The 144,179-nt window shown below is 41.7% G+C and overlaps 1 protein-coding gene and 1 pseudogene across 12 annotated transcripts; one reads left to right on the top strand and one right to left on the bottom strand.

The window, feature by feature from the left end:
- Window positions 1-22,191: 22,191 nt before the first annotated feature.
- Window positions 22,192-22,843, bottom strand: LOC115571461 (uncharacterized; annotated as a pseudogene).
- A 51,516-nt stretch (window positions 22,844-74,359) lies between these two features.
- Window positions 74,360-141,282, top strand: LOC115571173 (shisa family member 6). Of its 12 annotated transcripts, none has more exons than XM_030400307.1 (10): window positions 74,360-74,521; window positions 74,947-75,861; window positions 77,397-77,557; window positions 85,986-86,087; window positions 118,687-118,725; window positions 130,977-131,039; window positions 132,286-132,306; window positions 136,340-136,492; window positions 138,871-138,971; window positions 139,203-141,282. In XM_030400307.1, exons 2-10 carry the CDS (start codon window positions 75,335-75,337, stop codon window positions 140,052-140,054), a joined length of 2,019 nt encoding a protein of 672 aa, XP_030256167.1. In that variant the 5' UTR covers window positions 74,360-74,521; window positions 74,947-75,334; the 3' UTR covers window positions 140,055-141,282. The 12 variants fall into 12 exon arrangements, with proteins under 12 accessions (XP_030256167.1, XP_030256165.1, XP_030256169.1 ...); XM_030400305.1 differs by having other exon boundaries at window positions 74,361-74,521; window positions 138,868-138,971; XM_030400309.1 differs by lacking the exon at window positions 118,687-118,725 and having other exon boundaries at window positions 74,361-74,521; window positions 138,868-138,971.
- Window positions 141,283-144,179: the final 2,897 nt, after the last annotated feature.

Genomic DNA, 144,179 nt, shown 5'->3' with positions numbered 1-144,179 from the left:
TGTGGGCATGGCAATCAAAAGTCCCTGCATATCCGCTATATTGGGGTGGCTGGAAAAATCTCAGAGATAAAAAAAAAACACAAAACAAAAATCTCCTGAATATCTCGGACAGAGCTTATAGAGCCAAATGGCACCCACAGACGATACAGGCTATATTAGATGGTGGCTTATATGTTAGGGGGCTGGATAGATGCTGTCTGTGGTTCAGTGTCTCCTATCATTTACTGGGCTATTTCTGCTGTATGTACGTTTTTTTTTTTTTTTTTTTACCAGAATGTGGAGATCTGTCCCAGTCCCTCTGTTTCACTGTGCCCACAGGCAGTAATAAACTACAGACATGTTTCCTCAGCTCAAACTCCACCTTCGCTGCCCCCTCTCTGCGACACAGGCCATATCATTATCCTCGCAAGCAACACAAAAATGCCTCTGCAATCTCTGTGTTGAAGGAATTTCTCCTGCTGCCTTCTGTCAGCCGCCTCTATCAGGCATCTCTGTGGTGGGGACTTACACTGAATGCACAAAATCACAAAGAAAATCCACACTTGTGATGAATGTGCTGGTGCTCTTTGTTCCCTGTGAGGAGGAAGAGAGGATGAGAACATGTGAGGATTTAGTGGGAGCTGACTGACAACATGAAGCTGCTTCAGAGTGTTTGTATTGTGAGAGATCCTGTTGTCTAATAAGAAAATACAGCCTAACCTACTGGAGACCTCCTCTGTTAACATGAGTAAAGTGACACAGATAGTGAGCACAGACTACAGGGAGGATACAAGTGTTTCTGGCTGCGGTCCCAGGAAGCTATTGATCCTGGATGTTCTGTGCTATGAGTCTGTCTGCTGCTGGATTTCTGCAGTACCCGTGTGCATCTGTTTGCCTGGCTGTGGACCAGATAAGGAGACAGAGAGCAGAGCTCAAGACGAGGTGGTGCAGATGACAGTGAGAGCCGCCTGGCTCCGAAGGCGTTTCTGTCTCTGCTTCTCTCATCCTTCGCAAGAGCTCCTGATTGCTCAACCGCAGGCAGCAGCAGCAACAAACAACACTAGGTGGCGGTGTTTGTTTCCAGTAAGCAGCTTGGCTTCCTGTGCACACTTAATCCTGATGAAAAGAAGTTTTACTCTTAAATTTAGATATTGATATCCCTTTGCAATAAAGCACCCACACAACATTACCTGATAAATGCTCTTGTTTAAAATGCTGGTTACTTCTAGCAGCACATTTTTTTTTCATGTATTGATTTTGAATTAGTCTGTTTTTAGCTTTTTTTCCACTTCTCTCTCATAAAAAGCACTGTTTGAGCACAATTCTCACTTTACCCCCTGAGGATGCTTCAAAAGGTGATGCTCTGAACAACACAAACAGCAGAGCCTTTCAAGAGGGTGTGTCGGAGCGTCCTCCCCTGCTATTAGACCCACAGAGGAATGCAGACAGAGCTTGGCGTGCCAAGTTAAGCGAACCATCGATATGCTATTGCCTGGCAACAATGAGTCGACCGGCATAATGTGAAAATTGGATTGCAGGACTCGTGATGAGAGTCTCTCTGTTCCTGCTATCACCAAGGTGTTACTGAGCGTGTTTATGCTCTCAGCATCGCCGTGCTCATTGGAACTATGAGAGCAAATACAGCCACACACACTCTGCTAAGTATCAGTGTGCTAATTTATGCCCAAGAGGGGGTGTATAGGTAGAGTGGGGTGCCGGTTTTAAGCATGTATGCATATTTTCTCATGGGAGAAGCAGGGTCAAAGAGGCATGCGTGGGTTTGATTATTGGTCAGAGACAGGCAGAGTCCTGCTCTTAACTGATGAGCACGGCAGCAGAACTAAACGCAGTGCTTGGCCCTCCATTGACAGCCACTAGACCCCTTGTTTGTCAGGAGAAGGCATTGGACTGGTCTCAGATCACTTTCCATGTATTGATCAAAGCAAATGGAACAACCTGAGTGGAACACAGTGGCCAGACTTAATGTGATTCTGATATGTGTGCGTGCGTGTGTGTGTGTGTACATGTGTGTATGACAGGCAGTTTGACATGGTGCCTGGGGAGATGTGATTATACCATACTTCTGTACCTGTGTGAGTCGGGGGCCCTCGCCTCGTCGCCATGTCCTTGACGATGCTGTCACATCCCCTGCATGTGCAGTCACAGACACAGACACAGACACAAAGTTTCGGAGAGTCTGTTAACATTTTAAAGATTGGAGAATAAACTCATCGATAGAAAGTCACCACTATCTGTCGTACTGTCCACCTCTAAATGTTATCCTGGGCCTGGAAATTGGCACAGAGCACCTTGTGACAAAAATGTATATGTCTCCATGCTGCCCTCACACTAAAGGACAGTTACAGTTTATCAACAGTTTGCTCCTTTTGTGTTGTTTTATCCATTCTCTACTGGCTACTATACCACTGTGAATTCTAAGAGCACGTGTTTTAAACAAGGCTCAAAAAGTTCAGTCAGATGATCTGAGTCATGTTAACATGAAAAACAACCATGGTACAGTGGAGCAGGAAGTCAGTCCATGAACTGTGATGGAAGTATACAGCTGACAGTTTGCCAGAGTACTCATGTTTGTTGGCTCATGTGACTTCCTTATGGTGATGTTGCATTAAGATAAAAATGCATCCAATATTTTGTGAGTGTGTGTTTGAGTCTGTGTTCGCTTGGGTGTAGGCAATGGGCACAAATCCAATTTATATACAGTATATTCCAGATATATTATTGTAAATAGTAGTAGTAAATATAATTTAAATTATATTACTAATGACTTCAGTGAAAGCGCTTGTGTTAATTATAGACACATCAAAGCGTTTTTCTGGGTTTTTGAGACGACTGACCTGATCTTCAGTGAGTTGTTCAAACAGAGGAAATGTTCGAAATGTATTTACCTCTACGTCTAAATACTATTAAAACTCATTTGTGGTCATCACTAATCTTCATTTTCACTGCACTGAATTACAGGTAGCTCTTTGGGTGGCGTGCAGTTCGTCGATGTTACATTAATTACTGTTTGCAGCTGTTTGAGTCCCAGTCACTGAGAGAAGCAAGCAATGCAGTGCATTGATCCCACGCAGGCAGGGTGGTGAGTGTTCGTTAGCAGTCTCAAGACTACTTTTGATGTCCCCTTCAGGAACTGCTCTTGAGAAATCTTTTACGTTGTTGTCACCTCCGAAGTTCATCAGATTTTCTAACCTGGTGTTTCCATATTGAAGAATATTGTCAGCACAAGGCGCTTCCACATAACTGCTACAGATTGTTCATCTTCAAAATTGTTGTTGTTATATTAATGTGCCTGAATCGGCTTTTTTAATCTACTGCTGTTTGTTTCAGCTACTTTTCATGCTAACCGCCTATAGTTCAGCTGTGTGGCAAAATACTATATTTTTTTTCTTATAACAACCTCTAAAATGATGACTGATGATGAAAACAATGTGAAATGTGAAAATTGATGCTTGTAGGGATGAACGTACTGAGAATTATCATTTGTGCAACTCCCCCTCGACTTTATGGAACTTAATAACTGCAACTTTCAGCTCATCAAACTGCACTGTTTTGTTTTGGTCTCACTGCTCTCATTGTGCAGCTGGCAGCTGTTTAAAGAAAAAAAAGAAAGCTCTGAAAACCCACAGTACACTACCAGCAGCCAGCTGGTGAACATTAAAAGGGCATGATGTAGTTTAGTAGAATAGAGGTAATAATACAAAACCTTTGTCCATAAGTGAATAAACGAGCTGTTCTCAGATGACAATAAGGTCCCAGAACATTGTTTGAAGCGAGAAAGGTGGCAGGGTCCGCCACATTTACATTTCTGCCTACAAAGAGCACGTTTAGATGAAGCACTGAGCCGCTAAAGAGTCAGATATTTGGCTCAGGAGTTGGTAGAGACCAGAAAACAGACCTTTAAGAAGAATGAGCATTGGACTCGCCACAGCTCCTCACATCTAAAGTAATCTGCATCTGCAGAGAAAGGCTGATTGCAGAGTATTCAACACATGGAGCAGTATGTGAAAACCTTACAACTAAATACCCAAGAACAATGCTCCCATGCCTCAAACCACTGAAATAATATCCAGACGTGGCCGCATGCGATAGATTATCCTTCCCTGGCACAGCAGGTAGTAATAGCTTCAGGTCAGTAGTGTGCACACAGTCCTATACTCACATATGATCACTCAAAATGTAAGACTGGTAGGAGTACATCAAGTGATCTGTATGGCTTTCATGATTTAGATAGTGTGATTGTATACAGAGATAAAAGATTATGAATCTTGTTTGATACTTAATCATCTGCTTTTAAAATCAAACAAAAATAAAAACCCTGTTGTAATGAATAGGGAATCTCTTTGAACAGCATGTCAGAGATAAGTACAGAGCAGGAAGCACACTCGCAAAGGTGCTCCAGCACACACAAGCGCAGGTACACCAGGACGCCCCACAGCAAAGGCGGTTATTATAAAGACAGTGATGTGCCACATGTTTCACCTCTGCCATGTGTAATAGGCGGACCGACATCGGCCCGGCATCTCATTCGGCTGCGTCTGACCTCACGTCAGCCGCACCAAGGTGGGTGTCACCTCATTCAGAAACGAGGCGTCGCTCTCTCCGGCAGATTGCTGCCCCCTCTGCTAGGCGGCAGGGCCCGAGAGCTCACCAGAGGTAAGGGTAGGCAAGTGATAAATCTAAAGAGGCAGCGCAGAGAGGAGAGGGGCGGGAGGGGAAAACAGAAGGGAGAGAGGAATGAGGGAGATGGCAGGGGTGAGAGTGAGGGGAGAAGGCATATGCAGAGGAATGACGGGTGCAGAGGTGAGGGAGCACATCAACCCTCTCTGTTTCATCCCAGCACGACTGCAGCCTCGTTCAACCTCAGACGGCAGAAAATAGACTGAGCCATATATCTGTGTACGGACCTGGGGAGAACAGATGAGCAAACCTGTAAACCCCGGTCTGAGGTCAGTTTTCTCTCTCGACAGCTGAGTTCAGAGGTGGGGGATTGGAAAAGCTGCTCCTCAATCTGCAGTGCAGTCTGACACCGCGCTGCCGCTTCAACAAACAATCAGGGCATTCCGTTGAGTCGTCATGGTTTCAGAATCATGACCCAGCAGATCGTAAAATGATGACGCCTGATGGAGATCAGGCTGTTCCTACAAAAAGAGGACAATTTAAAATTTCAGTGCATTTTCAGAATTTGTTTTGTCGTTAAGTAATATGGCAAATAATATTTTTAATAAGGTATATAGTTTACATGTAATTTATACCTATGACAAGAATCATAAAAAGGACAAATATCACATTCATTGGTGGTACATTGGTGTGATGCCGCCCACTGAGCCTAACTTTCAACCTAAACACAGACTGATATGATTCCGTCCTTGTTCGCACATGACGTTGACACCTGACACTTGACTTCTCACTGCTGTGACAGCAGTTCCTTGCGGTGAAAGTGAGCGGTTCACTGCTGTGTGTCACCTTAACTTCACAATAATGGTTGATCTATTTTCCGTTCCCTTGAAGATGATGAAATATTGGACAAGAGTCTTGGATTAATTTCTGTATCTGTGGACTGAACATGAGGAAATCCTTCCATCAGAATTACTTACAGAGACTACAGAGACTTTCTGGTTTAACCCACAACCTACTTGTGAAATCTTAACACACAGGTGACAAACTGAAACTGATAAATATTTTATGAGTATACAAGGTGTCGAGTTGGCTTTTAGCTCTTCAGCTTTTTGAAGACAGACTATTTTCAGCTTTTAAAAGGAGGATGTTTTCACAGTCATGAGAGAAACTTGTAACTTTTGACCTCCTTTTCCTTTCATATATTTTGCTAAAGGCTTTACTAATCATTAATGTGCTGTGCGCAGTCTAGAAAAATGAAGAGTTTACATCAGATGTAAGTAAAACACAGCTTCCTACATGGAATTACTGTTTGGCCAACATCTAGGTCATATTTCACCCCTATTTACAGAAACAAAGTCAACTAAAATGAAAAAAACTTAAAGGTTTCAAGCAATCCAATATTCTATAATCTTTTTTACAAATCACGTATGGGGATCGACTGTTATATTTTACTTGGTGTTACAATACAGATGTGCCTGTCTGTTGTTCAAAGTATGTTTCACTAGCAAGGACCACACCATCAACAAGATGTGTTTAAACGATTTATTAGGAACAAAACATTGGTTCTTTGAGTTCATTGTGGGGAAGTTCGAGTTTATTGTGGGGAAGCTCTGTAGAGAATCAGCCGCCGCACCCGGGGAGCGACGGACCCCCTCATGGTCCTATGAAGGAGAGGAAAGAAAATAAGAAGTAGGGAGAGAGAAACGGGGTGGGGGGGTGGGGCGCAGAATACGAGAGCAAAGAAGAGGAGAGGGTCAGGTGGTTATTTATAGGAATATCAGAAGTTGGCGCTGTTGAGGTGTGGTCCTACTCCTGAAACTTCGCCAGATAAGCTTCAATTCACTAGCAAGGACCACACCGTCAACAAGATGCGTTTAAACGATTTATTAGGAACAAAACATTGGTTCTTCGAGTTCTTTGAGTGCGTTGTGGGGAAGCTCTGTAGAGAATCCGCCGCTGCAGCGGGGCAGCGACGGACCCCCAAAGACCTCCAATCATTTGAGATGAGATTGTGCGTATCTGAGATCTTTGAGATCTGAACGGATGTAGTGGTGATACTTTTTGGAGGACCAGCGGCCCATGAGTCGCATGAAGTGTTCTGGGATGCCATTATGGGAGGCTGAAGTGGCCGTGCATGTTCATGACGGCTTGAGTCGAAGTGAATGGTTTAGGTGGTGAATTTGGAGCATCTGAGGAAACCGAAAAAGCAAGGAAGAACATGGCTTCCAGGGTTCGGGCAACTTGAGGAGTGCTGTACCCAGAACGGATGGTGTGGAGGGAGATTAACAGCAAGTCAGCAGTAAGAGGAAGACAGCGAGGCTTTTAGCTGGCTCTTGACGTAGGAGTCTTTTAAAAAGGGAAGTTATCAAACTGCCGGTTATTGGCTTGGAAAAGAAGCCGATACCGCTAAGGTAAGCTTTGATGGTGTGTGTTTTAATTTCCATGATGGAATGGGCGTAAGTAATGAAAGACGTCAAGGTGATGAGATCGAACGATGGAAAGGTTATGTCATATTGGTCGTGAAGTAATGGAAGCTTTTCCAAGCTGTCCAGTAGGAAGAGAGGGGTTGAGGGCGATAGACTGTTGATGATGGAGCTCTGGGAGTCACCTATCAGGGGTATTAGCGCAGTATTTACGAGTTAAATGTCAGTGCTGAATATGGAGGAACCGGCGTCAGGAAGGTATCTGCGTGAGGTGCCAAGCTTCTGAACTTCTGGCATTCATTTGCGAGCTCCAGGAGGCCATTCTGGTGCAAACCATCTTCCATTGTAGAAACCCCCAAAACCGGCAGAAGGAGCATCGATGAACAGATGGATGTTGGCGGGTGAGTCGGTTGGTCGTCGTAAAAAGAAAAGTGATTCCGTTCAAATTGGTGAAAAGGTTGAGTCACTGATGGATTTTGGCATGGCTCGAGCTATCCAGGGAGATGGAAGTCAAGAGTGATGGGACGGAAGAAGTGATGGATAGTAGGTGAGAGATAAAGGACGGCATTAATGCCGGTGTTGTCGGAACGAAGGCGGGAGGCTTTGCCTCTCGGGGGCGAAGGAGTCGGCAAACTGCGGCGACAGCAACTTTCTGTTCCAGAATTTCCTTGTCCTCTCTTTGCTGCGGAAGGAGGTGGACTGTGAGACACGAAGGAGTCGTCAGGCGAACTATGGTAATCTTGGATGTTGAGGAGAGATGAACCAGGCGGGATGCGAACCATGGATGAGACGGTGTTGCTCTTCGAACTCACTCGCTTCCTAGACGGCTTTTGGGCCACTGGAATCGGGGTCTCGGGTACGGCGGTGATGGGAAAGTTGTTGGCTTCTGATGAATGGTGATCTTGATCTCGTCTGAAAAGATAATCGTCCGACGGGGATCGTGATAGGAAGTCCATGATGAGGTGAGTAGAGGCTGATGTTGCTCGTACAAAAGTTTGTATGTGCTCGAGGCGATGTCGCGTGATCTCGTTTCTGGCAAAATACGAGAGCCGCAGAATACGAGAGCGAAGAAGAGGAGAGGGTCAGGTGGTTATTTATAGGAATATCGGAAGTTGGCGCTGTTGAGGTGTGGTCCTACCCTGAAACTTCGCCAGATAAGCTTCAATTAAAGCAAATTTAACGTGACTACAAGGAAGTTTCAGTTTTTATTGATTCCAGGCCCCTTTGGACAAAAACGGCACGACACGCTGCTGTAAAGATCTTGGCTAGCGCATGTGAGTGACAAAGAGACTGAATGATGGATTGCAATGAGGTTATGTAGTTATGTGTTATTTATTTGGAATACATGTGATCGGACCCGCGCACAGGCATTAATGATATCTATATAAAATAAGCAGTGTTGTCGCTGATGGTTTCGTTTGCTGTTACAGGTCATTTGTAAATGAGACTGGAAACTGAGTGAGGTTTATTTATTCACATTCATAAAAAAAGCCCTCTGTAATACTCGTCTTGCTCCTGTGATCAAATATTGATCTGAAGCTCCATTCTGAGGGCGTTCTATAGGAGTTTTCTAATGAATAATGAATATAGCAACTTCTGATCAACCCATATCAATATCAGGCTTTGTTTTTATTGTATAGACATATATTGTAGCACCTTAAAATATGAATGAGCACAGTGGCAGGGAGCTACAGTTGCGTTTGAAATGGCGGAAACAAAAGGGGCGTTCATTGTGAGGCGAGTCTGTGGGAGAGAGATTGAGAGTGCGGGGGAGAGAGGTTTGGTTGAGTGTGAGAGAGAGAGAGCGGAGCAGAGTAAAAGCACAGACGTTGTCAATTAAACAGAAGGCGCTGATTACTTTGATTACATATATTACATTCTACAACAGGCAACCCCATCAGTCGGCCCTTAGGCAAGCTGCAGCGGGTCAGTTCACACCGCTCCAACTTTGCACTGTAATCTTCTGCACCGGGCTCTGTCTCTCTCTCCCTGCGCTAAAAGAAAAAACAAACGTTCTGGTATCCCGGCCCACTTTATCCAACCAGGACAGAGAACTCCATTTGGTCCTTTCTGCTCCTGAACAGGCAGACAGCAGGATCCTCCTGTTCTGGTGTGTACACTGGCAATGTTGAAACGGGGAAAACGACCAATTCCAGCGCTCCCGGTGAAGCTTTTACTACCGAGCAGACCAAGAAAAGAAAGAGGCAAAGAGAGCTGCCTTGGAAACAAAAAAGCAGATGTGCAAGGGTGGTGACATAGAGAGGAGGGAGGAGATTGCTTCAAAACGGACAGGAAGTTAGCTTAAACAACATATCATTCAGCTGAACGGATATGGATTATGATGCGTCACTCATTCCTCCTATTTGAGGCACGCGATATTGAGTATTGTCTGGAGTGGCTTTAAATCAGCTTATTAAACACGTCATTCATGTCGTTCATGTCATTCATAAATGTTTAAGATAGATGATGTCAAAGATAAAACAATGGAAGTGTAGCAGGACAAACTGGCGATAATGAAATTAATTGATAAATTGATTTTAATCATTAATTAAATCATTAATCATTACTTATTATGGTTAAGAGTCTTTTGTCTGTCTATAAGTTCAACTCTAAACAAAAGCATAACTTTCCCTGACGGCGTCTTGAATCAGAACTATGACAAAGATAATAAGTGAAAAAACAAATTTTCCACACATTTTGAAATAATATAAAGCTGCTTACATTCAAACTGTCACGGATCTCGTCATGTCCCACCCTGTCACCATGTCAACACACTCTTAGTTTCCATCCTTTCATAAACACTAATAAATACAACAAATTGGGACTGTGTCAACTATGTTCATGGGAAGTTAGTGAGGGAGAGCGAGAGCATGGGCGAGGGAGGGAAACAAACCTATTACAGCCATTGATTTACTTCCAGGCTGCATTATGGGTGGCTTAGCTTGCCGGTCAGGTTCCAGGTAATTCAGGGGATTGCATCCATCGCCAGGTACTTCAGTTATCGCAGCAATCCCATCTCAGCCTCCATGAAAGCATGCGGTGAGACAGGAATATTAATAAGCAGCTGTGGCGTTCAAAGTCTGGGCCCACAGGATCTTACATGATCCACAGTGACACCTCTTCCCTCTTCCTCCACTGCGAGGGGCCACCATTCATGTTTTATATTCTCCCGGTGTCTGTGGCGGATTGAATACAAAGATATCTCTTAGCATGTTTCTTTAATACTCCAGGTCTCAGATGTTTCTGGATGAAATCCTTTCAAACATGCCACAGCACTCTACCTCTCAATACACGATTGATTAATGTGGCGCACACTCTAATCATTCATGTGAAGGACTTTTTCTTGTTGGGCGTCTCTAATTGTCAAGAGCCGAGAGAACCTCTTCCCCCCCCTCTGTTTGATGGTAGAAGCCTCCCTTTAGGAAAAGCGCTACTATGCAGACGCTGAAGGACAAGATCTGAAGGACAAGAGACAAAAGAGAGGCTTGGATGTCCATTATGACCTCCTTCACCCCAGCTCGAACGCGTTCAAACGCACAGTCTTCCCATCTGAGCCATCCGCTTTTTCACATCCGAGCTCCATCTTTCAAACCCGTCCTCTCCCCTCTTGACTTTTCCCTCTTTGTCTGTCCACCACCCCCTCCTCTGACTCTTCAATCACAAGCGTTTGGCTGCCAGTGGGATCAAGCCACAGCGAGATGTATGAGCGTGGAGAAAAATGGATGGCTAATTCAATCAAGTCTATTATTCCTGAGGCAGCGCCGTGTTATCAGCGGCACTGCAAAGGCGTTTTGATGCATTGCCTTCATGCTCAGCCTTGCCCCCTCCCCACTCCCACAGAAATCAAAGTTGTTGTGGTCCGGGGGGGGAGAGAGACGAGCTTCACAGACTCATCAGAGACCAGAGAGGGCTTGTTTCAGCGGGGTGACACACAGCAGTGAGCCGTTTACCTTCACCGCAAGGAACTGCTGTCACAGCAGCGAGGAGTCAAGTGTCAGGTGTCAACGTCATGTGCAAACGAGGAGGGAATCATATCAGTCTGTGTTTAGGTTGAAAGATCAGCTCAGTGGGCGGCATCACACCAATGTACCGCCGATGAATGTGATATTTGTCGTTTATATGATTCTTGGCATAAATTACGTGTAAAAGTACATTCCTTTGTAAAATTATTATTTGCCATATTACTTATCTTCAAATTTCCCCTGAAGGTGCGTGTGGATCTGCTCCAACTCTGAAAAATGTTGGAAAAACTGCCAATATTCAAAAACTACAGAGGCGATTTATCTTTTAATTCTCAGAAGTGATTTAGTGATTAAATGGCAAACGAAAACAATCCAAAAAAGCATAAATAATATTAAATCCTTTTTGCTGTTTCCCTGACTGGTCCTTGCTGTTAGTTGTTGGTTTTCAGTTTAGATGTTTCCTGTTTTATTTTGTAGGATTCATCCTCATGTGTCTTGTTCTGACTTTCTACTTCCTGTCCCTTTTCCGTGTAAACCCTAGTGTTTCATTTGTTCATTCACCCTTGTGTGTTTAAGCCTCTCCTTTTCCTTCTCACCTTGTCAGCTTCATTCTGGCCCGTACTTCATTTAGTTTTGTATTTCCCTTTATTTTTTGGGGATTTGCAATGGCCTGTTTTGAAAGGTAAGTTGGCTGCCTTTGAATTCAGCTTTATGTTAATCAAGCTTGCTTTAACTTGCGTCTGAGTCCCTTTTTGTAACGACCCATGGGACACAGTAGATACAGTGTTTCCCACAGAATCAGACATTAATTGTCTCAGCTAAATGCCGGTCTAGCGGCTAGCTAACTTTGATGGGGATAAAATGTTCTAGACTCTCCAAATTTTATTGGACCAAATTCTCAAATTGCCCAAATTCTGACAGTAAAAATTAGTCATTTTTGCGGGGGTTGTGAGGCTTTTATTACTGTTTTTCAGAAGATCGTTCGTTTTCTTCCGCTTTTTCCATGAGGGTCGCGGGGATGTTTTATCCCCCCTTTTTTCAGGGGGGTTACTGGGGCCAATTCCAGTTAGCTTATGGGCGAAGGCCTTTTTCTTTTTTTTCAGTAGTGTTTTTTACAATGTTAGCTTTTGGGAAAAAAGTCCCCAGTGCACCACATGACATTGTAATTACACGGCTTGGCCACAAAAAAATCTGGCTTCAAGTTCCTGGTGCTCTTTGTGGGGGCTTGATCTTGACGATGAGGCCAGCCGTCTTCTCTGCAGAGAAAGTTACAGTCAAGCCAACTGCGTTCAATAGTCCTCCTCCTACTCTTCGTTGGTTTTGTGGACTAAAAACCACAATCACATCCACTTATCAGAGTATATAACATTATGCTATTCACTGACAGGTGCGCTTTCTTGAGTGAGCTCCAAAAATAGAAAACCAATATGTGGCGGCCAATGTTGATATTGTGGCTGACTGACACAAAAAAAATCATGTGTTGGAAAAACTGATATGAGGTAGACTGGTCAGATATAAGATATTCTTCAGCATGACAGTCAGGCTTTTAGGTATCTTGCAGGTTTTTAAGATTGTCATACTGCATACCACGTTTATGCTACATTTTGGATAAACATATACTGCTAGTATATAGAGCTATGAAAAGTATTCACCCCGTGAACTTCTTCAGGTGGTTTCAAAGACCATATATGTATAAATATGGCTCTGTCGGGAATTGCAGCCTTAGTTGGCAGCAGTATGTATATATATAGTATGAAGCTATGTCTTCGTCAGTGTGTAAAGGGACACACCAGTTTGTTCACCTGCTATTTGTCACAGAGATGGAAGTATGAGGTATGAGGAAGAGTGGTAAGTAGAAATGTGTTGTGAGACATAGTGGTGTATCCCTAATCTCAAATACTTTGTTTTTGTTTGGTTCTTATGTGACATATCAGTATATATGTATATACATTATGATCTTCGTGACCTCACACATCATTCATGATACTGTCATTGTCCTAATTTTTGTTTGATTATTTTATTCAGTTGGGTCCTCACTTTATCATGCTTATCATGTTATAAGCATCACCTCTCCATATATTACTTCATCACGATGGAGTCTTACCGTCAGTGACTTTCTCATTCTCTTTTTAACGCATGGCAGTAAATCTTAATGTTGACTCAAAAAATTACGAGTCTCTCCTGGTTGAACATACACCAGTGATAGTGATTTTCTCATCTAACTACAAAAGCAATCATTCCTTTACATGAGGGGGGTAAGGCTACATGTATTTGTCCCCAAACATCATATGTGGACATCACAATTCAGAGCATTCAGTGATCAGATGAACACCTCACACTATGTTGAGAGCATATGTCGAAAGGCAAGGAGTATAACCATCGGATCCACTGAGCCACACTCAATCCAGTAAATGGCAATTACGCCCCTAAAAGCTATTTACCAACCACCATTAAACAACAAAAGCAGCAGACAGCAATAAATCAAGACAACAAGAAGAAACTTTGACTGACTGATCAGCTCTGTGGGAAGATTTTGGAGCTAGAGTAGTGGATCAGATGAGGACGGTGTGTCGGCATTGTGTGACAGTTATGTGTGAGTGGAAACACGTCAAACATGCTAAATTTATTGGATGGCATCACTCAGATGCATCAATATCCTGAGCTAGGACAAAGACAACAGGACAATGAGAACTTATCCCAGCAGTATTTGAGTATTTGCCTCTAGATGTGAAAGCAGACAGGGCCAAAGGCGTTACTAAAGAAACTGGCATTTACATCAGGTTTATTTATTTTGTTCATCTGCCCTGTATTAAAATATAACCAATGTGGGCATTTAAAATTAGTTCAAAGAGGCCGTCTTATGCATTTGGAATGTTTTGTTACTTATACTTATTTTTTATTTTTTCCAACTCCAAACTGAATTGTGAACCCGAAACTGAGGTAGGTACTGTACCATGACTTCTGTGTCCTGTTCCATCTCTACTCTACATGAAATGATCAAAGAACACATGAAATTGTTGTAATTAATTATTTGTGCATGGAACAATAGAACAACCTCAAGGGGTCTGACTAAACACTCCCCAGACAACAACAAATTAAAATGACAAGCTGAAACACATTGAAAAACAGTATTTTAATGACAGCAGTATCAAGGCAGTTGGGAATAATTTGACAGGGGTGAGCAAAGTGAATGAAGAGACAATATAAGTGAGGAGTAAATAGGTTTGGACAGGGTGAGAATTGAGACTAGAGGCAAGAGAAATATAGACTGATGGCTGCGTGAAGACAGAGAAAATCAGAAGAACAAAAGGACAGAGACGGGATGAGTGTAAGAGTGGCGACGTGCAAGTTCATAAACGATATGAGAAAAGAGAATGATGAAAGACTGAGAGGGACAGAGAAAGACAGCAAGACTGAGAGGGAGGGAGGGAGGGATGGAGGGAGAGAACAGTAAATAGAATCTCTCTATTTAAGACAGCCTGTGTGAGAAATCATTTTCCCTCACGTCCAAGCTGTGTTTCATTTAGGCCATTAATCACAGCTATAATGGAGAGCTGAGCCCTGTGCTCCTACACACTCTCTTGACATCACACACACACACGCACGCACGCACACACACACATACGCAGTAGCATGCTGGATAGAGTGAGTACTAAGCAGAAACCCTAATGGCCACATGGGAGGGAACTACAACCCTATTGAAAGCAAAGCTGATTTCACAAAACTATCTGGTTGCCAAAAAGCAGTCCTGTCCCCCTGCGTGTGTGAATCAGGGCATGAGATAGAGGAAATTGTACAGATGGATTTTCAGTTGGTTTTCAGTGGAAAAATAACCGCTGCAGGGCTACTTCATTTTCTTCTGAGAATGTATCTGAAACACAGCTGTGGATTTCGTGATTGGCATTAAAAGTTGATGCCTTGCAACCATTTTGTTCCATATCAAAACAAATTGCTTTGAGGGTTTCAGTTTCTTTCCGTATTTTGCAGCAAAAAACTCAGTCGATTTGATGTTGAATTTGGGACTAAGTAATTGTTTCAGAACTATTGTGCCTATTTGTCTGCTTTAAAAAAAAAAAAATTGTTCTATTTGTGGAAACACTGTTTAAGTGGCAGCTGTGAGCCTGCATTGCTAACATAAAAAATATAGGCATTGTCCTGTAGACATTGATACAATGAGCATTTTCCTTTTTTAACGTTTTTTTTTCCAAGTCCACATAGTATTAGCCAGCGTTAGAGTTACGTGGGAGCCAATGGGAGCTGAGCTCAGGTGTAAATTGACAGGCTTGAAGCTTGTCCACTTATGATTGTATCACTCAGGAAAGATCGTAAAACCAAATGTGAACAGTCTCACTGTCGGAACACACCTGTTAATCTATTAGCCTATTTATCTATCTCCGCAACCAATTGTCAGTTAGTTATACAATAGGGTTAGTTAATTTAGAGATCCCCACAAAGCTCAGATTATAACTCAAACACTGGTATGAGCCTGAGTTAAGCTGTCTTTCCCATTACAACATTTTGACATTTTGGAGGATTCATTGTGTTGTGAAGTTATGATACACACTGGCCCAAAATACTTTTTTCCTGTAATTTCACATGTAAATGAAGCAGCTGTAAAACTAATTTCATTTTCAGAATTTGATCCATTCAGTCTGAACATTTGGAAGGAAGAGCCACGCGTTTAAATGATTTTATCCCCATTCAAGTTTGCGGAGGGCTTAACTGGATTTTGCTTGTTTGATGAGAGGGAGTCTCTACTGCACATGTTCTATAGAGTCGTGTAATTTTAGTCTTAGAACCTGGAAAGCAGTGAGCACTTTTGCACATCTGGTTACTTCGTCTCAAAGTCTGAGCTTTTTTTTAATGGGTTTTTTGTTAATTGTCTATAATAAGGCGTGTGGTTACCACAGGCTGAAAATATTTACCCATTTTTTTTATTTCTATTTTTTTCTATGACATAAAATACATCATCAAATGTCCCACAACTCATCTACTCAGTAGTCCGTCTTTACAGGCCGACTTTAGTTACAAACTATTTTAAATCTAACTTTACAACTTGTACATTGATCATCTTACAGAAAACATGTATAGTAATTGTGTAGTAAGTGTAAGTCATTCATCCGTCAAGATCTGTGGTTTAAGCCTGCCACTGCCGGTCTATTTCAGTTGACATCCTCCCACCTTCTGCTATCTGCCTGATAGCAATTTCAAAAAGGCTTTGAACCCACAAACACGACTCTTTAACACTGACGTGGTCGCCAAGCGTAACCAAGCTAGCATTTGTTCACTTTTATTTTGCTGGAATTTGTTACATTATAATTAATTTCTTCTTTTTAGATATTATCCTGTTCCAACACCTCAAAACAAATTCATAGGATGTACATATACACTCATTTCTTTGCAAAAAATGAATTTCCATTTCAGTTTGACTTTAAAATGAATCTTCTCTGTCAAAAGAGAAAAAGGTTGGTCATGGCTTTCGCTGTCTCATAAATATTAAGGATGAGGATCAGACAAATCTTTTGCCGCGAAGCAAAATCAATGGAGGAGTCAAGCGATTTATATTTTAACTATGAAAGAAAATTATTATTCTTGAAACTGCCCTTCAGGAAAGCCTGGAGTCTGTCCTCGTCTGATGATGTCACCTCCTTCTCCCCAGAACTCCTTCATCAGCAAGGTCAGGAGGCTCTCAGCGTGGGGCTCCACTGTGGCAGCACTAATGCAGTCAGCTGGAGATAATGGGGAGTTTTTGGGAAGTGGACCTTCAGCGTGACCCTGGAGGCGAGGTAGGAAAGCTGACTAAATTATTCATCAGCCGTCACTGATCCCAATAAAAAAAATAAATAAATATGCGATGAGTCTCATGCAAATGAAGACGAGTGTTTTTGCCTGTTAAGGCCCTGGATTCCGCAAAGGCCCAGAGTGAAATGCATGAACAAATCAAAGAATGCACGCACGCCCACCACCTTCAGAGCTCCTTTAAACAGAAATCACAGCAGAAAATTCATTTTTGCTCTTTCATCGCTCCATTTCACCGTATGTTATCCCGCATTGTGTATAAGAGCGGCAAGAGACAACCTCTCTGTGATAAAACATTATCTCTGTGCCAAAATGTGTGGGCGTTTTTCACATCCTCATATACAGTACAGTCACCAGAATCTTCAGGGTGCCATTGGAAACACATATACAAAGCAGTGAACGATCAGTGGGACCGTCAGTATACATCACATCAGGAACACGTATTCATTAAACAGACTGTAAGGAGCATTTTGTTTTATTGGGTTTGTTCATTGAAACTGCCTTTATTCTGTCCAGTGTAGGTGTCATTAATAATTCATCTATTTTCTGTATTTTGAGTGCCCTTTATATATTTATACTGTGGGTATGCCAGCATGATGCTTACGAATGAAACGTTTGCGGCCCATTATTGTGCTGCAAAAAGGCCACCAAGTGCTCTTCCATCCGCCGACAGTATTGTTTGACGGTCTGCTCTAAAAAAAAGGGGTTTTGTTGGGATCCATTAGCGTGTTTGTACCCTGCAGCTTTTACAGTGAAAACCCCTCAGTACCCCCGCTGTGGCGAATCTAACCCACATGCATGCACAGAAGTAGGTATACATACACGCCCCATTCCAATCCCATCCCCCATAGCACACGGACACACTCAGTGGGGGGAAATAGGTGGGAGGTCAGGCTTGAAAAGGATGCAAGTCTGTGTTAGTTACTATGGTAGCAGTCGTGCTCCACTGAGAGCACAACATAGAGGGTGGCATGACTGTCAGTAAATAGATTCCTTCATGGGAACACCACTTTACCAGCGGCTTATCAGATCCACGCAAACTAACACTGAATTATCAAATGTGTTGCACAAAAATCAAATGATTTGCAGCCTACGCAGTGACAGCAGATTACAGAGTTGTTATTCCTATCTTGGTGAGGCCACCTGGTAAGTGGTGAAATACGGGACGGGTCATGCGATGAGCTAGCACTTGCCTGGGGGGTTGCAAGTAATGCACAGTGCACACTTCATGACTTTATCGCAACTGACAGTGTGTCTGCTGGACTGATTATTTAAGTAGGCTACTTTGTCATGACTATTTCATCTATGAGCTTCTTTTTACTTACAGGGTTGGAAAACTCAAAAGTAAAAATAAAACCCTGTTTTCTCACTTGCTTCTAGTTGTATCTACCCATGAAGCTACTGTTGTTTTACTTTGTCTGATTTTGATAGAAACTATTTCTTTATGGAGAAATTTGTAAGAAAGAGACAGAAATGTTGTTTAAAACATTGAAAAAACCCCAGCCATTCCTGTCTCATAACACTACTTTGAAACGTTAGGCAAGTTTCAGCAGGATATATACCAGTGACTAGTCTGCAACATTTCACAAGCTCTCTTTTTTGATATAATAAATGAACAAAATTAACTCACATAATGTCAAGAGGGAAATATTCTTATTTTATTAGATTTATTTTCCTTACCAAACAGAAAAAAAAATGTAAACATTGCACAATTCATATTGCTTTCTTTAACCAAACTGATCTAGGGCAGGGCTTAATTGCCTTGGTAACATCTGTTCACTCTCAGGTTACTAAACGGAGCTGAACCGAGCCATGTTGACTGTGGTCACTCCGTCTTAGGCAAACTGTAGTGCGACTGGCTCCCTGGCTATCTGAGCCACAAGCTAATTAGCTAAGCTACAACCAAGGGTAGCTGGCAAATTGTTGGTTACAAAGTCCTTACAGGCAAGTCTCGCTGCTCAGCAGCCATCTTGGCAAAGCCCCCGAGCTACTATTTCAGGCTAACAGTCTGCAGCCACACCATGAAACTGTAGGGAATCTCAGCTGTTTGCGTCTGTTAATGCAACAATGTGTTTGGTTGATATCATTCCAGGTTCTGCAGTTATAAAGCAGACGATTGGCTTTTTGAGGTTACAGACTTTCCTATTAAAAATGCTTTAAGTAGTTTGTCTCACTCTTATGAAGTCTCTGTCGGTTACTCTTTTAATGAGGCCCCTATCTCTCCGAGCTACCTTTGAACTCTGGCCATATCTGACAAATTACACTGTTAATAAAAAGTAGTAGTTCCAATAACAACTCTTACGTTATGTTGATGTTGGGACATTATGGAGACACTGTTTCTGCAAAAAGACATTGCTGAAGATATTACTTGTATTTTTGTAGTCCTCTTTGCAACATTAGCTACATCTTATCAACCTTGTACTGGTGTACAGCTTGACATCACAGAGACAGATATCTCAAAGCATGAACAAAACCATCTCTAATGGCTATTTACATACTACTAGAGACAAGTGAGTTCATTTGTAATATGAGTGAATTGTCCCTTAAGATGTGCTTATGTACTTGATTTCAACAACCACTCAATGCAGTAAAGCATCTGCACATCCTCGTCTCCTAAAATTGTGTTTATATATGGCCAAGTTGTTTTCCCAATTACACTGTAATAATTGGATTTTGTTCAGAGGAAATGCTTATTTCAGTGAATGAGGCACTTCATGTATCTGCTGCACCAGACTTGCTTGTGGGTGGTCAGCATACAAAAAGGAGATAAACAGAGTCTAGGGTTCACAACCTCATCTGTGGTTAGCCATAGGCAACAAAAGCGCTTACAGTTAAAGGAACATTATTGTTTATTTGTTGTTTATTATTGTTATTGATAGTTTTGTGATCTTGTGCTCTAACTGTTTTGGCTTGTAATTCACTTACACTGTCATACCTATGGACACATGTGCACATGCTATGTTGTTATAAATACATTACTTATGTATGTATGTATATACATACATAAGTAATGTATTTATTATACTCATTACTTAGTATCAATATTTAGCCAGTCAACAACTTTGCTAGCACAGCCAATCATCAATAAAGTGCAGCAGAACAAGACAAGTGTAACAGGAAAATTATAGGTTTTTGAAGTTTAAATTCATTTTCAAGAAAGTTATCTTGCTTAATTTCAATTAAAACGCCTGAAAACCCCTGCTTCAGGCGTGGCACTGATCCCGTGACAGTGTCGTAAACATAAACATTCCTCCAACAGACATTTTGTTGGAAATCCTACTGTCGCATCTACTATTGCATTTGAACAGATACTGGTACCTGGAATTTGATGGCAATACCACGGTATTTTTTCTTTGGTACTTTACTCTCTCTGTATAACAAAATAAGGAATTTCATTTCTTAATTTCTTTACAGTTCAATCATTCAGTAACTATACTCACTACTTCACTATACTAATATATATATATATATATATATATATATATATATATATATATATATATATATATACGTCTCCATCAGTGATGGCTGTATTTTTAAACCGACAGGAAATTTAGAGTTTGTGTTTTGAGTTGATTATGTGAAGTCAGCAGTTGTAATTTCGGTTCCAACGCATATTAAACATTGTCTATGCCTGCAGTTTGAGCACACATATCGTTTTATCTTGAGTATGTTAATTGAAATGGACCCAATCACCCAAACTTTATAGAAGTGCAATACTACATTAGTGGATTGCATCTTTAAGACACAACATGTACTCTGATGGAAAGCAGGATACGCAGTATAGCCGTCATGCACACACAGACGTGTAGAGAGCAGCAGTTGGACCAGTTGGAACCAGGAGCCAGGAAAAATGAATGAACAAGACAGCCCAAACCATTGAATCTGTGTCAGCTTCATGTTTAGAGCAGTTTTTTCAACCACTGCAGTGACAGTTTACTCTCAGGTTAGTTTTGCTCAGCGGAGAACAATTTGAAACTATGGACGGTTTCCTGGGCAAAGAGCCCAGACCAGTCCATCATGGCCTGCTAAAATAGGGATTGTAATCTGATTTCACTGTCAAGCAATGCAAGATAACAGTTCCGCAAAACTCCTGAACCTACTTCAGCATTCAAACTCTAGCTCTCTTGTAACATGGCAGTAATCTACACAAACCTTTTTCAAAAATTCAGCAAAGTTAACTTTTCTCTTGTGATTAAATACCAAAGAAAACCAACTTTAGGCTTCCTCGCACCTTAAAGTTCTTGTTCATAGTGCTGTTTCTTGTCGCTTGTTTCTACAGGAAACACTGCTACAAGTTTTCTACTTATCCCTCTTCACAAGACACCATTTGACATTCTGTAAGAACAAAAGTATATTTCTTGGAAACTGAGGCACTTATCTATAAGCTTTGTTCCAGGTTGGAATGACTCAGAAACGACCACAAAGGCCCTAGAGACGCACTACAAACTCAGACCAACAAAGAAAGGCTCTTTAAAGTGGTTGTGCTGCACTTCCACCCTGCTCTAAGCTGTTAGAGGCTTCCCTATGAGTCACCTGAACACTTCTATTTATCACTGTCTCGCTGTTGCAGCAAAGTCATTCCTCAGCTGGGACAGGAGGATATGTGAGAAATGTTTTTTGAGACTTGGAGAGCAGTCGGCTGCTGTCCAGCCTTACCTTGTCCATGTGATGTTTCTTAGTGGGCCCTCGGCAGCAGGCCAGGCTGTGTCTCTCCTTAATGTCAACATGCCACTCATCTGCACATGATGTTTATTGGAAGCATCAGGGATGAGGAGCAGCAGACTTTATCAGCCACGCTAGTGATGCACCTCTGGGGTTGTTAACGTTGGTGTGCTGATCTACTTCCAGTGAAATATCTTGACAACTGTTGAATGGATTTATATGATATTCTCTACAGACACACTTGATGAAAAGCAATAAAATCACAAGACAGAATGGCAGTAGAAATAAATGAATAGCTACTTCATGAAACGCGAATATTAAATGAAATGTACAGAAGGCTCCTGATAATTATTTAAGCAATTATAGTATTTAGTTTAAACAAAACAATACAATGTATCTTATTTTTAGCTAGTATTTATACATTTCTCTTATATATTATACTATTTCATTTATCCACTTTTCATTTTCATTTTTTTAAATGCTGGTTTCATTTCAAGCAATTTCTTAGCAGTGTCTTGCTCGTCCCCATACAATGAAAATGATCCCCAGAATGCACATCTTATCATCAAATCATCTTATACCACCATCAGACTAAAATGTCCACTGGTCAAACACTGGTTAATGACACCATTTGATAAAAAAAACTTGTAAAACTAGACTGCTGTAATATATTTTGTTGAGTTGTCTACTGACAATATCCCAGAAAAATAGAGAAATCCACAAGCTCACTGGAGGTAGATGGGTGCAGTTCTGCTGACGGCCTTGAAGGCCAGCACCATCCCCTTGAATTGGAATGCGGGCCGCAACAAGAAGCCAGTGGAGGTCATGGAGGAGCGGGGTCACATAGGAGAATTTGGGTAGATTGAGAACGAGGCGTGCTGCAGCATTCTGGATGTGCTGCAACGGTTTAGTCACAGAGGCTGGGATTCCAACCAGGAGCGAGTTGCAGTAATCCAGGTAGGAGATGACCAGCGCTTGAACCAGGAGTTGCGTTGTGTCCTTTGTGAGGAAAGACCGGATCATGCAGATGTTGTAGAGGGCAAATCTGCAGGATCGGGACACAGCAGTGATGTTGGGGGTGCAGGATATTCTGTTGTCGAGGATCCTCACAGTTGATGAAGGCAATGTGACGCCCTCCACAGTGACTGACAGGTCCATGCGAGGGCAGTCATTCCCCGGGATGAAGAGGAGTTCAGTTTTATGAAGGTTGAGCTTGTGGTGATGCATAGTTGTCCAAGCGGAGATGTCTGCCTGACATTCCGAGATGCGCGTTGCAATCCATATAACTCTGGGTGTTTGTTCCTCCACAAAGTCTGGCTCTGCCCTGGACTCTCTCCTCCAGAGCTGGCTGACTCTGAGTAAATGGTAAATGGACATACATTTCTAAATACCTTTTACAGTCTACACACCGCTCAAAAAACATTAAAACACTTGCCACCCATTCATACACTGAGCAGCGGCTGCCATACAAGATGCAAACTGCTCATCAGGAGGGGTTCAGTATCTTGCTCAAGGATACTTCGACATGCAGCTTGGATAGCCGGGGATTTGAACGAGCAACCTTCCTACTACTAGATGACCCCACTCTACCTACTGAACTACTGCCGCCTGGGGGCCTTCCCCCCACACTTTTTGTGTTTTGATTGAGAGACCCCTAGCAGCAGAAATGACATGAATTGACAAGCTAACTTATTAAACTTTAGGCAACTAAGCTGCATGATAAAATGGTAACTGTGAGGACATTCAATTTTATTATTCAGTAATTGAACATTTTATAACATTTTCCTCTTTTCTGGAAGTGAGATGACCAACAACACTCTCGTGTTGTAATGCACTGGAGTCAGAACATGGTTAGTCTATCTTAGAAACTGGAAACAGGAAAACAGCAACACCCGTCTCCCAGAGCTACACCCAGCCACGTATTGGTGAATGAAACAGAAAGTGTGCTTGTGCGTGTGGTTGGCAGCAGACTGGAAAACCAGTGAGAGGATCAGGGGTACATGAAAATAGATTAAATGGATTCATCCAGTTATCAAGCCACTGCAGACAATCTCTGCTAAGTGATAGCAAGGCTATTCAAAGAGTACTACACCAGTACACCCCCCCCCCCATCTGCTGTCCACTGCCTCCTTGTGTGAGCTGTATTTGGACTCTACAACCGTAACTGTAGATTTAATTAAACTGGAAAGAGGATTACTGATGAAATGCTACAGTTTAGCAGTGTCTATGTGTCTAGGCTTACTCTCTTACTCTCTCTCTGAAAAATGTGATAGCTTTCAGTAAGGACTTTCACTCTGGTTACTGTGATGTGGGAAGCCATGTTCTGGTCTCGACTTGATGGAACTTGAGCATGTCACCCTTTCTGAGAAAACAAATCAAACTGTGACCAGTCGGCCCTCCTTATGGTGAAATTCATTCATATCTGAAGAAATGTAGATTAGTTTGATAAAAAGAATCTTACCAACTGACTTAGTCTTCCAGGGGCACCAGAGGGTCCAGGCTCATTGTGTGTAAAAAATAAAAAAAAGTCATGTAATGGTAAAAAAAAGAAAATAGAGGAGTTAACTACAATTCCCATCGTGTGTTCCAGTGAAAAGACTGCAGTCGCCACGCTTAAAGAATGTACTATGTGCAATGTTGTTTTAGGAAACTGATAATGTAATCTGCAGCTTAAAGGTACACTGTGGAGTTTTCCACCACAAGTAGTGCTATGGAGCTATGTTGTCACGACTGGTCCCTGTTTTGTTTTTATTGAGCTTTTGCAAGAGGCGGTACAAGAACACACAATCCGTGTTTAAAACTATTCCCTTGATGGACAGTCGGTGGCAGTAACACACACAAAATGGTAGAAATAGCCCACAAAGGCAGGGAAGAAGAAGACTGCAAGCTTATTAACATGGGTGTTTGACCACTTGTGCTGTGAATGTTTTATGAGGTAGGACATGCATTCATCTTGTGTTAGTTATTCTCAGTGTGTTGCGACGAAAAACAAACTTAATGTCGAACAGAGTTTTTGTCTGCGCACAAGAAAACACCACAGGGCAGCTTAAAATTAATTCACTTTCACAGTGGGGCCATGTTTTACTCTCAATTGCTAAAAGAAGCATTTTGAATTTTTCTGTAGCTGTGATCAGTGCCACTGACTGGCTTTCTTTTCATAACAGTGGTTGAAGCTCCTATGTATTTGTAATATTTAGTCATCCATCATGCCAAAAACTTTTCTCTAAATTTAATTGGAATGATTAAAATTGTTGCTCATAACATAAACTTATAATATAGTATACTGTATATATAGTATTATATTGGGTTCATCCAGACATGATTATTGTCTATTTTATATTTTTTATTTTATTTTTTTTATCACATAAGCCAGAAAAGATTTTAAAACATGTCACTGAAGCAAAGTGACAAATTATTTGGCATTGAGGCCAGATCAGAGCCTGGGCAGAATAAACAGCCTGGAGTGTTCCTTCATCAGTGCTTTCATCCCAACCCTTTACTCAGAGCTGAGACATCAGAGCCAGATGTGTCACATTGACTTCTACATGAGGGCTCATTCCCTCATGGCCTACAATTATGAAGCTGGGATCACACTTTTGAATGCTCCCCTATCTCCATGTAAAAACCTCTCTCACCCTCTGCATGCTGGCTTTTCTCTCCGAGTCCACACGTCACAGGGACTCCTTGGCAACCAAGTCAACTCTCTCTCTGTGTTTCATTCATATTTTCCTGTGACCCAATTTTCACTGGTTTAAGCAGAATAAAAAGATGAGGCACAAAGGCAATTTTCCACAGGGCTTAAAGTCTTTTTTCATATGAGACAAATTGTGCAAATGGAAAAGGGTCACAAAAATGTTGTAATGTAATCACCAGTGCCATGTGAATTAAGCTCAGTTGTATCACACGATCATGGAAGAGCTGATTATGGTAATCCACAGTGGTTGTATTTTACAGGTATTGTAGACTATTGTGAGTACAGTCACATTGACAGCTAAATAAGTTTTTTATAGTTTCAGTTTTCTATTTAATATTGTCACAATGCTTCGTTCATGGTCTCATTAGGTTTTAACACGAAAAAGACTTAGTTAGGGTAGGGAAAGATCATATTGAAATACCTGTTTTGGTTGCTGGAGATGCTCCAACTTATTGTGAAAAATATCCAGTTTCTGACGCAACAAATATGGAATTTGCCACATTGTCTTCTTAAAAATATCCCGTGGTTTCATGTCAACATCTGAATTCCAGTGGAGACATCTCCATGACATGGGGGGTTCAATGTTGTTCCATTGTCCACGCAGATTCAAACCCCACCTGGAGCAATTCAGAAGCGGAACGTCATGCCTGCTTGATATTGTTGACTTGCTCAGACTATGCTTATAACAATATCTCAGTCCTCAGTATTGGAAAGATACAAGTACACTATTAGGCTGCATTCATACTGCAAAGTGTTTGGGTACAAAGGTAGGGCAGGTTTAGTTATTAGTCATTAATAATTACTAATGGTAATTATTAAAATCAATAATTAAAATTATCATTATAAATCAATAACAGAGCACCACCCTGGAATCAGGGACCAACAACCAGACCGGAAAACATTCTCAAAAGAAGGGAGTTCACATTTAATGTAAATATTTATGATATAAAATTTAAATATAAATATAAAAAAAAAAACAAGCATATGGTGTGTGTGTTTGTCAGGGAGAGAGAGAGAGAGAGAGAGAGAGAGAGAGAGAGAGCCAAGATGGCTGAGATGATGTCCCATGAATGTTCAAGATGGCGGACATGGGCATGCCACACCACAGGATGGTCAGTGGAGGTGGCTGAACAATGGCGGAACAGTCCGTGCTGACCTAACTAATTGTGCACTCACACAGCGGTAAAGCTAACATTTAGTTCCACAAAATGGAAAGCTGAAAGCGGCTCATGATGAGCACAAAGAAAGGCTAGCATAATGTTTTGTGTGTAAAAAAGCAGCAAGTCAGACTGGGCGGTCCACAAAATCACAAGCAAATGTAGTTTAAAAGCATACAATATACACTATAAATCCCTAGTGTCAGCCCAGACACTCCAAAAAAGCCTCACTTGGGACCGTGATAAGTGTGTCCGTCTGTCTGGTTTATCCAGCATGTTCCTTTGAGTGGAGTCCTTTGAGTTTGAGTCCAGCCCTCTTCAACAATTAGTCCCATCCTCCAACCTTTTACAACATGCATCCCTACCCTCCACCCCCGGGTCAGTCTACATCACTCCACGATGAGCAGATGCATTCTCAACTCTTCCATTTCACCACTGCCCAAACAGTGGCTGCCATGCAAGGTGCCGACCAACACATCAGGAGCAGTTTTGGGGTTCAGTATCTTGCCCAAGGACACTTCAACATGCAGACCAGGGGAATTGAACCAGCGACCTTCCAATAACAAGCTGCTGGCTCTAACTCTAGGCCACAGCCGCCCTACCACTCACAACTCCTGAGCCACAGCTGGCATACTTCTCACAAACTCTGATCCACAGCCTCCATACCTCTCAAAACCCCCCTTTTCCCTCCATCGACATCATAACATTAACCAGCTTCATCAAGTATGCTCATTCGGTCTTCAAAATCAGAACATCCACCATCCAAGTGTACCTCAGCTGGATTAACTTCTTCAACAAACCCATCTCCAGAGCTCCAGCCCATGTCTCATAGTGATCAAAGGCCTAACTAAGGCAGAACCCCAGCTTGCACCAAAACACTTAGCCCTAACCACAGATCTCCTTGCTCATGGCATCCAAACACTCCACTCAGGATCACACCATGCTTCCCTGCAAGATCCACTTCATCACCAATTCAGGCGGAGTAGCCTGAACGCTTCTGTTGGTTGGGCGGTTGTAGCTCAGTGGGTAGAGCGGGTCATCTAGTGATCGGAAGGTCACCAGTTCAAATCCCGGCTCCCCCTAGTTGCATGTCAAAGATACTGAACCCCAAATTCCTCCTGATGAGCAGTTGGTGCCTTGCATGGCAGCCTCTGTCATTTCCTTCATATACTTGGTAAAAACCACACAAAGAAGATCAACTTCTTCCAGGTCCCTCTCCATTTTTGTGCTTCTACCACGGTCTAGAACAGTGGTTCCCAACCTGGGGGGAGATCACAGGGGGATGCACCCAACTTTGTCTGTTAGCAGGTTGTGAGGTCAAAGTTATATTTGTGCAACCCTCTGAGGTCGATTGACGCGCCGGTACGTCAAAATCACGTGACCTATTTAAGATGACGTAGCAGCAAGATGGAGCCTCAGTGAGTCTCGGTCCGACTTATGTGTTGGAGCAAGCTGTGTACCAGTTTTTAAATTGTGTTGATAGGCCAAGTAAAACCGAACTTATGATAAATAATGTACGGCACGCTTTTTCGTTAACATTACCATCACGTTTGCTGCGCGTTTGGTGCAGGAAGAGACGGTCAACACGGACTTCTCTCACGAAAGTGTCGGCAAGCAGGAAAAGTTTGTGAGCGCAAAAACCCGTTCCTATTGGTGAAAAAAGGCACCACACCAGCCAATCACAAAATTACATGGCAAGACACGTGATTTGGTTGCTGGGGGACAGGAGGAAGTTGTGGAGGGACCGACAGTGACGGTGAGAGAGTTGAGAGATGTGTGTCAAAATGAAAAAATAACTGTACAGTCACACATGTGAAGTTGTGCTGAAAATAATGACACCAAACAAGGCAAGGTAAATAGTTTTTAAGGTGAAATATAATGGTAAAATCAAAAATAGTCAAAATGGCCAATTATACCCTGGACTGCATAAAATCCCAGTAACACACCCAATCAAAACTCTCTGTAATCCAAATTGAAACATATTTCTTGGTCCACATTTAAATTCATTAAGCTATTTATTACCAACACCCCTATGAGGTAGGCCTATTCTGCTCTCTGGTAGGCCTATTCTGGTCGTGTGTGTGTGTGTGTGTGTTTGTGTGTGATACACCTGATGACACAAAAAGGAAGAAATGTATCTATATACATTGTAAAACTAGGAGAATATAGCTGTTTTTTATTTTTGCAAATAAAAGTTTGTAATTAACCACTTTATTCTTTTAGTGTATGCGGGTTGGGGGGGGCCTGGCTTGTCTCGGACACAGGCAAGGGGGGCTTCAAGGAAAAAAGGTTGGGAACCACTAGTCTAGAAGGCTATGTAGTTAAATGGTTCCTTTCTTTGCCTGTTTTTATCAAGTTTAATGTTAATAATTCCAGTTTTGTTTTGCTGTTGATCCCAAGTCTGCACTGGGTGTTGTATATTAAAAAATTGACTAGATGTTCCATGCTTCCATGTTCTGTGCCTGACTTCCTGCCTGGCATGATCTACTCTGTCCAACTTGATGTAGGTTCTGTCCATCTTCACCAAAATAAACTTTGTGCTTATTCTCCATGGAGCAAAATGGAGAGCTGCGTCTGAAAACCATGAGCATTGTCTAGAATGGCTCCGGTTGACGCGTGGTTTCATACTTAAAATCACAGTCTCGAACAGTGTTCACTTCTGTATTCTCACCAGTACATCCACCATCTCCTCAGACCTCTCATATGACCTGATAGTAAATAAACATGTAATGATAACATAATATGACATATATTGTAAAAATGTCAATGTGGGTAAAGGCCTCTTACAAGAACAAATGTGAAGGAAACATTAAGTGCCAACATTTTTTTCCTGGTGACTTGGAAAGGATAAAGTTTGCAAAGTCAAAAATGATTTCCATATCAAAACAGAAGTACTGATTTACATCTGCAAAAACTTGGACATGAATTCATGACAGCCAAATCCGTACATAATGTACACTCATACTAATCCAAATGCAGTCTGCAAAGGGAAAACTCTGTAAAACAGATGGGCAGATAGCGATGTGTTTTTTAAGCATTTTATCAGACTGATTGTAGATTCATTTGAAGTCACTCCTGAGACCTCGCTTAATGATCTGTGTACCTATTGAAATCTGGCTGGTGGATATTGATGCCTGTCTCTGATAAACTAAGGAGAGCTTGACTTCCAAGAGCAGCTTCTGGATCTCATCCAGGTGAGCTTTCTTCACTTTGTGGCTCAGTTGGCTGGAGAATTAGAATGAGGTGTCTATCTCCTGCTTTGGCCTATGGCCCTGAAACAAAATGATTATTCCTCACATTTCAGCTAATGACTTTGGCACATCAGCACATCCTGCTCTCTAACACATATCAATTAGTTGGGACTGCATGAATGCCTAAAACACTTATGTGGGCAGAGTGCTGACACCAGCAATGTGACCGAGTCATCCTCGCTTGACTCTTAAGTAGTTGTGATGACTCTTGTTTCAATCCAATGTCAAAAGGTCCCAATTTAGAGAGCCATAACAAGTTGACTTCTGTGCAGTTGCAAGTAGACTCAATTAGTCAGAAATAATTACTAGTTTTACATTAGGACATAAACATCCAAAGTGATGACTGTTAAGAAGAGTATAGTTAAGTCCTTCTGAGCAGACACCAACCTAATAAGGCATACGAAAAGTAGGAGGGAGGAAAGAATGGAATGGAAGAATGGAAGACGAAAAGTAAGACTGAAAGAAGTTAAGAAAAAAAGAAGGAAAGAATCCGATTTATTGGCCGAGTATCAATACAAATACAAGCGACTGGACTCTGATTTTCAGCTGTTTTCAATGTACTTAACACAGATATAAATATAACAGCTAACAACAATGACGGCAAAGCTGAACAATTAAAAGCATAGAGTAGACAGGCCTGTAATGTACACAGGTATGTGAAAAAATAGGTCTATTAAAAGCACCAATAACCAACAACATGAAAAATTAGGTATAAAAGTCAAGTGTTATGTGAGTTGTAAAGAATATGAACAGTGTTGGGAAAGTTTACTTTCTACATTAACTAGTTCAAATGTTAAAATGAACTAGTTCAGTTCATAGTTCATAATTCAAAATTTTGAACTAGGTTCACAGTTCCAAAAATGAACTAGTTCATAGTTCTTTTTTTTTTCAATATGTTGCTGCGAGCTATTATTTTTCAAAATTATTGCCACAGCCCATATAGAACCACAGACAGCAATTGTTCTATCAGTTTTACCACTGAAACTGCAGCTCTCCCACAATATACTGCAAAACCAGGTTGTCCAGCTGCAGCTGGGAGATGAAGACAGCGGAGCCGCCACTGTACACCGTTAATGTGATTTGGGTTGTAGAGGATTTGTTTTGGCTCACCGTTGCCGTGTCTTTTGATTTTTCATTCACTCGCACAGACTTTGAAAGGCTTGCCGGGTGCTTTAATTCAATGTGCCGTTTCAGGTTCGATTTTGACGTTGTTGATGTATGGAGTTGCTTCTTGAAACCCGGCGGGCAAAGTTTACACAAAATGGTCAGATTTTTCCCACCTGGATCATCACTGACCTTTTCATAAAATAGTTTTAAATAATCATACATATCATCATCAATCATAGATGGCGTATTAATGGTGGAGGCACAGTCTGAGGTAGTGCTGCTGCCTTCATTTGTTTTTGCCTCCATGCTTCACATGTTGATGACACATGCGGTGGTGCTCTGTGGTGGCTGGTATTGCCAGTGTTATGTCCGTTCAGGACGAATTAATCTGTGTTCGTTTGGTAATGCCTCACTGCATGTTTGGTATGCAGCTGTTTGTGTCTGAACTAGTTAAGTTTCGTTTTGACCGAAAGTAAAGCGAGTTGCGTGCACAAAACTCTCGTCCAGCGTCCTTTTTATACACAACAGCCAGATTGGGTGTTTTTTCGCTACCTGTTCACGGTGTGTTTTAGCCGGTTTTCGCCTGGAAGGCTTGGTGGAAATCTGGCACTGTCTTGAACAAGTTAAACTGTGAGAGCGCGTCGTTCACAAACGCCAGAATGAACGCGTTCACAATAACGTTCATCAGGCAGAAATACAGTGCGTTCAGTTCACGTTCGCCTAAAATATGAACGAGTTCATGAACGATCGTTCATTGAACGCGTTCAGGCACAACACTGAATATGAATAGTGGAAAGAACAAGATATTGCATGGAGCTAGAACAAAGACAGGAGGGGAAGGAATAAAGTGGGAAAAAGAAAGGGAAAACAAGCAAAGAAAGCAGGTCAGGTATGTCAGAAAAAAGGAAGGAAAGAATAAAAGATGCAATGTACATATATCATTTTTATTGTAAAATCCTAATTTATAAAGTATGCATTAAAAGAAAAAGATAATTTCTCATAAATATACTCAGATATAAGTACTGTAAATGGTTCAGGTGTAATCCTTTGTGCGACAGTAATAAATACCTAGAATTATATGGGGCATATGTAGATCTGCCAGGTGACAAATACAAAAAGATAGAAAAAGAAAAAAACAGAAGCTTCTTCTAGTTTGCTTAACGGATAAATGAGAAACTTTGTAAAGAAGTTTGCTATAATAACTTGTAAAAGGCTGGTTTGTTTACTCTTTATGGTAATTTCATTTCAATGTTGTTTTTGCACCAGACTGGTTTCTGCTACCGCGAGTAGCCTAATTGTTAGTTAATGCAGCTATTCTTGAACAACAGTTTTTTTTATTGCACAGTCCAACATACACACTTTTTCACCCCCTTTCTACTCTTCCTCATCCCCCTTTCTTGACTGACCCCTGGCACCCTAACCCTCTCCTTCCCTCACAGCATATTTGGGCAGGACTTTTGGTGAAACAACTTATGCTGCATGCAACCTGCATGCAACACATTTTTTTTTGTGGAGGCGAAGGTGAGGGGGCTGGGTGTAAATAGCTGACTAGAAGCCATATGACTATTTTTGACCAGGTGAAAATAGACACTCCAAGCAAGTTCTCTAAAAATCAAGCAGTAGCTTCTGAGTACATTCCTTGATTGTGACCCTATGTAGATGTATCTTTAAGTCAACAATAACAGTCTTCACAGATTACTACTTAGTGACAGGAAATATTGTATATGTGGCAGTTTAACAATAACGGTCATTTAGTGGTTTTAAGCAGCAGCAGGAGGAAATGTTAAGTTTGCTTTCACAATAACTTTTTAGGGCTACCAGTAAAGAGGGAGGCTCTCTCACAAATATTAACAGTACTCCCATGCATTTTTCCCGTGAATCACTTGCCCATGTGACCTCAAGTTGGGGCAATTTGACTCTAACACTAACAAGAAAACCACTTCAGAGAGAGGAAATAACTTGATGTAAATACACTGAATGGCTATTGCAGAAACATGTTGACCATAAAATAATACTGAAAATAGAGTTTGATATGATTAAAAATCATTTAGATTTTATAGAGTATAGAGTAAATATACTTCCACTTCTTTTCAATTTTTTTGTCGCATGTTGCACACAATATCAGTCTAATGAAACTTACAATATTAAGACCAGGGATGGTACTTTTGCAGTTTTGCCTATAAATGCTATGTGTTCATTTGTATACATTACTACCATCAGTCCTGATGTTTCCCTACATGTCCACTGCACTTTTTCATACACTCTCACTTCTCCTCCTCAGTCCGGCCACCATATGCTGCCTGCCCTCCACTGGAGCCCTTAATTTCTAATGACAAGAACAGGAAGGTTAAAAGCAGCACAAGTGAAGACAAGTGACAACAGTCAGCCAAGACCTGAGAATACCATCCAGGTCTTAAAGAGGCCAGTCTTGCTCTAGTCTCTATTTATAAGAAGAAATGTGAGGGCGAAAACCCCTTTCTTCTGGCCTGAGATGGCTCAGGTTGCTGGTAGCAACTGATAAGCTAATAAGTGCAGGATGGAAACATGTTAAAAATATCTTCTAAATGGGTCAAAAGTGTATGGAAATTGTTGAATAACGCCATTGCATTAACCATTACGTTTTTTGTTTTATTGGTTTGAGATATTTTTAACTTATGATTGACTACAAGATTAAATAGGACTCAGTATTGCAGAATGACCCATTCTGAATTGACATTTTAACAGTCTAGCAGTTTATCATCATCATCATTATGGAGAAAGAAAACCCCAAACAGACAATGACTGTGAATGTTCCAAGATCTTAAGAGTTCCAAGACACCAAGATGACCTACAAACATTGCAACACAGAACATTAGAAGGAAAGACAGCTGTGATAGCATAGGAGGTCTCTCATGCATCTCTCATGTGCATGTGTGAAATCAGAATGCTTGATGGACTCATGTCATGGACATGCTTTTTCATTCCATAGTGGACTTCGTGCCACTAGTGTTTAAGAATTCAAACACTCATATAACACATATACACACACATATAATATGAGTGATCAGATATATTGCACTGTGTAGGAACCCTTGTTTCATTTGCCAGTTCACTGAAGTACTTCCATTTTTCTGGTGCTATTGAAACCTTTTCTTTCACATTTACTACCAACATATTTCAAATTTTCTCTTTCTACAATATCTATTCATGGTTACGGTTGATAACAGGCAAGTGTTCATTGCAGATCTTAGGATGTAAACTCTGGCCTCCTGTATGGAATGCAAACATACACATCCGTCCTTAGGCTAACATTAGCAACCCAAGCTCTAGTCTGCATTAATATTAGAGGAGCAGTATCAAAACTTCACTGCTGGACTTTAGTTCAATCATATACCAGCGGTGAGTATTAGTTAGGTAATTAATCAGGGCAGTTACATCTTAAGCTACAGTCAAACATAAACCATCAAAGGCAATTTAGAAACAAATTAACTTTGTTCCGTTCCGTTTTCTTTTCCGCTTATCCGTGAGGGTCGCTTTTTCCCCCCTAAGGGGTTGCGGGGCTTACTGGGGCCAAATCCAGTTTCACTCTAGGGGCGTAGGCCAGGGTTCACCCTGGATGAGTCGCCAGTTCATCGCAGGACCCTTACTGATGGCAGTGGCTGCCTTCACACAAGGTGCCAACTGCACATCAGGAGCAACTTTGGGGTTCAGTATCTTGCTCAAGGATACTTCGACATGTAGCTCAGTCCCGCCCTGGGGAGCCGGGATTTGAACCAGTGATCTTCTGATCACCAGCCAACCAGCTCTACCCACTGAGCTACAGCCGCCCACACAAATTAACTTACATTGCCATAATTACTTTAACCAATTTAGTAACCTAAAATCCCATACAAATGAAATATAGTCACCATCACGAGCTAAATGAGTTGACTTAACCAATTAACCAGGTTACAAAAAAAATAATAGCGCCCCCTTGTGGCTAGATGCGAGAATCACATAATGGCACCCACATGTCACTAACTAATCCTCCGACTTCAACTCAAATATGAAGGATAGCAATTAGCATAACAATTAGATACATTTTCATGAGTCAGTTACAGCATTGACTTATTAACAATTCATATCAGAGCAACAGGCACTAATGTTCAGTCAATAACTTAATACTGGAAACATAACACACTGGATTACAGAGGAGGATAAGGATGGCAGTCATCAACAGGTAACTGATGCTGAACTGTAACCTGGTGCACGCAGAACTGCAGCACTTCCCACTTGCCATTTCTGTCGGATCTGCAAGCCAGAATACCCATTCTCTGATGAATCTGGAACAGAACTGGTCAGCTAGAATCTTTAAATGTCGCCAGCATCTTCCCTCTTAGGATAGACCACCTGGGTAAGGGATCAGTTGGGCCACCTCATGATGATTATTTGGTGTCACAGGCTCAATGTCCGTCAGCGGAAACCCAATGGTTTCGAGTTGAGGATTGCCTCAACCTCCAAGAGCACAGTGACAGGGATGTTTTCGTGAGCAGTTTGGGCCCCCAATCAGGTATACAGCGCTGACTTGACAGAGCAAACTTCTCTTTCCTGCACATCGCCGAAGTGTGGGGCTGCTCGGGGGTTAAACTGGATCTCAATCCTTTGGCGAGTGAGTTGGTTCTGCAAGGTAGGTGCCATGCATGCAAAGTCCCCTCGAAGTTCGGATTCCCTTACTTTAAATTGGGGTTTTTGGTCCGACCACAGTTCTGCAAGGGTTCCTCTTGGGAAATGAATCGCCTGAGGGCCAGTGGGTAAGCATCAGCATCCATACACCAGAGGAGATCTAAGTGTGCAGCCCTGGTAGTTAAACACTTAAATATGATCCTCCAGCGTTGCTCTTGGTGTCTGCCCACCTTTCCTAGCAAGGACCTAAAACAATCCACACCAGTGGAGTGGAAGGCTGGTTTGTGTAACTGGAGGCGAGCAGTGGCTAGATCTACCATTTTGGAGATGGAAGGCTGAGCTCTTCAGTGCTGACTTTTGACACAAGCACGCTGATGTCTGTGAACTGCCTCCCACCCACAGATTATTCAGTATGACACCTCTGTGAAGACTTACTTGAGACGAGATGTTGCTCCACGAAGGATATCTGGAAGTCCGGTAAGTTTGGTTCATTTTTTGGTTTTCCATGAAAAGACGCAGGTGCCATGCTGCTCACTGTAGCAGGAGGAGACGCTACAGACTCTTCTTCCCGTCTGTCATCATGGGGAATGTAAGATCGGCTGGTCCTCGTCCATCTCCGCCTGCTGGTGGGTGCTTTTATGGACCCACTCCAGTTTGCCTATCAACTTGGACGACGTCATCATCTTCCTCCTGGACAGATCACTGTCTCAACTGGAAAAGCCTGGAAGCACTGTAAGGATCATGTTCTTTGATTTCTCCAGTGCGTTTAACACCATACAGCCTGCTCTTCTGGGGACAATCTGGAGCTCACGGGGGTGGACCAACACCTTGTGTCCTAGATCCTCGACTACCTCACCAACCGGCCACAGTATGTGAGGACTCAGGACTATGTGTGGGACACAGTTATCTGCAGTATGGGGGCCCCACAGGGAACATTCTTGGCCCCTTTCCTGTTCACCCTGTACACCTCAGACTTCTCCCACAAATCAACCCACTGCCATCTACACAAGTTCTCTGATGACTCTGCTATCATCGGCCTCATCAGGGATGGGGACGACAGAGTCTACAGAGAACTTATTAGGGACTTCGTAGACTGGTGCCAGCAGAACCGCCTCGACATCAATGCCGGGAAGACCAAAGAGCTGGTTAGTGGATTTCTGCAGGCATAGACAACCCTGCACACAGGTGAACATCCAGGGAATGGACATTGAGATGGCAACATCTTACAGGTACCTGGGAATTCACCTGAACAATAAACTGGACAGGACTGATCACACTGCAGCAACAAACAAGAAAGGTCAGAGCAGACTTCTGCTGAGGAAGCTCTGGTCATTTGGAGTGCAGGGGGCACTCCTGACTACTTTCTATGACTCTGTGGTGGCATCAGCCATTTTCTGTGGAGTAGTCTGCTGGAGCAGCAGCATCTCGGCAGCAGGTAGGAAGAGACTGGATAAACTTGGAAAGCCAGCTCCATCTTGGGATGCCTTCTTGACCCAGTGCAGGTGGTGGGAGAGAGCAGGATGATGGACCAGCTGTCATTGCTGCTCGTCAAGGGGTCCCACCCCCTGCAGGTCACTATCACAGCACTGGGCAGCTCTGTCAGTGATAGACTGATGCACCCCAAGTGTGTGAAGGAGAGGTATCGCAGGTCCTTCCTTCCTTCCTGCTGCTGTCAGACTGTACAACCAGCACTGCTCCCAACAGACCTCACATGTGCACTATGCCATAAAAAACTCATAACCCACATACCCACTCACATAACCCATTTCTCTTTTTTTGTACTAACTGGACAATTTTCATACCCATATTTATTATTTATTAAAGGTCCCATATTATACTGTTTTTCATCAATTTCACACAGCTGTCAGAGGTCCAACAAATCTGTATTCGATATGTATTGCCCCAAACACATCCATGGTCCTGAACTCCAGCTGTCTAAAAGTTGCTTTGCTGAGCTCTGTTCACAGCACTCTGTTTCTGTGCCTGCACCTTTAAATGCTAATGAGCTGCGTCTGTCAACGCCTACTTGGGGAGCCTTGCCTGCTACGTCACTCTCAGGGAGGGGAAGCCCCTTATGCTAACGGTAGCATGTGCTAATGTTTATGGTGGATGTAACACTATGGCTCGCAGAGATTTTTTCATTCAACTGAACCAGTTTGACCCAGAATCGGACCCAGAAGTAGAGGCTCCAGAAGAAGTACAGACTCTGCGGCTGCAGCAGGACGTTTCTGAATGGTTAGTTTGGCTGAATAATATTAGTTTGTTTGTAAGTGTTGTTACAGATACTGCCATGTAGCTAATGGCTACCAGCTAGCGAAAGCTGTGTTTGTCTCCAACACAGTCTCCAAACTGTTATACACTGTTCGCATCGTCTCTGTCTCCAGTCTGCACATGTTTCCAGACTTTCTACTGTGACAACAAAGCTCCCTCGTAATATTATTAACATTAAACTCGCTTCAAACGCCATTGCATAGCGGACCGAAGCGGAGCTAACTAGTTAGCCAGTTTTGAAGCTGACTTCACCATACTCGTCGGCAACTGTAAATGCTATCAAACCGTGTCGATACTTATCGCTGGCTCGGGTGCAGTTGCTGGGTCCAGTATGGTTGAGACTGATCCTTTTAGGAGGGTCAGTGTTGAGGCAAAGCCGGCTTTGTATTGACTCTCGTTACTGAAGCAGTCCGATGTGAGGTGGTTAGCACACACATACAAGCTAACACGAACTGCAGCCGGCATGTTGTCATTAAAAATTAAACACGACCACTGTCTCTTCTGTTGTTCTGTAGCTGGGACAGAATATAGGCACTTCTGTTGATTTATACACCAACAACAGAGCAATTGCGTGTCTAGCTCTGAGCTACAACGTTGTGAAACACTGCTGTCTGGTGAGCACACACATACAGCACTTTGGGAACTGCTGTGGGTACATTCCCATTAAAAATAAAATTCATCCATTGAGTCCTCAAGACCACCGATGAGGGAGGTTTAAAAAGACTCTGGTGCTCGTTAGTGCAGCCAACGACAGAGCAACCGCTTCTTCCCGGTCGTAAATTCGCCATTTTCTAACCGAGCGGAAAAAAATGGCGCCGTTTAGATAATTCCTTCGGGTGTGGCAAACCTTCACCTGGGGCGGTGCCACCAACCTAGGGGGACGCGTCTAATCTGTCGGTGACGTCACCGACAGACTATCTTCAACTGGCCTGTATAAGCACACATTTTCTAAAGGCGGAGAAAGCAACAAAAGGGAGAGGATGAACTTTTTTCATACCAGGGGGGATTGTAGACAGGCCGGGGATGCATATTATTGATAGGAAACCGCTCTAAGGTGTATTTTGCATAATATGGGACCTTTAACAACAACACACTGCCACACTGCTTACAATTACACTGTTCACAGTGTAAAATAGGGTAAGGTTTTTACTGTTAATTATTATTGTTTATTGCAATATTACTGTCCTTTGCCTCCTGTGGCAAAGACATTTCCCTGTTTGCGGGACAAATAAAAGAATTCTGAATCTGATTCAAATTTTTTATCATGCAATTTTGGGTTTTCACGTTCCTCTGTGCTGCAAAAAAGATTTTTTGGTGTGGGATGAGACTGCAAAGTTAGCCAGCTAACATTGTAATCCACACTAAGTGATGTTTCTAGCAAACCTTGTGACTTAAGTGTGCAAATCAAGAGGCTAACCTTTTAAGAAAATGTGAAGTAAATAGGAAATCTTAATTTTTCAGTGACAAGAAATACCCTGACATCATTTCATATGAAAATAATCCCTAAATTAAATATACAAGAAATTTGTTGACAGTGTATGGCCTGGCCTATTCTTTGGCTACAGCCTAGAGCTGATCAGCTGTAGGAACAGCAGCAGTCCAAATCACTTGTATTTTAATTCATCTTGAAATAACACGGGACATCAGCTGGCTGTGTGGGAGGAGGGAGGGTGCACAATGGTGAAAGGGAGTGGGAGTGACAGCAAGAAGAAGGAGGGAAGGTAATGAAAATGAAGACAGCCAGACAAAAAGAGGGCAGAGGAGCAGGAACAGGGTGAGTGAGTGAGAAGAACCGATGCTAATATCTGGCTGGCCTGTCAGCTGGACAGAAGCAGGACTTAGTTTCATCACTGTGTTCAGAGGCTGATGAAAACAAGCAGTAACAAACTGTTGAAAAGCCGTCAGCTTGGAAACAAAACACAGGTGGTCGCTTTGTTTTTTTTGCAGATTTACATGCTGTTATTCTCTTCCTTGCACTGCTGTTGCTGTGAACCTACATACAGAATAAATGGAGAGTTATAAGAGCCTAAAATTGGTCAGAAATCTCAGAGGCATCATTGTGCTGGCCATCAGAGTAATAGACTGTCTGGATGCATTATCTGGTTGCATTATCTCCCTCTGGCTGCGGCCGTGGCTTGGATCAGATCCCGGAACAAAGTGATTGAAAAGCGAGAGGAATCAGGCATGGTGAGAGTGAGCCGAACCTGTAATGTATGATAAAATACAGCAGTTTTACTGCACTTGGAAGTCAAGAGGTGAGAGCAGGAAAAAGATTCTTTATGTTTAGAAAGTGAAGGACTGAGGGGGAAAGCATACAATGATTAAGGATGATGGAAAGAGCTATTTGTAGGATGACATTTTATGATGGTTTACGTGGCAGGGTGGTACCTCTCTCAATACAAACACATCCCACGCACAGGCTTTAACACTGTCAGGCTATTATCAAGGCAGCTCACACACACACACACACACATACACACACTCAGCGATGGAAACAAGAGCCCATGTCACACTCCTTGTCCAACTTTTCTAATAATAAAACTAGAAGCCACACCCCAACAGTACCCCTGCTGTGAATACGTTGCACAGCTTTATAATAACCTGTGTCTGCAACAGTGGAAGTAATAGGAGCGAGCCTATGGAGTGAGACAAGCAGCCATTTTATAATGAGGGATGGAGTCGCTCAGCCATACAGCACCACTCTTCCTGTTAGGATCCTTAAATTAAAGAAGCAAACGATGCGTGCAGCAAATTCTCGCCCCTAAATCTCCAGGGCTACCTTTCTCTGAGTGGAATCTAACTCCACTTTCTACCAGCTCAACTCTCATCTGCTCCACTGAATCAGCCCTGCTCTCGGAAAAAAGGGAAAACGACTCACTGTCTTCGGTGTATCAATGAATTGGAACTGTATATATCTGCAGACCATTTTCATCAGTGCGGGAGAGCAGTTACTTGTGCATTTCATCACTCTGAAATCTTCAGCACTCACAGCAGCATTTCCTAAAACTCTGGAGTGTTTACCGCTTAACTTAAGATTGTTGGGCTTGTTGAGAACATGGCAATCCAATTTCAGGTGCCACCAAACACTTAGACTGAGAGCTGTGGAAAATTAAAGAAGACGTGACCACCTCTCAACAGAGTTGAAGTGCAGATGATGAAGAGTGAGGATCTAAAGTGAACCAATTAGTTATGAGACCTGATTTTCAGCTCAGTCAAGTAAAGGTCTAGAAGATCAACAATATTAACTTATCGACACAGTACCAGAGACTATATGTAGAAATTTTGTGTTATTACAGATTCTTAAAAATCACTTTGATGGCATTGGTTTTGTCAAACATGAGACAATTCTGGTAAATTGTTTATGTTATTTTTAGCCTTTTGCGTCTTTTCCCCATGTCATAAATAAATTGCTTATATTGGTTACATTGATTTCTGCTTCAGTGTCTGTCACTGGGAGCTGCCGAAAGCAGAACATTTCCAATTCATATACTGTAGTCTTGGTGGGCTAAAGGATAATCCTATTTTAATGACATCTTGGGGGTTATTTTGTAGGCCATTGTTGTAAATATCTTTTTTGCACTTTTAAACTCGTCAAAGTAAATGCTGAGAACTTTAAATGCGGCACCACCAATAAAAAGAAGCTCAAACTGCACACAAGTATAATAACTGATGATTACCCTGTCCTCATCATCTTAATGATATTGCACTCGTTTTAGGGGCATGACCTCCAAAGAGGAAATATTGAAATCAATAATTTATTTATCATAAAGTTATCAGTCAAATATCTATAAGTGTGACTTCTTGATAAAAACTGATCTCCATTCCCCACTTCAAAGGAATACACAGAACCGCGACTGGGTCTAACTGAAAATGTCTATAAACCAAGTAGATATTAACACAAGTGATTTTAAATTAAATGATGATCAGACATGAATATTTATTACACACAGGCAGTCAAAGTTATGAGGTGGAATTGATTGAGAAAATGGGAGATATTGGAGGAAACAAAAAAGACATGGAGTTTTGCGTGTTGAAAAAAATGTCATCGAACCATGACCCAATAAAATATCAAGAAAAAGTAATATATGAACTAGGAGTATGTAAACAAGAGAGGAAGAGACAAAGAAACAAAACATTTATATGAGTAAATTCCTCTCTTAGGCATGCAAATAAAGGTTTAAACAGAGTAAATTTGGAATATGAGGTGTCCTGCAGTGTCTTCATTCAACCTTCAGTATTGGCTCAGCTCGCTTGAAAGAGTGCTGGGTACAAGGTAATATCCACAACTGTTGCCAGTCGAAAACCAAAAAATGAACAGTTTGAGCGGATTTGAGCCGAGCTGCAACACTCATTGTACACATGTATATTGATTGCTTCCAGACATCAGAGATGGTGGTGTTATGACTGCAGAGTCATTTTTAACTTGGGAATGAATGAGGACTGTATCCAATCACATTAAAGACAAAAGCCAGTGGGTTTTTATGTGAGGTGTGAAAGGGGCACTAGTGTGCTCAAATTTGATAAGCTGCGGTAAAAACCAGGCTGATGGGAGCGTCCTTTTGTATTTCAAGTGTTTGCTCATGAACTAAAATATTGGACAAATTTAAATATTGACCTGGTGACGGTGGTAGACAAAATCTTTACTCCAGCTGGTCAAGTTGACCTTCAGTAGGACATCCAGCATGTATGTTTACACCACTTTATTTGTTTTGGCCTCTGGGCACCTCAGTTAAGAGACAGTTTGGAGACATGCTGAGTGTTGAATGTATTCAGCATTAACACACAGCTGAGGGCAAACTGCATATGCTCAAACTCAGCTGTCTTATGCAACTAGAGTGTAGCTTCACGTTTCCTTCACTGGTCTGGACACGGGAGGAGGTTAGGGGGTGCAATAGAAAGTTAGTGGAGCATAAATTAAAGTATGATATAATGTTTTTACATTATCCTAGCTGTCAGTGAGTGAGGTAGAGTGAGCCTTAAACAAGTACAACGGCTGATGAGGGTTCTCAGTCATCCAGGTCATGGTAATCCTAAATGCTGTATCGTAGGCAACTTGATGTGTTTCAGATTGTTGAAGACGTATCACCTCTCATCCAACAGATGTCTTCAGTTCTAACTAACTGGAGAGGAACTGCAGGCTTTTAAACTCTGTGTGGGAGTGTCCTTACAGAGTTGTTCAGGACATGTATGACCTCTGAGTTTCAGAGTCGTTAGGGCCACTTGTGCTAAGGCTAGTGAGCCCAAGTGTGAATGGCTGTTAAGCTGTCTGTGGAAGGAACTGAGTACTGCTTTGTGGGTGATAAGTAACGTCGTAGGCCACCTACTCTGTTCAGAGATGGTCATACCAGTTTGACAAAGATGGATTCTTGTGGCCCTAACAACTCTGAAACTTACAGCTTAGTTAGAACTGAAAAAGCCTGAAACAAAAAAAAAAACTGAAAAAGAAACTGAAACACATCAAGTTGTCTACAATACTTTTTCTGCTCTGATCCAGGGCAAAAAGACATAATTCTAGACAAGAAGGATTTTGCACCCCGAACTGCACTCATTCTGTTCTCACTGCACCTTGTAATAACAGGGTCCACAAACACAAACCGCCTCTGCTCCAACCTGAGCGAGATAAATCTACAGCTGTGCGGACTAATAGAAAATCTCCCAGCCATGCATCATAAAGTTGAAGACTCAAACTGGGGAAAAAAGAGAGAATGAAAATAAATGAGGTATAAACACACACACAGGATAAATCTATGCTTTCAAATCTGCGTAAACACTGATTATTCATTATCAAATGGGCAGTTTAATTGGTGGCAGAATATATACCGCCACCCCGGCTGGTATGAAGAATCATATGACAGCTCTGAGAGAGGGTCGGCTCCTCCGCACTTTCTTTAGAGAGATGAGTTCCGCTGTTATGATTAGAATCGTACACTCTAAGTCAAACTGCCAGGAGCTCGCAAACCGGCTGGCACCGCGTGTACTATGGATTATGAGGAATTTGCATCTGTTAATCAAGCTTGTCGGAAATTATATAAATAACAATTGGCAATTGAAGCTAATTACCCACAGTCTTTATTAAGCACTGTTTGGTAAGCCCTCTAAAGATTCTCTTCTGTGGCATCTTTCCAACACGCATCCCTGCAGTCAGGCAGTCACAAGAGAGAAGAAATTGTTTAGATTATATACTTCATCAAGTCCTGATTGTCCTAGTTGGCCTGGCGGATACTCCATCTACTGTACGTGTGCCGAGTTTAGTCCAAGATGAGTCTGGAGACACAGTGATCTGCTACAGAACCAATAAAAACTATTCCTCGTGAAGGATTTCATTCAGCATTGAATGAACATAGATTTTATGTCACTTTCTTGACAGTAATCAACAGGAAAAGATGTTAAAGTGAAAACAGAGCTCTCCAGAGTGATCTGTGTCCAAGTATATGAAACATATAAAATGATTCACTCCCTCCAACCAAAAAAAGTGCCTTTTAAAAGCACACATTAGGGGATGGATATGAATCCTTCCAAGACACTGAACATCCCTCAGTGTTGCACAGCTGTAACTCTGCCTAGAGCTAGCAGTCCTTAAAAACCGAGTGAGCCTGCAGGAAGGAGACTATAGACCTAACAACTCTGAAGGCCTTCTCAGCTGGGACAGCAAGGAGTGTGCTAACAACAGCAGCTGGTCAGGTCATTCAATAGTTGCATCATTATGGACATCTAATCTATTGGCAGAAGGGAACAAAATATTTACCCCACAGTGTGTGTTTGTGTGTGTGTTTGCATATGGTTGTGTGGGTCGTCATGGAAAATGTGGTCCTGGAGACACCGTTTGTAGCTGGAAAAGAAGCAAATGTGAGTATTTTGCTACGCGTTTTTTTTAAGTCCATCTGTCTGTCTGTGGACACTTTTTTTCACTGCGATAGTTGAGTTCAAAGAGGAGAAGAAATATAAAAGGAAAAAACAGAAATACGTTTGTGGAAACAAATAGGGGCAAAACTGCAGAGGGAGAAGAAAACATAAATAAACAATGTAAAAATGAATAAATCAATATATAAAATGGAAAATAAAATGGTAAGTATAAATAAATAGTTAAATGAATACATATGCAAACAACTACAGAGGCATAATAAAGCCATAACATTCATTTATGTCACATTAAGAAAAAAATGAAGGGTGCCTATATTTATTTTTCATATTATTGTTGGTTCATATCACTACATATACATTTATTTATTCAGTGATACATTTATGTATGTCTTTATTTTTGTTTCAGTCCTCCATACTCAGTGGCTGACAAGATGCTTTTATGCATTTATGTATTGATTTATTTATTTATAGTTTGAATTTCTAAAAATGTAACTTAGTCTTGCCTGTTCATCTTTATTATACATCTTACTTAACCATGATAACATCTGAAAAAATAAATTTGAGGGAACCCTGGACAAAATAAAGCTCAAACTATCTGCATGGTTAGCTCCCGAGAAAGCAATAGCTATGGATGATACAACATATTTTCCTCTCTCAAGTAACAACATTCATCGAAAATAAAATATATCCTAATTATTGTTCAATACACTTGGTAGTTTTGCTGCTGCAGCCGCTCTTCATCTGGTATAAGCACGACCAAAGTCTTGCTAACGTTAGCTTACTTACTGACTCTTTTACCCATAACTAACCATACCTTTCTAGAGACAGTGTTCTGACCCTACCTCTGATAGGAAATACTGACCAACAAGATGCATTGGGAACATGAATTATATTCAATAAGTTTTTAGTGAGTTGATATCCAACATAATAACAATTTTTTTTTCTCTCAGTGATTGGTATGCATTCAAATGCTTGATGTTTGACTTTGTGGAGCTGTACATTATGAGATCTCTGTTGTTTTTTGTTTGTGGCTTGTAAGCCCATATGTGCTTGGCACCTTTTGGTGCTTGACACACAATCAATCAAAAAATATTGCAGAAAAGTTCTTGATAATTTAGAGCCCTTAATGGAGTTGCATGTATTTTGTACTTGGGAAACCAGGAGAACCTGGAGTAAACCAACAACAGCACTGTGAGAACATGCAAACTCTGTGCCGCCCACAATTCAATTCGAAAAGAAGGTTCTGTGTGTAAGGTTTTATGGTACCTAGAGATGAGGTTCCAGATTGCCGCCAACTGAATACCCTCCGCCTAACCCTTCCCTACGATGGCCACTAGAAACGCAAATGAGTCTGTTTGTTCCGTCCATTCGGGGCTACTGTAGAAACATAGTGGACTCAGTTAAGGAGTAAATATTGACCCATCTCAGTAAGAGACAGCAGCCATTGCTTTTCAAGATGAATGTAAAGCAGTAAAGACAGAATCTTGGAGAAAGATTAGATGTAAGATCCTTGTGAAAGCTCATCATCCTGTAATCCAAAACTGATGAAGGAGGTGAAGGGCTACCTCACAGCAGAGAACATCCTGATGATGGAGGGGTGCTTCTGTTTCTTCTGAAGTAGGTGTTGAGACCCTTTCTTCAGGTGGAACGGTTACCTGGGAATTCCACTGGATTGCATGCCTGTTGTGGAACGGCTCCCCTACGGTTTTGCTACGTGCACCGTCGTCTGTCAACCCACACCGGCTGGGGTTTGAGTGAAGCATGGCTAAAGTGTTCCAAACCAAAGGATAGAAGAAGTGCTTGGATTTGTCTCTTCTTTTAGATTTTTGGGCTGCCGTATTTATGAATGTTTTATTGTTGTATTCTCTTTTCACATTTTTTCAATCATTGTGCAAATGAGGTCATTCAAAATGTGTTGTGTTTACTTATTTCTGATTTCGTCAGCTTTGGTCCTCTAAACAACAAAAGGGCAGAATATGATATAAGATGGAATATAGCTTGTTTAAACACTGTACAATTTTTAAATAAAACTTGCTTTTAAAGTTTTTTTAAAAATGTTTGGCAGACCCTGTAGTTTCTCCTACATGCGAAGGGAAGGGTAAGGAGAGGGCTATTCAGCTGGTTGCAACCTGCAACCTCAATGCTAAATTCCACTAAATCTGGACATTAGTAAACAATATTACATTAAAACTCCATTGAGGCAGTGAATCATTTTAACCCTGTAAAGCCTGACCCATCAAAACATTGTCAGAAAATTCTAATTTTTTGGAACTGAGATGTTTATAAAACCTTTTAACAAAATCAGTTCAAAAATTTTTTCTATATCATTTTGTTTATGAGATATTTTTTGTATCACATTTGATACATTGGGTGTTTTTGGCAACTTTTTGCTCAAAACAGTGTTGATTTAAGATACAAATCTAATTGTGCAAATAACATTTTGAAAATATAGAACATCTTAGGCAGCTTCTCTCATTGTTTTTTTATAGATAAAACTTTTCACAGTCTTTTTTTTTCACTTTGTGGTCGGCACACGAACAGTTTCGGTCCTTGTTCAGGCAAAAATGCACCTTATACCTTCACAGTTGGCATGTGAGAGATGATTGCTGGTGCAGTGCTTGCAAAATAGTGTGTGATTGTATTGTGGTAGGATTGATGTTGATTCCATTACAAAAATGTGACATGACCATTCAGGGATAAATACCTGCAGTATCAAATTTGATACACCCTTTTTTAACACAGTTTAACTGTAATATAAAGAATGAATCATAAAGTAATTATGCATTGATTCAATACATAACATATTTACTTGAAAAAATGAGTAACAATATAAATGTTATTCCTACTGTAACTTCTTGTAAACTAGCAAAGATTTTCCTGCCAAAAGTGTGAGAATGATTTAATGACAGCGGCCATTTTGAAAAAGCCAAAAAAAGTCCTTCCACTGCCTGCAGTGGAATGATTATCCACTAGTGGGCAGAATACATGTATCAGGTGATATACAACAGGTTTTTAAGGAAAGTATTGATTATGTTGACAAGATAGAGGTCTCAGAAACTTGCGTATCAAATATGATACAAATGGTCATATAGGGTTAACAGTCAATGTATCGGCGCTCCTATTGCTACAAGGGGACCCTCAAGAAAGACATACATAATTTAGGTCAATTTATTGTGAAGCTACTTGGCGGCTGATGAGATGTCGAGAAACACAATGACAAAACTCGGCCTCTTAGGGCAATAAACAATCCCAGCTAACAAGCCTCCACTGGCAAACATGCAGCACAAATAAACACTACAGTGTCGGCAGATCAAATGAAAGCAGACAAACAGAAAAGTTTTATAAAAAGGAGATTGTTAGTATGAAACGCAAGTCATATGCACACACACACACGTGGTGGGAACGTAAATGTACCTTTGACGATAGGAGTGCTGCGTGAAAGCTTGAGTCAATGAGACTTACTGGAGTAGGCATGCACACAATTATATAATCAACAGCATATTCTCTTGCACTCGTGAGTCATTTTGGAGATTTCGGGCTCTCTGCTGCTGCCTGCCATCCATGCCGTGTCTGTGCACTGCATCTCTTGGTGGAGCTGAGCCTTCGAAGGCATTCATAGTTTAATCAATTAAACACTGTCAAGTTGCTGGCTGGCTAACAAGCAGAAGGGGCGGGTAGGGGGGGTGATGGGGGATAGGCCTTTCCTCTTCAAAAGAGGCTTGATTTGCTGTAATTTAAGCTCACAACTCATTCAGGGAAAACTTAGGGTGCATTCTGTTGGATCTGTGGGAAATTCTAAGGTTTGTTGTGTTGCAAAATCAGAAGGAAAACAACATAAAAAGCTCCGAGCCAGAAAATCAACACATCTCTCTATTGAAGTGCTGAGCAGAGAGCCATCTTTGTGAAAATTGTCCCATGCGTGAGTCATCATGCCTTTACCCATGAGGGTCCAATTTGCATAACTGCATTTGCAACCACCAGGGAGAGTCTGTTTCTCTAAGCTAAGTTCTGTCCCGTCTTGTTTCTCAGCCTTTCCAGTCATTGCCAAGGGAAATACTGCCATCATCTCAGTGCTTGATACTGTACAAGGTTGAGAATTAAAGATCTTTTATCTAAACAGCAGATGTCAACACGATTAGATCATGCAGAATCTCCCTCTCCCTTCCTGATTGATTCTACAGGAGGTTCACGCTGCTGCTCGCATTTCACACTTCTGCACCATCACACCTTGTATATTCAATGACGTTTTTCAACCATCTGGTACCTGTAGGTGTTTCATACATACCATGTACGTTGCATCCTTTCAGAGAGGGTGTTCATCTTCAGAAAATCAACTCCACATTTCCTCCTGCTGGGAAGGTTAAAGTTGAGGTTTCAAGGCCGTGTGTCTGATCAAGTGCCTGGGAGCAACTTCTACTGACATGAGCCAAGAGAAGATTGCTGGAACTGCTTTAATACACCTCCGCCCCCATGAAAGAACAGATGGTGAGTTCTGGCAGCGTGCTGTTGGCTGGAAAACACCCTTTTGATATAGATGCCCATTCTTTTACATGTCTAAAGAAATGATGTGAAGAGCGTAAACAGTGAAAAAAAAAAGCATGGAAGCAGAGCCAAATTATATCTTGCTATGTATGCAATGTCTTATAGACCATCTGGATGATGCACTTGGCTGTTTCACAGCACCAAGATATCTCTATTAAAGTCAGAAGGCGCTGTTCCAATTCGTCCAATTTTATGCGCATAAAAAAATCTTCGAGGAAACATCGTAAATTTGACAAAATCTTTAAATATCTCAAAACACCGGCGTATTGATTAAAAGCAAACTACAGCAAAATGCAATGAATAAAGACTGAGTGAATAAGAACAGGATTCAGTAGAGTGCACACCTCTGCCAAGACCAAGTATTTGCATTTTATACTCACTCATCTAAATGCGGCTGATTTCTCTTTTTTTTTCAAATTAGTTAAATTGTCAAAAAAATCTTACAATGTTAAAGACATTGAGAAAAAGAAATCCTGGATCCATCACTTTATCGGGATCCAGGCAAACTGTTAATGGGATCTATTCTGGGCTGAGACCCATTGCCCATACAAGTTTTGTATAAAATCCATTCAGTAGTTTTTTCGTAATCCTGCTGAACGAATAAACATAAATGCCATAAATCCTTCACTTTTTCTACAATGTCTCTTGCTGTTTAAGGTTAGCTGCGGACACCATCCCTCTAGTTAACAATATGACCCAAATGCCTCCCCCTTGTTAACCCGCCAACCCTCTCCACCTCCCCCAAGATCACTTATAGACAGCCATCCAGGTGCGGACCCAGAGGCCGGGATCTATAACGGATTCATTATTGGGAATTATTACATTTTGATGGAGTGTTTCTAGTTTTTTATTATCATTATTGTATTATTATGGCCTTTCCATGGCTTAATTGATTGATCCACTGAAGAGTGACAGGAAATGGGATGGGAGAGAGGGATGATGACATGCAGCAACAGACCACAGGTCAGAGGCGGTGAGGACACAGCCTCTGTATAACTGAGCGACTTGGGCTCCCCGAATGTTTCTCTTTTAACAGGCGTAGCGTTTAGCAGCCTTTACAGCACTAGTTCAGCAGCCCAGGAAACTCAGAGACTGATTGCATGTGCTGATATTACTCATGGGACGCTACTCAGCCAATCAAATCAAAACAGAATATTATTTATACATTAAGCATCGTGATACACATATGAGGTGGGGGAGAGACAACAGTCTGAGAAAATTAACAGCAAAACAAAGAGCTTTTAATCAAAAATGAACTGTTATATTGTTCAGTCTTTCCATTGACTCAAAACTGAGGTGGTGGCAATCATTAAAATCCACAATGTAATGTGCCACTACTTGAAAATGCACAGAGCATTTTGAGCAGGTAATAAAATGCACAGGAATTGGGCGCAGGTAATAAAATATTTTACATTGCAGTGAAGTGTAATGCAAGTGAGACATTCAGGTGTCTTAAAAACTGCATTCCTGTCAGTTTCCCCTGTTCAAAGTTAAAAAATCACAGACTGAGTGCCACCTCTTGCTTATCTTAATGGACTACCTCTTAATAATCAAACAACAGTGGATCAAAGCATTTGAAACCGATCAGGTTAAGCCCTCATGCCATTCATGAAAACTGGATGCTGTTTCTGTGTTTATTGTAGCAGTATCTTGGTTTTTAGGACTAGATCTGAATTGAGAATAAAGGCCTTTATTTGCCTGCTGGTCCACATTCAGTGCAGTAATCAGCTAATGGCTAACTTTGGTCACAAACCACAGGGCTCCTCAAGGCTGTGTTACAGTCACCGTTAGCCTTATATTGGTAGTGACAGCACATGTAGGCCCGGGTTTCTAAGTGACTCCTGGTAGTGTGCCTTTTAATCCAGTAATTGGTAGAGAGGATCAGCGAGATAGAGAGAGAGAAAGAGGGACAGAGGGGGAGAGGAGGAGAGAGAGAGAGTATACAGAGAACACACAGAGAGGATTGACCCTTTTCTCTCTTTCTCTAATTAGCAGTATTAGACAAAGAGCCCCGGGAGAAGACAGATTGCATCCCATCTAGAGTGTGAGATCACTCATGTTGGAGTGGCCCTCTGAGTAAAGTCAGTGCAATGTGCCAGTGTCTGAAATAAAGCCGCCAACCCAACACACCTCCTGTGGCTGGAGAAGGACGGGGGCAGAACCTCTGCAGACATATTGACATCAGTGACAACAGAGCTGAGATGGATGGGAAATAAAATCAGTGAAACTACGCTCTTTTCATCTGCAACATTTTTGACACATTAGAAAATCAACAAACAACAAAACTTATGTAAGAGCCTTGTGAAAATGTATCTGTAAATTAAAATGAAAATCTTGAACGTATTGTTGTGTAAAGAATAATGAAACGTGCCTGTAATTATTGCATCTAATGATCATTTTCTAAATACTTAATTAAATACTTATTTAAATATTTTATATTTAATGAATCACCTAGTATTTAGTAACTTCTCAAATGAAAGTAATTCATCAATAACAAAACAGTCATAATCATTTAAACAATACTGTTCTAAATCCTGCATGCAATGACCTTAATTAAATGAAAATAGTCAATGACTACGTTTACATGCATAACATTTATTTTTTTTTGCCCATAATCTGAAAACATTCCTACCAAGATGGTTAGAGGGCTAATTAGAATGAATATATTATGTAGCCGTACACACTCTGATTAATGCACACTGCCTTTCTCTTTCAGTCTTTCAACCACCACAACCTTACCTTGTGTGCATATAAAACATTTTTTTTCCAAATATAGGTGTGTGTCTATTGTGAATGTCCAAAGAATGTTCGTAAAACCAAAATAATATTGTCCCATTACACATGTCTCTACTGGAAAATGCTGCATCTGGAATAATGACTGAAAAACCAAGTGGACGATGTTGTTGACATTTCCATATTATATTTGGAATATTGTCAGAATTGAAAAGATTATGGAATATGAGTGTGCAAGTAACACACATATCTAAAGTCCAGGGTGCATTGTTCCAGACATTTAATTGACCACTGGCCTTTTTGGGGAGAATCAGATTGGTTCTTTTGGTAATAACATGTTCAGCTCAAAGATGCTAAATGCTCTGTAGTAATGAGGGATGCAACAAACATGCTGTCATTTGATCCATTGTGAAGATACAAAATATTGATTCGTAGATCAGCTTTCACCATACTTCAGTTTCCATGTGAATGACCACTGGAAAAGTTGACACTGAATGTTTCGAGACAGAGATCCATACACCCGGTTGCATTATGTTTTTGGTATCAATTTACAATAAATGTCAGAACTGACCAATCAGAAAAGAATGGGCTTTTTTGGCAGAGGCCTTAACGAGACAGGCACTTAAACAGAGTGTTCATACAGAGGGTGAACAGAGGTGCTGCAGCAATGGACAGTATGAGAAAAATAATGTGTTTTTTGAACATTAAAGCATGTTAACATTTCCTAGTGGACACCCAAAACAAAAGTATGAACCTGACAGTGAGCACAACATGGGACCTTTAATATGCCTCTGTGTGTTTTATGTATGAGAACAAATTACAGTAGGAGTACATAAAATCGCACATTCACAAATATTTTTCGGTTTATAAATATAGATGTTCCCCAGAACCAAAAACCATGAGCTCCACATTTAGATTTAATGACATCAAACTCCTCAGATCTTTCACCCTGTAAATGTGAGAATAAAAATGTATCTGCCCCAGAATAAGCAGCAAAAGAAAAACATTCCTTCTCTGCAAGGAATTTGTTTTCCAGTTTAGTTCATTCATTCTGCGTATGTGTAGCCAAGAGACCCAGGGCAATTTTCCGCGTTGCGCTGAGGCAGATACACAGAAGAAAAAACATCCTCCTTCAAGTCGTGCGTCAGAGCTTTTAGCAGGATAATTTTGGAAGGAAGATACAGTTGATCCAAGGACAAAAACTCTGAAGGTGTCCTCCTCTCTGTAAAGTGCAACAGTCGTATCCATCATACAGATACATCTAATCCAACCCCTCTGATTATTTTGACAAACAACATTAATCTGAGTTTAAGCTGGATAACATACTGATACTGGATAGCATACTGATTTCTCTGATGCAGAAATACGATGAATAAAAAAAAAAACACAACCATGGGGATTGTACTTTTCTTTCTGATAATACTGAAAAGTGCTGAAAATGATGCCTGGAGGCTTACAGTGGGATGGGAGGGCGGTACGGCAGCCCATACATACCAATGACATTGATCCGTGAGCAGGGCCTGTAAGAATGCTGAGACGGCCATATGCACATTTTTGATTCTAGTAAGAAAAGTGCGCAATGTTCCAACATCAAGTCGTCTCAGGGATGTTTTGATGAGCTGGGCAGTATTTGGGATGAGTGGGCCATTTCTATGTCCTTCAGTTTGAAAACGGCAGCAGATGAGGCTGGGGACCAGAGAAAAGGCCCTTTATTGCGTTATGTAGCAGTGATCCGAAAAAGGACCCTTCGTCGCTACCAGGACCTTCCCCCAAGGACCCCTGGGTGCACTGTTGTACCAGGCCTTGAATCACAATGCACCGTTGGCTTGCTCCGGGGACCTGCTGGGCTCAAAACACTCTGAGCTTTATTCTAATATTCCCTCACACTTTCATGTACGGCCTTGCGTGTTTGTGAGCAGCTGTTAATATTTTATCACGTTATATTATCCACATGCTCCACCTGATGCAATATTTAATACATGTACTCTGTACTACCAATGTTTGTATTACTGCATACAAATGCTTCTCAGCATATTCATGGTAACCGAAGAAGCACTTACTTAATGTTGCCAGTTACATAAAGTGGTGATTCTGTTTACTCTTCGTTTGTGTCTTTGTTCTTTTTAAATGTATTTGAAGCATGTTTTGGCTTTTATTTTGGTTCAACTTTATAAATCATATAATAAAGGGAAACCATGACAATACGTCTCTTTTGATAGACATTTTAATGTCAGTTTTTTATGTCAGTACTTTTAGGTTCTGAGAAGCCCCAGTGAAAAAAAGAGCTGCAGGTCTGTGTGTCTGTTTGATCGATGGCGGGGCTGAGCCACATGCACACAGAGCAGGGAGGTTTATGAGTGCCTTTACAGTTACCTGCTGTAAAACAAAAAAATGCTCTATCTAACTGAGTCACTGCTGTTATGGCTAGCACCACTCCCTCCTGTCATACACACTGTAGCTAACTTGACCAATATTGCTCTCTGTCTGTGTCCCATGAAAAGGGAAGGAGGGGCCAACTTTGGTGTGTTTACCAACTGAAGCTGATGAATTCTGCTCAGTATGCTATTAAAAGTAAGGCTACAGTCTGCCGCTAGTCTTGGTCCATGGCAGCTTTACTAGATGTTGCATGCTTCATTTATGTCATAATTTTTTGGGGCCAAATTGTTTCTATTGTATTATGACACATTTCCACCCAATTTTTTGTTTAATTTGAAATCTGAAATGCAGATAAAACCTGTGGATGTAAACGTACCACATGTCTGCCCTGTCTGACCAGTCACAATAATCAACCAATCAACCAGCCAGGTTTGATGCTCAACATGATCACACATTCACTGGAGAAAATATGTAGCTTGAGCTTCCATTTAATCGGTTATCAAAAAAGTTTGTGATTCATTTAATGGTTGTCATCTAATTGATGAATGGATGATTGATTTTGTTTACTGATGCCATCATGCTGACCTTTATCTTACCAAAATTCCGTTCAGACCCTTTTATATTAGTTCGCTTCTCCTTATTAATAGTAATACTTTAAAAAATTGTGGGGTGGAGGTTCATGACATTATTTGGCCAAAGGGGAGGACCATGACAGAAAAGTTTGAGAAGCTGATGGGGTCACTAACAGGAGCTCAGGGAAAGGCCTAAAGAGAGAGACTGTGGATGAGACCGAGACAGAAAGAGAGAGACAGAGAGATCAAAGGTTGGACCCATGAGTGATGCTGGGAGACGACCTCTTCTGCCTCGATGGCCATGCTCACATAAAACCAAGCCACAGCTGTGCTGAGCTGGCTTTGTTTGTGTCGGCATGCATACACATAATTTCATGTGTGTGTGCTTTGCATGAGTTTTGGTGTATGCGTATTTGTGTGTTAAATATGGTCTGTGTGTGAGTGTGTGTGTGTGTGTGTGTGTGTGTGTGGGTGTGTGTGTGTGTGTGTGCGTGTATGTGTGTGTGACATGTCCGGGACAAACAGTAGCTCCCCTCCTGAGACTCCAGAGGATAACAGCCTCAGATTGACCTTCATTATGAGTCTCTGTAAAGAGCGTGCCTGCTTGTTGACACTGCCTCTTATGGGGAAACACTGAAATGACGTATCAGGCTGCACAGTGGCACCATTCAGTCTTAACACCGCAGTCATCCCCCACCAGGATATACACAGATACACAGCTTTCATCACAGAAAATATCAGAATCGGTGAATCTGATCTCTCAAGTTCTTTAATTGAAACTCGTTATGGACTTTTAAACAATGCCAAATGTATTCTTGTTGATTCTAGTCGCAGTAGCAGTTTATTTGAAGCAAGAATGCAAAAAAATGCCAATCAACCTGCTTCAAACACTTTTTGTGTCAGCTCTTAAGGGATGTGGCTAATTTTGTCAGGGTTTAAAAATAGAAACAAAAAGCAAATTTATTAATAGAACTCAACTTTGATGGAAGCAGTTGGATATCTTAGAATACAGGTAATTGCAGTTATATTATACCTCAAATTTCTCATTTCTTTTATTTTGCAAAATATATAGCTTGTTCGAAATAAGGTTAGCACAAACGTCACATGAAAGGGGCCATATCTATGTTTCAATTTGAAAATAAAAACGTTTTTTTTCACAAATTTGAAATACTTCAGCGAGTGAACATTTACTTTAGATATAAGATATTCATCATTCAGTATTATGTATTATACAAATTAAGTATTTACATAATCTGAGAAATGTCACTTTTGACATCATGTGAAAAGACATCTATGTATTGTGTTGCACAGATTTCTACTGAAGTTAGCATGCTAACCATGCTAACCGTGTGTGCTGACAGTGTAGGCATACTCGAGTGAACTAATAGGCCCACAAGCTACATGCCAAGCTGAGCTAACGACAGCAACACTTATCAGCAGTTAGCAGTTATTCTGGTGATCAGCTGCCCTGTATTTGTTTGGAGCATCAATTCAACAGGTGGCCAGTTCTTACATAATTCACCTATAAATATAAAGCATGGAAGGCACAATATCCACAGATACAGGTATTAATCTCTTAATCCTCCAATCTCCGAGTACATTCTCTGATTTTGTCTTTTAAATTTCTGGTTCCTTTCCTGCTCTGTGACAATAGACTGGATATTTTTGGGTTATGGACAAGCCCACCTTGGGCTTTGAGAAACACAGAGAGAACATTTTTCATATTAATTTCAGACGTTATATAGATTCATAAATACTAGACGTCCATACATTTAACTTACAAATAAAAAGTGGCTTTATGCCCCACCAGTTTCTGACTTGGTTGTTAATAATGATGGCCAGATAGACAGACAGCAATTTGTTGAATGTGGTCTTGATGAATAAGAACCTCATCATTATGCATCTAAACCTACTATTTATAAAGAGAGATACATTTATAAAGAGAGACTTCACATTTATAATTTATAATTAAAAAAGTCAAGGCAGTCCTTCTTCTCAGACATTATCACCAAGAACAAAAATAATGCTCGTGCCTTGTTTGCTACTGTTGACAGGCTAACAAACCCTCCTGTGCCAGTAGCCTCTGAACATCTGTCTACCAGAGCCTGTAATGAATTTGCATCATTCTTCACTGCCAAAATTCAGAACATTAGAAAAGTGGTGAGTGCCACTCTACCAGGTACTGGAGGTGTGTTGTCGTTTTGTCCACCTAAACCCAACTCTAATACCATGACACAATTTGATCTAATCAATGACAAAAACCTGCAAGACATTATACAGCATTTGAAATCTTCCTCCTGCAGCCTGGATATTTTACCAGCAGGGTTCTTCAAAAATGTTTCAGACTGCTTGATTCCAGATCTGCTACAGATTGTTAACACGTCTCTTCTCTCAGGTGTCTTCCCCCAAGCCATGAAGACTGCAGTCATTAAATAATTGAAAAGCTGTCTTTCAACAGCTGAACAATTACTTAATAATAAATGGCTGTTTTGATGTTTTCCAATCAGGATTTCGACCACATCACAGCACTGAGATGGCTCTTGTTAAGGTCCTCAATGACATTCATTCAAACACAGACAGCGGAAAAATCTCAGTCTTAGTATTACTGGATCTCAGTGCTGCATTTGACACAGTCGACCATAATATACTACTGGACCAACTGGAAAACTGGGTTGGACTCTCTGGTACAACACTAAAGTGGTTTAAATCTTATCTAAATAAGAGAGATTACTTTGTGTCTATTGGTGATTACACATCTGAACCGATGGAAATGACAAGCGGAGTACCCCAGGGCTCCATTCTGGGGCCTCTACTATTCAACATTTACATGCTCCATCTAGCTCAGATAATGGAAAACAATGAAATTTGCTACCATAGTTATGCAGATGGCACACACATTTATATAACCATATCACCAGGGGACTATAATCCCATACATACCCTGAGTAGATGCATTGAACAAATCAATGATTGGATGTGTCAGAGTTTTCTTCAGTTTAACAAAGACAAGACTGAAATAATTGTTTTTGGATCCAAGGAGGAATGACTTAAAGTCTGTGCTCAGCTTCAGTCTGTAATGTTGAAAACTACAGACCAAGCCAGAAACCTCGGTGTAATTATGGACTCAGACATGAATTTCAGCAGCTATATTAAGACAGTTACAAAGTCAGCCTACTATCACCTTAAGAATATATCCAGGATAAGAGGGCTTATGTCTTGGCAGGATTTGGAGAAATTTGTTCACGCATTTATCTTCCGCAGACTCGACTACTGTAATGGTGTCCTTACAGGACTCCCTAAAAACTCCATCAGACAGTTGCAGCTGATTCAGAACGCTGCTGCTCGAGTCCTAACAAGAACCAAAAAAGTAGACCACATCACTCCAGTTCTTAGATTTTTACACTGGCTTCCTGTCTATCAAAAAATAGATTTCAAAATCCTGTTGTTGGTTTATAAAGCATTGAATGGTTTCGGGCCAAAATACATTTCTGATCTGCTGCCGCGTTATGAACCATCCAGACCTCTGAGATCGTCAGGTACCGGTCTGCTTTCAGTCCCCAGAGTCAGAAGTAAACATGGAGAAGCAGCTTTCATTTAATATGTGCCACATATTTGGAACAAACTCCCTGAAAATTGCAGGTCTGCTCCAACACTCACCTCTTATAAATCAAGACTTAAAACATTTCTTTTTGCCACTGCTTTTAACTGAAGCAATTCAAGTCTTTGAACTGCATTATTACTCTGACTCTACATTCTTGTTTCTTTTAAAGCTTTTCTATTTTAGCCTACTTGTTTTGATGTTTGTTTCTTAATGTTTTTACTGGTCTTAAAATGCTATTTTTAATGTTTTTTAATGCATTTTTAATGTCTTTTAAATGACATTTTTATCTTTTAATGTAATTTGTGTGTGCCTGTAAAGCACTTTGAGTTGCCTTGTGTCTAAATTGTGCTATACAAATAAACTTGCCTTGCCTTGCCTTGCCTTACTAATGTTGACATTTTCAGGTACGTTTTTATTGACTCTTCTCCCAGTAGATTTTTGGTAGCTTTTTCAGGAAGACAAGATGCAACATGAGACAACTATATCAAATGGAAAGTAGCTAAAGCTTGCTGAAACGTTGCTAACCTCTCCTTAATTAAAAACACTTCAACAAGTGAAACTTCAATTCGGATATATGATATTAATCATTCAATATTATGTATCTTAAAGATTGTTTACAAAATGATGTCAAGTGTAACCAACTAGTACACAAGTTCCCCTTGTGCCACCAGAAGACTTCTGGGGGTGTCCTGTGGTGTCTGGCAGTGGGACATTGGCACTTTTGGGTCTCATGGGTTCGGGGGTTGGGCCTTCGTTGATTGATTGATTGAACTTGTTCCAGGATGTCCGGTCATTCTTTTGCAGATTTTGTTTTGTGGATGAGCACATTGTACTGCGGTGGGGGCCCTGCCATCCAGGAGTGCCGTTGCTGTGAGGTTATATACTTGGTCTACAACGGTGTTTGGGTGGGTGGTGCATGTCAAGGGCATCCACCTGAATGCCAGGACCGAAGGCTTCCGAGCAGAACATATTATTTTAACGAGATGATGAAGTTATTTACTTTGTCTGTTAGTGTTTTTATTGTTATGGCTCATCGGTGTATATAGACTGTTTAACCTTAAAGTAGTACTTGTGAATAGAAGGCACTGCAGGGGTCTTAAATGTCACCAAATCCAGTTAAAAAAACAGTAAGAACAGTAATGGTGACAGCATAATACAAATATACTTTAGTTTAAAATGAAAACATTTCGTCCACTATCAAAGAATATCTTTATATAGCTTATATAGGATTTGTTATCTCACTCACAACTCCATATAGTGAACGCTCACTCATAGTTTTTTCTGTAGTGAGCAGCAGATTGAGAAACTTATGAGGACTGTAACGGACAATCTGAAGCACAATTATAAATCACACTCGCACTTGCATTGTGGGATTCTGCGCGGGCTGTGACATGACAACGCATTTTTGTTCTCCAGCTGAATTTCTGAAGGGCACTTCTAAGTGAACACTTTTCACACTCACAATTTGAACAGCAACAACAGCAAATATGCACTGTATGATCACTATATAGTCAGAGATTCAGTATGATTTTACCGTTCAAGGAGCGCCAGCATGAAACAGCGAAATAAACAAACATTTGTAATTTACAGTTGAATCAGAATCGACTTTATCAGCCAAGTATGTGTACAAATACAAGATATTTGACTCACTTAAAAAGACAGACAGCTAGGAACGAGGACAACAAAACCCGACAAGGTAGGTAAAGAATGGAAAAAAAGATCATGCAGTTCAATTTGAAATGGACCTGTCTTAATGTCAGTTTGAACGACAGCCTCAGATTGAGGCTGAGGAAACAATATCTATGGAGCTCAGAGAAAGACCAGAGATGGCTTTGTTTTTCTGTCAGGCCTGAGGCAGCTTTCAATCCCCATAGCAGTGAGAGTGTGGCTGTAGATGGGAATTACAGTAGCCGAGGCAGTTTACATCATGTGAGTACGGCCCTGGACATATGGATGGTGCAGAAATAGAGAGCCTCGAGCGCTCATTAGTATCCTACAGACCATAACACGTAAAGGCTTTTTTGCTTTCAGCATCAGCTCCTGTTTGTACTCTTTGTTCAATTATCAATGTCCACAATGTTGCTAAATTCATGCGCTGGGTTTTTCTGCAGCGAGAGCAATACGCTAGAGCACATGAAAAAAATCTCTCAGGAGAGACGTCGGCTTTGAGGGAACTCTGGGTAATGAGCTGGAAAACTGCATTGATAATGTTGACCGACACTCGGCAGACTGACGTGAACGTGTCAGGCTCGATAAATAATGTGTGAGGTGTGGTCTCGATTTTGTGGTTGCTCTCTGTGCTGACCCTCTCCTTGCTCTCTATCTCATTGAGGCTGTTTAATTATGTAAACCTATAGTCAGAGAGCGAGAGGGAGGAGAGACAGAGAAGAGGGTTGCTTAACTTGTACTCTGACGCTTGTGTAAAATAATTCACCTTTAACAAACACGAAGCAGCATCCGAATTGTTGGTTTGTTGTTTTCGGTAACCTAATGATGTTACATCTTCTAATGCAGACAGAGTTCCTGCTTCACAGACAATCCTTCATTAGAGTGTGTTTGAAGACTAACGCACAAGGAGAATATTCAGAAAAACCCTCAGCCCAGCAATCTAAGCATGAATTGAAAATCCGAGACTTTAAAATGGATTTGCCTCAACAACAAAGATAAGGCCGACCTGAGAAGCAGGCTTTGCTAGAGTATGGAAGACGGAGCAGATATCAAAGAGCAATGGAAGGGTAGTTGAAAGGCCTATAAAGATAGAGGGAATAACACACATCAGTATGACAGCCTATTTGGAAAATGTATTCTCCAGTATTGCCTCCATGTTCCTTACTTCCGTGGTACCGAACATGTGGATAGAAAGCGGGCTGGATGGAAACACGGGATGGACAAGGTTGATCGTCGGTTCAAGGAAAGCCCGTGCATTGAGAAAACGCTCTTATTTTGGCAGCTGTGACCCACTTTTACACATTTATACTTGAGCTATCATATGAGCACTCACACACACACACACACACACACACCCACGCGCTCACACATGCTGTAACGCATCAGTGAAGAGGAAAACAGAGGCATCTGGAAACGTCGTCCTCTGGGAGGCATTGACATGATTTGCGGGGGCTCACTGCGTTTCCCATAACTTTGCAAGTGCAGCTCTCTGCTAGGTGACTTCCCATGTGCGTTCGCTGTGGCAACTGATGGCTGCACACCTAATTGGTGAAACACATAAGCAGACCTGCACGGGGAGCTGAGGAATGTGCTGTACAGTAATGTAAGGAGGCATGTGAGACCACACAATGTATAAATAATTGTGCATTAAAGTTTAACTCTAGTTTAAGTGACTCCTCAGGAGTGAGGGGGAGCGTTTAAGTTCCCTGAGGCTCAGCTGGAGCTGAATCGACAAATGTCATCTTAGATGTGATGGTCTTGTTTGCGCTTTTAGAAGTCTTTTTGAATTCCATAACGTATACTGCAAGCTCAGGTTATTGTTACTTAAGCAGCTCAAAAGAAAGAAAAAACATTTCAGGGCACAATTGTGTAACATGTTCCTGTTTTAAAGCCCTTGTGTGTCACATTGAAACATTTTTGCCTCTGGTGCCCTTAGATATGTCAGAAGGATGAGGGACTAACTGATTACATGAAACAGGATGGCATTAATCTGATGACAAACAGCAGCTGTAAACCATTGCTTACTGGAGAAAAATGTGATCACAGATGCTTTGAACCAGACTGCAGAGGCTTTTCTCCATCAATACAGTTTGTAATGGAAATAAATTATCCATTTAAAAGTGTGCTTCACATGCTGGGGCATCCATGTGGGGCTCAGAGTTTCCACAATACTACAAAAAATGTGATTTCACTTCCTAATGTGATGTTATTGGTCTACACACAGCGAGGTGATGATTTCCGAACTGGTTGTTCATTGATGCTTTTTAATCAAAGGATACAAAGTGACGAGAGACAAAAGATCTCTTGAGGGTGATGGGAGAGGAGGGACAGAGCAAGGAGCTTATGTTTTTTTTGCACTGCCATCTTGTAATATTATGAATATGTTTCCAGTGAAATGAATGAAAGAAGAATCACAATTAAATGAAGTTGTAATTGTAAGATTTCCTATTTTATTACCCAATCCCCATGTTGAATATTAGCAATGTGCATTTCTCTAAACCATGGATGTGCTTGAAACCTTACGCTTGATATGTTGCAACTTTACATGTCTTTAGGTTCAGTTACTGATTTAGGATTTTTTACATCAACTTAACATTTCGTTTTACAATTTCTTTAGATTTCTTTTAAAATGTTTTTAATTTTACATCAACTTTACATTTCTTTAGGTTCAGTTATCAATTGTATATTGTAACAAGGCTGTGCTTATGGTTGGGTTAGGTTTTGACTAAAAAACCATTTGGTTAGAATCAGGATGTTTTGGCTGACCCGGTTCTGAAACGTCCAATTTGAGGTCTATGCAGCCCCATACGCGACAAACTGCGATACACTGTGTATTCTAACACCTTTCTATCAGAACCAGCATTAACTTCTTCAGCAATTTGAGCAACAGTAGCTCGTCTGTTGGATCGGACCACACGGGCCAGCCTTTGCTCCCCTCCACATGTGCATCAATGCGCCTCTTTGACCACTTTTGATAGATCCTGACCACTGCAGATCGGGAACACCCCACAAGAGCTGCAGTTTTGGAGACACTCTGACCCAGTCGTCTAGCCATCACAGTTTGGCCCTTGTCAAACTCGCTCAACTCCTGCGCTTGCTCATTTTTCCTGCTTCTAACATCAACTTTGTTCATGTTCACTTGCTTTCTAATATATCCCACCAACTAACAGGTGCCATGATGAAGAGATAATCAGTGTTATTCACTTCACCTGTCAGTGCTCATAATGTTATGCCTGATCGGTGTATTTTTAAACATCGAGCCGCCATGGAGCAAATCGAGCATTAATTTAGAGCCATGTTTGTGGCCACCCTACAAATGTAAACGGTTGCTTCCCTTTCAGCTCTGTTATGGTCTCTTCCAACTAATTTGGCTGCTGAAGAAGCCAAATTAGCTTTTTAGCCGGTAAATGCCCCACTATGTTCACCAGGTAGTCAACTGTGTTGGTCTGCTGTTTGCTGACAACACTCTCTTGATGTCCCAAGCTCCCTGTCTGGCCAGAGTCCGCTCATAGGACCGGTACCTGCCTGGCTAACTGAGCTAACTAGCTAACAATCGCTACATTTAGCAATAGTTAGCAGTCACTCTGGTTACACAGCTTTTAAACAGCTGATATGAAAAGTTTGTTTTGGAGAGAGCTTGTATGATGGAAAGGTGAACCAGCCTATCAAATGTGCGCTACAAATTTGTGAATGTCTTGTCCAAGAATGATGTCATAAACGCTGTTAACATTTTTCACAGAGTAGATTTGGAATATCGCAAGATTCCCTGATGACAATTGTAGCAGATAATGATAATCTGTAACTGATTACACTTTGAAAGAAAGCTTCCATCTCCTATATGAGAGTACTGTTCCCCAGGCACACGCACTACACCATCAACTCCCATTCATTATATTCTACAAAGCAGCACCACAGTAATAATCATTTATAGTCCCAACTGCTGAGCCCTGTGAATATATGGCCCTGATCAAAAGCCAACACTGAACATCAAACGGGCTCATTCAGTTGTAAGTCTGGCTGTAAATTAGTGAGACATTATAGCGTGCCAGCACTGGTGCCAGGGACAGGAGCTGGGATAGGATTTTAGACTAACAAGACAGTTATGGGAAATGATGACAGCATGTTGGCAAGTGTTGTTACTCCAGACCTGACCTACTATTCATTCTGAGGAGGCAGCTGGAAACGGATAAAAATCGAGGAGAAATTTCGACAGGGTTCAAACGTTTTAGTGCTCACAAAAATGATGTAATGCATTTGCTGGTTTCACTTGGCATTAGCTCACTATGCAGAGAACGTGTGTATTATGAGCTTTAATTTGACAGCATGGGAGGCTAAAGCAGTGATATATGACACGAGAAACACCTCTTCATCTTGTCCTTTTTGGGAGGTGCTGTGTCTCTGGCGGAGAAGCTGTCTGTGTTTTATGTCTCCGCCCGGCTAGACACTCCACCAGTCCAAAGCTGATGGCTGGAACTTGTAGCGCTGTGGGCAAAAAACGGAGCATTATCAGAAATTCTTGACAAAGCACTTTCTTGAGTAGGACTTAGCAGCACGCATAGTTAAACTCAAGGGGACAGTTTCTCTTAAAAGCTCTTGTACCAGCCCCAGCTCTTTCTGCAATTGGGGAAACACAGTTTTCAAAAGAAATTGGGTCATGGTAATGGCAGAAGAACATGGCATGTATAAAGGATTGGCCCCTGGAGACAGAGCAAGAGGAGTCAAGAACAATGGTGGCCTGCTCAGACGGGGCCGTGCTTCACTGCTTTGTCAGTGCTGTAACAGCAAAGTCTTGTCAGTTGAAAACAAAAAAAAAAAAACGTATTCCTCAGCCCTCCTCTCTGTTTCTCACATTAAGGTAATGTGCATCGTCTTAGGGCAGCGAGTGGGCATGGCGCTGATCCAGGGTCATTTCATAAACAAATAAGAAGCTTAAAGTGTTTCTTAGCCTCTAATGATTGTGAAGTTCAGAGATTTTCTGGATGAAAAATGGTCTTTTGGTGGTCATGTGGAAAAAAGAAAAAAAAGAAAATCCAAGGCACTCGGAATGTGTCTGAAGCCTTTATTCTGCATGGCCAGTCATAATTGCAAGCTTAAAAATACAGAAGGAAAAAAAGAGATCCAAGGCACTCAAAAAATCAGTTAAAAAGCCTTTATTCTGCTCAGCTGGTCACTGTGAAGTTCCTAACTCGCAGTTATGACTACACAAACAGAAAGGCGTAAGCTTTTAACTGGTTTCTGCAGTGCCTTGAATCTTACTTTAAGTTGATGATAAGCAAATCTCAGAAGTGGCCGACTGTATCAAGGATAGAACAGAATATAACTGAAAGAAGTAACAAGCATTTATAAGGAGTAGATGAACACTTCATATTCGTTTATAGCAGACTGTAATGTCTCAGGTGTACAAAATGAAGGACTTTGATGCGTGAGACTAGGATTCACATTCTCAATCCTGCATGTGGTTAGCAACAAAGAGTGTAGTGAAAGATGGTGGATTTAGGGTTAGGTTTTAAAGTCAGCACATCCTGTCTCAAACATACAAGTCACTGTTGTCTTCTTAAATATCAATCAAAACACATGTGTAAATACCCTCACACCTGAAAAACTGAAGAGGTTGATGCCAGTGATGCATGTTGATTTGCAGGTAACTTATGTAACTAACTTGAAGGAACTCATCGTTGACTTTAGGTTTCACGCGGGACATGACCCCGGCCTCACCACCTCACATACGTTGCTGCTCTCTATACTGCCTGACCTGACTTCCTATTTTGTGGCCGTTGTAATTATTTCAGCCACTAGAGGTCGCCACCTGACAACATGAAAAAACCAAAACATGTGGTTGTTGAGTATGGGCTGAAATATAAGCACAGAAAGTATGAACCACGCTGTATTTGTTATCAGCAGATGCTGTAGTTGGTTGAACAAATCAAATATGCTTTCACCAAACATCATGTCAGGCTACCTGAAAAGATGTCCTCAATTTGTTGAGTCAAGCAAAATTAAAGCAGCACTTTCTCTCAAAATGTAATAGCTGTCTAAATAAGCTATACTGCTTATTTCCTGTGGCTACATGCTAACACGTCCCTGATCAGTCTGTCTGCTGAACGCAAAGAAACCAAACTAATATTAATCTGACATCCAATCAGCAAACAAACCCAATCATATCATTGTAAAACCATACTGTGTAAGGAGCTAGGCTACCGTCCAGCACTGTTGAAGACATAGACATTATATGTGATCAAAGTAATTGTTATTTCCAGGCACGGTTAAGCTCTGCACCCATGTCAGACAGCAGCTCTGAAGATTTCAGTGTCAAAATGCTATAAAATGCTATAAATCCATAAGTGAATAAACAAGCTGTAGAAGGAAAATAAGGCCCAGGAACACTGTTTGGAGCTAGAAAGGTGGCAGGGTCCGCCACATATAAACAAAGGAAAACAGTAGACATTTTATTTAGTGTGCTTAGGCAGAAAAAAAATCAGCCATTGAAGATCTGTCTCTTCTTATTAGGATTCATACTCCGAAACTACATAGTGCAACTTTAAATTTGGCTAACAATAGCTAACATAAGGAACAATAAGTTACCATCCGTCATAGCAGCAACCCCCCCAGTACATTGAATTGAGGAAGGAAGGTTTTTTTTAGAGCTTTTGAATTCTTTTTCTTTTCTTTTCTTTTTTTTTTAACAAGATAAATGTGTTACATTGTCTCACTTTAGGAATCTCCTTTTTTTGCATGTGACTACATTACAGGGTGTTAGAAACCATTAAGGAAGATTAATAAGGAGGGAACATATCGTTGCCCAGAATAGAATAATATATGATAAAAATAATGCAACCAAAACCGATATGAATCCATACACTAACACCAGCAGTAATGACAAACCCATAAGGAAAAACAAGAGATGTAGTGATCACACCAAACGCAGCCTCATGCAGGATGCATCCTCAGTCATGTTTATTGCAGGAACAGAAATGGATCTGAAACATTAATGGAACATCGTCCCAGTTGGTCACAAACCACAGCACACAGATGTAAAAGACTCGGGCTAAAACATTACCTTCTGTCTGCATTTTGGCTGCGTATAGAGCAGCTTTAGGCCGTGTGTGTTTGGAGACACACCAACACGAATCATGGTCTGTACTATACTCTGTGCAAGTTTTTCACCGCTGTGTGCGCATCTATATCTCATGTTGAAGTCCCAGAGAATAGTTCAGTAGTGAGTTTAAATTTTTCATTACAACAAGTACGGATGGCATCGTAAAACGCCGTTACCAAGCAACTGCTTCACAGCCTCCCAATCAGCACCGTTGTTGGTTTTAGATTCAGAGACAAATACCATCACACTCTCTTTTCCTCCTCTGCACGTCACTCAGTGTTCAAAAACATACACTGAATGGATTAATTTGATACATAGTAAATGCAAAAACAAAGTGCTTTTGATTAAGAAGTCTTTCAGTTAGGGTTAGGCCCCTGAAGGGAAAATCTATTTCTCAAGTCAGTCTATCAACTTCAGCCTGATGTGCTGAAGGTGTATAAGCCATCCAGGAGATACTGCAGGTTTCATAGGAGAGGCTTTGACTTTAAATTAGAATCTTTTGGTCCCGTAACCTGCTGCCAGTCACACCACTGGTGATAGTGAAAAAAGATGCTTATGCAAAGCATTTTTCCCCCTACTGTTCCTGTCAGGGAGCTTTTGAAATCCCTTTTCTAATGAGAGCTGGCATTCCACCTTCCTTCAGTATTTCCTCCGGAGGGGAAGCAGGGAGGGTTAGTGACAGAAGGATGACAGCAGCGAAAGTGCCGCAGTCAGGAAAAGTCTTCTGCTCTCAGCTTATAATACAGAAGTCATACTTGGCTTTAAGATTTGTCTTTTTATAAACAATGTCATATGATTGCAAGGCGGCGGTCAGCTGTGTGACCTCCATCTGCAGCAGCGATATCTGATCTGGCACCACTGGCTGCTCCTGCAAAGCTCTGACAGGCGGTGCTGATGGAGGTGGATTCAGGCGACTCTTAAAGGTCCCGTAATAATCAGTTTTTGTTTTGTTTTCATTTTTTTACAACAGCTCAGAAAGGATTATATACTTTGGATATTCTGAAAACAAATGTAGTTTAGTTGAAATTATTTTAAAAGAGCAGGTCACCCAGAAATTAGAACTACATACGTTTCCTCTTACCAGTACAGCTATTTATCCATCTAAATCTAGATAGAGTTTTGGAGAAATCTAACGTAGAGATGTCTGTCTTCCCTCCAATATAATGGAGCTAGACGCAATCTACAGACCTTGTTGTGTGCAGTTTCATGAAGGAACTATTTTCTTTCTACCCAACTGCACCATATCACTGCGCCAAAAGAGAAATGTATCTACTCAAGGATGAGATGCTCGTGCTCATGAGTAGATGAACGCTTCTTGTGCGCAGTGATGCAGAAAGAAAATACTTTCTAAATCGTGTCACGACCTCTGGAAAGAGACTTTGCTGACGAGTAATCATAAATATATATTAATGTATGTTATATTATATATAAATATGTTTGCCTCTTTGAGCACCATCTTGTTCTTTTATATGGAGAGAAAGCAGACATCTCTGGGGCTAATAGGGGTGTAACTATACACTCATCTCAAGAGACTTGATGACACACGGCATTGGGTTCATGAGAATGAGACACTATTTTTAAGAAAACTCTCTAAAAAAACACATTTGATCGAAAGTCACAAAATGCAACGCAGGACCATTTTTGTGTACGCACAAGCGACTTCCCCTGGACGAGCTGGCTAATTTACGGTTTGGGGCACAACTAACTTGAATGGGGATTAAATAATTTAAATGTACAGCTCCTCCAGACTTTCTAAATTGTATTTGAACAAACAGCTTCAGTTATGATGCAGGGTTGTGACAGTCAAAAACACGTATCCAATGTTTTACAGGCGCCTCTCTCATTTCACTTCAACGAGAAATAATAGCCTAATGGCTAATATTGCCAAAACTCACACCAAAACAATGCAGATGGTTAAATAAAACAACAGGTAAGAGGAATATATATATTTTCAACATTGAGGCTGGTAGTATTCTATGTAACCCAGTCAGCAGAAGGAACGTTGTCAATGTACATTACTGCAGATATTTTGAAACCTTCAGTTCTGTTGTCAATTTCATTTCGTGACAACTCTGTGCTTATGCTCTTATGCTCTTAGGTTTACAACAAAAAACCCAGCTGGTTCAGCTAACATCATGTTTCAGCTTAGAATACACTGATTGGTCACAGACACACAGCTGGAAATTGTTCCTGTTCTCTTTGAAAATATAGAGTGCCAACACTTAGTTACAGCAACTGGGCTGACTTTGTGTGTTCTTATTAACTTTGACTTAACCTCATCCCCAAACCCACAGGTTCCTACTGGAGATCATATAATCGTTTTAAAAGAAGGAAACACAATCCGTATATGGTTTTATTTAAAAGAGAAAAAAACTGAAACAGCTGGATACTGTAGGTTTTAACAAACACATAGACAAAATAGTGCATTCCTTACTTTCAGCAGCCAATGTTACATATTTGGAGCTTCAGTGAATATTTACGCCAGAAGCACAGTGCATGTTGAATTGAGTCAATATAAGTCACATTGTGTGTGTTCATGGCAATGAAGGAACATGTCAGCCAGTGCAAAGGTGTGGCTCTTTTGTGTGTTTTTAAGAGCTTTTGGACAACAGTGGTGCTCTGTGGCAAAGAGGAACAATATACATCAGGCTGTGATACACACACAGTACTTAATTAGTAGATACACACACTGCATTCACTGCTGATTTGGGGTCTAAGAATATTACATCCAAGCTGGGGACACACTATGTGATTCAAAGCTTGAACTGAATCCTGATTTTGCCATGGTCATTTTCAGCACAAGTCTGCACTTATTTAAATGTACAGGGCCGGTCATCATGGACAGTAGACACCGAGCAGCTTTAATTAGTGTGCCCTCACCTCCTGACCTGCTGAGTGCTGGCTTTCCCATTTAAACACTGCACACTGGCCTCACTGCAAAGATTTTCTAGGAACTCTTTCAGCGCATCCATAGATCCTGGCCAGCTCAGCAACAATTTGAAATTAAGGCAGAGTGTTGGTAATGAGTCCAGACTAGCTGCTCTGTATCTGCAACCCAATCAGCAAAGCAAATGTTGGCAGTACACAGATCCGTTGCAACTTTATGTTTTTGACAACTCTGTGCAAATGGTCTGGTTATGGTTAGGAAAATATCATTTGTTTAGCTTACCTGTTTCTGTCGCCATAAAAATTCTCCCCACAGCTTGTTAGGCATATGCAGTGGTTTTAGATATACCAGAGCTGATATGCCGTTTCCAAGGTTGGCAACTCTGCAGCCAACATCTCCTCCATCTCCTGACATGAAAGTTGGCTCATATATGTAAATAAACATGACACCTAATGTAGACATTTGAATATGGTACACATGACGCAGAAAAATGTTAAATAATCTGTGGTTTGCAGAAACGTTAAATGGCAACATTTTATCTGGCGAATCAGAATCAGAATTCCTTTATTGTCCGGGGAAATGTATTTGCCACAGCAGCCAAAGGACAGTACAATTACAAAAAACAATAACAATAGTAAATAATAAACAATAAAATAAAAAGGTACGAAATAGAAAAGACTCATATTTACATATTAACATGATATTGTACAATGGAATGGAATTTAATTTGCAGTTCAGTTATGGCGGAGGAGGACGGATACATTTTGAGCTGTGAAATAAACCTAAAAACACAACACTGTCAAATCATGACCTTATAACGTTTTAGTTCCAATTTGGTGTACACCAACTCCTGAGAAAAACATCTGGCTCTTTAGCTGCTAAACCTCACCGGCTAGTCGCTAGCTGTGTCAACTACTTAGCGCTGGGTACAGAGAGTACCGTGGGCTTTTTCAGGCCATTTTGCTGAAAACAGCTGCTGCTGGAACCAAGGCTGGAGAGGGAGGAGCTGAGCCCCGTTTCCTTCACCTCAATCGACGGCAGTATTTCCTCTGCTATGACACTGAAACCAGCCACCATCAGCCTGCTGATAGGATGCAGCCAATGCCATTGTCCAGGATGAGGAATCGAGCTGGATTAACAAGGCGGACAGACACTCGCTAATTGCCACCAGTGCAGACCCAGGTTAGAGACTTTTGAGTCTGTGCAGATACTAGTTATTGATAGCCTGTGTCGCAAGCTTCAAGCTGCATTTATTGTGAGTCTTGTAGAGTGTTGAGTTTGATTTGCTGCTGCTTTACGCTGTTAGATATTGTGTCTGCTCATTGCCTTTTCTTTGTCTTCACCACGAGTTGAGATGAGCTTCTCCACTATGTGGATCAAAGTGTTAGCTTTGCTGCCATGTGAGCACGGAGTAGGCCATATTTCTATCGGGAACAAAGTCTGGAGGAAGGTGATCAAGCCCGAGTTTGTCTGACTCAGGCTGCCGAGTGACAGAAAAGTAAATACTGTGTCTCTCCACATGGTTGTTTTGTTACACACACACCTGCACACATCCATGCACACACTCTGTTGAACAGATCATTTGGAGTTAACTTCGTTCCCAAGCCATTGTTCACTCAGCTGTGTGTGTTGCGGCATAGACCAAATTCGAATCCACAGGTCAGGGTTCAGCTTTGTCCAATACCACACTGAGATTAAAGGCACGTGTTAGGTCAGCAGGTGCTGTTCAGCCATTGTTTTGTTCAATTCTCGTGGTCCACCCCTCAATGAGATGTACCCACTGATGTGCCCAAGTCCGCCATCTTGAATATTCCTTGTGGAATGTTCTCCATGAGATCAGGTCACACACACACACACACACACACACACACGCACACACAGGCACATTGATTATTGATTGATATATCTAAGTGAAATAAATCCTATTTCACTGTAGAGAGCCTTTATCTGATTATTTGTGCATGTGTGTTGTAGTAACCGCTGGTTGTGATGGTCAGGGCTCAGATTCATTTACTTCACTGTTCTTCTGGAAAGGTTAAACATTTGATAAATATTATACATACACTTTAAAGCGTACTTTAAAGTACACCAACCATTTTTATTATGAATGTATTAATTACTATTAATAATTAGTAAATCCAAACACCTAAACTGAAAGCACAGAAGTATCATCAAACTTGGTGTGACTCAACATCTTCTGCATACAGAACTAACCCTCGAAGTTTCTACATCTGTGCAAAAATGAACTTGGAGCTCTCTCTGCTGAGTGCACAGCTCACTGTGCAGAACTCATTTAAACATCTACTACTTATTCTGCATTTATTTATTTTCCCCTCTGCTTTGCATGCCAATTGTAACACAGAATCCCAGCTGCCAAGTGTACTGGAATTTTTTTTTTCAATCTCAGTGTGCAAAAACATTCAAATGAGCATCAGAAAACTGCCTCTGACTTGTGTCCATGCTCTCTTGGTTGATGCTGTATGTTCGTCTGAGACTGAAAGCTACAGATGTTCATTAAATCCAGTGATGGAATGTAACTAAATACAGTACAATTTTAAGGTACTTGTACTTTAGTTAAGTATTTTATTTTCTGGTACTTATACTTCCATTCCACTACATCTTGGAGGCTCACATTGCACTATGTAGTCCATTGTATTCATTGGGCAACTTTTGTTACCACTTACTTTGGAGATTACATACTGCGTCAGAGCCACTATCATGTTTTATCAATAATCTGATGAAAAACATGTATTTCAATAATCAAAAGACTATCACATCCGATAATCAGTCGAGTCATTAACAGTATGTACATACATGTAAATATATGTATGATTTACTTTTACTTGTACTTTTGTACTTAAGAACATTTTATATCAGATACTTGTAGACTTTTCCTCAAGTACTTTTCATGTGAGTGACTTTTACTTTAACCAAAGTAATATTTTATGCACAACATCTTTAAGTATGCCTATGACTACAACACTGATTAAAGGTAAAATGACTACCTGTCAATCTCATACTCCAGACAAGTGACAGCAATTCCCCAGACTAACTGCTGCTAACTGTAGCTGCTATTAGCTCAGCAAGCCGTGCAGCTAGCAGTCCCAGCCGGCCCTGGCTGGACTGGGAGCTCAGAGCACTGGGGGAGTGTTTGGGGTTTTTACACCCATAGCACAGGAGCTGTGGGCACAGGGCAACAAACCTGGCTCACCGCTTCCAAGCCTCCCCACAAATGCTGCCCCTTTAATTGTTAAGCTGTTCGGTTTCTTTTCATTGTGACTTCTACAGAAATATGATGTGCTGTTTGCTGGAAAACGGATGTTGCACTGAGTTTAAATCAAACCCCGTGAACACAATCACGTTCCAACAATGTCTACAACAAACATCACATGTTGACTGTACATAAACAGAGAAAAATGAAATCCCTCCAGTAAACTACCTTTGGATTTTCTTTCCTCCAGGGTCTTATGACACACTCTCTCTCTCTCTCTCTTCTGATCTTTGCTGGTGCCTCTTTGGCCCACATCATTACAGCCTCTCCCTGTCTGCCAGAAACCCTCCCCAGAAACAATGTGCTGTATTCTCATCACGTTGCATGTGTTTCCCAACCAAGGCAGATAAGTGCGATTTAAGGTCCCGCTCTCGCCCTGCAGCTTCCACACCTCTCTGTACCCGCTGATGTCGAGACACCCTCTGTACTTTTTGATCTGAAAGTGTGGCGCGCAGATCTGGTGTGCAGTGTAGAGAGCCGCAGCCCTATACCTGCTGATCTGTTCCTCCCATCTGGTCGAGTGGGGTTATAGGTGAAAGTGAATGGGTGAAAAGACCAACACACACGTGCACACACACACACACACACACACACACACACACACACACACATACATATACATGGTTTTCTTTGACCATGGGTACACCTGAAGATGAAAAGGCCTTCTTTAACAAGGACAAGCTGTATATAGGAGTAAAGGAGTGTGAGTGCAGCAGTGTTGAAACACAATTCCCTGCTAATTTAGCCCTATCAGTTCTCCATAATCCCCCAGGTACCATGTCTTGGCTGCAGACCAACATGAACGACTTTATCTGAAATATGTTGCATTAACTGAGCAAGCACAGCCAATTACTGTTTTCACCCCGAGAACGATGCTTGTTTACAGGCATGTAGCTGCGACATGATAACAGGCGGCCGCACAAAAGGTCGGGGGATTGTGAATGCAAGGAAACACGAGACGTGCAGAGAGGAGATGGGCTGCAGGAGACAGCCAGCAGCCCATGTTTCTGCGGACAGAGGTCTGTGCAGCCATTTAATTTCCAAGTGTTAATGCCTATAACCAGGCTTGCTCGGAGGAGGCAAGGAGGAGGAGGAGGAGGAGGAGGGGGCTGCAATTTACCGATACTTGGCTGAGTTCTGACGCCAGCACTGAAGTGATGTAAGAGACGGGAGGGAGGGAGAGAGCCGAGAAGGAGGAGGGAAGAAGAGAGAGAGGGAGACACACTGAGAGAGAGAGAGAAAGAGAGAGAGGTTCAGAGCTCTGATATTCTCCTCACTTTCGGAGACCCAGACAGAGAGCAACTCCCCAGCGGGTATCCTAACTGAGGTAGGCTGCCTTTTCTTTGCACTCTCCCACCCTTTGAATATATGAAAAAAAAAGAAAAAAAAAGAATAAAATAAAACATGTTTAAGTTAGATTTGAATTTTGGTTGAGACATGATCAGAAATCGTCTTGTAATCACATTTCAGGGGCTTCTAGCGGCGCTTGGAGTGTGTGTAATGTTTCACGTTAAGCCAGCACGCGTTCATGTGTCAGACACTGCTGCTGTGTGGGTGTCGCTTCGCCAAGTTGAACGCGTCGTGCAAACTGCGAGGACGACCTCGAACACGGTCGCTTCTCGTGACTGAAATCTCAAGTCAAGTTATTCGGACGTGTAGGAGCTTGCTAATTAATTAATTAATCAATGACGCTGACGCTGACGTGAGGATAATTTCTAATGAGCCCTGTTCGCCTTCTGTGTTTTTCTCCAGCCTAACTTAAAGTTGAGCGGAGCTGACTGGGGCTCCGGGCATCAGCACCTTGGACAGCGACACAGCGCGGCTCTCACACGCCGCTCAGCCGAGGGAGAGAGCGCGCGGAGCCCTCGCACTCAGCAGCCCTCCGGTCAGGATATGGTGCTCTCCCGCCGCTGATCCCCGACGGCTCGCAATGGGCTTCAGCTCGTCCATTGCATAGTAATAGAAGTGAAATGCCCTTGATGACAGTCTACACCGAGTTGTATTCAGTATGACGGCGGCGCGGGAGACTGAGCGAGTAGTGGAAGACTCGGTGATGAAACTTCAACAAGACTGAAGCCCTGCATGTGTACCCAGAGTTAAAGAGCCGTCAGACAAGACTTGAAGAGTTTCTCTCACTACCATGGGGACAAGGCACCTTTTGTTGCTGCTCATATACCTGGACCCGCTGAGCGTGCTGGGCGCAGCTACAGGCGGGAAGAAGCCCAAACAGCCGGCCAGGAAGCCTCCCAAAGCCACCGCGGTGCCCACGGTCGTCCCGCCGAAGACCCCGCAGCCGGCGCCCGCCAGCAACCACGACACCTGCCTGGGCTACTACGACGTGAGCGGACAGTATGACAAACTGTTCGAGTGCAACAACACGGACTACCGGTACTGCTGCGGGACGTGCTACCTGCGCTTCTGCTGCGAGTACAAGAAAGACCGGCTGGATCAGAAAGCCTGCACGAACTACATATCGCCGGTGTGGCTGGTGACACTCCCCCCGTCGCCCATCCCGACCGGCGAAACGTACGATCCGAGCATGGATCAGACCAACACGGCGGTCTATATCACCTGTGGGATCATAGCCTTCATCATAGTGTTGGGAGTGTCGGCCAAAGTTGCGTACGACAAAGCTACAGAGCCGCCTCAGGAAATGAATATACACAGGTGAGTGTGGAGAGAGTTTGAAATCCCATGAAGTGTGTGTGCAGCACACACATGTCCTCTGCTCAATGCTGCCTTTACCTACATGTGCTGTATATAGAATGGACAGACAGAGAGGGTTCACAGGTCAAGACTCACGTCAGAAACAGGCCTACAGTCATGACAAATGCAGCAGACGTCAATGCACCAGACGACACATTACAATAATTCTATCTTTAGCTGAGGTCAGAGCGTGTCTCCCTGATATCAGACATAATGAACCAGAAGTGATGCTGCTGATGTGTTTCACTTAATTAACAGATTGTTATCTGAAGCCACACTGATGAGCGCTTTTCAGATCAGGTTCTATCAGATTCACAGCAGATGTTAAAACCGTGCAAGCCCAAAATAATTACGGAGGAGTTGAACGAGAGCTATCACCAGTGATTGCGGTAGTGTGTTCAGGAAGAGAGTGTGTGTGCATCTGTTACGTGTGGGAGTGAGAAGGACTGATGGCCAACACAGAATCAGAGAATCTTTCTTTCTGCCCTCACGCCGGGATGCAAAAAATGGCGTCGCTCATGTTTGAATCGAACTGTAGCTCAGATATTTGACTCAGGAGGCCACGGTGTCAAGGCTGTCAAACATCATCCTTCATGACCTACAGTCTTATCCCCCCCCACCCAGCTCCACCCTCTGCACATCACCTCCTCCTCTGGCTCCTGGCTCCTGCCTCCTGCCTCCTCCTGGGGCTCCGCCATATGAGAGTTATCATACATGAGTGGACCACATGTCGTAGGCTGTAGCCACATCAGTGAACAAATGCTGACACACATTATTTCCTCAAGATTGAATAGCTTTTTTTATTGGATGCATTATTCAACACTTGAGCAATCTTAAGACTGTGAATAATGGATAGTGTTAACGTTAGGGCTGTATCAAGGTCGGGTGACATGCATGCACTACTGCACATTCAATAAGTAACAGGAAGAGACGGAGGGGGGGGGGGGGGGGGGGGGTAAAGTATTAATTTAAAAGCAAAGGTTACATCGGCGATACATTTGTCGTGCTAAAGCTTTGAGCTGCTGCAGCGCCGCAAAAGTAATTTGATTTCCCTTTTCAAAAGCGATGCCAGGAAAAGCAAACAAACACTTTTTGAACTTTCTTTCATCATGATTGCTTCTCCCTCTCTTCCACTCTCCCCCCTTGAGGGCTCCATCCTTCCATATGCACCTGGTGCGGTCTGAAAAACATTCAAATTCAACCCAATTAGACGAGATACTCACACATCCAACGGTGTTTCTCTTGCAAATGAACATTCGTCATGTTCCCAGACGTGTAAAAAAAAAGAAAGGAAAGTAGAAGAAACAGAGCAGCCTGAATTACTCATAATAGCACAACACAGTCTTAACAATTAGCAGCCATTCGGCGTGCAGAGAACAGACGTGCTATCACTTCGTGTCTAACTCAGTTCAGCTGCACTGAAAGAGAAAATCTGCACAAGAAGCGAAACACATTTCTGGTGCAGTATTAACACTCCTTGCTTCTCCGGTTTGCAGGGCCCTTGCAGACATTCTGAGGCAGCAGGGGCCCATCCCCATATCGCAATACGACTGTGAGAATTTCGCAGCGATGAACGGCTCACCCAAAGACAACACACCAGTCAGAACCTCATCCAAGAACCACTACACGCCTGTGCACACCTCCAAATCCAACCACGGTAAGAGTTCTCCTCTCTCTCTTTTCAACACTCAGAGCCTCAAAAGCATCCAATGTCATGACTGTTGGTCAAATATAGCTGAGAGTCAGTTCAGCAGTTTAGCCCTTTGCACTCATCACTCAGTGTGTCTATGTAAACCAATTGCGATACATTCATCATTTCTGTGCAAAAATTCTGCATTCCCTTCCAAAGAGCACCCACTGTGCTCACCCTTTCAGCAGTGTAATCTCCAATGTTAACATCCAGTAATCATCCGATTTGAGCAAGAGAGTGCGAGGGAGCGAGCGACAGAGAAAAACAGGGGCCTGCGAGTGGAGATAATTACAGGCTGGCAAGGTGGCGCGGCCCTGCAGTCTCTGACAGGCTGGAAGTGATGACCTCTCAGTCATTCAGTGGGCGAATCACACACCGAGCACACGGCGTGATTTAACCCCGCGATCCGGAGAACAGACAGGAGGCATAAATCGCTAACATGGCCAAAAAAACTGGAAGAATACCGGAGTCCAGGGGAAGCCGCTCAACGCTGGCAGGGCGTTTGGGGCGAAGCAGGTGTTATCAGATCGAGAGAGGCAAAGACATGTGGAAGAAAATAAGATATTAGGAACTCAAAGGAGTTGCTGAGATGGGGGGGGAAAGGAGGATGCGCAGCTTCAGCATGCCGGAGAAGTAAAAACATATTTTCGCTCTTTGGATGTTGATCTTGCAGCTGTTAAAGCACCAAAACGATGACATGTGACGTACGTAAAATCATACTTGAGTAATAGTAAAAATATCATGTTAAAACGCGTCCTTATTAAAGATACAATTTTACATATATTTACATGTACGCATATACGATATGCCAGGGATGTTCAAACTTTTTCTCCTGGAGGGCATAAATTGGAGCTTAATCATCGACCACGAGCAAGAAGACAGCACCTATTCTGCTGTGTTGTTGAGATGAAAGTAGTGCTTTACAGAAGCACTGAAAGCAAGTGAGGAAAAAATAAATTCTAGTGACGCTAAATCTGATCTAAATTGTTTTCTGTCTTGTGTTTGGAACTAAAGAACAGGTGACATTTTCTGTTTTCTTTTTGCCTCACAGGGCTTACACAGTACTAGAACCCCAATTCCCCCGACTGACTGACTTCCTGCTCAAAGCGCCGCTCTGCCACCTTGTTCAGATCATGAAAAATAATTCAAAATTAGGTTTTTGTACTGATTTTTTTTTACAATAGAAACATCCGGCGGGCCAAATCAAACCTTAAGGTGGGCCAACTTTGGCAGTCCTCTTGTGTGCTACGGGCTGACTGACGAGCCGCATGGCCGTTTATCAGATCAGATATTTAACATTTTTCTAATTATCAGAATCAATGTTTTTTGAAAATCCAGTTGCCTATGACATCAAATAATTTGAAAATGCCCCGCTTTGGTTTTGATGCAGCATGCAATCTGCACAGTAAGTGATAAGTAGAGTTTTTCAAATACATCTAGTGGACTACAGTATTTGCCTCCAGAATGTAGTGGAGTAGAAGTGCAAAGTAACAGAAAATGAACTCAAGGACAAGTGCCCCAAACATTTTTTTAAACACAGTACTTGAGTAAATGTACTTTAGTTACAGTGTATCTTGCTCCTAGAAAATCATAATTGATTTTGCTCCAGGAACATCATTTCAAGCGAGGAAATGGCGACGAAACCCACATCTGGAGCAAGCCGCTGTAGTTGTGTGGGTTGCATAAAGGGCTCCCACTCAGGAGAATCCTGTTTGGAATACATCGTAAAATTATTCATTTCGCTTCTTATTTTCTCTGCCCCCACAGTTTTCAGTTTGGTTAGGTCTAGGAAAGCATGGTTTGACTTAAAATAAACCGTGTCACATCGTTAAACACGTGTTTCAATGATGGTCCTGGGCCGACGTTATTTGTGATGTTCCAGGACCAGAAGCCTTTTTCCAAAGCTCCTTTTACCGGCTAGTACAGTATTTAAAACATGACTTGATAGACTCCTGGTACTCTGGTATATCAGGCTCCAGATACCTTCACCTTGGCCTTGGAAGTGTGACTGGAGGAGGCCTCTGATGCATGACAGAACTGGAGCTGCATTTGAGAAGTTCTGAAGGCGCAACAGCACCTGATACAGTACATGTAGTTGTTCTGGTTGATTTGAGCGACAGGACGGCAAAAATATGTTTGCATCTATGTATCTAAATAATAGATTGTGCACACTTCCAGCTTGATTTGGGTTTACAGACTCTTAGATGTCATGTAAACTTGCCCCCTTTCTGCCACATCTCTATCCATCAAATCCTTACCGAGAACATTCTCCTGTAGCTCAGTGCTCGCTGCGACCGCAGTCTGCGTTCATTCACTTAGTGTCTCAGCTGCTCAGACGCTGTATCAGTCTATAGTTAACAGTCACTAGCCGGCCATGCAGGGGACACTGCTGATGCATGGATGCACGTGGCGGGCTGCCTTCAGCATGACCTTGCATGCATTTCTACTCAGTAAAGGTTGGCCATCATTTTAATCAGCCTATCTGACGCTCTGCCCGACTGCAACTATTGTTCCTGCTTGCACACAATCACTGCAACTCAGGCCGTCTCTGCTCAGTCTTCCCCGGCCAAGCCCAACCCCCCCCCCCCCCTCGAACACCCCCACCCCATCAGGGACCACAGCAGTCCTGATGGGGTTGGACATGAAAGGCAGTGACAGCCCGGGCGAAAGCGTGGTTAATGTGTGCATATAAATTGGGAGCTCCGCTCGATGCCCGAACAGGCTCTAAGGTGCTGTGTAAAGGGAAAACACTTGCTCTCATAGAAAATGCATATTCATGTGCACCTAAATGGGCATTTGGCACGAGGAAGCAGGTCTCTTAAGGGGAGGGTCCTCTGCTGGAGCCGTCGCTGTTAAGAAAGGCACTTCACATCCAGAGGCCTTTTGAGAAATCAGGTGGAGAGACCTCATAAAGCGAGTGGCTAACGGGCCCGAGAGGATCCTATCAATTCATGTCAAGAGAGGGAATAACATCCGTTTCTCTTTGATCCTCGACATGTAATGATGCCAGTTGCTCTCAGAAGTAATCACTTCCTCACCAAAGTGTTTTTTCATCCTCAGAGTTTTGTTTGGGCTCAATTCTAAAAATACATGCTGATTTATTTTTTCACACTGCAGGCCTTGTGTGGTGACACGGTACCCTTGGTGCAGAACTTCCCTGCATTTTTAGAATGATATATTCCTTTAAAAAAAAAAAAAAAAAAAAGCAGGGCCTAAAGCAAAAACAGAACAGACAGCATAATATGATACCAGCAGAAGTGCTGCTATATTTATTCACATCCACTCTGCATTGTTGTTGGGCTCAGATCCTCTTTTAGGTCGGGGTGTAAACACAGAGCGCCCCACAGCCACAACAAGGAGCAGACCTTGAAAGGGAGGGGATACCTTTGCAGGAGTTCGCCTTTGGTTAAAGTAAACAATAACCGCTCTCTCTGAGTAATGCAGTTTGGCCCACAGCTCTCTTCAGATGAAGTTGATTTATTTACCGCACACCACGGGCAAAGATTTGCCTCTCTTTCTGTTTTTTGAAAAGTGTTGCTTGGTTTCCTCTCTGACATTTTGTTAATGCGCAGAATGATGAAATATAGTTTTCAGGTAGTGCAGAGAGTAGCTCTTTCCTCTGTCTCAGTCTACTCAACAGAAACCAAAGAAAAAAAACAATTACTCCCGTACAGCACTATGTGAAAAAAATGTATATAGGTAAATTGGATCATGAGTTATGGGGCTGCGTTCACTGCACCAGAAGACTCAGAATAAGCACAATGAGAAGAATGACGACGTTGGAGTGGATGTTCAGGCAGAGGCTGGAAAGTCTTTAGCCAGTACCTACTGGGGCTTTTCCACCGGAACTTTTGGCCACACTGATTTACGTGTGCATCCCCAGTTTTACCGGAGTTGAGCCAGGCCAAGCTGAAGATGAACTTTCTTTGGAGCAGGACGAAAGCACGCCCACCTGGCTTCCAAGTGGGCGGCAGTGAGAAAGATGTTTTTAAAAGCGTCTGTGTTCAGCTCTCAGTACATTTGACTTTTACCTGGATCTCTTTAGTTTCTCTGTTTGTACTTTCAGAAATCTGCTTTATTTGTACTGTTTCATCATGTTTGCTTTCAGCTGTTTCAGGATTTGTGTTATTTCGCTGGTGAAAACACACCATTCTCTGATTTTGCTGTTTCCTACCGAAATCTTTTAAATAACATGAGTGACATGAGACTTGTTGTGTGAAGAATTTATAGAAATATCTTATCTCCAATAATCCAGCAGTGAGGAAGGGTATTTACAGCCGTTCCTCTGAAAACTACTTAAGACAAGCACATCATTAGTAAGTCCATGCTGTGCTTGGCTGACATGCCGAGTCAAACCGAGTTGAGCCAAGCCCCATATATGTGTTTGAGCTCCTATACAGTACTGGAAGGACCTGAGCAGTCAGTTAATTTGGTTTGTGATGAGCACGGACCCGAGCTTAAAGGTCAGCTACTGTGGACAAATAGAGGTCATGATGACGGAACAGCATTTCCAGCTATTTAGCAGCTTTGACATGACCTTCTGATATTTTTAAAGTACGCAGCTGTGTGTGTGTGTGTGTCTGTGTGTGTGTGTTTGCGTGTGTGTGTGTTTGTGTGTGTGGTGTATGCTCTGTTAACCAGACAAAAAGTTTTTTTGCCTAAATAACAAAACAATGATTTAATTACTATAATTATTTGCCAAAAGGTACTTTTATAATCATATTCAGTGAGCCTCCCTGCTTCACCACCACACACAGACACACACACACAAACACACGGACACACACACACCCACGCACGCATGCACACACACAGATCAAACACTTCCCTCCTCTACCTGCAACCTCTTCAATTAATACTTAAAGTGTGCAGCTATAACATCTCCACTGTGACCTCTCTGGCTCCCCATTGGCCGGATAATCATCACCCGTGTGTTAAAAACAACATTTCTATGCTGACTGCATCAACATGTTTAATAGAGGCTTCCTCTTGAGTGCACCTGTGTTAAACCTCAGCATCTGAGAGACCCCACCTAATTGTCTCCTGCCCTAGATCTCATTATTGCCCCTTATTATACAGCTGGACCTTTGGCCCCTTGAGTGTACGTGTGTGTGTGTGTGTGTGTGTGTGTGTGTGTTTGTGTGTGTGTGTGTGTGTGTGCGTGGAAGAGAGGGTTTCAGGTGTGAAGGCATGGATCCATCAGCATCTCCTTCCCGTACCAGTTAATTACGAACTAGTTTGGATCCCGACTTACTGCACCGCACCATTAGTTTCATGAGAGGGTAGGCCCAGGGTTAAAAGAAAAGGGGCATGTCTTTGCCAAGATGGCATTTAAAGAGCAGTCTTTTTTAAAGAGGCTTCAGAGTGTATCTCCGTGCGAGAGGAAGATAAATATATGAAGATACGTGATGCTGAGCTCCAGCTGAATAACTTTATCCAGATGATGTACACAGTTCCATGTCCACTCCAGCAGATCGGCATCTGACAATGCCATAAAATCAGTATACCATGTAAATTACCCCTGCCTGGCTTGTGTTAAAGCTTAATCGACCTTGGATTCAGATAACCTCCCCGATGATCGCCACACAGCACCACAGCCAGCATGGTTCATGATATGAGTAGCTTGTTATTCACATTTTCCCACTCTAAGAGGTAATTCAGAGTTGTAGGTGTCCAGTGAAGAAGTCTGATTAAAACGGCATTACCATATGAATCCTCAGCACCCGTTAGCTCCGCCACCCGTTCTTTTCAGTGGCACATGGTTGGGGTGAAAGTCACGATTTTCTTTGTATCAAGGACGATACATTCATAATGCGTAGCCTTCCCCCTGCAGGCTCTTCATGCTAGCTCACCTTAATGAGCTGGGAATGGGAGCAGGAGGAAAGGAGGGGATTGCTTTTGAAGGGTCTTTCAGATTCAAGGGTTGTCGCAGTGGGTCGTGGAGCGGCGTACCAATGACAAAGGTGACAACAGAAGACGACAATAACGTGTGTGAATTGCGGCTATGATGGAATGGGAAAATAACCCCAGCAGATTCTCTATCTGCAGCCATGAAAGCAGCACAGGGAGAGGTGTGATTGAGTTCAAAGTGCATTGGTATGTGGGGGTTGGAATCATATTGCTTCTTTTTGAGTACCATCACACTATGCTTGTTTGTATGGTTTCACTTTCTACCATTTCCCATCTATCTGTGCCTGAGGGAAAGACACCGCGGGGAAGTTCCCCATTTGACGCCATGAAAAAGACTCAACTGGGGCCACTGAGAACATGATGGAAAAGTCCAAACACTATGTTCTTATTTTTAACTGGTGCCCTGCTGAACTTGATCACTTCAAGTGATCAACTCAGTGTTCCACAATCTTCGTGGCTTGTGACCTCTTAAAGGAAAAGTTCACCCAAAAAGGAAAATTCAGTCATTGTCTAGTCACATTCATGCAGATGGAAATGATGGATGGAGGTTTTGTAGTCCACAAAACATTTCTGGAGCTTCACAGCAAAACAGCGTTGCAGCATTGCAATGAAAAACAACAGCAAAACAAATTGGCCTCATTCAGCTTGTCTTATGCTCGGCTTAATTCAAGCATCAAGAGATCTCAAATTGATCTGAAAAGACTTTATTTATACCGTCGCGGTCAAGCTCATGCACCTCCTCAGACGGGTTGTACACCAGCGCTTTCAGCTCAGCAGCTACAGTGAAGATTTCAGCTTTAAAAAGGGTGTAAATAACATCATTTCAAATCAATTTCTGATCCTTCAGCTTCGCAAGACTTGGATTACACAAGATGAGCTGAATGGACCATTTTAAAGTTCTTTCAGTGACTTGTGATCAGATGCTTTGCCTTTTTTAGTAATAGTACAAATATATAGTAGAATATATATAATGAACATATTTCAAATATCTCAAAGTGACCTTATGTCATTTATAGATTGCCCCTTTAAAATCTAAAAATCTCTCCTGGTGACCTCATTGGTTGCATACCTCCATAGGTCAACCACACTAAAAAATGTTTTCCTGTTTTATTCGATTCATTTTGAGTGGACTAATGAGCTAAAATGATTCTATAATTCATGAGGTAAAAAAATAAAGAATATATTAGGAGTATCAGAAAAAAAAGTCTGTCATATTAATGCACACATCTTATAGTATATTTATACATATACCATTTTTTGAACAACTTAAAGGGGATATATGGTAAATATCCACCGGTTTCACACATCAAAGTGTGTTCACACATTGTGTTGGGGAGTTGTGTAAAGCTGTCAGTGTCTCCAGAGGGAGCTGTGTGAAGTTGAAGACCTGCCTCGAGTGATGTCACTTGAGGCAGTTTATTTAATCTATTTAGTTAGAAAATGAAGTGAGCTCACCAGACCTCTGTAGCCCACTCCTCATATCAGCTTGACACTCCATGAGATGCTGCTAACTGTTGAGTTGAATTGTGGGTAATGTTGATGTCAGTGTTCAGACATTTAAAGATGTCACATTGGACTTTTAGAAATTAAAATGCACATTTTTTACTATTTACTGATATTTTAGGGACCAAGCAATTGCTAGATCAATTCAGAAATCAACTCTAGATCAGTCAATAATGGAAAAAAAAGTGTTGATTTCAGTCCTAAAGTAAGACATTTCCATTAAGTTGATCAAATTGTGTGAGACAATTTTAAAGAAAGTAAGACTGAGGGCTGAGATGTCTTGCCTTGTACTCCCTGTTCAAGACTCGCTCTGATGTCACGATGCTGACACCCCACAGTAATTCATCTCCCAAGCGAGACGTGTTCCATGCATATTTTTTATTATTCAAGTCTTGGCAGCCCGTAAAAATTCTATGATAGAGAATTGGGAAGCTGTTGACCGCGACTCTCAGCTTTTCCTCTATGTTGTTTGAAGTTAGGGAGCAGCTGAGCAGTTGAGATAGAAAACAACTGTGGCTGTATTTCATCGAAACGATAAACTGGTAGTCTCCGAGCTGTCGCTCCAGCGTGACAGATGACGCCTGAATAAAGTCATACCTTTCTCAACTTTCTCATGTCACGCCACTTTGAGTCCTGACTCATTTTTGGTGGTTGTCATTGCCAGGGTTCAGTTCACAACGATGCGTCTCCAAGATAATTTCTGGAACAGTGTAATGATGTGTAATAATTTTGTCTGGCCAAAATGTTTCTGTTGAATCTTCTAGTGGTGCTTTAGATTGATCTTTATCTCCACTGTCTGAGTTGTTGCTAACGATGAACTGACCAGAATACTAAAACTCTATGTGTCTGTGTCTTTGTGTGTGTGTGTGTGTGTGTGTGTGCATCATTCCTGCTTGTTTCCACATAAATGTGTGTATGTGAACGGTTCTTCATGTTCCTGTGTGGTGGCCCTGTGTGTGTGTATATGTGTGTGGGTAAATAGGCCTCCACTATGGAAAGGAGAGTGTCCGGAGCAGCGGAGGCGCTGATCTACACAACTTCATCTCCTCTGGCTTTGTGACGTTGGGTCGAGGCCATCCCAAAGGTAAAGTACCTTTTCTTTCTTTTTGTCTTTTCTTCTCTTTTCTCTCACAGGAGATTGAATTAACTCTTATCTAATCTACCAGCGCTGTGCCGTATACCTGCTGAATGCTAAAGCAGCATGCGTAACGTTCCACTTGCAACAGCAGTGATCAACAACGAGACACAGGCGGAGGTGAAATGTTTCCAGATTCAATTTCCCTTCCAAGCAATTCACGTGAACTCCTGCCTCTGCTTTTTGCAATTAAATACAAGCAAACACACACTTACTGCTGCTGATGGGCGACGCCGGGGTGGAGAAGGTGACTCCCAAGTCACACACACATCCACAACACACACGTACACATACACCCATTAGTCTGGGGGCAGAGTTTTCCCATGGGTAATACACTGATTAGTATGCAGCCATGTTGGCCGAGCTCTTGTGATTTATTCCCATCCATTTTGGCTCCACAAACCCGATCCTGTGTGTGTGTGTGTGTGTGTGTGTGTGTGTGAGAGAGAGAGAGAGAGAGAGAGAGTGTGTCACCTCGCGGGGGTTGCGAGGCAAGCTCCTTTACCTGATACAGCTTTCGAATGCTTAATTGAATGTGTTTGTGCCGGAGCGAGAGCGCTTGTAATGTTTCACTGTGGCTGCCTGCTTTAGTAAAAATCTACATGATTTAAATGTAATCTGGTACCACTGCTGCGCAAGTCTTCCCACTCTTCCTCTTTGCTCTCAAAGCCCGCTGAGTTCCTGTTCATCATCCTAATTACAGCAGCTGATGACCTGTCGTTGCTTTAATAAATACCAGTTCAGATTTATGTGCTGCTCGGCGGGCGTGTGTGGTTTTTTTCCACCGACAGACACTCATCTGTTTTAGTAGCGCGGCTTTGTTTCCGAGCGCACAAAAAAACTGCAGGGGCCCAGAAGCTTCTCTCCACTTTTATTTCTAATGAGCAACCATCGTATTTCTGTTTACATGAAATTAGCTGTTTTTCTCCTTGCTTTTTGCGCCGTTTGTTTTCATCCCCAGAGGGGGTCCATTTCACAATGGTATCATAGGCAGCCATGAAAAAAAAAAAACATACCCTGCTGATATTTTGTAGCCGCAACCCTGCGTCTCCACCAGAGATGAGTAATAAGGAAAAAATGATTAGGTTTTATGAATCCTGATTCTTTTAAATAGATTCTCCAGCAGTACTCCGGAATCTCTGGCTATATACTGTACTGGGGAACAGCATGTGGTAGGGCTTAGCATTCTGCATCTGTGCAGTCAAATCTGTGTTTCCTTGCAGCGGACAGCCTTTGATTCCTCTGCTGCAAATCAAATGAAACGGGACAGACGGAGCTCTTGGAAAGGTCTGCTGACGCTCAAATGTTCTTACAAAACACAAAAAGAAGTATATGAAGCACATTCAAATGCCTCAGTTCTTTAACAACACTCTTCTTTTCCACATCGATGTTTGACTGTCTTGTGCCCAGAGGCAGGTATTACTGTGCAATGAATCCTAAAATCAATGAAACACTGGCCTGAAGTTTTGGTTCTGGTATTGTTGCTGCTTGGTTTTATCTTTAGCATTTCACCAGTGTACAATCACTTCAGGGTGGTGGAGGGAAACGAGCAGTTTAACCAAGCCTCCCCCGCTCTCTCATCGTCTCTTTATAAGCACTCTTCATATCCACAAAAGTAGAATGGCTTCAGCTACATAATGTACTGCTTCTCGCCATGGCCGACTGAAGGATAAAAAACTGCTTGTACCTGCAGTATACTCTGCATTTTTTGTCACTTCTCTTCCCAGTTTAATGATTCACAAATAGTCAGCAAATCACTTGATCCTTTACTTGACCCAGCGTCCAATTTATCAGAAACCTGTGGATGTGTTTCAGCGTCCCGAGCGGTGAACCTGTGGGCTGATGTGAACTCGCAGAGATGAAAAGGAGTCATGTTGAGGTTAACAGCAAGTAAACAGTCCGGTTGAATTTAAATCATACCGAGCTACATTATTTTTGAAGAGGTTTGCACAGCTTGGTTTGCTCTGGCTCGGAGTAACAATGCTGAAAAAAAAAAGCATGCAAATATATATTCAGCGGGCGGCCAGTGGAAAAATCCTGTTTCCACCTGAACCTGGAAACAGATGTTGTTTCCTTTGCGGCATCTCAGTTGTTTTTTAGTACGTTTGTTTTTCGCCACACTGACTGAACAAGGTGTAGGAGTCAAGATGGAGTCCTCTGGCTTTGGTATGGCGTCTCGTACTTTGCTTAATTACACAGGCACAAAGTGTGTTTGGTTGTTAATTATATGGCAAGCTGTGTATGTGTGTGCGTCTGTGTGTGTGTCTGTGTGTGTGTGTGTGTGTGTGTCGGAGCACAGCCCTTGGGGAGGAGATGTGAGGTCAGAGCAGCTGGATGCTTCACATCTGTGTGGCGGGGTACAAAACAACCCTGTGCTGAACTCTAAATGAGATCTGCCATGAGCGCTGGGGAGGAAAACTAAAGTCCAACCTCTCACACTGCAGCCCAAGAGTTTGTTTGTTCTAATGCACCTTTTTTTGCGTCCTGACCTTCCCTTCAGTGTAATTCTGCTTCAGTTAGTGGTGTCCTACATTTCCCAAAATGCCTTTCAGCAACCTTTAAAGAAGGGTCATAAACTTCTTTTCATCTGTGTCCTGATTTCACACTGTGTACTAATTCTAAACAGATTTTGAAAAGTGACAAAATTAGCTTCTATTGTAAAGGAAGGAAGGACGAGCAATGTATCTCTTATCAAGATTAATGAAGCTTAGTTAGCAGTGTGAGGCAAAACAACCACAGTGAGCTGGTACATGAGGAGATGAATGACCAACCGATCACCTCTAGAATGATCCTCTTCTCACGTTAAAACATGAATTTCACATGAGCCTTTGAAAAATGCGTCTGCTTAAGGAGAAGTCGGCACCTGCGCTGCCTCTAAATCAGCGGTTCCTTCTGCTGTATCATGCTGAATGAATGATCAGCTTGTTGCAAAATGGAGAAGGGAGGGGACGAAGACACATACAAAATGAGCGAGTGAGCTTCTTTCCATTTCATTCACATGCACACTGTGTCTTCTTTAGTCCACACCAGCTTACAGACCGGAGCAGTGTGACACTTTTTTCATCCCCGTAGTCGAACTGCCGGCAGATACAGACTTTCTGTGTGAGATCATTACATTTTTTGCAGTTTCATGACTCCTACCGAAGCCTTCTGTGTTCTCCCTGTATGGAGTCAGGTGTAGTGTGAAGGTGGGTGGCCATCTGTTCCCTGCATGATCTCCCTTTGCTCAAAGTCCCGGGTTTGTCTCCACAGTGATGAACACAAGGAATACGGACTGCAGAGCTGGGAGTTTTGAGTACAAGCTCTATTTTTTCTCTCTCTTCAAGCCCAGAGGGTCACATTTGTTTGCTACTTCTGTTTTTCAAAATTCCTCCAAGTTGTTTAACTCCAGCCGAGTGTTTTCCCAGAGTGACAATCTCTTAGTAATGCTAAACTTTATTTAGCATGCACAGCTGCGTACCTTGCTCCTGTCCCCTCAGCCATCTGTCCAGATCGATGCCCCGCCTCACCGACTTTTTGCTCCTGTGTATTCTGTTGTCCTCTTGTCCAAAATTAGGAGGCAGCAAGGTTGAGGCTTCTGTCAAACTGAGCCAAACTAATGAGGATGCTCACTGATCTGTTGTGTGTTAGAGTGTGCTGCTGTCAGATGGGACTGCACTGTTACACTGCCTTGGGTGTAAAAACTGCAGAACTCAGTTTGAAGCTTCAGAGTCGCCAGTAATTGTATAAAAGTTCTCTGGAAACATAATCTCAGAAGATAGATAAGAGGGAGCCGGAGCAACTCTGCTTTCCCTTGTTAGCTGGCAGTGGTGATGCAACGCTACACCACATCATCGCTCCTAGCCTACGCAGAAGCCCAATCGCGGGCTTATATTAATTGCTCTTGTCACAGAAGAACTGCGGTGTACTTTTCTATTCACTCACTGTCACCGGCTAAAACTCTGCACTGTAAATCACTGTCACGTTGTCACACATATTTCTCTGTGCTGGAAGTGTGTTTAAGAAGAGAAAGGCTCAGCGCGCAGGCAGGCAGGCAGGCAGGCAGGCAGGCGGGCGGGCGGCTCGGATTGAGAATTCTGCCATTGATGTAGCCAGATTACACCTCCAACACCTTGATTGATTGGAATTTTCTGCCTCAGTCAGGAGAGAGGATTGACATCCGGCATGCAAATTTGATAGTGTATTAAAAATGCAGCGTGCCAGCTGTTATTGGTTGAATGCGTCCATTTTAATTATTTTTCCATATGTCAGTCTTGTTGATATGAAACGCAGCCAAGCCACAGCATCCGGAGAAGTGATTACTTCAGACAAAGCCTCCATCCTTGACTTAGCGTGTGCCATACTTCATTACCTTGCTAAGCCCAACTTTTAATTCTGCCCTGTGGAGGAAGTCAAATTGGTTTTCATGGCAGGCAATTATTGTTTTTTTTTTCTTTTTATGAATATGATGTGTCTGGAATGGTGGATATGGCGACGTGGCAGCAGAATTAGCGGGGGATGTTATCACAGAACTTTTATTTACTGTGCAATTTCAGCACATTAATGAGTGCAAGAGCCCCTAATTGGCGTGCTCCTTATGTAGCAAGTTGTACAGTACAACAGTGCAGTGCTAAGAGACCGAAGGGACTACCAAGGGAAAAGACTTGAGGAAAAAAAGACTCCAATCATTTGGTTCTGCTGTTGCAGACTAACAGCTGTTTGCCTCTAATGTGTCCTTTTTGTTTACCTTTTGTGAAGAACTTGATGACAGGGTATAAAAAGCCCCCTCTCTGCATCTCAGTACTTCCCTCTGATTGTGAAACAGTCATCTCCTGTTCCTCCGAATGAATCAGATGCCGTGGAACAACAAGCCCACAGGCAGTATCATCATTTTCCAGCCCGTGTAATCAACACTCCAGGCTGATGAGGCAGAAGATGAAAACATCCGCCTGTGAAAACCTTTGGTGTTGTTTAAGGTACACAGGGAAAAACAAGCCCAGACAGGAACTGATTCACGCGGTGGCCATGAAAAGCTCCAACGCGTCATTAAACCAGAGGCGGGGAATGAGATCTCTGATGCAAAACTCACTTTCACCAGCAAATCAAACAGTGGAACAGTCCTTCACTTCAACCTTATGTCCAATCTGTCAGCTCCTCATGACTCAGTGATGGGTTGTGCATTTTGCCAGGCTGTTTGTGGCGTGGTGTGTTGAGCTGTTTTTAGCTGCATTATTCACACCTGAAACGCTTTTTTTTTTAAAAAAACAAAACCATGGTTGCAAACATTTGATAAAAAAACAAAAATAGAAATGTAATATATGTAAAGTCTTAAAGGACATCTGCAATGGCTAGTGCCAGTAAGCTAACACTACATTGTGCTCCCTGCAATAATCAATCTTTATATAGTGTGAATATATATTTATAGTTCTATTTACACATTTCATTCAAGCGAAAAGTTTGTCGGCATTTTTAGTAGTATATTTAGAATGAATGCATAGTGGTTAATATCCTTTAACAAATTATTTCATAAAATTGTCCACATCTAGCATCTGGAGATAAATGTGTTTCCTCGCATTGAACAATCAACACCGTTTGATGATCGTCTGTAATTACGGACACAAAACAAAACTGTGTGGAAATGAGACTTCACCACTGTCAAAAACAGTGATGAACTCACTGTACACTACCTGCCCAGCACCAAAAAGCAGACAGGAGAAAGAAGTGGAGCATCTATCAGCTAAAGAGCCACCAAAGAAACTAATGAAGGTTTTGAAATAGAAGACGTGATGTCTTTTCATAGAAATCATTGAAATGAGAAAGATTAGTGAATATTTCCTGACATTGATATTACTGTTATTTTATTTTACTGTATTTTATTTCATTTCATTTTTTTTTTTCGATTCAAGTCAGTTCACACAGGTAGTCCCTTGTCAGCCTTGAATCAGCACAATAACAGACAGTCCGGAGTAAAAAACAACACACAAAGTTACACAAAAGGGATCATTAAAGACGTGCAGTACAAAACTACACACGAAAGCACATCACAGATAAATGCTTGTCAAAAAAAGCAAGTGAAATGGAAATGTCAATATCAAAAACACAAGTGTCTAACTGGATCTCTGAGAAAAACCTTTTGTCTAACCTAGACAGTATGAATGTGAAAGAGTAATGTTCTAAACCCAGCGGCATGCTAGCTTGTGGTTATACAACAAGAAAGCTTCCAATCAATTCTTGCATTAGAAGAAGAAATACACCATTTCAAAAACAACACTCTGACACACATCTAGTCGAGATAAATGAAAGTGAAACAGATTTCATGTAACAGATGCTTGTAGTCTTCAGCTTCCTCTCCTATTCTTTTTTTAAGTTTACTGTTGGAGCAGCTGATAACAGCACAGTCCAATAAATGTGGGTTTCGTTACTTGCAGGTAAAAAATCATCTTGCCATATATTCAAACTGAATCTTGTTAAAACGTTCACTTTATTAGATAATAACCTTTGGAACATGTAGCAAGTCCTACAGGATCTCCTGTACACGTTTCCCAGCAAAAGCTGTACAAAACTGGTACTAACCTTAAGCCTTTTTAATCACCACAGTGGTCGTTCCTCAGCTTTATTTTAACGTGCAACATTTTCAGCGTTTGTAAGAATGTCAGCATGAAATAGTCATCTGAATAAAGGCTTTTTAAAAACATTTTTGCCAGAAGAATGCCTCGGATCCTTCTTTTTGACCACTACGGTGATGTACTGCCCACAAGTCCGTAGAGAGAAAAACCTTATGTACTGTAGGAGTCCTCACCTCAGGCTTTAAAACCTGAAAAATAGATGTTATGTCATCATGAATATCCATGAAGTGTGCTGTGTCGCATTTTCTTTCCAGGCAAAATTTGTTTCTCTCACAGTGCTGAGAAATTGCCAAATGTTACACTGAGGATCACATTGGTTATTTTACAGAAAACACGTGTAAAACTTATAACATGTACACATTTCCACATTAAATTGTCTACTACTAGACTTTTGTTATATAATTTGTTCAGCAGTGTTCGATGTTCAAACCCAGAATAATTTTATGCAAGATCACAGTGTGTTTCAACTAGTTGCCATCATTTCCAGGTAAATGGGACATAAAATGTCAGAGAGTGATGAAGGAAGTCTAAGGGAAGTCTAGGGATGACGAATCTTTTGTAGGCGAACCTGCGAGTGAAGGATTACTAAAGCCGGCCTGTAAAGACAGACTAGTGATTAAACAAGTCTACCATGAGAATATATATTCATTTATTATCCTTAAATATATTGTTGTTAGCTTTCCTTGTGATTGTAAGAAGAGTTCCGCGTTCAATCTTCCACTCTGGCTGCTTCTTTCTTTCCTTGCAGACAAAACTTTCCTCTTTAAACACCCTGAAACCAGGTCCCACTTCAGGGACCAATCTGTACCCCCAAATCACTTTCAGGGGCTGAAAATCCAGCTCGGCTGCTCTCTTTACGCTCGGTGGCTGTATTTTGATTGACAGCGCTCTCCTATCGGGGCACAAGTGCACCCGCTCATACAAATTGATGGTCAGGTTCAGGGGAGGTGGCACAGCTGACCTGCTGGCTAAGCACTCTGCGGAATAACCAATAAAAAAAGTGTTAATAAGGTCCTGGAGAGCGGGGCCGGGGCTGTGGCACTCATTAGTGGAGAGAGAGATCAAGACAGATTTCTTTTGCACACAATACAGAGAGGTGCCCGGATATCTCTATCCCTGGCCCTGTCTCTGGAGCTTCCTACTGAATATTCAGGAGTTGCCAGGCTAAGGACAGAGGTGAGGATTTGTGCTACTGTATGTAAAAGCAGAAAGAGATCGTATGTTTTACCGGCAAACATGCAGTCTGCTCAGTTGGGGGTTAACAGGGTGTTGGTGGGTAGAGTAACAGAGTGTGACATGCCTGTTTTATCATTCACTTTAAACTGCGGCAGGAACCGAGCTGAGTGAATGAGAAATGAAGACAGGCAGGTTTTCTTCAGCCTCATTTGCACGACTCGCTCGCGATCCTCCGTGTCCTTTAACCGAGGGCTGAATTAACAACTGTCTCCGGGTGTTGAGAAATTATCACATGCGTCAAACGCCTCGTAGCGTTTTTTTCCAAAATACCAACAGAACTGAAATATGTTGAGGTCAGTGAATGACAAGCCACCCTACAATTCCTGACAAGACTCTTGGGTATCCTGGGGAACAATAGCACTTCCAGATACACTGCAGTCAATTACAGTGATGTGAGATGCGGGGGCAGACAGAGGAAATGACAGTTGGGAGACAGCTCTCTTATCATTGTCCTTCTGTTGTGGCCACTTTGAAACAAGTGGAGCTATTTGTCTGGTAGCGAGGTAGGCTGGAGGGAAGAGAAAGACGGCTTTTATCTCAGAGAGCGACGGGAGAAGGGAATATGCAAGGAATGTAGCGCAGACAGAATATCTGAGTGGCAAAAAGCGAGCGGGCTAAACAAGAGAAGGGATTTTGAGAGCAGGAGTTTGGCAGGTAAAATGGCAGGAGAAGAGATAGAGAGTCCTTGCAGGCAGGTAGTCGGGGACAATGGGCTGACAAGGCTGCTGTGATGTTTGCTCGCGCACGGCGGCGTAGCCTTAATGTGCAGCATCAATCAAGATGCTGCCCACCGCACAGCATGGCAACTTTTATCGCCGCTCATTAAAGTAAGTGCAGATATTTTATGCATCAGTTGGAAAGCAGGGACTTTTTCATGCTAATTTCCCTCCTTTAGATTCGTTATTCATCATCTTTGATCAACGGGGTCCTGTACACAAATAAAGTGGAGTGGAGGCTGTGCGCCTGATGAATCTGGAATCCGCCATGTGCTGAAGCATCACATCTGTGGATTGATACCGCTGTTCAAGTTTAATTCAGCAAACTCAGGAGTTGTATATATGTTTAATGAAACTGTATAATATATTAAACCCTCCTTCAGTTGTTTGACAAGACTTTTCTTCAGAGTCAAATTAAAGAAGTGTCGCATTAACTCCTTTCGTCAAGGGAGCATTCATTATCCTTTAATCTGGAGAACAAATCTCAAGTCTGGAATCAAAGTTTTTGTCCTCCTACTCTTCACCAGTGAGAGGTTCTCTGATGAAAAGAACATTTTACAATTGATATTAACACCGTCTTTAAAACTAATTCTGCAGGTCCATCCAAGACTGATTAGACAGTCAAATCTCTAGAATAGATGTTGGCAATGTATGTTTCTGCAAACCATTGATATGCCGAAACTTTACATTCCTTTCTGTTGCAACTTTGACTTTCTTTAGGTTTTTGAATCTCAGTTTTATGCTGTGACTGGTTTTGGCACAAAAAACAGCTGGTTACAGTTAGGAAAACATCACGCTTTGGCTTAAAATACCTGTTTTGTTCGCCACAAACATGTCTTGAGCTGTTCTGACTTCTTAACAAAAATATCATTTATTTGCTTCGCAAAAACCCTCAAAACTGTCTGGAGGTCTCCTAAAAAGTATCCAGTAGTTTCATACCAACAAATGTCGAAACCCTGTATGAAATACATTTGAATATGATTAGACAATATAAATGTCAGTATGGTACATAGCCTCTGACCTGGACAAATGTGATCGCAGAAAAATTGACTGCCAATATTTTATCCTGGCAATTGTCCTGGAGAAAGAATAGAGTCTGGAAATCAAGGTTTCTGTCCTCCAACTCCTCCAACCGCTCCAACCCCTAGGAGCACTTGCCTGATGAAAAGAACATTTAGCAATTTTTAAATCCCCCACCTTCTTTGACCCCTTCCTTACCTTAGCCCCCACTTCTGCAGTTCCATCCAAGACTGATAAGATTACTTAAAATGCCCTGGCCAGCTCTGAAATAAAATGAACTTGTGAACTTTGCCCCAGATATCTATCCTTGTGGACCACTTTGCCTCCCTCGCGTACACGTTAGCAGATGAAAGGAGGTGGGCATGAGCAGTTGAATTGTGTTCTGGGTCTGGTCCCAGTCTTTGAATCTCAAGCTTCTGCACACTGGGGCTTTCTTTCCCCTTCTTCTTTTGCATCACAGCAGCCGCAATGGGAATTGGATCCAGTGTTTTGTTTAAATTGATTTCTTATGACCGAACGTGAGCGGTGAACACCCTCTCTCATTAGAGACACAGGCGCAGATCTGAGAGCTGTTAATCCGCCGCTAAAAGGAATGTGTCAAGCTTTTGAATCAAACAGCCTTTTTTTCTTTCAACCCCCCCCCCCCTTTTAAAGATGCCTCTCAGTCCTGACGACATTTATCTATTAACAATTCGAACACAAGCGCCCGTTGTTTGGATTTTTGTTTTCTCTGAATACCTCGAACCTTCTAATCAGCCAGCGTCGCTTCTCACCAGCTGAGAATCCAACATGACAAGCAGAAAGGGCGGTTAAGCCTGGAACAGGAGGGATAAAATGTATTAAGCGCACAACAGCAGAGCCCTCCACAGGCTGAGTTACCAAATATTTAGCAACTGAGGCACTGAAAATAGCTGTCCCAAGCTGTTTGCCATCTTGAAAAGCATGACATTGTATATTGAACAACCGTGTCCTTCAAACAGTTGTTATACAGAGTCCTGCTAAGGCCGTTACGAGGATACTTCTCCAAATGTTTTAGAAAGGGCTGGTAAAAGACTGATCTCGGCTCTGCTGCGCTGACCTCAAGCAGCTTCATACCCACCTCCCTGCAAGGCAAACTCCCGGTCTCATCTGTAATCTATTATTCATAACGAAGAGGCAGAGACGAAGACTGGGAAAGGCAGATAACTTGGTTGCTTTTTCCTCCATCCACCCCCACCCCCATATTACTATTATCCAGAGGCCATTGTGTGGGAAAACAAATGGAATGATTGCCTTTTGTTGTATAGGAGGGGGGAGAATTTTGTATTCTGCACAGAATTTGAATGTAGACTTGCTATTCAGAGCACACGAGCTACGACTGCTGGTTGCATTGTGCAAATAATGATGCATGGGAGGGATCAAATTAAAATGTATCAACTCTGGGTTGAGATCCATCTCCAAATCTATTTCCAGCAGATGAAAAATTGAAAAGGCAAAGGGGAGCGTGTGTTTCCAGTTTGGTGTTAATTTGCTCCGTCATTCCGTCTTGTTTTTTGATCGATTCTGGCCAAATGTTAACTCGGTAGTGAGTCTGTTGGGGCAGAGGTGGTGTTTTTGATGTTGATTCCTACTCTTCAGTGAAAGCATTCAATTATTAAATGCTTTATTTGACTAGAGTTAGGCTTGCTTAAATCATAACCAGTACATAACCCTCAAACCTATACTCTCGGGACTTACACAGCCTCTCTTTCAGCCTCTCTTTCAGAACGGGCTTGACTTGAACAGGGTGCTGGGTGGAAACCAGCTTTTTGTCTCCAGGAAAATAAGTCCCCATAATGTGGCTTATATAACTGATTTTTGCCACCACAATGTGAAAAAATACACATCCAAATATTTACATGCAAAAACACTGACACCCCCCTGCCAATACAAGCAGACCGGGAACCCTGTTCAGGCTTGCTTCTATTGTAGAGGCTGATAAATGTCCTCTGTTGTTGTGATAATCAGTAATCATTATCAATTTACAGTGGGCGATTGTTTACTGAGCACCTAAACTATCTGCTAATTTTGCATTCACACATGATAGACCATTATAAGGAACCTTTTCCTTGTTGCTCTCAGTGAATTAGCACAGTAATAATCCAATTTGCTGAACTGGGCCAGCCAACCCTTTAAAATGTACCTTTTTATCATTTCTGCAATATATTCAACAACGAGCTGAGTCTCCCCGCCTCTCCATAAAGCAGGTGGTGTTTTCCCGGGCATTCATTTCACACTGTTGCTCACGCAGCACGTAAGCTTGAGGGATGCGGGATCAACACCTTGTCAAGCCTGGTGTTAGGCTAAAATTTGAAAAATCACACAGGACGTGAGAGACTTGACGTGCTGAGAGGAGCCCTGTTGGGCTGATAAAGCTACTCCATGAGCTGCTGGTTGAAGAGAGAAAGTGGAGGCATGTGTACATCTCAGAGCTGTCAATGACTCTATTTCCCCACCACACATGTCACCACCGTGGTCCCGGCCCTCTCTGACCAGAGCGGCAAATTGATACCGGTGCAGGTTCTTTGAACTTTTCACATGGCGGGGGAATTGATTTATTGCAGAATGAAGCTACAGGTATTCAATCTCCACACCCAGACTGTGGTGTAAGAGACGGGGGCTGAGGTATTATAATTGAAAGGCCTCTTCAATAGTGATAAATAATGAAGTTTCCCTAGGGTCCATTAGGGGTTGGGGAAGGGAGTGTGTCAGATGGAAGGGGATGTTCTCACATATATCGAGCCAGCCTGTTAACCCCCCTCTGAGTGAGTCATGGAGGGAATATGATACGGGTGTGAAAACACAGGAGGGGGAGTCACTCACACTGCTTCATTATGAATCAACCGGAACAGGTCTATGCATGACGTAACTGTTGTATTACTGTTAGCTGAGGTGTTGCTTATTGGCATTAGCATTTAAGTTCTGAGTAGACATTAAAGGAACAAGCCAGTGGTTTTGCATCTTGTTGCCTATGTAATACATATCAGCCTTCATGTGCCAGCTAACCAGTCTGAAAACACATAAGTTGTCACTGGTTGACATATTTACAAAATATGGATGATTTTGTTGCAGAGTCCATTGTTACAGAATTTGTAGATTGTTACAGAAGCGAGGCAATGTTTCAATAGCCTGAAAATAGTCCATGTTGAGACCATGTGAAATGAATGGAAACCAATGGCTTGCTTGAGGGGTGGCCATTTATTTCCATTCAATATGACAGAGTGGCCATACTGCTGAACCTTAATCACAGTGAACATCAAGCATTGAAGTAGTTAGCGACATTATCATTCTCAGGCATTAAAGTGCGTGAGTTTCAAATTCATTTGTACCTGATTCTTTGTTTTCATAATCAATAGAATGAAATCCAATGGTTTGTAACAGTCATTGGTTCCCATTCAAATCCTTACTGTCAATATGAAAATACTAAGAAGCAGAACCCATCACTGTGATGGTTACCCAAGTCAAACAAGTTTCAAACACCTGCTCATTAATCAACATACTGAACAGAAATTAAACGAAATCAATGGCTGAATGATAGCCATTGATTTCTGTTCAGTAGCTGACAATATGTCCATACTGCTGAACCTTGCTTCAGCTGTGTAATCCCTGTGAATATCAATCATAACATTTGTCAGTTACATTATTATTTCCAGGTATAATGTGCAGACTTTTCAAATTTTGGTCACTGCTAGATTATTTGTTTTCATAATTTAGACATCATTAAAATCCTTATTGTTTCTGTAATGTAGCAGATGCTTTTTTGTCCATCATGTGACACCTTTACTTAAGCAGTAGTTTTAGGGGTTTAGCAGGCACGTTAATCAGACTGACCCACCCCATCAATTCTGTGTTAGGGATGACATCTGGTGTTAAAATGGAAATTAAATTTGTCTTTTTATGTAGTCAGATGGAAACGGTAATCTTATCAGATTTGGGCAAATTGACAGCTAATAACTAATAAAATGTAAATGTAATGACCAGCTGTTATATGATTATTATTGCAAGCTGAACATAATGACTAGCTGCTATGTGCTGGTGAATAAAATGGTAAATATCTAGCCTGGGTTGAGTGTGCTGGTACTTCAGCGCTTTGTGGCTGAGAAGAATATCATCAAGATGCAAACAAACTTTTCTTTTTCCCAGACGACTGCGCTCTCCTGCCATGCGAGTCACATGCCACTGCCTATAGTATATGCACATAGTAATTGGCACACCCTTGAAGCGCTTTCACATCAGGCAAAATTAGCAGGACGCTGCCGCTTCTGACAGATATGAGCTTTTCAATCCTCTTCCCAACCGAGTGGAGGAGTTTTCTGTGTCTTAATTACCTCACATTTGGCACAGTGCACTGCAGAGCTAGCTGGAGCCACAGGGAGATGGGGACTCAGCTGAGACACTCAGACAGCGGTTGGTGACAGAAGCCAGGGGAGGATGCAGTGGAGAAAAGGCTCCCAGCTAGCATGCCTGGGATGACAGGAGCGGTGGTGGAGGGGGCCAGAGATCCCTGAGGAGGAGCAGAAGAAAGAGGAAGAGCTAGCTCAAGGGAGAATTCCCCTCAGGCACATATGGCAGAATTGAAACATCCATATGCTGGTGTAAAACAGAAGAAATTCCAAGTGTCGATGCTCTCAGTCTCTATCTCCCTCTTCCTTTGGAGATGTTGTGTACTGGCTGGTCTGTTTTATTTTGCATACAACTTCTAATCCCTTAGGAACGCTGAGTGTAGTAGAGATGAGACAAGAATGTTCCAGAAGAATAGAATACAAGAATACAATGTCATGGTCAGTGTGTGGCTGCAGCTGTTAAAGACAGGCTGCTACAGAACAATTTTATGTTAAAGCTTTAATGAAATGTATTTACATATATTTTGCTAACAGATAATATTTACAGTATAACCTTATTGTTTAAATTTGTGGATGTATTTGGTCAAATCATTTTTTTTTTTTTTTTACATGAGATAGAATCATTTCATGTTGTAATGACTTGTATTCAGTCAGAGGAACCCCCTCATTAGTGTTTGCCAGGGGGTGTGAGTTTTTGGAACCACTGATGATGATGATTGGGTATTGAAATTTAGTTCGCACACTATCCCTGTGGGCTGGCACTGATTTTGTTTTTTTTTCTGTTTTTAAATCATGTCACTTCCAACCATATAACAGGCAGTTTACCAGCTGGAGGGCTGATGTGTATTTAGGCACTTTATTCCACCTTGAGTCAAATTAGCAGAAGGAAGCAGCTCACATTAGGTAGACAGCCTTCAGTCTCTCATAAACAGTAACAGGTGTTAAAAAGTTTACCTTGCAAGGAATCCAGTTAAATTTGATCATGTCAGTATGTGACATTGGGTATCCATCTCGCCAGGCTCAAGCTATTCGCTTATGTCTTCACCTTAGTGGTTCTGACCAATCCGAGTCCTGTGAGGAACTAATTGCAGCTATGGGTGTGATTTAGATGTGATGACAGCGAGAAAAGCGACAAAACCGTCCATCCTCATTTGAGGCGACTACAGGGAGGGAGATCGCTGGGACAAGTCCCGCTGGACAACCAGAGGGAGGGAGGGATTGCCACTGGCTGCTGCATTATTTTGCAGCTGTACACAGTCTAATCATGTATTGTCAAAGACAATTTATGGCCCCTTTTTGCACATGCTTACATCATGGCCAGCTACTTTTATTTTGCTAAAGAAGGAAAGCAGAAGTAAAAAGTAAAAGCAAATTCTATATGAATTGTTGTACACATCAGATTTATTATTAAATTGTTCAAATCATCCTTTCCTTTTTTTAAAAAAAAAGTTTCTGGTATTGTTTCATCTGTAGTATTCACACAGGAGACTGACCTTTGTGTCCAACGTGAAACCAAAAGTCATCAAAATGTGGTAACTTTTAATTTCATACGTAGCATATTTAAGTTAAGTTACATAAGAAACATTCTTATTTTATTGCAAACCACAATCTTTTCCTAAACCAAACTGCTAGCGCTAATCTGATCCATTTAAATTAGCACATGTCATGGCCTGTCCTGGGCTAATCCCTGCCAACCTGCCAAGTATCTTTTTGAAAGTGCCTGCCCCTTTCCAGTTTCCACAGATGACTTTCTCAGATGGTGGATCAGGTAAATGTATGGTGGTAATCAGTGCGAACATTAACAAGCTAGGCTATCTAGCTTCCACTTTCAGAGTCGAATGCCAACTAATCAACACAATTGGTCTCTCAAGTGCTGAATGTTGTAAAGTGACTGACATCTTAAACAGCTCTCAGTAGATTGCTATCACTGTATGGACTTGTTAATAGATAAACGTGTAGTAGACATTTTTTTCAGTTCGTAGCATACCACAAAAGTTGATATTGTGTCTTCTAGCAACACCAGCTTTTAGTTATCAATCAAAATGGCTCAAGGATCATGTCCATTGTCAACAGTATACCAATCAAATGGCAGGATTAAACTGAATAATGCAGCCAGTGTAGCGAAACACCACAGGGCTCAAATCACTTAAGGGCACTTTAGTCTAAATCAGTGGTTACAATTAAATCATCTGATGGAAATCCTCCATTAAATTTAATCACTCAATTTAGGTAGAAACTTTAAAATAAAAGACTAATGTGCACGTCTTATACCCAAGCAATTTACGGCCAGTGTTTTCTCTGAGTTAGCTGATAGTGGAAAAATCACAAAAAAGACCCTGCAGAGAGCACTGACTCCTGCAGCCGTGGGCAATGAACCACAAAGGCTGACAGCGAAGCACTCAGGGTGTTAGCGTAAAAACTCTTCCTGTGTCCATGCTACAACACTCTGCTACCTCAACCAATGTTTGCTTGCTCACTCTTTTAATTACAATAGTCAGCTGGTTGTGGGTCAACCATGCATGGCGGCAGCGGCAACATGACACTGATGTGAGATGATGTGATGCTGCAAATCGTAGTTGTCCACACAGAACTGGACTAGTGTTGGATGTATGGCATCATGTCTCCTCACTGTCGTTTTGGAGGCTGTTTTTGTTCTCCTGATGATACACAGTCCACTGAGGCTTTTTGTTGCAGCCTACCGTGTATAGTTTCTGTCCACTCAAAGTGGATCAGCCTTCAGTTCAATTGTGCTCCCTTCACTAAACTGCCTCTATTCCCTTGATGTGGCATTGATCCGTCGACTCGGAGCATTGTCTGTGCCAGCCTGACCAGCGCCATCAATATTGCATCAGGTTCAGTCTAAACAGCTCAGAACTCTTTTGCAGTCCATCTCAGAAGAGGTAATAAAATTCATGCCTGTCTTCATTCCCTGGGTGAGGAGAGTCAAATGGCAGCCGATCTCACCCTATAGCTCTATTTTGTACACCGGAGGAGAGAATAATTTAGTCGCTGTCTTACTGTGCCAAGAGGTAAGGTTAGGAAATGATCCTCCCAGGCCATGCGAAAAGTGACTTTTACATTATTAATCACTCCAAACATTAATTAGTAATCTCTGCTAATTAGTATTTGGTCCTTTCATCGCCTGGAATCAGCTGTTCAGAGAGAATTAAATGTTTACAAGAGAGTGAGTCAATATTTGCTCGCTGGAAGTTAAATTGAATTATCTCAAGAATTACTTCTGAGCGCTCAAACCCACCTGAGCAGCGTGGGGACTTGTTACCGTCCAGCTCCGTCCTCTGGAACAAAGTTGGTCTGATTTTGGCCCAAACGCCACCTGACTTTTCATTGTCCCCATCTCTCCTACAGCCACAGCGGTTTATCTGGCAGACAGCAATCTAGGGATGCATGAAGATATTAAATTAAACCAGGAGGAATCATCCATGCAGCTGCCACAATGCCCCCTGGGAAATATAGTGAAAAAAAATGAGGATGATTTCTACAGCGCTGGCGGCTCACTGACTTCGAGTGTTTTAGCTAGCTCATTAGCCTATTAGCCATAAGTGATTTTGCAGACCTTGGTCTCTTTATGGTTGTGCTGATGTTATACTATCTCCCTGTTAATTAATGGCTGGAGGAGATCTCGGTACTGTTGTGACAGAGACAGGAATTTGATCGTGATTCATGCACAATGACTGTCACGTGACAGATTTCATGTCTAAATTGGTTGTTTTGGGCGAGCGAAGGGACCAACCAGGGGCACGGCCTATTTCTGAGGGCGTCGCGGATAACGATCTCGTCCAATGCAATAACCCCGGGCTGCCATCTCAATGTAATTTTCCAATCCACTTAAGAGAATCTTCTGAACTTAATTGGCCACACATTTGTATGGTTAAACATTTAACAAATACATTTATTTGAAAAAACAACAACCAAAAAAACCCAGGTCTTATGTAAGTGTTCTTTGAAGTGACTCCCATCATTTAATAGGCCATCACTAATGTAGTCTAATTTGTTCTAATTGAATCTGACGAGGCAGTTTGACTGGAGCAGATGCATTTGTGCAAAGAAAAACAACTTTTCTATGCTAACATGTCCATGCTCCATCTAACAATTATGATATAATAAGAAATTTAAGCTGCTGTATCAGAATTTGTTGCTCTAAAGTTGTAATTTGGTGATTTGATAGTTTTGTAACACTGGACACTGTGTGAATTTGTCATGGGTAACACTTTCAAGGGAGGCACTCTTTGTAAAGAGTTTATAAGCTGTAAATAATGTCTTTTTTAATGGTTGATGAATCTTTTACCAATTATTTTTAGAGCAGTTATTAAAGCCCCCAAAACCTGTCCTCAAGTATTTTTGCACTATATAAAAGACAAATAAGGCTGAATTACACATTCAGGTAAATGGAAAGGAAAATGGCTGGTCGCTCTGTGTTATACCTTCAAAGACCAGATAGCAATCCAGATAATACTCAAAATACAAGAAATTTGTCAAACTAGGAAGGAATTATTAAAAACTCTTTATTATAGTGGGTAAATTATTTACAAAGGTTCATAATTAATATCATATTGTATCCTCCTTTGACACATTTTCTTGTATTTGGAGTGCCTGGATTGCCTTCTGGTTTATATGAACTATTTTTCAGTTGTTTCGCACTCAAAATCTCAGCTGATCAGGACTGTGTGATCTTACCAGATTTGATAGACGGTGAGCATAAAGACCTCCAGCTGTCGTCTCATTCAGATTCAAGTGTTAAATTCTGATTTTTTCACTACAGCATGTGACATTATATTATCAGAATAAAAAAAAAAAATGATAACAGAAAATAAGAAATCAAAACTGGTCTCGTTTTTGCATAAAGTAGCGTGTTCATGTAGAGCTGCGAAAATATGTTTTTTCAGGTATCTAAAGCAGCTGTAATTGATATTTCTTTATAAGAAAGTTTCAAATGGCAAGTTGTCGCTGGTAATGAACCTAGAGTTATCACCTTGGCTCCACTTGTGTTTACAGTGCTTTATAGTGAGTTTCACTTTATTGACAACTTTACAAATGTGCTTCACCACCTCCCTCTCATAGCCCCATTTTAAACCACAGCAGGCATTTTTTTTTTCAGTAAAAAAACACGATACACTACCTTCTCAGCACCAAACAACAGACAGACACAGTAATCGAGTAGCTGGTGAACATGGTGGAACATTTAGCAGCTAAAGAGTCGGCTGTTTGACTTCTAGAAAGCCAGAAACACCACTCCAAATAAATGATAATGATTTAAACATGGTTGATGAAAGGACAAAAAAATTTGTAAACATAAACCCGTCAACTAAAATGTAATAAGACGTTGCCGAGGATCAATTGTTAAGGAAGCGATATTGGCAAGTATTTTTTATTCCAATTTGAAAACATTTAAATGTGAAAAAAGAAAAATGAAGCGGTAATTCCTTCACTTAATGTGTGTATACTACTATATATATATATATATATATAAAGTAGATTAAAGCCTTTTGTGGCTCCAGAGGACACTGCATGTCATCTGATAAACTGATTCCAGTGGAGTCATGGAGTGGCGTCTGGTCTAGCATTGCCCTTCAATAACACCGCTCATTATGGAAAGTTCAAAACAAACAATCAAAATTGATACAGCACCTGGCACCTTTATTACCCACAATTCAGCTTGGCCACTGAGTGATATCACTGGAGTGCAGTTATAAAAGGCTTTATACTATTTTCTTCAAATATACAGCAGTGCTCCCCTGACCTTTAAACACACTTTAATGTGTACAATTGGTGGGGTTACCCTTTGAATAGTTGACCTGTAGCGATTGTGTCTGATTTCAACCCTCTTAATCTAGTTAATCGTGTTTAACAATTAATAATGGCACCAAAAATTCTCAGAGGTGTGGAGACATTTTTGATTAGAATAAAGCATGGCAGAGGCACCGTGAATAAACACTGTCAGTCCTACAGGATACAGGGGTTGCAAACGCATGACTTCAAACAATATGCTGTGAGTATTAAATGTCATTTGTTCGAGCTTGATTTTTTGATAAAGTGACAGCTCCAGTTGCATAAACCTCTGTAACAGGCTGGTGTCAGTGGACGTTACCTCATCTAAAGGTCAAGCTAACACTTTGTCACTGCTGCGCTCGCGCTCGATCTGTGCAGATTCTAGTCAAGGACAGCACAGACACATCCCTCCCAAAATACTTTTGACAGGTAACACAATGACATCCAGGAGACAGAATGTGAGTGATATTTCTAAAAGTCCTCTAGCCTCTTTCATAAATAGCCCGGCTGCTGTGTGTCCTTCATGACTTCCTTCACAGAGCAGGCTTGATTGATAGGAATGCACATAATCCATTATTTTGGCCCATTGATTGAGCCTGGCAATCAAAGATCAGCGTTGTGGCAGAGGTAACCGGACCCTCCTATGAGACAGCGGTATCGTACAGGCGCAAGCAGAGGTGTCAGCCGGCGGCCTACTAATCACCCTATGCTGTGAGTAATGGCTATGAAAGCAATCACAGGGGAAATGCATCATCTCTACAGACCCTCGATCTATCAACCTGACTCGCTCTCATTTGACTGAAACGCATGCCAACGTGAAATATGACGCTTTGTCAAAGGCAGAGGGAGCACGTTCGCTCCGGAGCTGCAGAATGTAATAATTAAACACATCGATAAAGAGCCATTGTATTTCATGCATTGACACGTACGTGTTGCGCATTTCTGAAGCTGTTTTCCCTGGGTAAACATTTCATGCTTGGCTCCGGTGCATAATTACAATGCTTCACCAGTTTATACAGAGTTACAATATACTAACAGTCATTTTCCACTTCAGTCATCATTCAATTTGTTTCCCCACATGATATCAACAGAGTAATGGTGGAGGAAGAAAGAACTGCCTCGCTCGCACACCATCAAAATACTATTTGTCAGAGAGTTTGATGTGTTTCGCACAAACAAAAGCCACAAGCAGGCGGCCTCGGCTAACTGATCCTTTAGACGGTGTGCATTATGAAGGGCAATAGGAGTGAATTCCTGGTTTTCTTTACAAATCTGGGATATTTGAAATTGTTTATGTTGCAGTTCTTGCAGCGCAGATGTAATTTCACACAGCAGGGGAACGTTTTCCTCTCCAACCACAGGAGTCCCCTGTACCACCACGTTGCAATCTGCAGGCTGGCCTCTTCCTGCCCTTCTCTCCAAAGTGCCTCTCCATTATGCAGCATGTGGTTAGTGTCAACAGGTGCCCAAAAATATTTGCACAAGGAGGCCTAGATTTGCTAGTTCAGGAGGAAAATGAAGCGAGGTGAGGGACAGGGGGCACAGACTTTCAACCAGCGTTAATGTGCCAATTTAGCAAAGCCAAATGACCAACAATGTTAAATAGGGTCCTTCACCCTGTCACCAATTCAGATGATGATTTATGTTTTCGTACATCTAATGAATGCAATATTTGTCATTTTGAAACAAATTGCCACCACATCTCTGGAAATGAATTCTATAGATTTTCCTCTCGGCTTGGTCTGGTTTTCTCTCAGCGAGGGTTATTACTTAATTAGATCAGAGGAAGACTCTGTCAGATATCTTCCCTGCCTCCGACTGAGACTAGCCTTACCTCAGTCACACATGTAGAATACTGATCACTCGGCAGAGGCTTGAAGCAATTACTCAACATCAATGAAATATGACATAACACATGAATTTGTTTCCACAAAACCTTATTTTATCGTTTTTCCCTTGTTGTTGGCTGAGTCAGTCTTGTTCAAGATCACATGGAGTCTAAATCTTCAAGTTTTGCTGCTCATTAAAGAATACAGCAACACTGATATTTAAGTGGGATCATGAGAATAACTTAATATACAAAGGAGGGCTCCCTGCAGTATTTTGTGTCATTTTCATACTCATTATGTTCTGAATGCGTGCAGATCATTTCTGAGACAGAGTATGCTCTTTTAGAACTTTATATTCTCGCCTGAAACTTTATACCAAGTGTTATAAATTAAAAAGCTTTCTGTGATTGCTGAATTTCATTAGCTTATTCATGTAGAGTAATTGCAAGTTTGTGCAGAAAGTACAGAAGACTGAGCTGATACAACCTTATTACTCCCCTTGGAAGTTTATCTGACCTCAGGTTTCCCACGTGTCTACTTACAAACTGGAACAGTTTGACTTTTGCATTTCAATCATGTCTCCTCTTTTGTCTTCATTTTGCCATGACACTTACTCACCAACAGTCAGACCTTCTAGATCAGAGGTCAGTGATAGGAGGATGGCGGTTCCAGGTCACAAACGTTGTAATCTGTACCTGGACCTGTAACCAATAAATTATTGAGACGGAGTATCTCTGTTGTAACAGCCTTTTCAGCCCTTATGGCACTGATTTAGTGGCCCCCGAATGCTTACAGACCTACTGTATGTATATAAATCATCTCATGTGATGCTACTCAGCTGATCAAATCTACACATTGGTAAGGTTGATGGGAATGTCATTTTATTTGACAATGTTTGACCTGATGATGGTGCTAGATGAAAAGTCGGAGAGTCACCAAAGTCAATAGGATTCATTGTCTGGGTATTATGGATATCTATACAAAATGTCCTGCTAATCCATTTTATAGTTGTTGAGATATTTTATTTTATTTTATTTTTTAAGATTTTTTCGGCATAGACACCTTTATTAAGCAGTAGACAGATAGTAAATATGGGAGAGAGAGGGGAATGTGACATGCAGCAAAGGCCCTCCGGCCGGAATTGAACCAGGCTCAGCTGCGTATATGGCATGCGCTCTAACCACTCCACCACCTGCGTGCCATTGTTGAGATATTTAAGTCTAAACCAAAGTGTTGGAAAGACCAACCGACCAACATACTGACATTGCCATCCCTAGAGGTTAGTGCTGGTATGGCTACAGGGCATGACACGTTAAATCTCCTGTATATGATGGGATGTGTGTGAACTGAAAGAGAAAATAATAGCATAAACAGAAAAGGACTTACTTCCTGTGCGATCCAATCAAAATGAAATATTAAAATGCCTACATATGGTGCCATAAACCACATCCCAAGTTACCCAGCCCCACCTAGCTCTCTCCAGCCTGATCTGGCAGGCACAAAAATAATCACAATCGCTGTGATCAGTGCAACTGATGTGACGTGAAGCACTTTTCTGAAATGTTAATAAAGCCATATTGAATGGTGCACTATTCTCGGCAGGAAGTCCGCAGCCTGTGGCTGCTCACTAAATCTCAATGACTTCATTAACTCATTACCATGAGTCACGGCGTGCAGTGCCAACAGCAATTAAAACACGACAGAAAAGACCGGTGTCCTTGGGCCACTGTGCCGCTTGCAAGACTGATACGCTTTACTAGATTTAGCAGGATGATTGACATATCAATAGGCACCGAGGTGGATTAAATGGACTCAATCAATATTCAGATTTGTCTCACTCACACCTCGCTCCTCAAGCAAAATGTGCACACCTTGTCAAGTGCTGTCGTCTTCTCTGCTTCAGGCTGCTTGGCAATGCTGCTGTTATCAATATCCAGGCTGTCGTATCCAGGACTATGACGTGTCTATGAAGATTTTATTTGACTTTTTATTTATTTAAAAAATTCACTATTTAAAGTATGATAATTGAAAAATGACCAAGAGCTAAACAAAGTGGAAGTCGGTGAAGAAATCCTAGAGGGCATGAAAGGTCACTAAGATTTTCTCCCAGTACAGAGAAGACTGGTTAATATTCATCCAATTCTTTTGTCTTTTTATTCCATATTCAACCAGGAGGCCAGAGGAGACAGAAATACCGTAACTTTCGATGAATATGTCAAGGCGCTAATTCAACTCTCTCCTCTGTCTTTTGTAGAAACACATTTCTATTCATGAAGCCAATCCTCCGTAGTCATGACACTGCATACTTATGTTTCTTTTGTAAAACTCCAGCAAAATGGTAATTAAATTGCAACTGTGGGCTTCTGTCCCCTATGCAGACTTAAAGAAGCCTTTATCTTAGCAAATGACTGACAGTTGATTATGAAAAACCCAACATTCCCTTTTTTTCCCTGCTGTGTGAAGGCAGTCCACCCACACCTTCTGCTTTTGTGTGCACTATTGTTATGGCTCCATTGTTAATGAGTTTAGAATTAACTGGCTTTAATGACTGGAGACTGGAGCCCCTGCTGAGCCTGATTGTGCTGTTGAATGGGGAGCTAGAGGTGTAATGTATGGACGGTTGTGCACACTGAGTGCAGGTGTCAGTGTCTGTTGCTGCCTCACTGGTGTAAAAAAAAAAAAAAAAAGAAAAAAAAAAGGCAAGCGCTGCCAGGACTGGGAGGGTCGTTTTCAGGACTGTCACGCCTCGATGCTCGTTGCTGCTGTACAACCTGACATCAGGTGTCATCCTGTGGCCGTTCATCTACTTTAGGGGATTGGTTTTATTGTGATTTTTAATATCAGGCAGACATCAGCTGGTACAGCTGGGGCCTCAGTCAACTGGGAGCATCACACTCTGCTCAGACTAATCCATTGCTATCTGAATTAGTGCTGTTATCTCATTCACAGATAATTACTTAGAATTAAAAATATTGTAGATGTGAAGAATTTATTGAAGAGTAGACCAATATTTTCTTTCAGTAAAACATGTGCTGTCATGGATTGCAGATTATAGCCATATATGTCTACATTGGCTAGACATCTTATTTTGAAAACACTGCACACATGTGAAATTATCGCGTTCCGACTAGTGTTATTTTGGTAAAGTTGTACATTTACACACAAACACCTCAAACCATGCATCCAAATCTGTTGATCTGGGTATCAGTCCACGATCTGTGTTTTAATACAGTCTAAGTCCCAATTCAGTCATATTTTCATGCATACATATTTTCTGTTATTAGAGAAGTGACTAATTAGATTCGATAAATGCTACCTGTTAACAAGTGGACAGTAGCTCCTGCATTACACTGTGTTGAGACATAGGTCACAACAGGATTTTCATGCAGTCGTCTGACAAAATAAACATAACAGCTCTTTTTGGATTTCGTCTGTTTAACTGCTATTCAGCCTTCAACAAAGCTAACGTTTTTTTTTTTCATTCACGCTAATGAACACTGGTTGCATTTTCAGATTCATCCACTCGGGAGAGTTTCAAAAAATGTTATGTTTGATGAGAAAAGGCTGCCTTATGATGTAAAGAGAATATTTGCTTTGGTTTCTCAATAGGCCTGTTAAAATCAATAAATAGTAACTGTGAACAGAAAGTAAATGTAGAATGAATTAATCTGTTTTTACCACATGGGTAAGAACCTGAAACAAGGGGATTTCTCTGTGATCTGACTGCAATAATTTGGATCAAAAGGACAGTGAATTAACAATATTGTATAATATTGTAATATTGTAAAGAGCCTGAATTCATGCCTCATCAGGACTGTCAGCCAGACGACAAGCAACAACTTTTAAAATGCTTGTTCCCTGAATGGAGTTCCGATCGATCAGAGCTATGCTGTGCTGAGACATATCACCATGACTTACCAGGAAGTCTGACTTCCTCTCTCACTTTCCTACTTGCCAGTTCCTTTTTGTCTTGTTATGAGTGGATGTGTTATTGTGTCAACCAAATAACAGCCACGATTAATGAATATTGTCCTCTCCTCCATTGCTGTTTATAAATGTCCGGACATCAGCGACGTTGACGTCAGTGTGAAGTCAATGACGATGTATTTTGCATGTTGGATTTGCATTTGTGCCATGTTATTTGTGCTGCCCAGTGCAATTAAATGCAACATCATGCCTACTTGCATCTTTTCATTGATGTTGTATGAAATCTGGACACATGCACAACTAGCCTTGCATTTGGTCTGAAAGTACCATTTTTGTGGAAAGAACATTGAAAGGGAGAAATGTAGCCACTTTAGTGTGCGGTACTCAGAGTAATTATATTGCTAATTATGCTCTTAATCCTATAAATCTCTCTCTATTGCCTCAACATTTTGGGGTTTGGTTTGACAAGACAGCTGATATTGGCTTACCTCCCCTGTAAGAAGAGAAACACACCTTATAGTAACTCCTGTGTTGTCTTGTTTATCTGTTGAATTTGTATTTGCAGCTATTTCTCAGCTTAGTTTTAGTTCAGTCAATCTTTAACCAGCCAAAAGCATTTATCTTAGGTTAGGTTGGGCTGAATGTGTGATCCCTCTCTCCCACACACTCACTGCGTGCCGGTGTGGTCCTGGTGGCTGCTGTAGCACAGAGGAAACAGGACAGGTCCACTGAAAAGAAGTCTGGAACATTTCGTCCGCTCTGTTTTTAAAATAAAGAGCCATTTTGGTCACGTTTTTTATCTTTTAAAAATACCCTCATCCTTTTTTTGTCAGCATTAGTCACAGTTAGTGTTTGATGACGTCGACGACGCCCTGTCACAGTCATGGAAACAGTTTATCTTCATAGTTTTAATTAAAACCAACGCTTGATCAGTGCTGGATGGCGTGTAAGTCCTGTAGCATTACCATGAAGACAGGAGCTCCGGACAGCTGAATGCAGCTACCCCAACTACGTTATCTTGATAACTGTTGATGGTTAATACAGAACATTTCTTCAAACCATGGGCTGTTTTCTGTTCTTACATGTGTTAAACACAGAGGATGTGGTATGTGGGCGTGGAGTTGTTGGAAGGCAAATTTGATGGACCTCAGGTGAGCAATGAAATGCCTCGTAGCTCATACCTCATCACCACAACTTACTTACACGTCTGTGTCGAAATATGCTGTATTCAAGGTTGGCCTTCTGCTAGGGAGGGCTACAGCACCGGGAAATGCCTCAGGGTTGGTGCAAAGGTCCCAAATGCTTGTTTACAACATCTAGAACAGGTCGAGAAAGGTTAGCTGTACATCAGCCCATAGCACATAATGAGTATTAAGTAGACTGTAGTAGACTAGCTGGATTTGGGGGTCTTTTTCTGTGTGCCTCCTCTGTCTCTCCTTCTCCTCTTCTTCTCTCCCCCTCTGTCCTGCAGCATAATTCGCTATAATGAGCTTGTGGACAGGAGATGAGATATGATTCTTGGAATTAAAACAGCATTTTCTACTTTGATCATCCAGCAGTGTGTGAAGCACTGAAATAAGACTCTCCTCTTCTTTATCGAATCTTTGCTCTCACTCTCCCTCCCTTAATCTTTCCCTTGCTCGAACGCCCTGCTCTATCTGTGCTTGGGGGATTGCTGTATGAGATGGAGTGTTAATGAAGAAAGCCTTTTTTTTTTCGACCCTGCTAGTCGACCGGTAAACTTTGGCAACTTTTTACTCTGCTTTTGTGAATCGCGTCATGATCGGCTTTCATGCTTTACAACACCGACCCCTGTACTAGTTAAGCATTCATGTTTCACATCGTTATTTTCAAGGCCTTGAGAATATGTCTTTAACAACTGCACAAGCTGCTGACTGTCTTCATGAAACAATCGAAACCACATCACTCCCCTTTAATTCCTTTTCATCGAAAAATCGTCCAATTTAACATTGCTTACAGGCAAAACAGCAGTCACCTGGCCCGGAGCCCTCACACTAAAAAGTGGGATTGTGTTCGTAAACTGGAAGTGAGAAGCAACATTGTCAAAAAGCCATTTAAGATGCTATCATCTAATATGGAGGCTGACGTGGGCTGGTGCTGGCAGCGTGGTTATGTAAGCGGCTTTCTCAGGGACTGATAGCAATCCAACACACCCAGCAGGGGAGCAGTGGTGTGTGTTTGTGTGTGTCGGGTGAGGGGTGGGGGGTGTGAAACAAATCACACGTTCAGTACGCTACATAATATTGCGCCACAGTGTTTTGCCACAGGTACAGAGAGAGGCACTCTTCGTGCCAATTGATTTGTTAATATGCTAATGAACCATGATTAACGAAGCAAAAACTCAGCCGTGTCTTCACTCAGTGAGGTGTTGATTGAAAGAAATCAGTGACTGGGGTGGTAGTCAAGAAAGAAATGCACATTTTGGAAATCAAAACGTTGAACTGTTTATTGTAATTACAGGCCAACATAGAAACTGGCCAGTTATATCAGTTATAAAGGTCCCCTTCTTCTCAGATTGTGTTGTAGTAAAGCAGTAAAACACTGAAGCATGCTAACAGCATTACTGCGTGCTATATTCAGAACTCAGAGTTAGCACATTATAATGATAACCCACATATGTGAGGATAAACTAATGATCAGTTTGTTTGAATTCAGTTTCAGCTTCCAGGCCCATGAGCTGAATGCATCAGCACTATTAGCAAACATGGTTTATGAGATTTTACATCCACTACATTGTGTGTTAATTAGGGCTGTCAAAGTTAACGCGTTAATGCAACATCCTCTTAACGGCGATAATTTTTTCTAACGCACGATTAACGCTCGGTATTAAAAAACAAACAAACGCTCATTGTTTGATTTATGGCCATCGATGGTACCTGTAGTCTTGATCCAGAGGATGGCAGAAGAATAAGAAAGGGAATCAGAAGAAGAAGAAGCAGGGTTGGCTTTCGGGAAAAACATGGTGGACTGAAAAGCGAAAGTGAAAGGAAATGGAGAAAGGACTTATAAACGGCAAATTCACTTTCAAAACACTGCCAGATGGTTCGGTCGATAGGACAAAAGTTATCTGCACGTCCTGTCAACATTTAAGTACGTCGAGTTTCAAATATCATTTGCAAGCCAAACACATGGCAGATGCAGAGAGCCCACCACCCCCCTCCGCCAAAAGCAGACATCACCATGTTTGATCCCATTTAGGGTGAGGGGATATCTTTTGAGCCTTTTAAGTGCATGATTTGAAGTGTTGAATAAACATTTTCATAAAGCAAGCATATTTGCCCTTTCTAATGTTGTTAAAAGTATTCAGAACATGAAAAAAATACATTAAGGTACATGTAGAACAGAAAAAAATGTGCCAAAAAAATCGCGAGTTAACTATGGACAAAATGCGATTAATCGCGATTAAAAAAATTAATCGTTTGACAGCCCTAGTGTTAATATGAAATGCAAGAGTATGTGAAGTCTTACAGTCATGATAGAAGATTTAGCTTTATACATGCAGCATACATCACTGCATGGCAGCAGCCCCTGGAGTCAGTACTCACATCATGTAGCCTTAACATCAGCCAAAATGGTCCTTAATATCAATGAAACTCCTGGTTATAGAAGTAAGAGAGTGCTGTTATGTATTTTACTTAAATGATATACAGAGTGGGACTTAGCTCACAATTGTATACAAAACAGTGAAGTGTTTCCATCTGTTCGTCTGGCTGGATTGGCTCCTTGAAGGCCATAAAAAAAATCTACTCACCTTTGCTCTGTGTTTAATGTGAACATATGACATGTTTGCAGCTGACAGTTTGGTGGGCTGAGTCCACATTGATTTCAGGAGATAGCCCTGCTGATATGTCAAGGCCAGCAAGGGTAAGGGTGGCTGGAAATGCAGTGATGCCCTTGTAGAGCAAGTTACCCTAGGCTGGAAATCTGAGCAAACATTGTCAAGTGCTGATGGTGGGCATGCTGGCAAGTAGATTTGTTTTGGGAGGGAGGTCTCCTCAGTGCACAGGCTCCTCCACAGCTTTCACTCGCAGTTGTCTTTCCCCTTTAAGGTGCTGCACCAGAAAGTCAGGAATTTCTGCCTGTTAGAGCCAACATCCCTCCTGCTGACAGTATGTAGGTGCAGCAGTTGACTGTAAAAACACAGTCCTGTTCCAATTAAGGAGCATAACCGATGCTGTTTACTGTTGAGCTGTCAACGACACTTATGTCATCAGTAGCCTTGCTTTTAAAGTCTCATTAAAATAAATAAATAAATAAATCATCCCTCCACTGACAGTTTTAACCTTGTTGATTTATCTTCCCTCCCTGCAATAACTGAGTGCTTTACATGGCAGTGCTGTGGAATCATACTATTGTTTGCCCGTGCAGCGCTGAAGGGAAATGCTGAATCTTCCTGTAGCACTCTTCAACCTTACGAGTTACTGTTGACGAAAACACAGCATGCATCATAAATATACAGCGTGATGTTGAGTCAGGGGAATTGTAAGTAATGCTTGTGCATCAAGGTTTCTTGTCACATTTTAGTTCTAAATAACCACGCAGGAACACTGGGGCTGGTAAACTGATGTGTGAAATACCACAAATGGATCAGTTCATTCTTTTGCAGTTCGTATAGCAGGGTCACAAACAGATGAATTACCTTCATTACCCCAACCAACATTCTGACACATTCTGAAGCAACTACTGAAGCTGAAGGTGTACAACAGCTACAGATTTTCCCAAGCATTAAACCTACATAGTATAGTTCACTGGGTCCACCATGTCCCACACTACAGGGATACACTATCCACAGTATCCCTCCTCACCAGGCATACGACATCTGATATAGACCAAACAAAGGATGCAGGAGATGACGGAGTGTGTCCTCTGGGGGAAACACTCACAACCTTCAATACGTCAGCCTTGCATTACATGTCTGATGGATTTATCAAGCCATCGATAAGTTATTGACTGGAATAACGCTCAAGGTCATCTCGTAGGAATCTCCAATAGACCTGCTTTACATCATACAGTAAGAGGTTAATGTCAGTGGTCTTTCCTGTTTCTGCTGTAAAGTGCATTGAGTACAGAATTCACTGCCTCATGAGGTCAAAACAGCCATAATAAATCAGTGGGGGGTTATCAAGAGCAGTGGATCAATACCATGTATGGAAGCACAGGGGTGCTAATATAAAAAAAATAAAAAAATAACTTGGTCTAATTGGAATTTCAATTGAGATTTATGTTTTCAAAGTTAATAACAAAATGGATAAAAAAAAAATGGCTTAACTAACGCTATTTCTAAAGAAAGCCATCGCGTTTCACTATTTTGCTGTAAAACATGACCACTTGGGCAGGCAATTCTGATGGATGCTAGCTCTAATTAGCCAGTTTAGCCTTCATTAATCTGTAACCTCATTCATTAACATCTTACTGTTTGTTGATTGCTCACTGATTTCATAAATCTCAAGGATTATATTGAAGACCAACATTACACCTTTGTTAAACTGATGCTTTATAAATAACATGCGTTACATACATGAATAGGTAAAGACTGACATGAAATATACACTCTCACATAAAATATTCAACACACACACATGTGTTGAAGAGCTGTTAAATACTACTATATATATACATATATACATATTTCAAATAAAACATTTTTTTAATGGCAGTGACAGGAAAAAATATTCTAAAAGAAAATGTAAACAAAAAGAAATAGAAGAAGAAAACAAGAAAAAAAAAGCATAGGGGCATATAAAAAAGAAGAAAACTCACTGTCATTTCTAAGATGAAACATTTTCTTTAACATAGAAAGGAGCTTACAAGTTTGCTAACATTAGCCAATATTGGCTGCTGGTCCTTCCATACCAGGTTAGGCTGTGGTAGAAAACCCACTGAGTGCAATGTATAAAAAATGTGTTTTATAGCTTGTGGATTAAACTTTTAAATTATATTGAAATGAATGCGCTTTTCTTGTCTGAAAGTGACACATTCTCATTTAAATGCACATTAAATACGACAAGACGCCATGTTAATAATCTTGTTTTGGTAGGGAGGAATATTCTGAAGAGGAAACACAGTGCACTACAGTGGATTAAATACAGCAGTGCCATGTTGATCTACAGTTTGCACCCTCACTCTGTTGGTTCTGATGTTATGTGTACTTTAGTGTTTTAGTAGAAATACCCCTCTCACAGGGGATTTCATGTAAACCTCCTGCTGTTAGTAGTACGCTGATGTTGAAAAATCTGCAATTCGTGCTCATCGGCGTAGCTACAGCAGCACTCCCACCTCTCACAGAATGTACTACAAAAAAATAAAGGTTCATTTGGTCACTGGGTTTAAGGTCAAAACTGGTGTGCATATCGCTCAGAGCTGGGGAACGCATCCCTGTAGCTGTGCACTACTGTGTGGGAGGCCACAGCGATGAGAGGCTGATGGTAAATCGATAGTGATGGATCAAAGTGCCGCATGGCTAAAGCCCTGCGGTGTCAGGGTGTGGGGAACAACGGTGACTTTTTACACCTCCTCCCTTCTTCTCATTATCCTCTTCCCCTCTCCTCCTACCCCAATTCTCTCGTTTCATCTTGACATTCCAAACAGTCTCTGTCTTCCCCCTCGCTTGGTGGCATTTTATGTTTGTGTGGTGTCTGAATGTGAATGCTTGCATGAGACAGAAAGAGAGAGGTGACTTGATTCTCTGTGTCATGGTGTCAGGTAGCATCAGCCAGTAGTTGATGGGAAGATAAAATATAACATAAATCGATATCTGAGCACTAAAACTGTTCTCATTTCCAGCAGCCTTCTGCACTATGTCTGTCCACATATCTGTTCCTGTAACATGTGGGCAACATTGAATCATAAAAGAGATGTGATTCATAAAATGAAGCTAATGTTCTGCTCTGTTGTATAATGTTTGAGTGCAACAAAGACATGATCCCATCCATGCTTTTAAGTGTAAATATGATTAATGCTTGTAAATGAATGTGATGTATTTTCCTGTTTTTTTTTCCATAAAAGTAACACAATCTAATAAATAACCACTTGATTCTGTTTTCTAGGAGAAAAACATTGGCCGGTCCGCTCCCAGAGTCACCATGGTAGGGATGGTTGTTCTTTCTTAAAGGGTCAAAGTTGCCTCTAACCACTTCTTTATGATTAATGTACTTCTCTTATGAACCTATTGATGATAAATAGTGCTAATCAGAAGACACATCTGGTTCCTGATCAGTGTTTGGAGGCAGCTTATACCTGGAGTGTTAATTGTAGTGCAGTGCCTCCCCATTGACCTCTAGATGCCTAACCTGTGTATTTTCCCCTTGACATTTAGCCCTCCTGTCTGTGGGATGAGTATGTGTGCAGTCTGGTCTCTGTGCATTCGTTCTAGGGGTGGAACAGTACACAAAATTGATTTGAAAAAAATTTCAATTAAAGACAATGTCCAAGCAGTTTATGACTAACTTACACTTACTTGCTTATGGATGTGATGGTCAATACCAATTATCTTAACATGGATCTGCCAAAAATGCCTAAAGATACGTCTGCCAACACCTGTCATGAATTACACATTGGACGTCTTTTGTTTAATACACTTACAAAATGTATGTGCTTTAACAGGGAGTTTAAATTGCTTGTTGAGCAAAATCTAGCAGCAGTGACGCCCCAGGGTCTGCTGAACTGTTGTTTCTAAAGACAAAGTCACAATGTACTCCCTCTAGTTTTTACAGTTAGCTACCTCTCTGCAGCTCTGAAGCTCCATATTTAAAGTGCAGCTTGTTTACAGGGTAGGCACGGCAACTTAAATGCTCAGGTTAAGGAATATTATAGTGGGCCCCTTGCTCTGTATTAGAGAAATGTTTTGCAAGTTCAAGCTACAATGCTTGATTGTTTCTGTATCCAGAGACATAATGTTGCCCAGCTTCAGTTCAACAGGACAGCACACACTCTGTAATTTAAATGGGAAAACCATAACACTTCGCTCAGCAAAGCTTTACACGTCCAAGGGTTGGCCAATAGAGATGATCTGACTCAGAAGATTGACCGAATTAGACAGTATTATGCTAATTTGACCATAAACTGAGCTCATTAACAGTTCTGGGCTAATACATGTACTTTTACACCCCTATCTGGTTCTGTTTAATCAATGGTGTGGTGATGTGGGCTCGCTTACAAGAAATCATCATAAAGAAGAGATTTCAAAGCAATACAGTTTCTATTTTCAACGAAAAAGTGAAAACTATGAGTGGAGTTTGGGCCTAATTAATGAAAAAACTAACCAAACTAGGACACTCTGTATGTAAATACGAATAGTCTGTACCTCTTGATGTTTGTTGCAGCTGGCCCACATCTTTTATTTTATTGTGTTTTGCCTTAAAACCCAACTGGTCCCATTTCACTCTGTTCTAATTCCTGCCCTTTGAAATGTATGTTTTGAACTGTTTCACTGAAGCTTTTTCTATGTGTTGTCCACTTTACTGAAATGAATGTCCTAACCCTCTATGGTGTGCGTGGTCTTCGGCTCTGTCCGTCTCAGTGGAGAGGAGGGCTGGTCTATAAAGGCATGGATAAAGGCAGTTTTGATGATGTTACTTCTTTTATTTTAAGAAGACATCAGATAAATCTGTGCTTATCCTTGCTTAAGATATACGGACCCTCCTCTTCCTCCTCTACCTCTTCCTCGTCCTCCGCCTCCTCTCAAAGGAAGTCTGCTTTTCAACAGCCTACAAATGGAGTCGGTTGGTATGTCAATCAACTGTTGAGAGTTATGGCTTTTTTTGTTGAGAGTATTACTTGTACGATGTGACATCCGATGAAAATGCCATACTGTTACACTGTTTGATTTTCAGGAAAAGATTATTGCCTTTAAACCCAGTGAGTCACCTCTGCTTTGTAGTGAGAGAACACAGAGAAACCAGATGAGCTCTGTAGGAACACCATGAAGCACTACTTCAATAAAATGGATCTCTTATTGCCTTTTAACACACAGGGTCAACGTAGTCCACAGTGGGTTCACTGTCTATCACATTTCAAAATGAACTGGATATGAAGTCCATCTCAACCTCCTGCCCTTCCCCATCCCTGCTGAGACTATCATGGCGCATTTGTCAAGCTGCAGAGGCAGTGACATATCAAGTAACTACTTGGCCTTTAGTGTCTTGGGGGTGATTGTGAGTTATGAGATAAAGAGAGACACTTACTGGCAATATGGTAGTCTGTAGTGGGTTTTTATTGCACTTGGAAGAACACAGGAATCTTGCAATCTGCAGCTCTAGCGACTCATTAATGGAGTTATCTATGAATGCATAATGATATCTAAGTATTTCAGTGTAGCTTTTAATTTCCACCAATTACAAATGTGTGTTAATGGATTTGCACTCATTATTCGACATGAGATGTAGATTAACAGACCAGCACCGCTGTTTAGCGATAATACTGTTTTTGCAAACTAGGTATACAAATGGTTGTAGCCACAATATAAAGTCACTAACCAGAACCTGAACTATATATCTTAAAGGGCATGCTCTAAAAGAAGCCTCTGATTTCACAGTGATCTAGTGCTTTGATTTGTTCAGTTTCAGTATTTGTTTTCCGCTGCATAATATTTTCCTTTTTCCTGCAGTTCTGCTGGATGTACGCATCTTCTGTCCCTTTTGATGACATAGAAATGTATATGTTAAATCAATATCAGGGTCCTCATCAGAAAAATTTACCGCATAGGTCGACCGTGAAAGCAGCTTATTATGACACTTGCGCGTCTTGTTAGGTGACATCCTCTGGTGGCACCAGTAGTAATTATTACAGCAGCAAAGAAGGAATTTAGGTGAAGCAGTATACATTTACATCTAAATAGGGAGTCATGCTATGCGGGGTCGAGGTGAAGACTGAACATATGAGTCTTGAGTCTTTTGTTGAAGATAGCAGGTGATTCGGCTGTCCTGACATTGTGGACAGCAGGAGTCGTGACTTTGCTGAGCGAGCTAGTGGAGTGAAGTGCTAGCTCTGGGGCGTGTGGTCTGACCAGTGTTTAGATGGGTGCAGTGACGCTGACAGCCTTGAAGGCCAGCACCATCATCTTGAATCAGATGTGGGCCGCAACAGGAAGCCAGTGGAGGTCACGGAGGAGTGGGGTCACATTTGTCAGTATAAAATGCATCAAGTCCATATAGGGAGGGGTCAGGGTCAGAGGGTTGAGTCATTCATTGTACATCTGCAGAGGACTTTCACTCAGAGACTGCTGATATGTCACTGAGGTAAGACACATAAAATAGGTACAACTGTAGCTGAAGTGACATAGTCATTTCAATGTTTTCCTAAACCTTACCTTATCTTGCAAGTATACGACGATGGTACGACCCCCTTGTTATGGGAACAGTTATACATGTCATTTTTGGAGTTACTGGAAATCAACCTATTCAGTCGTCTGTCTCTGTCTTTTTAGATGCACACATTATTGGAATTAATCGAAGCTGCACTACTCATTATTTTCACATGAACATTACAAGTGTATAATGAGAAAAGGTCTATTGACAAACTTAAATCACTTCCACGCAGCTCTAGAGAGCACAATCTGTCCTGGGCCAAACTGCATTTGGATCAACCTGCTTCAACTGAAAAGTAAATCCCATAATGTCTAAATATTGTAAAAACTTTTTACATTTGGCTGAGGTGCAAATCATTCTGTACTTATATCATGTGACTTAAACAACAAATTTGATTTGACCCCCGTCAGTACATAATTTCGTTGCGGTGGTTTAACAGTGCAGCTAGCTCCTAGTATTTGCATAGCGGTTTTAGATGGAAACACAGAACAACAACCTACATAACTCATTATTTTCTGTCTCGTTACCATTGGCTTTGCATGTAACATACCACACTGATGTGGAACAGGGAATAGAATTAAAGCAAGAGTATTTAGGATCATACCAGCCTCAATGCCCGTCAGAATGAGAGAGAGAGATAGAGAGAGGCTCAAAAAGTGGAAGCTTTATCAGCCAATGCTGTCGCAGCTGCACATCACTACTCCCCTCCCCCTCCGCTCAATCTGATCCAAGGAAAGGAATGGGGTGAAATCATCAAAAAGATTTTGCAGACTCAACCTGGATTGTCTCATTTTTCTAAGAACTAAAAGAATGCTGTCTGAATAAGAAAAAAGTTTTTAAACTGATTTTGAGGAGCCAGACAATATGTTCAGGAATGTAGAATCGGGCCCTTTCAGTCTTTCAGTCACACACTGCCTGATGTTGGAGCTGAGGAGTTGCTCGATTTTGTTTTCTACTGTCACAGCACTTTCATATTTAGAGCCTCATGTTTGCAAGTACTGACTCTGAGTAGTATTTCATTTTATAATATTGACACCTTTGGCATCAAGCGGTCACTGCAATGCTACAGTAGTTTTGTATAGTCCACTTGTGATATTGCTTGTCAAACCATGCTCTTTGTGATATTTTTCAAATTCTTTTTCTTTTTTCTGGCGTCACTGTAGTTTTATCAAAAAGGTTGTACAAGTTTTACAATATAAGTCCTGTTTCATATCTTTTGATGATACTTGAGTTTCTGTTGCTGCAGTTCTTTTTTTAGTTTTTCCTGGTAGCTTTTGCTAGACACGCAATCTGCTCGGTCAGTATTTACCCCTTCTGAACACGTTCCCATTGCACAAGCTCTTCTGAACTAGTTATAGGTTTAGTCATATCAAACAGTAACTGCTACAAAGCACACGTTTATTATGAAACTATTACTTAAAGATATGGGTTAAGCCTTTTATCAAGTCCATGTTTTTAGTCCAAACCCTGACTCACATGAGCCATTCAGTTAAGAATGAGCAGGAGAAACTAAAATTAGCCGAGCTAGAAGTGCTATAAATATAACTTATAAGCATTATAACCAGTGCTGCAATTGGGTCAGAGTTAAGCCTCCTGCTCTGCCAGTGAAATCAATGAGAAGGTGGGAGCTACTTCTGTCCAGGGACCTAAAGCTTTGTCCCCCACTAACCAAGTGAAGTGGGGCTATTATGGCAGTTAACATTTAGCGATTAAATGTGAACACTCTTTGTCAGTTGTTAAATGTCAAGCCCACAGTGGCTTCCCTTTCCCCCCGCTTCCTTTGCTGCGAGAGGAGGGCAGAGACGTGTTGGTAGCACTGGGCTGTCAACAGAGCCAGTAGGACAGAGACATCCGCATTCATACCTGTCACACACGTTTTGCACACACACTCGCAAACACACACATGCACAATGCACTCTGTAGCCCCACCGCCACCACCTCCACCTCCTCTGGGCCTTTCATAACTCCAGTAGCTCCACTTGGCAGGGCTAATGGGATGGCAGGGCTGTTGGTTTTAGAGAGGGATGTCATGAGGAGAGTGGAGCAGAGAGCCGAGGATGGCTCGCTAATAGATTCTGGGGTGGGTTGTGTGGAGTCGGGGTATGGGGGGTGGAGGGTTGCCTTGTGATCACTGGCCCATGTTGCTGTTTCTCTCCTTTTTTCATCCCAGCGCTCTACCACATCCTCCTTTTTCATACTTTCCCTCTTCTTATCTGCTCTGTGTCTTAGTTTATCTTGTGTCCACTGCATTTATGGCCTCCCCAGTATTGTTGAGAGATGCCAAACCTTTAGGGTTTCCATTGAGTTGTGCTCGGCTGTCTGTATTGTCACTGTTTTAAAGTCTGCCTGTGTCCATCACAGTTTCTACTTACACTTTGCATAAAGCAGAGAAAAGCTTTCTTGCTTTTATATTAGTAATCACATCTGCTGCATAAAGCGTATGGTGCTGCAGAATTTTATATATTTTAAAATCTTTTATATGTAGTATAAAGTATGAAGCTCAAGTGCCGCACCATGCCAACACTCAAGGGAATTAATAGTGTCTTGTTAGAAAGAAGGAATGGCTAATTTGTGACAGATTACAGGGAACCTATATAGAGTGTGGTGTCAGCTAGAGTGCGGCTCGGGCAACGTTTTACAGAACGAGGCAGAGAGAGGAGTATTCAGTCTGAACCAACCCAAAATCAACAGGCGTTCTGTTTTTAATGTTTGATCCTTACACGAGCCCGACTCAGTTCATGTGAGACTGAGTTTGTGTTACCCTTGTCAAGCAGTTGTTTCCCTGGTAACAGACATGTACAGGGTAGATAACTGTGAAGAGACATTTTTCCAAGCACATAGATCAGACAAAAACAAAATATACATATGTTTTATAGCTATATGGGTGGAATGTCTCTTCACAATCATATTGGAAACAGTTTTTAGTTTTACCTCATCAGTTTAATTGATTTTTGTGGTGATGGACTTTTCACATCTATACAAACCCCACACAACATACTCTCCACATGTGATACACTATTTCCTTCATTTCTTTCTTCAATTCACAACCTGTCTGTACATGTTGCTTGTGTGCTGTGCATTGTGGTGAACTTTTGGTCTTGCTTGGGCCTGACAATTTGTAACTCTTGTCTGTGTGCTGCTCGGTTGTCAAAGTTGTTTAGGTCAATTTGCTCCTTTTTATTTCTCACACAGGGCTCCAGTTACCTTGCCTCTCCTCTCAGAATGACCTCCCTATTCATGGAAATGCATTCACACACACTAACCCTGCCCACAAAGAGTTGAGTGGATATCATGATGTGACTGTTCATTTCTTGGACGGAATGCAAATTCTAAGAAATCAATGTTCTGATGGTTTCCAAGATACCGCCAAGCATGTGACCGCAATCGATTGTGCAAATGCTTATTTAACCTTGGCACAGGGTTCAAGGTGTTTTGTGGTCAGCCCGGTAGTCCTTCTCTCGCCTCCCCGGTGTGCTGTATGTGGATGTTATGTTTGGAAATGTGATGGGAAACAAAATGCCATGCCAAATGTCAAATGACTGAGTCACTTGTGTGCCATTTGGATGCCATTATGCAAACCCTGCAAGCAGGTATTCTCCAGACATCATTAACAAGCGAAGATTGATTTAATGTGAGTAATTTAATGAAGGTGAGGTCGACTGTATCTGGAAGAAAGTGTCTAAGACCAGCCCATGCATCATAGATGTATAGTTGACTCAGACACTAAATCTGACTGATACCATCTGACAAACACACAGCTGCGTCATCAACATACTGACAGAAAAACATTAATTTAGCAATTTAGATAGGGACCCTGTTCAACCCAACAATCTGGAGAGCATGTCAATCATAAATAATCAACCCACTGTATGATTAGACAGCATCACTCACTATGCATCTATTTAAATATGCCAATTGAAGGAGATGAAGGCAATAATGAATGGACAGCAGTGTAGCCAGGGGGTCTCGTCCTGTGCTGTAAGCTCCCTTTATCACTGACAAATACTTTCTTGCAGCTGCTTCATGGCAACATACTGTATGGAGGCTATTTTGCGATGTCAGCTCAAAGATGCTGCAGTGGGGTTTTCCAAGCTGATAATCAACCTCTTGGCTCTGAGAGGTTACGGAGGGCTGGTTGTGCTGGGAGTCTTTCTTCAATATGGCTAATTGGCCCCCAGATTATGGAGGGATCAGTGAACATGGCCGTCCAGGTTCCTAATGAGCTTCAGTCTTCTGTGTCTTCTCACCGGGCCATTCAGTACAGCACATCTCTCCATGTCCCCCAGACCCGGCTTTGAGTGGGAAACACCAGACTGAGGAAAACAGTTGACCCTTCTTAAGTCCTGCTCATTTTCACTCTGTGTTCCAATAACATTTGAGCAAGCTTAGTACCTGTATGAATCTCCATCAACTCTCTTATTTCCTGTTAAACTTACAGTTTATGTGCTGGGTTAACTATTTTGAAAATAAAAACAGAAGATGGTTTAAATATGTTACTGGGGGACTTGTACCTTGACACCCCTATTCTTATCCCCGTTGAAGGCGTTTTGTTTATTCCGTCCTCAAAACTGAAGACAAATTTTGTCCAATGCAAAGAGTGGATTAGGCTGTGAAATAGACCTCGCCATCAGCTGACATCAACACTTGAATTGAGCGAGAACACTAATATCTGTATTTGCATCTGTATCTGAACAACCAACTTAATTATCTGTACACGTATCTGTGCTTGGGTTGGGCGAGGTCTTAACTGAAAGTGGGTGGTGCTTGAACCGAGAGTGGGCAGGGGTTAAATGTTGTTGGTCAACAGAAACAGATTGTGACTGCATTTGGATATTGGCTGACTTGATTTAATCAACACTGCAGCATCCAGCTAAACAGGACCAGCGTCACCAAGTGTCTTAAGTCAAGCTTGTCAAACCTTGCAACAGTAACTAACAGAGGCAGGACTTTGGATCAGTCAAATCTTAAACATCAAGACCATTGCGTAGTAACGCTCCATGTCTGGGTCAGCTGTGCTGATTTTTCAATCTGGAGGAGTTTACTTGCCTGCATGGCCACTTTTTCTTCCTGTAGCATGTCACGTTTTATAGATCCTTATAAGGAAGGACCTTTTATGTGTCTGTATGGTGTTGTTTCTTTGGTGGCATGAGGCTGCTCATTACACATATACTTATTCATGACTGGTGACAGAGTGATGACATGTCCTGGATTGCTTTCCTCTCAGTAAATACATGCTGACGTGAGGAATTGATGTTTGGATTGAATCATATCACTGCAGACAATTTTTCAAAGCATAAAAATAAATGCATTTTCCTCCCACCCACTTAACTTGTTCTATTGATGCCATGATGAATGTAGATAGCTACCCTGTCTGAACGAAAAATGTATTCACGTAAGTTGTGTAGGAAGCCTGCTGCTGCCTGAAATGATATTTGTATGTTGAACATGTCTGGAAAATAGTAGGAGGCATTTTTTTGTTTGTTTCTTACAACAGCCAATCCTGACAATTGAAGCATGATTAACATTTCCATGGTTATGTTCTGGAAGCTAAGCACTAAGCACTTTGTTCAGGTCTGGGATAGATTGTGGTCTTGGTGAAATATCAAAAAGTCAGCTGCGACCTGAGGTAGGAGATTTACTTTCACAACTTCAAGAGTCGACTAAGTGATTTTTAGTACATCGTGTTAATTGAGTGAAGTGAAAAGTACATTTTGTAGTATTCTTGAACTGGTGAGGTTTTCCAGACTATTTCAAGACTAATTTTAAAACACTGGTACTTTTATTTCAGTTAAGGAAACAGTTTTACACATGGTTTCATGCAATGGTTTCAAAGAGTGGACCACGGGTTTGCCATTTTCGTCATGTATAAGTTATTATCAGTACTATTTGAGAAGGACAAAATTGTGCTAGGATTTTCACTGTAGAAAAGACAGACATGGTAGAGTTGTTAAATATGTAATGACCTTCACAAGTGACAAAAATTTAAAAAGTTATAAATTTATTGTCGATTACATTTTGTCATCATTGTTGTAGTGTAGCTAAACTGTCGGCACTACTTGCTCAGCTGTTATCACTGTTAATAGTTTTCTCTGTTAGAAACTTTAAAAAAAAAAAAAAATTACATTCCACCTCCTTTGTGTCACAAGAAGAGTTAACTGTAAAAGCTTTTACATCCTGGCTGTAGGACATATTTTTGTTGCACAACAGATAGTAACTAAACTGACATATATTTGTATTACAACGCTGTTTCATATATTCAATATATTCAGGAGACAGTCTCGGATGACTATGAATTTCCCCTCTTGAATCATCCCTTCGGTGTGAATCGCTGTTAAGCATTTATATGAAAAAAGAAAAAGCCAGTGAAGGAACACACAGCAGACACATCCCATCTATCTCCATAGCTCGAGCAAATATTGAAACCCATGATGTGAGCACGTCGGGCCTCCCTCTCCTCCTTCACTTCTGTGACAGATGTAAATGGACGTTTCAGCAGTTGGCTCTAATGCATTTTTAAACAGGCACAGCAGCAGACAGAAAATGAACGTGTCGCGACGGCAACACTCCGCGATGCTCTCCCCATCTATCGCTGCCTCCTCCTCACATACGAACCCAGCGCTCACACATACAATTATATGTACACACACGCAGCCCTACACACTGCTGGGAATGGCTGTCATTCATCAACTTTCTCAGTACAATGGGCTCAGTAAAGGTCCCATCTTTCAACTAAAGCACCTCCACGCTGCGGTGCCCAGCCGAGCACTGTACCACTGCATCACATAACCTGTCAACCGCAAACCCTCCTGCACAGCAGGACGGATAGATGATTAGGTGAAGCTGTTGTTTATTCTCCCAGTTAAAACTTAAAATGGCTCTGCTTTCCGTGATGACAACTCAACAGACTGTTCCTGCTGATTAGACCACACTCATGTACACATAGAGCCACAGAGAAATGGGCAATGACCAGAGACGTAGCACTTGTGAATGTTTTACCAGAGCCAAGTAAGCTCAAGGGACTGCATCTTTAAAAGAAAAGAAAACATGTATAAATGTGCCACAAAAATGTTGATGAAATACAAGCACATCCAGAAACAGACTGAAACATATGTAACATCTTCAAGCACTGCAAATTTGGAAAACAGACATGCTATGCACATAAGTTGTACATAACACTGTAAATGTGAATTAGAATATGACAATTTCATATCTGGGAGACACTCAATTATTGTTGGGCTCTTTCAATGATGAAGAGGAATGGGCAATATATATTCTAGTTTGACCAAAAAAAACAACAACTGTTTTTACTAAACTCACAAGGCTTACTTACTCTTCTAGAGCAATCTACAGTTGCTTATTATGACCATGTAATTGAAAGCTAATGTAAAGCATTTTTACACAAAAAAAAAAAATCAACATTTTCTGACATTGTTCACTTCAGAACTTCTATTCGCCCTCTGTCTGAATGCTGTTTTAGTGCCTGTCTCTTTCAGGCATCCGTCACAGAAATCTCTGATGCTCTGATTGGTCTGCTCTCAAAGGCTCGAGCAGGTACCGCCCATTGTGTTTCGCACCAACTCTGTCAGCGTTTTTCTGAGCCCATACATTTTGGGGGAGTGGCTGAGGGTGTTGACTTTATAGTTGTGTCATAACCACCTGACAGAACCTTGCAGCTCATTTAAAACCACAGTTTCGGAGTGTCTGTGTCTGCATTTCTCTGTGGATTGACTGCTCTGATACTTTCACAGTATTAATAGCACCTAGAGCTGCTTTACATTCAACAAACATGGAAATCTTACTTTCTGGGACATTTAAATGCCATGGCATTCGATCCATTCTTCAAACTACTATTTCAAGGTCAGGAATTATCTTTCCCAAGTGTTTATTTTACGATCCTCTATCAATTTATTTATATTTATTCATATATTGTTAGTTTTTGGTTTATTTATTTGTTTGTTTATTTAATATTTTATTGACTTTTTTATTCATTTAGCTTTGATTTGCACCATGAACTTGCTTCTGGCCTCTTTTTCATAGCAATGGTAGCTGAGGCTCATGTGTATTGTAGTATTTAGTGCCGAAATGACAAAGCACAAGTTCTCAGAAACAAAGTCGAAATACTTCAAACTGATGGTCATCATTACATTATGTGGGAGACTCTTGTGTCTGTGCTGAGCAGCATTGAAACTATCGATCAAACTTTTACATCTTCATAACTGTCATTTTTAAATTGGTGAAGCAACAAAAAAAAGGGTGGGGCATGAGTGTGAGATGAGGTTTGGCGTGTATGTATGTGTATGAGAATGGATACGATGCAAGTGAGGATGAACACAAGCAGGTAAAAAAGATTCCAATACTTGGTCCTACAACCACTTCTACACATTGTGTTGCTTTATTTCAAATGTGTACGCTGCTGATGTATGATGTGTTTTTTGCTTAATTTGTATTAATTATCATGTTGACTTCTGTTGAATTACCATATTTGAAGCCTCTTCTGATGAATGCATAGATTAATTTAGTCTCTGTGTCTTGAGTAATGCAATTTTCAAAAAATATGAGGGCTTGCTTGTTCCAGGTCATGATGTGATAAATATTGTATACAGCTCTGATTTTTCCTTCTGTTCTGTGCTTCATCTGACGTTCTGGACTGTTTGATGTAAACATGTTTTGCAGGGTAGCGATGAGGTCACAGCGGACTCAACCTACTGTAGTGCCACTCATCCCACAGTCTCTTCTCATCTATATTTATGTCCATTGCCTTCATTTGGGGAAATTAAAGAGATATTTCACTAATTTAATAAGTTTGCCGGCAATTGTGTAGAATGGGGACTTGTGTTCACTCAAAATGCACTGATTTCTTAAATAAATCTGTAATGTGTGAATAATACATGAAGAACAGTTCAACATGCCAGCTAAATAAGACTTCAACAGCATTTTAGTGAATCATCTCTTTAATTGTCACCCTCACACTGCTAACAGTCTGTATTCCCCATGGACACTGAACAGACCTTTCATTGCCTTTGTCATTGCAGGTACCCATCAGCACAACTATAACCATGTGGCTCTAGGTAGCCCCACACGCACACCTAAGAATGGTAAGGCAAACTAGCAGCAGAAGGGAGTATTCAAGTAAATTACGGCTCAGTTCAGTGTTGGAGATGAAGCCTGGACCTGGGCATTTAACTTGAATACAGTGCTTGACATGGATGTGTGAAAAACCCCTTGACTCGCTCCTCTTTTCAATTCGCCCCACCGCAAATCCATTCTGTTATTGAAAATGAGGCTTTTTTTTTGTTGAAGATTCAATCACAGAAGTGTCACATCCCATAGTCATGAGCATTTTTCTGTGAGTGGGATCAGGCCACTCTCGCTGTCCATCTCATTTTTAAAGGGAATACAATTGGCTGAGGTTCAACTTAATGTTCTGTCGAGGTCATCCCGTCCTCTGGTTGACAGAGCATGTGAAACCACAACGTTCCCTGCTGTTATCCCGAGAACAAAAGTTATCACCATAGCCTCGCGCTCCCCATGAGGCGCATCACCGTGAATCGGCTTTTATCACTGATGTCATGCAGCTGTTTGTTCAAATGCTTCCTTGCGAGCGAGCCGAGGCTGGCCCGGGGTCGCAGACTGGCAGATGTGAAGAGTAGCGGTTGTGTAAGGATGCAAGGTGCAGGCTGGAGAGAGGAAAGACAGCAGATATAAAAAGGAAAGAAAGGAGGTCGTCGGCTGAATATTCACTGCCTTTGTATTTATCAAATGGCTCTGGTCTTACGATTTGATCTATATTCTGCTTGTTTCAACCACAATATAAAGAAAATGACTTGCTGCTCCCAGAAACTCAGGGGCTGTACTTGAATTCTGCAGCCAGAATTCCCCCCTTTTTTATGGACATAATTGGCCATGTGGCTCATTTAACACACACACACACACACAGATAAGCAAACCACAGCTATGGAGAAATGCCTTGGAGATCTCTGGAAAACATGAAAAATCCATTCAACAACACATCTAACACAGAGACTTTGATCACAGGCCCCTGAAAAACATTCAATTTCAGCACACAGAAATGTATTTATTTTCTAGATAAAACCCTCTGCCATGACCCCCCCAGTGGCCTGTGACTGAAACAGCCGGGAGATACATAACTGCACATCACAGGCAGAAAATGTGCAATCGTACTCACAAGTGTACATTAGATGCCTGAGGAAGTAAAAGCTGATTTGATTTAGATTCTCTTTTTCTCTACTGCTCATGCTAAATATGGAGGAAGTCTTTGTAGGTTGTTTTTCTCACCATCAACCTGTTTCTGAAATATTTGTTTTTCACTTGGGTTGGTAGCTCACCGATCATTGAGACGTGGTAAGTCAGACATACATAATTTAGTGTTAAAACTCATTCATTACATTCCAGCACACATCTGTGTACGCGCACACACATGCACACACACGCACCCACACACCATCCACTATGTTTGTGTCATCACTTCCGTTCACTTAAACTGGTGTGTTGTCAGACCTGATTTAAGTAGCAATTGCTAAGGATTTGGGCTATTTGCTTAAACCTGCTTTAAAATAAAATGTGTGGTTTGTCATTAGCCAGATTTCTAAAAGAAAGTCAGTCCACGTGATTGCTACTATACAAGACACAAACTTTTACAATAAAGGTTAAATTGTCTAATTCTATATTTTTTTTATTGTCAACAAATGCTTGTTACCAACAGAAAACCAACAATGCATTAGTCCATCTCTCAGTATGTTCCAACTTCCCTACAAAATATGTGGCACTTAACTCCAAGCCCACTGGTTCCTAGTGACCATGTAAACCCTTAAAAGGAACAGAAATATCCTGAACAGCTGGTCACTGTAGTTTTTAGCAAACGTTACTCAGACATGAGGAAATGGGCCATGCGTTGCCACATTGTCCCCACATTGCTGTTGACAGTTGAAGCCAGCTCAAGTGTAATGTGTAGCGTGTCATGCCCAAGTGTCAGTCTGGAGCTTCATATCGCCAGCTGACCTTGTAGCCCAATGTTTTGTCACTGCTGGTGTGAACGGTTTAAAAATAGCGAACTGGGGGCATCACGTACCTATATGGCTCGCTATCTATGGAGGACCGAACCGATCATTTATTAATTACGAAAGGTATTTATTCATATATTAATTTCTGTATTATGTTCCTCCATTTATTTCTACAAACTAGTTTATTTCTGCCTTTTGTCTTATGCATTTCTGCTTTGTTAATAAATTAATAAATAAATAAATCCTTCAAATGAACACATGCTTTCAATTGTTATGAAAATCTGCTCCTAACAACGGCAAATGCTTCCATGTGGACTGAAAATGGGGTCGGCATACGTGACTTTTTGCTAATGGGATAGGGCGAAACAAATCGAGATAAACACTGCTTCGAGCAAGCAGTGTCAGCTAGAATAAATGAACTGACACACAATGGCAATTCAGTCTGATTATCCAGATAGGTGTGTGTGTTAGACTCGTTTGAGAGAAACTTCAGTGCCCATGTTTATCCTGTTTATCTTAATGTTGGAACATGTCACTCAGTGTCATTGTTGGTTTTGGTCCTTGCCTTTAATTTGTTGGCAATGAGAAAAATACAGAAAATCACCAGGCTTATCCTTTAAAAACACTACGATTTGCAAAGACTATTTGAGCCAGGTCTGTGTGGTTGTACTGTCCATTGTGATGAAGCAGTAAAACATGTTTGCTACTCAGATAGCTAACAGCATGCCACAGTCCGAGTCGATTCTCCCCATATTGATGCAGTGTGGCAGACAGTCCACTCACAGATCGTTGACATCCTTCGAACCCCCTCCTTGCAGCTCCCAGGACCCCCTGCGGTCACCTGGCCCTGCCACCACCCTTCTGTCCTACTCTCTCAAGCTTCCTCTTCACCCTTCTATTTTCATTCCGTCTTGTATTTCAGCCCCTTTTTTTCCCCCTTTTAGATTCTCTTATCTCTATCTCTTCTCTTTCCTTTCCTCCTCTCCATCCTGCAGCAGTTACTAAAGCCCTATTTTTATCTATCCATTGGAGGCTGGTCTGGAGCCGCACCCATGCCCGCTGCTCTGCACTGCGTGACAGACTCACAGCCCACTGGGGGGAAAGCGAGATAGAGCAGGAGCGAGAAAGAAAATGAGAGAGAGGGGAATACTGAATGGACAAGAAAGAATTAAGGAGCAAAGGAAAGTGGGTGGCAGCATGGTAGGACAGATAAGATTGACAGAGCGAGGAAGACAGCAGTGAATGAGGCAGACTGCGGATGTTTGTGTGCGTGCATGTGTGAGAAGGAGAGATAAAGAGAAAGACGAGAGCGAGAATAAAAAGGGGGCTTTGGTCCAGCCATCCCCCCCCTCCAGTGCGTCTTCCTGGCTTCATATCAGGTCACATCAGCGACAGGCAGGCCAGGCTGTGCTCCCTGCCCCGTCCCAGATCACATCACAGCACTTGTCACGAGCAGGGTCACTCCCCAGCACACATCTGTTGTTTGGTGTGTTGTCTCTCTCTTTTTTTATTTCTTTTTTTCATTTTCTTTTCTGAACCGTTGTTTCCTCCTGTCAAACCACCACGTCACCTGTCGAGTCAGTCCCACACCACACGCTCACTGAGTGCCTGAAGTGACCACCTGTACTCCCCCATCACTGCCACCAGCAAGTTGGAGTTTTAGATATATATATATATATAACCAATTCTCAAAGTCTTAAACGCTCAACTCATTGGCTGAGGCAAAGCTCAGGCAAAGATACTGTTTTCTTCAGTAAGTAATGTTTGACTAAAAAAAGAGAGGAGGAAGAGGAAAGAGCCAAAAACCAGGGCCGTAGCGAGGATTTTGAGGTCATGAGTTCAAATTTACCAACAACCCTAAAAAGCATTTTTGACTAGCCATCCAGTCTTCACATTTTATATATTCACGTAGCTCTTAAATACATTTTCTATTAAGTTTTTTAAACGCCCTTTCCACACTGACAGAGTGTAATCCTGGTGGGGATGTACAGAGTCCCTTTTTAATTTAAGTTTTGGCCTAAAAACAACAATCAAATTGAGGAATTTGACTCCAGGGTTGGATTGTGATAGCCAGTTCCATTTTGCATACAGTTCCAGCCTAACAAATCTCTTACTGAGTCTTTAGTTCTCCCCGCTCTGTTTTATTAGCAAAACACAGAGTGCAAACACTGAGGCAGCAGGCTTCTCATGTGGCAGAGAAGCCACGTTATATGATTTAAAAACCTTGGTCTGATACATGAGACAACAGGGAATGTAATAGATCAGATTGTGTTCTAAGAAGAATATTTCATGTTCAAGTCAAAAGCTAAAATGCAGCACAAATCTTTATGATTGCTATAACGCCAAACAATGAGGTGAGTTAACTCTTGTGAAAAGATCTCGGGAATAGAACTGACTCATTTCAGGAACTGGTCTCTCACAGTCAGCCTGATCTCACTCCAAACACATCAAATATTGCAGCTTGGTCAGCGGCCCAGCGCTTCAAACAACGACCCTGTAGGTACCCCTCTAGCATTCAGTAAGTCGAGCAGCTTACTGTAGCATCGTAGTATAAAAAGCGAGAAAAGTCCACATTAGGAGGAAGTCAGGCAGGTTAGTACTTACATACTTATGCCAAGCCACACCATGTTTTCCAAAACCTAATCAAGTACTTTTTAGCTGCCTAAATCTGAGCAAATTCATTTTGAAAGTCTAACTGTATGATGCATATTTATTTGCCCTACGAGTGCAAAAGTGATACTGAAGGGTTCTGTTAGGGTTGTGCTGACCAAAGCTGCCACAGTTTATATCAATAAGAAACACATCAACTTGTGAAAATGTGATGCATTTGGAGCAGATAACTCAAAACAGAATGTGCAACAATTTAGGATAAAGAATAATTCACTCCCAAAGCAGGTTTTAAAAACAGCCCCCAGTGTCCCGGAGACTATACAGAGGGCTCGTCCTCTGGGTCCTCAAGGGGAGCTACAGCCCTGGCAGCAACCATGAATTATTTACGCGCCTCACTTCTCAGATGTCTCCTGAAAGACGTTTGAGGAAATTCTGGAATCTATATTGTGTATTATTTCAACCCGCAATTAAATGCGCCATGAAAACTGTGCTTCCATATATCCAACCATGGACTCCTATTTTTTACAAATGAAATCATTTCTGAGATGTTTTCAAAGCACCTCTGCCTTCAGTCAATAGTTGTAAAACTAAAACTCCAGCCTGCCCACCAGCTCAGTCTTCCCTTCTCTACCTCAGCAGGTGGTCTTCCCTTGATGGTCTGATCCTCGCTGGCTTTCTTTGCGGGGGTGGGGGTTAGGAGAAGCCAGCCTGCCCATTTTTCTCTTCCCTTTTCTGTGTCTGTATATGTATGTATGTGTCTCCAGAAAACAATCGGATAAGCGGCATCCTGACCTCGCAGACGGAGCCCTACGACCTGTCTTTCTCACGCTCCTTCCAGAGCCTGTCTCACCTGCCGCCCTCCTATGAGGCGGCCGTCAAAGCCGACCTCAGCCGCTTCTCATCCCTGAAGAAACTCAGTAGGTCCAAGTTCACTGCACTAATGCAAGAGTAGGCTCCCTGCCCTGATGCCATGCATGAAAAAAAACAAAAAAAAAAAACAACCTGCATTACGTGTGCTCTCCTGACTCCTGACTGGGACTTACTGAGTGACTCCGAAGTGTTTCAACTGGGAAAAAGTGTTGGCTGTTATACTGAGGACATCCAGCTGTCTAAAATAGTTGCGGCTGGGGCTTATTGGTAGGTCGGAGGCTCGATCCCGGACTTCTCCTGTAAGTGTTCTTGAGTGTGAAAGCTCTGACAACATTCAGCAACATTCACACTGCATTTTGGTCAGGGATTGTTCGGTCTAACCAGAAAAAGTGCTCGTATGCATTTCTCCAGAGATTTGCAACTCTCTATTGAGGAAACATTTATGTAGATGAAAGTGGCTTTGAATCAGGATCAGAAAATACCCATTTCTCAAGTCTGAGCCGTCATGAAATCAGCCTAGTCACCTCGCGCAAATATGAGTCATTGAAATTCCATGCTTCCCTTGTCTCCACTTAAAGGCTGCAGCCACTATTTCTCTTGGAGCGTATAACTACATTAAGCGGCTTCTTATGCCTGGCCCGGCTCGGTATTGATTTAGCGGTGCTACGCTGGATTTCTGCTGCGTAATGAGGTCCCATCTCATGATATTCTCCAAGTGGAACGCAAATATTCCTTAAGGCTTGTGTAATTTCATCATGACTGCCCCACTTCACTGCTGGCTTGCAGTCAAAGTGAAGAATGACGATCTACAACTCATCCCGTCAGGGCTCGCTCCGCGCTGGCTCCCACTCATAACTGCCAGGCACCATTTCAGACTAAATGGTAAGACGGGTTTGCAGGACGCAGTGCTATTTACTGGTCCTCAGTTGTAGCCGGACAAAAAAAAAAAAACATTTCGACCCTTTTTGCTTGAAGAATGCTGATGTGAATTAACATAATCGTTTTTGATAGGAGGTAAAACAAACCCAACAAAAATTCAATTGTTAAATATTGTAGCCAGCAAAAGAGACACACTGTTGAAAAGGAAAGCCATCCTCAGGCAGTGTCCTTCAGTCTTCCCAACTTTCTTTCTGCTTCCAAAGCAAATTATTTGTTGCAGCAAATAGCCAAAAGGCTCCACAGTTTCTTTTTGTTGCTCAACTAGTGTGTGCACACTGATAGATCATGTTGGATTGTGCTGGAGGGAAGATAGAGCAGCATTTTCATTGTCAGGATAATAAAAGAGAAGAATGCTACTGCTTATTAATGCAAATTGGTATCAAACTGAAGAAAAGCATTTAGCCCATTGCCGCGCAGGACAGTATACATCACGAGTTATTCATTCACTCTATGGTAATATGGTTGATGAGTTTGCAATGCCCTGCCCAGATCTTGGAGACTATTATGCTTGAGAAAGGAACATCTTGTTTTTATTATCTCTCATAATGAATCGATTTGCAGCGAGCACCCATGGCTCGCTGCTGAAGGGGATTTTGGCTGGGTGTAATCTTGACAGGTGGTGTGAACACTGCTGCACCCATTATTGAAAAAGACAGGCAGAGACTCAGAGTCCCCTACGAATTCTCAATAAGGTGGAGAGGTCTGCTCTCCATAATTTATTCCCACTATATAAATGACATTAGTGTTCACCCTTGATTTAGTGCGATGGTTAAACATTCATGCTGACGTTCAGAAGGAATACAGAATCAGCCTCTTGGTAACACTGGACTTATAAATGTTCCATTTTTGTCTGTTTTATGCTGCATTTGGTTTTTTCTAAATGTGCGTCATCGTGCGTGTGGTTATGTAGTCAAAGACAATCTTTATGCATGTTGTGTGGCATGACGCTACATTCACTCCTACACTTTACTGTCTTTGGAAATGTATTCCTTTTTTTGATCTGCTTCTAAATGCATGTCGTAGTTGTCTGTACACATGAATAAGGATGAAACGCCCATTCAAGGACATTAAAACAATTGCAATTCTCAGTGTGAAGTGATTGTGCAATAATGCTATTAGTTTTCCAGCATGTATACATGAGGTGCCTGCGTGCTTCCCTTCATATCTGTATGATATGACCATGTTTGTTTATAGGCTTTCACATGACCTTTGAAAAGTTTGCCCCCACAGCCAGATCTGCCTTTAGAATCCCAGATGAAGCGTGGATGTGTGGATGTTATGTGCCTAGCATGTAATCCACTCTGACTGCAGTTCCTCTGTCTCTCTCTGTTTTCTATTCCCCTCCATGAGCTTGAAAAGGTGAAACACAGATGGTTCCGCCAACACTATCCTCTGCATTGTGCGCTCTCTTGCCTTCCCTCCCTGGATCTCCTCTTCACCTCTTGCTTCTGTTTTTTTTTTCTTATTCTCGTCTCCTCTGCAGCAGATAAAGACGTCGAAGACTACTACACTCGTAAGCGCCACCTGCCCGACCTGGCGGCAAGAGGCACTCTTCCCTTGCATGTTCTCAAAATCAGTCAAGACCAGGTGGGTACTTAAGTGTGCAGGCGTCTAAACAAGGTTGTGTTCTTTTCTTTTTATGCAGCTATGAGGCAAAGCAAGTTTGCTATCTCTTAGTCCCCCCCCCCCCAAGTTAGAATCAGTTAGAAGCTGAAGCTATAGCTGGGCTTTCCACTTCTCTCTGCAGTGGTGGGTGGCCGAGCCTATTACCCCCTCAGCTTGTGAATAAACTCTCCCCATTCATCTTTTGCTCAACAGCACCGGGAACAGCAACAGCAGCTCCAGAGCCAGCCCCCACAGTCCTCCATCTCCCAGGCCCCTCCCCAGCCACAGTCTTCACAGCAGCAGTCTCAGCAAAGACAGAGGCCCCGTCGTGTCCAGAGGGCCATGTCCCAGGATCGAGTCCTGTCCCCGCAGAGTGCCCCACAGCAGGATTACAGCATGTCCTCTAATGGTATGTCGCCGTACGGAGGCCGGATCCTCTCAGATGAACAGCTCCTGTCCGCAGAACGTCTTCGATCCCAGGAGCGTCTTCTTCCACAGGACCGCCACCACACTTCCCAAGATCGCCTGTACTCCAAGGACCGCATATACTCCAAGGACCGACTCCTCTCGCAGGACCACCTCTACTCAAAAGACCGCCACTACTCTCAAGACCGCCTCTATTCACAAGAGCGCCTGTACTCACAAGACCGCCTCCTATCCCAGGATCCTCTGCTCTCACCGGACAAGCTGATGATGTCGCTAAAGCGCGGCATGGTCAGCAGCATCTCTGGCGGGTTTCGTGGCAGCGACATGTCAATGTCACGTGCCATCTCCCACACAGACGTGTTCATACCGACCACGCCCCTTATGGATCGCTACAAGATGACCAAAATGCACTCCCATCCCAGTGCCTCTAATAATGGCGGCGGTGGGGCATCGGGAGGGGGAGGCAGCGGGCACTCCAACACTTTATCCATGAACCAGACAGCAACTAAGAGGCAGGCGTTTGCCTCCAGACGGACTCATACTGTGGAGCAGCTCCACTACATCCCACAGCACCACCAGCAGCAGCAGCAACAGCCACAGCACTACCGCACAGGCAGCAAGACTGAGGTGACTGTGTGACGGCAGCCAGGGCTAACTGAACTGCACAGGAAGAAGCACCTCTGTGTGCCAAGGGGTTTGACTGATTGACGTACATGGGAACACTGGCCTTCTTTAAGAGTGGGGTGGTGGCAATTTCATTTTCTTTGACTGAGGTTCCTGCAAAGTCAGAGGTTCCAGGACCAAGAACATCCACATACTGTGAGAGACCGGAAAAATGAGCTACACTGTACACTGCATACACAGCCCCAGCTAGATCGGAAGCCAGAGAGAGTCGTGGATGGGGGAGGTGTGGTATTATCCAGCTAACTTGCCTACTATTATTTCCACTGTCTTGATTACCCGATTCATCCACGGGCTACGGCCTCATTCTGTGTATGTTTTAGTGAAAAAACACTGATTGTGTCTGTTCAAGCCTTTATCGGCCCCCTTTGTCCAACCAATCTATTCTGCAACCTTTTCTGGCAAATCTTAAAGGGCTTTGCATGGTTAAACACATAGACCGATTCCTCCGTGACTTCTGTTGTGCAACACAACGCCACAACAGGTGATGAACTAGGATGAGCCTCGAATAACTTTATAAATATATAAATAAATGAATAAAAAACAACCATTTGTACGCCCTTGTCCTACTCATAGCTCTAGAGAATCTCAATGAGAGAAACTGAAATGGATGTTATTAGCACTTCTTATCCGGCGCCTCTGACAGATGTTCCATTTCTACAAATGAAGTGGTTTTGTGGGTTACAAAGCACAATCAATAAAAAAAAAATATTCTGTTCTGTTTTTGATTTTGTTTCTGAGTTTGAATAGTGATGGCTAGCTTGTTTTGTTCTTAAAGCAATGGCAGGTTTTTTTTGCTTCCAGTAGATGATTGTAAATAAGCTATTCTAGAAACAGTATTATGGACAAGTCTGTACTGGATGGACTTTGTATTAGACTGTCTGTTTTCAATAGATTCTTAAAAAAACAACTATAAATCATCACTGTTTCGTGAGTTCAGAATAGAAACCCACTTAACCAAGTATTTGACAGGATAAATTAATACTATACTGTGTGTGTCTTTGCAAAACTGTTTGTAGGACGAGAAGTGAATGAATGTGTTGTTGCTAACAGATATACCACTGTTCATATTTGGATGTAGACTGTGTTCCATTTGACATCAGAGGAGTTGAACATCATGGAAATGGATTACAATGCTTGTTATAGTAGGGTCAAATAAACCATCCATATTTTTCTAAACATTCAACATTGTTTCTTCACATGTCTGTGTTCTGTGCTTGCTTCCAAAAATTGGTACACGACATCACTACTGTGATTTCTAGGTATACAGTCATATTTCTTGAAGTCAGTTGACTTAGTTCTTCTGCCTAGTTGTTGATATTTTTGGTTAAATGGGGCGAGTGGGGTTAGGGTTAGGGTTAGTGTGTTTAAATTAGGCATCTTGTTTCTTTTCACTTTGTTTACTTAAAGCAAACAATGACCACCTATTGTCATTTACATACGACCAACTTGTCATGTATTACACCCACCTTAAACACAGGGATTTCATTACTGTGCTTGAATTTCACAATGGCCACTTTCAATAACGTATACACACATCATCAAAGTATTTAAAATGTTTATATTACATGAGTTATATTAGATTGTGTTAAAAAAAGATCATTTTTAATACACTATGATCCTTACAAATCCTTGTGAAGTATTGACACTTGACCTTACAAGTCATTAAAATGCTAAATAATGTGAATAGTCATGATTGTGTATACATATTGGCTCATTATAACACATTTTAAGTACGTTCATTAAGCAATTAAGACATTAGTGTCACACTGACGTGATTATATTCATAAAGCATTATGAATATTCATGATTACTTTTAACTATAATTATGCAGCATTAGAATATAAGTATATCTTGTGTTATGATGCATAATTGTCATGGGCTTCACCGTTTCCCCCGTCTCCAAACTGGCACCTCTCGGCCTCAAAGCTGCGTTCAGTCGCATTCTGCTGTCCAGAAGATGATGAGCTGAGCCTCGTTGCCCGCATTGTCCAGGCAGACTCCAGTCAGCCAATAGGGCCACTGGCTCTAATCATACAATAGCTAATTAGATAAAGCCGGCTAGCTACAGCCGAGGATAGCTACAGCAAAGAGTATAGTGAGCAGAAGCTGTCAGTAATCTGGTAAACTGCAGCTACCTTCAAATGTTGCTCATAACTAACCCATTAATGTTCATGTTCAGTATGTGTTTATTTAAGGGGCTTTAGTTATTTCATATCTCTTCTCTTTTCATCCAAATCCAGACTGCTTTCAGCCAAGCTGTGCTCGGACTTCCAACTTAAATCTTTTTGGCGCATTTTAAGAGTAAAGCTACTAAATGTCATTTTTTTTTACCTGCACATTTCAATCAGCTGGGAGGTCTATCAAAAGTAAGCATGTCAATGAGTGTATTTTAACTTACCCAGGCCATGCTACTTACTAAAATTAAGTCATTAAAATGCTTTTTTACTCTTCACTTAAAATGGTTTTAATCTTCTCCTCATTATAAGCAACATCTATTGATATGCATATCAGAACACACTTACTGGATATGCTTTTTAAATGACCCACCGCAACCTACTGCTAAAAGAGACTGTCCAGCAATTTTACAAATAAAGGTCTAGTTTATGTGTAAAGTGATTCATCAGTAGACGGACTACTGAGCCTGTGCAAACTGTTAATGTCTTCTGTGGCTCTTGATGATGATGTCATCAGGGGCACATCTCGACTTGTGCTAGGAGACAACATATTTATGACACAAAGGTTTCATTCAAAGCCTGGGCATGGACACTATCAAGCTGCATTCTGGAAAGAATTGTATTTTTGGAGATTGACCCATAAATACTTCAAATCAAAAAACAGTCTCTTTCAATTTGTCTCTCATAAGTCCCCCAACGTCATGGAAACAATGCTAACTCTGTAGACCCTTGAGTCTTTAAATGGACAATTCACCCCAAAATCAAAAATACATATTTTTCCTCTTACCTGTGGTGCTATTTATCCAACTAGATTGAGTTGCTGAGTTTTGGAGATGCCAGCTGTAGAGATATCCGCCCTCTTTCAAACATAATGGACTCGTCTTGTGGTGCTCAAAGAGCCAATTCACAGACCTTGTTGTGAGCAGCTTCATGGAGGATCTATTTTCTTTCTACCAAACCGTACCTGCCAAAGGTATCACCACTCAAATGTGTTTGCTTTGAGCACTACAAGCCAAGTGCCATCTAGTTCCACAGGAAATGACATTTGTCACTGTCTAGATGGACAAATGTCACTACAGGACGAGGAAATGTGTCTAATTTTGATTTTGTACTTTAAACTGTCCCTTTAAGATTTTTATAGCATAATGATAATCAATTTGTACTCTTAAAATAGGTTGTTTGTAGTAGTTTGAACAAGCAACACGTGCTAATTTTAAGGATAGTTCAATCCAATGCTCCTCTTCATAACCTCCAGTGTGTACACATTGGTGTTGTCGCTGCACACTGAGGTGTACTGCAGACAGTGAGGGTTCTCTTCCTCCAGAACAGCTTTGCATCTGAAAAAATATATATAATTACAGCTCCAATCTGTAAAAGGTTTCTTTTACAGAGGTGGGGGTCTGTCACCTTATCTGACAGTATGTCACAGCCAGACCCATATCTTTAACTGACAGTGTCACCATGATGTATGGCACCAGTGTCGGCCAAGGCAGTATTTCAATTTGACATCAGAATTAATATGGTTGACTTTAATGCTGGTCAGTGCAATTTCAGACCTTCTTTAAATTCATGGCAATCTGTGGGTGCGAACAACAATTCTCACAGCAAACAACGGCGCCTGCAATTGCACTCCTCCACAAACACACGAGGAAATAAAAAAGGACAAGAAAGAAGCGGAATAAGTTTGGGTTTCCAATTTACACTGATCCTCTGGCCCATCAGCATTTAAATGAAAATATGAATCCGCAATCAAAAGCAATCTATGGATGGGAGCGTCGCTGAAGCGTGAGAGGTAAGATGGCTGCGATAGCCTGAGAAAAGCACTGCAACTCAGGCGGAGGGAAGAGGAGCAAACTGTCTGAGAACAGGGCTTTCCATAAAATAATCAGCAGCTTTCAGCAACTGT

The sequence above is a fragment of the Sparus aurata genome, chromosome 20 (assembly GCF_900880675.1).
Source record: "Sparus aurata chromosome 20, fSpaAur1.1, whole genome shotgun sequence".
Lineage (NCBI taxonomy): Eukaryota > Metazoa > Chordata > Actinopteri > Spariformes > Sparidae > Sparus > Sparus aurata.
The sequence above is the reverse complement of the archived record's forward strand: the minus strand, read 5'-3'. Positions and strand labels throughout refer to the sequence as shown.

What these genes read in the sequence shown, in the direction of transcription:
- LOC115571173 (XM_030400305.1), top strand. Translation starts at nt 75,335, where the DNA reads ATGGGGACAAGGCACCTTTTGTTGCTGCTCATATACCTGGACCCGCTG. An exon ending in CAGGAAATGAATATACACAG is followed by an intron (nt 75,862 to 77,396) that starts GTGAGTGTGGAG and finishes TCCGGTTTGCAG; the next exon opens with GGCCCTTGCAGACATTCTGA. An exon ending in CACACGCACACCTAAGAATG is followed by an intron (nt 131,040 to 132,285) that starts GTAAGGCAAACT and finishes TTGGGTTGGTAG; the next exon opens with CTCACCGATCATTGAGACGT.